The 144179-nt window shown below is 46.5% G+C and overlaps 1 protein-coding gene across 1 annotated transcript; it reads right to left on the bottom strand.

Annotated features, from left to right (window-relative positions):
• Positions 1 to 24855: 24855 nt before the first annotated feature.
• Sel1l3 (SEL1L family member 3) lies at positions 24856 to 132632 on the bottom strand. The gene is made up of 24 exons (XM_052199416.1): positions 132476 to 132632; positions 119031 to 119601; positions 107397 to 107523; positions 105149 to 105270; positions 103901 to 104016; positions 100942 to 101000; positions 93791 to 93923; positions 91629 to 91761; positions 89438 to 89578; positions 74778 to 74989; positions 73316 to 73495; positions 64169 to 64288; positions 62870 to 63010; positions 58624 to 58686; positions 55791 to 55967; positions 54096 to 54223; positions 49994 to 50077; positions 41343 to 41433; positions 41124 to 41208; positions 39090 to 39199; positions 34794 to 34921; positions 34058 to 34160; positions 33901 to 33973; positions 24856 to 25890 (listed from the first exon to the last, which is right to left on the bottom strand). The coding sequence occupies exons 1-24, from the start codon at positions 132551 to 132553 to the stop codon at positions 25751 to 25753; spliced, it is 3315 nt and encodes a 1104-aa protein (XP_052055376.1). The 5' UTR covers positions 132554 to 132632; the 3' UTR covers positions 24856 to 25750.
• Positions 132633 to 144179: the final 11547 nt, after the last annotated feature.

Raw genomic sequence — 144179 nt, 5'->3', positions numbered from 1 at the left:
TAAGAATCTGGGCAAAGGTCAAACTCTAGGACGACTCAGCCTCAGCCTGCCATACTGTCCCCTCCTCTTTCCTTCTCTTCCTATCTTTCTTAGGTTTTCTTTTCTCCTCTTCCCTCCCTCAATTTCCCTTCCTTTCATCCCTTTATGTCCCCTGCCCACTGCTTTTCCTCCACTATTTCTTTTTGCAATAATGACATAAAAATTTGTAGTCATCACAGGGTCGTGAAATTACAAGCCATTGTTTATTGTTCCATTTGTATTTTTCTTCTGCTATTTTCCACTTTTCTCTCATAATGAACTTATGTTATTTTTCATTAGTAAGAAAATATAATATGAGTTGGAAAGTCTCAAATAACAATTGGGAACCTGGGCTTTGCCCCAGAGTCGATTCTTGTTCAGGGACGACGCCTCATTTCCCTCCATAGATATGGTTTTTCATATAACTCAAAAGAAATATTTCATTGCCTTTCATTTTAATGTGTACATTGTATGTGTACATGTACATTGTATGTGTACATGTGCGTGTGCGTGTGCGTGTGCGTGTGTGTGTGTGTGTGTGTGTGTGTGTGTGTGCATATGTGCATGTGTGTGTTACCACAGCATAAATGAGACGGTCAGCAGACAACTTTCACATGGGCCCTGGGACTCTAACGAAGAGCATCAATCAGGTTCAGTGTCAAGTGTTTTTACCAACCATCTCAGTGGCCTCAAATGAAATGTTTGAAATGGTAGTGAATGCCACAGGCAGGAAGTTCTGGCTTTTGGCTGCTGAGGTAAGGATGCAGAAATGGGAATTGAGATCAAGGTTCAAGGCCATCTGCAGAGAAGACTACACCACCCCCAGCCCTTTCTTCTCTCCTCTCCTCTTGTCTCTTTCCACCCCCACTTTCCACGTCTCTCAGGGGATCTGTGCATCTCACAGAGGCTTCTCTTCTCTCTCAACCCGAAGACCAGAGAATTGAAGCAAAAGATAACAGTGGGGCTTTGTGAGGTGACAAAGACAAGCTCTCCTCCATCTCCCTACACTGGTGAGTGTCACCATCAGACACTGGTGAGTGTCACCAGCAGACGCTGGTGAGTGCTGTAGGCACACTGCTCCCACACAGCTGGGGGGGGGGGGCAGTTCTGCCTCCAAGGACCATCATCTGTCCTGTCCGGGAAAAGAGGTGGAGGGATAGAGGTGGAGAAATAGTACAGTGTGTCAACCCTTGCTGGAGATCTAGCCTCAACCTGAGGGCAAATGCAAATGTTCTCATCTTATAGTGCGAATGTGTATGAGGTGCCTTTGAGGGTTCATTATACTAAAGAAGTGGTCCCTAGCATGGCAAAATCAGAAGGTGCAATTATGATGGGTCCCAGTAACTCTGAAGTTTTTAAAAAAAATGTGTGTGTGTGTGTGTGTGTGTGTGTGTGTTTTGCCACAGTACACATATGGAGGTCAGGGAACAACTTCCACATGGGTCCTAGCATGCACAGGGTTCCAGGGTTCCAGGTTCAATCCCCAGTACCATAAAATTAAATAACTAAGCTGGGTGGTGATGATGCATGCCTTTGATCTTAGCACTCGGCAGAGGCAGAGGCAGAGGCAGAGGCAGAGGCAGAGGCAAGCAGATCTCTAAGTTCAAGGCCAGCATGGTTGACAGAACGAGTACCAGGACAGCCAAGACAGGGTGGGGTGGGGGGGTGGGGGGAGGGGGGTTGAGGGAGAGGGAGAGGAAGACCCTAAAAGAATAACAAATGAATTGTTAGCTCCATCTAACCTCTACATTAACATCACCCTGAGCAACAACAATATTTGTGAAGTCGAGGGATTGGTATGCACTCTTACTTTTCTAATAAATGGGAAAGTGAATTCCTAGTCAAATTACTATAACTTTTTTTGAGACAGGGTCTCTCTGTGTAGCCTTAGCTGACCTGACAATTGCTATGTAGATCAGGCTGGCCAGCCTCCTGAGTGCTAGGTGTGCGTGTGCCACTATGCATGGCAGATTACTAGAGTTTTAAAAGTTCAAGTGGATACTCCATATAACAGCTCATGCTCCCCCCACCCCCCACCCCGCGGCCATCAGTCCAGGCACAAATGGTGTATTGAAAGCACCCCCCACAGGCTGGGTGTCAGGAAGGCTGATAGCTGTGCTTCTGTTCTTTGCGAGAGGAAGTACAGGGGGTAGAGAGGAGGACCCCAGATGCAGGAGGAGGGACAGGGAAGGGAGGAGACAGTAGGAACAGCAGTGGGGCCTCAGTTGTCATGAGGCGAGTCGAAGGACACAAGGGTGGTGTTTTCGTAGAAGGTGGGGGCAAAGGTCGACAGGCAAAGGGAATACTAGAGCACTGTCTGATGGGCAGGCGGCACCAGGAGGGAAGCAAGGGAGAGAAGTCAGAGGAAGATAAAGAAAAGCATGCCTGCTCTTGTGGAAGAGTTTGAACTCTGTCCCGATGTCCATGTGGGGCGTGGAGGGTGGGGGCAGAAGCTTTAGACCTGAGAGTCATGGGACCCATTGTATAGCTGGGGAGGGTCTCAGGGGAGTGACTCTGGGAGGCTCCAGAGAAGTGGGACACTGGCTGTCTGTACCAAGGTCCACAGTCCTGTTTCCTCCTTCTGTGCTTCCGTTGGTTCTTAAACCCAACTTTCCAAGGGGACCGGGCCATTCATTTCTGTAGAAATGAGTACAATGTTCTGTTTGCAATGTCCCAAAGAAGCTGCACCTGCTTGGTGGAGCTGTTTGTGGTTCCTTCCCTAGGTTCATGCTCCACAGACAAGGCTGCGAGGCTTCTAGAACCCCGACCAGTGCTGAGCACACCTTGTCCCATCTTGGGACCATTTCCCCTCTTCTCTTGTCTCAGGGACTGTGTTGCAGTGATCTGCAGAGCACCCTCTCTCTGGGTGTGTGTGCATTCCCAGTGCCTACCGAACCCTCAGCAAGTGCCTTCATCTCACTGGGTCTCAGTTTGTCCACCTGTCAAGGAGGAATGGCCTATCGATAGATATACCCCATAGGCTGTTGTGGAGATGGCGTGAGGGTAAAGAGCTTACCTATGTGGCATATAGATATCTGATAAAGACCTGGTATGCGTCTTCCGACTCATCTTGTCTCAGAGATGTTATGACCAGAACCTGTTCTCCAGCAAGTCAGACTTTGCTCCTGGTCTTCAGTACATCAATGGAACAGATAAGTAATAGTAAAAAATGTAAAGAGGTTGATTCAGTGTGGCCACACTGAAGAGAGGAATAGAGGTTCAAGACCCCCAACATGCACTTTTGGGATCACAACTTGGGTTGAGGCTTAGATGAAGGGTCAGAAATACGCATTGCTCAGTAGTACTGGTCAAGGTGTGGTCTTACACCCCCCATCATCATCATTGGGTCCATTCCAGTTTCTAATGCAAGGTTGTCTGGCCCATTGTCAGAACTTGATGACCTCTTTTTCCAGGAGACAAGCTCCCCAACTGCCGATCACCAAGCACCTAACTTGCTTTTTCTCCCATCATGCAGTTCAATCCCAGTTTCTTGGGATGTTTGTCCTTTCCTCCCTCCGTCCCTCCCTCCTTATTTCCCTCTCTCCCTGTTTCCTTTCCTTCCTTCTTTCTTACCACCCCCGCCCCTCTGAGAGAGGCGGGGGTCTCCCTACATAGCCATAGCTGTCCTGGAACTCACAGAAAGCCACTTGCTACTGCCACCCAAGTGCTGGGATCAAAGGTGTGCACTACCACATCTGGCTAAATTTTAATCTGTACTTTTATTTTATGTGTATGGGTGTTTGTCCTGTTAGTACGTCTCTGCACCGTGTGTATACAGTGCCCGAGGAAGTCAGAAGAGGGTGTCAGACTCCTCTGGGACTGGAGTTACAGGCAGTTTTGAGTTGTCCTGTGGGTGCTAGGATCTGGAAGGGTAACCGACAGTCCTAACCACTGAACCATCTCTCCAGCACCATGGGGTCCTTGTCTTAATTATCTGATATTCAAAGGGAGGTCACAGTGGTATCTAGTAGTAGTATAGCTACTAGAACAGATACCTTATCTTCCAGAGTTCTGGGAGCGAGTTGTACTCAGCAAAATGGTGGCTTCACAAACCCTTGCAGCTGGATGGTGGCTGGGGCTAGAGTCCATTCAAGATCTTGTTTTGTCACGTGCCCTGCAGTTAACATGTGGCCTGGACGGATCCACCAGAAGGCACCTAGGGATCAACAGAAAATATTCCAAGAAACCCATGAGGTTGTGTCATCTTTTATTGACCTCACTTCAGAAACCATATTGTTAGCTGGGCCTGGTGACATGACACACATCTACATGTCACACACCTGGTAATCCCAGCACTCTGGATGTGCAGGTAGGAGAATAATGAATTCAAGGCTATCCTGCGCAACATAGGATCTCTCTCTCTCTCTCTCTCTCTCTCTCTCTCTCTCTCTCTCACACACACACACACTAATCTCAGCCTGGGACACTCATGAGGGGTTGCCTTGATAGAGTCATCTTTACTCGGAGACAGCATTGCTGTAGAGGGGAGGGTAGCTTTGAGTTAAGGTTAAGATCTACTCCAGTTGCCTCTAGGTGGAGAGGTCCTTTGAACAGAGAACCAGGCTCCTGGTGTGGCTGAAAAATCAGGTAAACGTTCTTGTCTCTTAGATGCCCCATTGTGGGTCTGCATTCACCCTACCACACGCTATGGCCTCTTAGGGAGGCAGAGCAGGGAGTTTGACTGCACTTACCTGCTACCCAGGTGGGAAAGCATAGTCTAAGATGCAGGGAAGCTGGAGCAGGTTTTGGGGGGTCTCCGAGCCTGCAGTGAGGCCAGGGCTGTGGGGTTCTCAGACTCTTGGGCATCCAGGCATGGCTGGGAGTCACAGAAGAGCAGAGAACTAAGTTGGGGTCCTAGGGCTGGGGACAGCATCTAGCCTGTGGGGTGAGTTCTGGAGAAGGAGTTGGGGGAGCCCTGGCTTGTCCCAGAGGTTACTGCCCTTAGCTTGGCAGAGGCAGGTTTGATGGTGGTTGTGGCTGGGAGCATAGAGAAGCCTTCCACGGGAGAGTTAAGCTGCAGTTGTGTAGCTGAATGCCCTCTCCATGGCTCCCCATGGTGGATCTTTGATGAAAGAGTCATCCATGGTTCTAAACAGTTTATTGGTTGTTCATGGTGGAAAATGGATGGATAATGTACCATACCCACTTCTCAGGATAGCTCTGAGATTAAATACCTTTCACAGAGAGCAATGTCTGGGAAGGGAAGCTTACTGGCTAAGCCCTCTGGGCCTCCAGGCACCTCATTAGCATGGAGAACTCTGTTTTGAGCCTATGTGACCATAGGACATTATTACCTTATATGTGAGAAGCATGGCACATGTTCTAAGCCAGGAGTCTGGCAGGGACCTGGAAGTCACCTAAGCCTCAGGTGTGTGCCCACCGAATCTCTGAGTCTCAACTTACTCTATCTTACCAAACTTCTTGGCATGGTTTTATGTCCTCCACCCCATGACTCCAAGGACAGGGCAAAGAGAGCCCTAGGGTGACAAAGGTTTTCATTTACTCAACAGAAGGATTAGTGTCAATAATAGTGTCTAAACTGTTCAGGGGTAGAATTCTACACCCAGTACCGACCACACCAAGCTGGCTAATAGGCATGTGTCCTCTAGTGTAAAAACAAACACACAACCCTAGACTTTTTCTCATCTCCGACTCAGCCTCTACTAATGGAGATGTTCCTCAGTTCAGCCATTGGTTAGCCCTGCCCAATAGTCACTATGAGGTGTGGAATTTGGTGGACGTCCTTTTATTTTTTTTCCATGGCTTGATCCAACCATGTGTTTCTGATGACATAGAGAACCCTAGACACCACTGGGTAGGATCTTAGAGTTCTGGGATGGAATGTGATGTCATTCACAGAGGTGGGACAGGTGCACAGCTCTGCTTGAACCATTCACATCCAGGGTGAGTGAAGTGACGGGTAGGTAAGGAGATCTAATTTGGAATGAGATGAGGGGGACATCGGCTGCACGTGCGAGCACATTTAATGCTATTGCATTTTCAGTGTGAGTTATGCAAAGGGCACAGGATGGGAGAGAGATGGAACTAGAGGGCAGGGAGAGGTCTCAGACTTGCCTCGCATCTGTCCTGGCCAATGTCTTGGAACTCCTTTCAAATCAGTGAGGTAATGTGGCGAGGCGAGACCGCATCAGATTGTTCCCAGTTTGCTACTTGGGATTAATGTATCGTGAAAGGAATAAAGGATGGGGATGAGGCCAATTATAAAGTCAGCAGTGTTAGGAACACCAGCCAGCAGGCTTTTCCACCCTGGGGACTTGCCATTGGTCCCGTGGCTTCTCCTTTCTTCCCTTCTCATCCCAACTCTACTGCAGCCAGCCTGCCCCAGGAAGAAAGCATCTCATGGAGTGGAGCCTCTGGATGAAGAAATGGATGTGGGTTCTGAATTGAATTCTGGACTGCCACTGACCATCAGAGAGAGTATGGGCAAGTTATTTTAGCCTCTTGAGTCTCAGTTTCCGCAGCTGTGAAATGGAGGCTGACCATCTATCAAGAAGATGGAAGGTTCAATGCGCTTCTACCTGAGATGTGTTTGGCAGGCAGTGCATTCACATTCCACTGACAACAGTCACTTCCGAGTTTACTTAGTGTGTCTGGATTTTGTTTTTCAAATGACGGCTGTTCATTTCTATAATCTTACAGGAATGGAGGAAGCGATTTTAGCACAAGTGTTTTGAGGAAGTTTTCCTTCCGCAAAACATAGTGATAATGATACTAGATCATTCCTATGTGTGGTGTCTTACACAGATCTAGAATTGCTCTGGTGTATCTGAGAGGGACTGTCTTGTTAGGTTAGTTGAGCTGGGAAGAACCACCTTAACTTCTAGTGGCAATGTTTTCTGGGCCAAGCATAAGAGGAAGCAGCTCTCCAGTCTCTCAGCGTCTGACTGCAGAGTCCTGTGACCTGCAATGACCTCCTGCTTCAGCTACCAACTCTTCCCTGCCCTGAAGGACTGTGTCCCCTTCAACTGTAAGCGGAACCAGACCCTTCCTTTCTAAGGTTGCTTTTGGTCAGGTATTTTGTCACAGCGGTGAGAAAAGTGGCCAGAGGAGAGGGCATTTCCTACATCACAGCCCCAATTTGATACTTTGAATACACAACACACTGTTCCTCACCAGCAGCATCCACTGTCATCTGATTTTACACAAGAGGAGAAACCCCAATAACACTACTCAGAGAGCAGGCTCAAGTATATCGGGAGGGGTGGCTCATTCAAGAACTTACTATGAGGAAAAGTGATCAAACCTCTCCTTCCTCAGACAGGACACCTACAGCTAACTGAGGTACTGTTGATCCACCAAAGCCCATCTTGGGGCACCTGTTAATTTACTGAGCTTATTTACAGAGCCCGTGTGACCCTCAACTCAGCAGCACCACTGAAAAGTGTCACCCCAGCGTGGATGAGAAGCTTCCCTAGGTGATGAAGCCCAGGCAGCTAGGGCACAAATGGGAGTCCAGAGGGAAGCAGCTGGAATCCTGGGTAATGGTCCGATGACCCTCTCCATGCTGTCCTTCTACAAGCAGAGGGGAGCTGGCGACAGGCCCAATCTGGAGAGTCATAGCTGCTCTCCTGAAGATGACGATTTTTAGGCTTATAGGATAGCACTTGGCAAGAGTGGTACATGACTCTCTAATCCAGCACTTGGGAAGTGGAGGTAAGATGCTCGTGAGTTCAAGGTCAACCTTGACTACTTAGCGAGTTTGAGGTAGTCTGGGCTCAAAAACAAACAAACAAACAAACAAACAAAAAAAACAATAAAACAAAACAAAAATAGAGAAGCAGGTTCAAACCTTGCTGGGATGTTTATCTGTTGGAGAACATCTTTTTCCCTCTCCTTATTGAAAAAAAAGTTATTTAGGTGAGTGTTTTACATTTCTTTTTAAAGGCTTATTATTTATCGTATGAGCAAGGGTGGGCACACATTGGATCCCTAAGAAATGGAGTCACAGGAAGCTGTGAGTTGCTGTGTGTGAGCTAGGAATCAAACCCAGGGTCCCCTGAAAGAGCAGTCAAGTGTTCTTAACTGATGTGCTACCACTCCAGGCCCCTGAGATGAAATCCTTATACAAGGAGCTATGAAGTGAAAATTCAACAGCATTTATTATATTCACAGTGTTGTACAGATACCAGCTTTGTCTGACTTACAAACATCTCCTTTACTCATTACGTACTGTCTTCCTATTATATTCCAATCTAGACACTGGGACCCTCAAATCTATATTCTGTCTCTAGACTGATCTATTTAGGACATTGCATATAATGGATTGTATATGTAATTACTTTACCTATTATAGTTTCTTCCTATTAAAATCCTCTCCGGACACTGGGACCTACAGATCCCAGTAGGGATCTGTCTCTAGATGGATCTGTTCAGGACATTGCATATAATGGAATCAATCATATATGTAATTTCTTTAAGAGACAGGATCTTACTCTGTAGCTAAGCCTGGCTTAGAACTCATTACACGGTCTGATATGGCCTCCGACTCATAGTAATCCTCCCATTTTAGCTTCCCGAATGCTAGGATTACAGGTGAGAGCCACCATGTGTTTATTTTGTGTTTGTTGCTCTTTTTCTTTCTTTCTTTCTTTCTTTCTTTCTTTCTTTCTTTCTTTCTTTCTTTCTTTCTTTCTTTCTCTCTCTCTCTCTCTCTCTCTCTGTCTGTCTTTCTTTCTTTCTTTCTCTCCTTCTTTCGTTAGCTTAGTGTAGTGTTTTTCAGGTTTCTCCACATCGTGGCATGCATTAGCATTTTCATGATGAAAGACATCCTTCATTGTGTATTCAAAGCACAGCCTGCTTATCCATTCATCAGTTGATGGACATTTGGGTCGTTTCCACTTCTTGTGTGTCACAGAGATGAGCATGCGTGCACATGCACCTGTTTTCATTTCTGCTCACAATTCTTTGTAGCTCACACCTAGGAAGAGGACTGTGGTGCTGTGCGTTGACTCTTCATCAAGCATTTTAGAGGAATTACTGAACTGTTTTTCTCAGAAGTTGAGTCACCTTACAGTTCCACCAGCAAAATTTCTCAACATGCTCAACAACATGTTTTATTATTTATTTTTGTGATGCAGGGGACTGGCCCCACAGCCTTGTGCTAGTTAAGCAAGTATCTAACCACCAAGCTCCATCCCGAGTCCCAATACTTGTCCTTTCTGCTTCTCCTTCTGTTGCTGCTTCTGCTTCTTCTGCTTCTGCTCCTCCTCCTCTTCTTCCGCCTCCTCCTTCTTTCCTCTCCCCCTCCTCCTCTTCCTTCTTTTTTCTTCTTCTTCATGATCCAAATGGGCTCAGAAAGTGGTATCTCGTTGTGCTTAACTAATGCTGACTTCTCCTGAATGTCCCTCTGTGTATTTTCTTTGGAGAAACATCTACTCAAGTAGACATTTTTTTTAATTGATTTGTGTCTCCATCAGTTTTGTTGCTACAGTAAAGCACAGACTGAGTAATTTATAAGCACATGGGGTTTGTTTCATTCATAGTTTTGGAAGCTAGGGAATCTAAAAGTGTAACCCCAGATCTTTGCTCTGCGCGAAGACATGGTGAGAGGTGACAAGGTGAGAAACCAACCACACAGGAGAGTCAGAGACAGGATGGAAATTACTAACCCACTCCATAACAGTGACACTAATTAATTTACAAGGAAATGACATTGACATAGTTACCTCTTAAGGGTGGCACCTCCTAATGTCTACAATGCAATCCAATTTCAACCTGAGTTTTGATTCTTGTTGAGTTGTGAGAGTCCTTTGGGCAAGATTCCTTTACTTAGAATAGGGCTGTATCCAGATAAAGCCATCATAAATTGAAAGTATCATAGATTAAAAATGTACTGAATACCCACAGTACTACCAGCATTATGAGGATATAGGATATTATATTAAGTGCTGCTTGCCCATGGAAAAAAAATGACAAATCAAAACTTATGCTGCAATTCTTTCCAACACAAGCCCCAGTTCACCAGGTTTTAAGATACTAAACTCTGAGCAGATAAACCATTACTTTCCTACTGCTGTAATAAAACACCATGACGAAGGTGACTTCCAGAAGAAAGTTTATTTGGGCCTTATGGTTTCAGTGGGATAATAGCCCATGGGAGTGGAGAAGCAATAGCAGGTAGTTGAGGTAGCAGCCTGAGAGGCCACATCTCTATCCACAAACGTGAGAGAAGCTAACTTAAAATGGTACGTCTTTTTAAACACCCCTTCCCTAAGTAATATACCTTCTCCAGCAAAGCTGCACCCCCCCCACTCCCCCACCAACAGCCACCAGGTGGGTTCCAAGAATTCAAAAGCTAGAGACTTTCTGGGGCACCACCGTTTGCAAACATTTGCCCCATATGTAGGTTGTCTTTTCACTTCATTAATAATGCCTTTTTAGTTTTGTTTCACTTTTATTTCAAAAGTCTTCTTAGAGAGGACTGGGATGGGGGGTGGGTAGGGGAGGACATCCTCTTGGAGATAGGGAAGGAGGAACGGGATGAAGGACTGTTGGAGAATGGACTGGGGGGGGGGGATAATGACTGGACTGTAAAAACTATTAAAGACAATTTTTGAAAAAGGAAAAAGTCTTGTTAGGTATCCCTACCTATTCTGGGGCTTTCCATGTTTCCTGAGCTGGCTTTGAACTCATGGTAATCCTTCTGCCTCAGTCTTTCAAGTTCTGGGCTTATAGGTGTACACCAACACATCTAGTTTGACTCATAGAAGTTTTCATATCTGATCAAGTCCAGTTTAACCAACCAATCTCTCTCTCTCTCTCTCTCTCTCTCTCTCTCTCTCTCTCTCTCTCTCTCCTGTACTTACTCTGATGTCACAGATCACAATCCAAAGTCATAGCATTTTATTCCTGGTTTCCATAAGATCATCATGGCCTTAGCTGTTGCATTCAGAATGTTGATACACTTTGAGATTTTTTTATTATACTTTTTTTTATACGGCAACACTCAGTTTCCCCAGCATCAACATTACAGAAATCCCCACCGAACGGTCTCCCCTTATGTTTTCCACCTCTCTGATGTAGGCACAAACAAGTGGGGAAAAACCTGGTGACCACCCTCTTGGTTTAGCCACAGGGGAGATGCTGAGATTGGCTCCTCTGCATTCCAGAGAACACTGGAGGGAGTTTCCAGAGCTGCAGGACTTACAGTAAGTGGGAAGTGTTTGGTTGATGCCTCTATCAAAGGTAACTTGAGTGGCACAGAATGATTTGAGTCATAAAATGCATGAGACTAATAATTCATGATGCAAACCATCATGATTGTATCTACATTCAATAGTTGGAGCTCATGCGTGTGACAGGGGAGGTGACATGATTTCCCATCACTTGAACAGTTTACTTCCTTTATTTGCTTTCCTGATACTTCTGAATGCGAAACACTATCCAGCTGGTCACTACGGCTGGCGTTTGACTGAATGTTCCTTTTTACTGTGACCTGTGAAGTATCCTTGTCTCTGCTTTACACAGGTGGAGACAGAGGCAAAAATAAGTTAATGTTCTAGCTTAAGACAGATTTCTTTTGTTAATCTATGTAAATGTATATGTTTTAGGAAGCTTCTATAGTAATATATCTCCATATTTGAGGCAGATTTCTAAGACGTAGAAGCTGAGAGAGATGTGCCATGCCTGTAATGAAGAACATGTAGATAATCAAGTGTGAAGATGGCCCAACGTTTGAGGACAGCCTGGGATACATAGTGAGTTCCAGGATAACCTGGGCTATAGAAGGAGATTCTGTTTGAAAAGCTAAAACCCCAAACCAACCAAACAAACAACCAAACAACCAACCAAACAAACAAACAAATATAAGAACTGGATCTGAGCTCTTGATTCCACTGCTCTATTCTAGAGAGTATCAGCAGTACCAAGCAATCTTAATTAAAATTCAAAAATATAAATATACACATTTTATACATATTAAAATATATTTATATTTTATACATATTATAAAATATATATTTTTGTATATAAAATACAAACAGACCCAACTAATTAAAGCTGGAGCCTTTCTTGCCTATATATATATATATATATATATATATATATATATATATATATCCAATTAAATAGTAATAGTGTATAGGCCTCCAGTCAATTAGATCAGAGCCAATATGGCTAAGTTCTTTAATTTATGTAGGTAAGACAGGCTTAGGGTACATGATATGTATTTTTTCATTTGCTATACTTATTTGCTTGTTTTGATTTTTTTAGACCAAATCTAAACATGTAATGTAGGCTGGCCTTCAATGCTTTATACAGGCTAGGCTGGTTTCAAACTTTGGATCCTGTGTTAGCCTCCCCTGTAGTAGGGCTATAAGCCTGAGCCATTGTACTGGCTGCATCTAATATATTTGATACTTAAGCACACATTGGAGTTATCACTATAAGTAAGCAAGTTAATGCAGCTCTAATTTTCTATAATTATTTTGTGTAAGGTGTATGTAAGGTGTGTGTGTGTGTGTGTGTGTGTGTGTGTGTGTGTGTGTGTGTGTGAAATGTACCTACAACCTGAACTCTTACCAGATTTTTAATGCACAATACCCCACGGATAATTCTTTGACTTCCTTATTTAAGTCAGACCTTTTCAGAGGGAGTTTTTTCCCCTCTTCTGACCCTGCCAAGTAGATGCTCCCAAGAGCTTTTCAAAATTGGTTTTAACATGAAGCTGTCAGTTCTAGAGTTCAGAAATCCAGGGCAAGACCTGACCCTTCCCTCGTGGCAGATTCAGTACAAGGGCATCGAACAGATGAGGAACTGTCTTCGGGGGATGCTCTAATCCCACTGGCCAACAGAGACAAGCCAGGTGTCCTGCGTAGCATACTGCTTCACTGTTGGAGCCTGGAGTGGCTGCCAATCCAATTAGGAATATAAACGTCTTAAGCCAGAGGCCGCACCAGGCCCAGCTCAGCCCGAGGCAGGAAACTGAGCCGGCCCTGGGCACTTCTGTTCGTCTGCCATCTCTAGTCCTGGAAGTTTATCCCACGGGAATTAATATGGAATATGCAAATATTTTCGTACAATGATTATTTCCCCTCATAATTGATTATATAATAATAACCAAGAACTGAAGTGACATGAAATTTTCATGTAAAGGATTAAATAAATCAAATAAAATACAATTTGAGCATTAAAAAAAATGAAGTCATGTTTTGAAATAGAAAGTTGTTCTAGGACTGGAGAGATGGCTCGGTGGTTAAGGACATAAGCTACTCTTAAAGAGAACCAGAGTTTATCCCCCCACCCCCGCCTTGGTTTGGCTGCTCACAACTACACATAACTCTGGCCCCAGGGGGTCTGACAATCTCTTCTGGATTCCCCAGGCACCTGCGCACACATCACACCACATATGCACAGATTTAAAAATAAAATAAATCTTAAAAAAGAAAGTTGTTATAAGTGAAAGAGAAGAGTTAAATGAACCGGTGTACAGGGCAGATTGCCTCCCCTTCCTCTTCTTTCTTCGTCCGTCACTGTGATGGCTAATGTTTGCTTTTAACTTAATGGGATATGGAACTACCTAGGAGACACACTTCTGAGTGTGTCTGTAGCCAGGGAGCTTTAACTATGGTAGAAACACCTCCCCGACATCGCCCCATGGGCAGCGGGCCCTGAGCGAGTCAAGGGAACGTGAGGCACCAGCGCCATCTCTCTCCTCCATCATTGGATGCAGTGCAACCAGCTGCCTTGTTTCCCATCACCACAGACTGCTGCCTCAACCTGTGAGTCAAAACAGACCCTTCCTCAGGCTGCTGCGCTGGGTGTTTACATCACAGCAACGATAAAGGGATAAAGGCAGCTGATGTGATCTCCAAAGCACGGGAGTATAAACTCTGTTAGCAATGACAGACCCGACTATGGAGGATCAAGATAATTTTTGTCGGGCTGGAAAGATGGCTAAGTGGTCAAGAGCACTGACTGTTCTTCAATTCCCAGCAACCCCATGGTGGCTCACAACCCTCTGTAATGGAATCCAATGTCCTCCTCTGGAATGTCCAAATAAATAAATAAACTTTTAAAAAAAGAAAATTTTGTGCTTTTCAGATCTTCAGGTTTTCCTATGCTTTACATGTTATTTTTATATGACAAATTGTAAATGTATAATTATATATATGCTTATTTATGGACAGATACAATATAAATATACATCTCTGTGCAGAAATAAGATAAAGCCAGAGTTTCTTAGCTATTTTCAGAAAAGAAAAGTAAATCTGAGATCTTCAGTCAAGTGTGGTTTCCTAAGAGGAAGCCTGTGGGACCGAGTGTCTCCCTGCCACTGGGGTGTGGGCACGGCCCCCAGGGAGCTGAACTGCAGGGAGCTAGACTGTGCTTCTCCCATGCTGCCACAGGTAGGTGCTGGGCTTCCGGGAAATGCCAAGGACTGCTCTGGGTGGGAAGACGTAGTCTAAGATGTGGGAAAGGCAAAGCTGGGTTTCTCTGACTCCTGGGTGTCACCACTGGAAAACCACACAGAGAATCTGGGAATGCCATGTGGGGGTCCACAGGCCTGCAGTGCGGCTGAGACAGGGGACTCCCAAACTCCTGGACATCCAGGTGCTTCTGAGTCTTTAGGAGTTGGGGGACAGAGTCAGGAGTTGGGGGAAATGGGAACTTCAGCTTAGTTCATTGGTGATTGTCCTTAGCCTAGCAACAGCTGTCCAGGGGCCCAGAGAGGCCTTCTAAGTGAGACTTATGTTGTGCTATGTAGGCAAAGGCCTTCTCCATGTTCTCAATGAAAGAAATAGTCCATGTTTGTCCATATTGTTTATTGACTGTTTATTGTGGAAAATGGATGCATACCACCCTGAGCATTCCTCAGGGTGGACCAGAGACTAAACACCTTTTGTACGAAGGAATGTCCCGGAAGGGATGCTTATTAGCTAAACCCTCAGAGCTTCTAGATGCCTCATTAGCATGGAGAACTCTGTTCTGGGCTACTTGACTGATATTAGGAGTGTGGTCACGTGTTCCAGGCTAGGAATCTAGTAGGGAGCAGGGGGGCATCTACCATCTCAGGCGGGTACCTGAGTGCCAGGGCCTTAGACCTGCTCAGCCTGTCCACTCTCCCTAACCCACCTGAAGAGCTGAGACAGACGGCATCCAGGCTCGGAAACCTCTCTCCTCACTTCTCACAATCATGATCTCTTACAGCACCAGGGACTTGTGAGTGACATGTCTCATGGCAGCTACAGAGCAGGCCCTCAGAACCCAGCATGCAGGGAAAGTGCCTTGCATATGACTCCACTGAGTGTGCAGGCTTTAGCTGACATGTGGTGGAGCTCCTGGACTTCCAGTTCCCGCCCGGATCCAGTATGGAGGTCTGTCTATAATCTCTGCACTCTTCGTTGACCTGTTCTGATAGGGAAAAAGTCTTGATAAGTGTGGGAGGGTCCTGCCCACTGTTGGCGACATCCCTGGGCAGGTGATCCTGGGTTATACAAAAAGTAAGTTGAGCAACCAAGTGGGCTCTTAGGTGGTTGGGCTTCAGTTGTGGCTTCCAAGTTATTGCCCTGATTTTCCTCAACGATGGATTGGCACTGGGACATTTAGGAAGTCATCTGAGGAGTATTTCCTCAGGGGAACACACAGAAGCTGTGCTCCAAAGGGGTCAGCACTGCATCTCAAGTTGGCAGCTCAAGTTGGCAATGTGCAAGAGGTTCCCACGTGGTACTAGGTTTAGCCCCAAGGAGGCTGCAGAAATGAAGGGATTGTGGAGGCTTGACACTGTGGGAGGCCAGGGGACGCCACTGGCGACGGTGCAGTTTCTGTGGCACTGGAGACTCCAAGCATGGTATTGGAGATGCCAGGCCTGCGGGACATCTGCCACTGACAGAGGCAGGTGTGGAGTGGAAACCGTCTGAGTCTGTGAGACTGCTGCCTGAGCTGTGGGTGCCAGAGCTGAAGAAGAACTCCCGGAAGTTCCTCAGAACCCGGAAGATCACGAGTGAGTCCCAGACACCTGACGCTGAAGGGTTTTGTTTGTTCGTTTTGTTTCTGCTTTTAGTTTTTCTTTTCACAGTTGGACCCTCGTTTTGCTTTGATCTAATTATGATTTTGGCCTGCTTCTTTCCTCTTGGAATTAGAATGTATGGAATTTACTTTGGATTTTACAGAAACCCATACTAAGTTATGAGACTATGAAATTTTATGAAAATAGTTTGAGATTATTTTCAAGACATTGACCTTTTAAAGTGTTTAAATTTAATTTTAAAAAAATCGATGTATATGCGTGGTTTTTCTGCAGGTACGCCTATGAACCACTTCTGTACCTAGTAGCTATGGAGACCAGAAGAGAACATCAAATCTCCTGGAGCTGGAGTTAGAGACAGTTGTGAGCTGCTGTGTGGGTGCTGGGAATCAAACTTGAGTTTCCTGGAAAAGCAACCAGTTCCCTTCTCTGATGAGCCACCATGTTTGAATTTTTTAAAGATTGTGAACTTTAAAAAGTTATACTAGGGGCTGGAGAGATGGCTCAGAGGTTAAGAGCACTGACTGTTCTTCTGAAGGTCCTGAGTTCAAATCCCAGCAACCACATGGTGGTTCACAGCCATCTGTAAAGATCTGACGCCCTCTTCTGGTGTGTTTGAAGACAGCTACAGTGTACTTACATATAATAATAAATAAATCTTTAAAAAAAAAGTTATACTAAAGAGTAGATTTTGCAGGTGTACTAGGGCCAGGTGGAGATGAGACCAGGAGGGATTAGACTGAGGAAGGAGGGATAAAGGGAGAGAGTACAGGAAAAATAACTGAAATTGTGGAAACCTAGTGCGTTGGAAACTTCCCGTAATCTATAAGGGAGACCCTAGGAGTACTCCTAGTAGTGGACAATACAAGCCTGAACTTACTGTCATACATAGCTAGGCTAGGCTTCCAGTGGTGGCACTAGGACACCAACCCAGCCACAAAGCCTTCAAGACCTGTCCTGCCTGCAAGATGTGCTGGGGTAATGGTGGCTCAGAGTTTATGGAAGTGACCAACTGATGACTGGTCTAACTCGGGGCCCAACGTAGCCTGGATGGCCAGGAACCAGAAGCTTGAGAGCCCAGAGACCTCGGGGAGAACCAAACAACTGGTTAAAAATAAGTAAGTAAGTAAGTAAATAAACAATAAAGTCAGTGAAATGATTGTGAATGATATCCTGCCATACTCATAAATCAGTGCCAAGCCCAATGGCCGTCAGAAAGGCTTACTTTGGCCGCTGATGGGAGCAGATGCGAAGACCCACAGCCAAACATTAGGCGGAGCCCAGAGAATCCCACAAACGAGGGGAGGAAGGATTGTAGGACTTAGAGGGGTGGAGGGCACCAGGAGACAAGGACCACAGAACCAGCTGAGTGGGGTTCAGAGGGGATCACAGCCCGAAGCAGAACCACAGAACCTGGACAGGTGTGCACTAGATCCTCTACTTGCATGTTCTCTTGTCTATCTTGGGGAGGGGGGGTTTACGGGACACCTGACAGTGGGAGTCGGGGTATGCTTGACTCTTTGGCCTCCTCGTGGAACCCTTCTCCTCCTACTGGTTTGCTTCGTCCAGCCTTGACACAGCGGTTTGCACCTAGTTGTATTGTACCTTGCCATGCCACATTCAGCTGCTATCCCTGGGAGGCCTGCTCTTTTCTGAAGGGAAATGGAGAAGCAGTGACTCTGAGGGAAAGGGGAAGGGAGGATGAGGAGAACTGGGAAGAGTGGAGGGAAGGGAGACTGTGGTCCGGATATATTGTATGAGAGAAGAATAAATAAAAAGAAAAACGTTATACTTTATTTTATCCCGTGATATTAATACAAGATAAGGGATAAACAAGAAGAGACCAGTTCTGGCTTAATAGAGCTGTATTTGAAGGTCGAAATGATGAGGCTGGCTAGTTATTTTTCAACTTGAGACAAAAGTAGGGACAACTGAAAAGGGGGAACATCAATGGACACAGTGCTTCCATCAGATGTACTAATAAGCAAGCCTCTGGGGACAGTTTCTTGATTGATGATTAGCATGGAAACCACCCTGTAGCAGGTGGTCCTGGGTTGTATTAAAAAAGTAAGCCTCAGCAAGTCTTGAAGGTCAAGCCAGTAAGCAGCCCTCCTCTGTGAGTCTGCTCTAGTTTCTGCCTTGAGCTCCTGGCCTGAATTTCCCTTCCACAGTGTAAGTAGGCAGCTGAGATATAATGTTAACTTTCCAAGTTGGGTTTTTTTCAGTGTTTTTTGTTTTGTTTTGCATCAATAGGAAGAAATCTAGAATGAAGAGTGATTTGAAAATTCCCTTGCCTTAATAACCCAGCAATTACATTCAGGAGACAAAACAGATATCAAAGAACATGGAGGTCTGACCAAAGACAAAAGTATGTTCCATTCTCTTCAATTATTCTGGGGAGGTTTGCTAATTAAAGTAACAAGAGAGTAACAGGTGAAAAGACACAGTTTTCCGTTCTGTTCTTTCTTTGTTTCTTTGTTTCTTTGTTTGTTTGTTTGTTTCTTTCTTTCTTTCTTTCTTTTGTTTTTGTTTGTTTGTTTTTTGGATTTGAGTTTTTCAAGACAGGGTTTCTCTGTATAGCCCTGGCTGTCCTGGAGCTCACTCTGTAGACCAGGCTGGCCTCGAACTCAGAAATCTGCCTGCCTCTGCCTCCCAGAGTGCTGGGATTACAGGTGTGCGCCACTACTGCCAGCAAGACACAGTTTTCATGACTATGTTACATGTATAGGAACTTACTAAGGAAGAAGGGAAACCTAAGTATCAGAGTCTTAAGTATTGTAATCAAGGAAAGGGAGTTTGTACCTCAATGAAAAATGAATCGGGGGAATCCATAGGAAACTTTGGGGTGTTAGTGAAGGATAAATGTTTTAGTCAGGGTTTCTATTCCTGCACAAGCATTGTGACCAAGAAGTGAATTGGGGAGGAAAGAGCTCATCACCAAAGGAGTTCAGGACTGGAACTCCAGCAGGTCAGAATACAGGAGCTGACGCAGAGGCCATGGAGGGATGTTCCTTACTGGCTTGCTTCCCCTGGCTTGCTCAGCCTGGTCTCTTATAGAACCCAAGACTACCAGCCCAGGGATGGCACCACGCACAATGGGCCCTCTCCCCTTGATGACTAATTGAGAGAATGCCCCACAGCTGGATCTCATGGAGGCATTTCCTCAGTTGAAGCTCTTTTCTCTGTGATAACTGCAGCCTATGTCAAGTTGACACACAAAACCAGCCAGTTCAATAAAGGCTTCAGAAAGTTTCTTTGTTTTGTTTTGGTTTTGCTGGGAATTAAACCCAAGGTCTGGCTCAAGCCTATGTGTAGGCCTCTGCCTCTGAACAATGTCTCCAGGCCTTAAATGTGTTAGGTTGGCTTACCCAGGCTCAACTATGATCTGATTCTTACTGCTCGCAAGACTCTCTCCTCTCCTGGTATGGGAGGGTACTCCGCAAGGAAAATATTTGCCTTGCTTTTAGGCAGAGACACGGATGGCAGAGATCTCTTCTGCATCTATTGATTCTTAAGAATTCTTAAGTAGTATTGTCATGTGGCATGTCTCGGTCTAGTTAAGGTAAATAAGCCCCAGCTGCCCACTCACCCCAGAAGGAGGAGAGTTGTATAGAGCGTGTGTCGATCCCCGCCCCTGCAGGCTGGAACCACATGTCCAGAGTCCAGCCTGCATCTGTTGAACCACATATGCCCCCCAGGTGCCTGGCTTCGAGCCTAGAGACTTTGTTGTCGTTTCTTCTTCAGAATTGCTGTAGCAATGGCTGATTCATCTGTGAGGTGCAGGAAGTGTGCATCTTGATTTGCAGCGGTATTGTGGGAACCAGAGACTTTTATCCAGAGTCTCAGATTTCGACACACTGACAATGCAATCACGGTCACCTTTTCACGGAAGGCTGATTTACCGTGGTTTCTCCACACCAGAGGAAAACACCGTCCCAGAAGAGGGTCCTAAGAAGTGCTGACTGAAACTCGGCCAGATGACCGTTCTGTGTTGGGTTCAGCTCACTTGAATGGACTCAGACTGGCCATGGTGAAAATTCAGTAGAGTAACCATGACTGACCACAAGAGGAGTTGGGTTTCATCATGTGGGACAGCACATCTGTCATGCACTAAGCCAGATGCAGTACTGTGGTGATGGCTTTGATAAAGGGGACAAGGACAAAAATGTTCTCTGTCTCCTTTGTGTTCAGGAGTGAACTACAAAGTCTGCTCAGGCCCCAGAGAGTCACAGTTTGGTGAAACAGCTCATTTGATTTTGAGAAGTTTCTAGGTCCTCTGAAAGCAACACCACTACATCACCCTGTCTCCTTCAGTCCTTAGGGCCTATGGCTGGGTCTGGGCCCCAGATCCCCAGTGCCCACCCTACCTCTACCATTGGAGGCTTGTGCTTAGGGTAGAAGAGCTAGACCAGGAAGTAGCCTGGCTGCTGGCCCCGGAACTCTAGTTATCAGCAAAGGTCAAGATATTTCCCACAGGACACTGTAGTCTCCATGTCGGTCCAAGTCTGTATGTTGTTGTGGGGTAAAACCAAGCCTCCTAATGCACTGGGTGTCACCAGGATCCCTGCTCACAGGTGTGACAAAGCAACTTGAGGGAAGATCGACTTATTTCATCTTACAGTACGAGAGGACACAGTTCACCAGGGAAGGGGAGAGAAGGGGAGGCTACAGGAGCTTGAGACCGCTGGACAGATGGCATCTGCAGTCAGGAAGCAGAGAGAGATGGGCCGCGCCGTCTTGACGTGTGTCAACCACACACAGCAATGTGGAAAGGGGCAACTCAGTGGGAGGGAACATCGAGGAAGACTGGCATCTCCACCTCCAGGAGGAGAGGAGGAAGCTGCCCATGGAGCATTTGGAATGGGTTTCGGAAGTGATATTAGTACTGCAGGCTTGAGGACAGCTTGGGGTTGGGGAGCTAGATAGAGGCCAAGTGCCCAGATGCTGCCCCTGGGTTGTGTGACAAGCAGGATGGGGTGCTGTGCTCTGCCCGATGGCTCAGCCCTCTTCTGGTGCTGACATTCTTATAAGGCTTTGCAGACTCTCTTTAGACATCCCCCCACTCCTACTCCGTCCACTTTTTCTTACAGCAGAGGCTCTTTGCGTTCATTTGCAAAGCCGCAGTCTCGAACCGTCACAGGCTGGGTGGCTTAAGGAACAGAAATGTCTGGTTCCATGGAGTGGATGCTCATCGAGGCGGGGCACACTCCTCCTCCTTCATCCGTTCCCTTGAGGGTGGGAGTCCTGCACCTCCCATTCTCCTGTGGAGCTACTCGGAGGGCAGCCTCGGGCACGGGGTCCATGTGCCCCCCTCACTTTAAAAGCACGCCGATTCATCACATGCAGAGAGTATCCTGTGTGTATCCTGTGGCAGGGGTGGAGAGCTGTGTGTGTGTGTTAGAGAAGAGAGAGGGAGAGGAGGGAGGGAGAGTCAGGGAAGGAGAGAGAGAGAGAGAGAGAGAGAGAGAGAGAGAGAGAGATTGCGTTTGATGCCAGAACGGGGCTGTTGAGCAGACCCTACTGGAGCCTTGAGAGGTGGCCACGCCCAGACCTCAGCCTGCACTGTTCTCATCTATGCGCTTTCCAGCAAGACGTTCTGCCTGGCTGAGTGGCTCAGCCACCAGAGGTGAGCCCAGTTCTGGAAAATCAATCCGATGCATCTTTGTGGAGTGAAGAGAAAGCATAAACTATGAGTGGTCTTGGCCGAGTCAGCAGGGCTCTGTATGCTGCTTCCCGGAGAGGAGCAATGTTTGGGGCCTCTCTGCCCCAGACCCGCTCCTGAAGCACAATCCCAGTTCCTCTCAGTGACTCTCAGAAGCTGTTTGCCACTCTGAGAGATGTCAGAAGGACCACTCAGCTTCCTGAGCTGTGAAGGGGACAGCTAACCTCGGGTAGCCACAAGTCCCTAGCTTCTCTCTGCAGTTTCCAGAAGGCGAGTCCGGGCCTGTGGAGAGCCTGTCTGCTCAGCTCATGCATGACTGAATTTCTGGGCCATTCTGACCAACTGGAATACTGTTGGCCTCCTAATCAATAGGAGCTATGTCCTCCCACCCCACCTCACTCTCACCTTCCATTCTTCCTGCAGTACTGTGCACAGTCCCACCTCTAGCCAGGTAATTCACCCCAGGGGACATCTCCTTCCACCTACCTTATCAAAGTCTTGCCCACCTGCCAAGGCTCAGCCCCGCCTCTGTAACAGTTTTGGATTTAATGGCCACACTCATTGCTGAATACCTTGAAACATCTGCTATGTTATCATGGTAGTGGAGTTGAAATTTATTTATATGACACTCAGATGTATATGGAAATATCTTTTCTCTACAATCAAGTCTTCCTTCTGAGTGTGTACTCCCTGGACGTCAATCATGGTGGGTGGTTGCAGAGGTTGGCAACACTATTTTGTCCAGGGTAATAAACTAATAGTTTCCTTTGGAAAAATCACTCTCAGAATGTGTCCCTATCCTTCCCATTCCTCTGGAAGCTGGTGTAATGCTGGAGCCTTGTGGGAATGTAACAAAGGGACACTGTCCAGCCACTACAACAGACCTGTCATGGCTGCACCCATGTCAGGCAATGTAATACTTTGCTCTGGACCGTCTCATCAGATTCCTCTCACTGATGGTCCTGCTTCCAGCTTCATCTGTGCTAACAGATTCCTATGGACACAGCTGCTGCTACAGTGTAGAAAGCCAACAACTGTATCCTGATGCGGCCCCCCCCCCCCATGCACATCTCTCTCCAGGGCACTTGCAGATGCCTGGATCCATTCAAACTGTGCAGAAGAACCGAGGACATCTCAGAGGAGACACGTATGGTAGTTTGAATGAAAACATGTTCTCCACAGGTTCATGTGTTTAAAGACTTGGTCCCCAGCTGGCGATGCTGTTTGGGATAGCTGTGGAACCTTTAGAAGGCGGTGGCTTACTGGAGGAAGTGTGTCACTCGGGGTGGGGTTCGAGAGTCAATAGCCTTGACCCACTTCTAGTTTGTTCTCTGTGCTTCCTGTGTGAGACCTCTCAGCTTCCTCCGGGTTCTATACCCATTCTGCGGTTGTGCATTCTTACTCTGGAACCCCATCCACTCCAAATAGCAATAGCCACAGTGTGGTTCACAGACTTCAGTGCTTGAATGCTCGGTCTCCAGGTGGTGACGCTGTTTGGTGATGTGGTATAGCACTGCTGAAGAAGGTTATGTCGCAGGGCTAGAGAGATGGCTCAACGGTTAAGAGCACTGACTGCTCTTCCAGAGGTCCTGAGTTCAATTCCCAGCAACCACATGGTGGCTCACAACCATCTGTAATGGGATCTGATGCCCTCTTCTGACGTGTCTGAAGACAGCTACTGTGTATTCATATACATAAAATAAATAAGTCTTTAAAACAACAACAAAAAAGAAGGTTATGTTGCTGGGGGTGAGCCTTGAGACTTCATAGCCTCATCTCTCTTCTGGCTCGTTCTCTCTGGTTCAAGTCTATATTGAAGATGTTCTCTTGCAGCCTCCATACCTATCGCTTAGTGTCTTAACTTTCTTCCATGACATGGATTCTTATCCTCTGGAACTGTAACCCAAACTGGATTATCTATCTATCTATCTATCTATCTATCTATCTATCTAATCTATCTATTTATTTAAGGTATGTGAGTACACTGTAGCTGTACTGATGGTTGTGAGCCATCATGTGGTTGCTGGGAATTTGAATTCAGGACCTTCACTTGCTCTGGTCGACCCTGCTTACTACAAGCCCTGCTTGCTTCAGCCTAAAGATTAATTATTATGCATTGTAGCTGTCTTCAGACACACCAGAAGAGGGCGTTAGATCTCTTTACAGATGGTTGTGAGCCACCATGTGGTTGCTGGAATTTGAACTCAGGACCTTTGGAAGAGCAGTCAGTGCTCTTAACCGCCAAGTCATCTCTCCAGTCCCCTAACTCTTTCTTACATAAGTTGTTCTTGGTCATAGTGTCTTGTCACAGAAACAGAAAAGTAGCTAATGAATACAAGACTGGCAAACTGCTCCTATGTCCATGAGCCATGGGACACAGGATATTCTTGCAAGGGTGTGACCCACTGAATACTGTCACTGTGAGCAGTCAGCAGGGTAAGGTGACATAGGGAATGGGTGTGTTTGCTCTCGACAGAGGTTCAAGGCAGAGCCCAGAGCCTTGTACGGCTCCTCATATACCTCATCCCAACAACACTATTGACCTGTGCTCACAGTACTTTCTGTGGGCCACACACACACACACACACACACACACACAATCTCACTTAAGCCTTGTGAGATGCCCAAAAACTAGTTGTTTTTTTTTTTTAATCCTCGTTTTATAGCACAAGAATATGAAGCCCAAGGACAGTTAATCCCAGCATTACTGAGTAAGTTGCAGGACCAGGATTATTAGAGCCCAAAGTCTGGCTCTTTTACAAATGGCTTAGATAATTTTTGCTTAAATGAGAACAATACACATGGGAGGGAGAGGGTAAACTGGAAGGCTAATCTAAAATTCCAGGAGATACTCATTTCAGCCCTGACAGAGTGTGAGCCTGGGCAAACATCACAGCCGCAGGCTTGGGATTCTTGGAAGGGAGCTTCCTGCTGCCTTCTCCTCCACAGTTGTCAATGGTTAGCAGGACAATCGATTTCCTGTAGGGTGTTGCTTTGTGTGTTGGGCGTGGGGAGGCTCCTAAGTTGCTTTGTGTGTTGGGCGTGGGGAGGCTCCTAAGGAGCACACTTGGACCTTAGCACTCTGAATAATGACCACAGTGACAAAAAGAAAAAAAAAAGAAGCCAGACTTCCTGGTAGTCAACTGTAGAAAAATAATTTTATTTACTACTGTAAATAAAGTAGTGCAAAGATAGTTTGAACCCACAGTATTGCATTACCGATTTATTTACTACTGTCGCAGCATACACTCTGTTCTTTTTTTTTGTCCTCTTATACACACACACACACACACACACACACCTATAAAGACAGAGGCAGGCATAAGGGGTGGTGATGAACCTATGAGCTAACAGCTTGTTTTTGTTTTGTTTTTTTTTTCTGCATTTTCCATTGCTGCCAGTCTATTCTAACGGCGATTCGTGGGGAAGAAGACTACACTTAAATTGTAAAGATTTCCTAGATGTTATTGCAGGTATTATGATGGAAACATAAACGACACCCAATAATGTCATCAAATGACTTGGAAGCACTATGACCTCTAGAAAAATCCACAGGGGGGAAAATGTAAACCAATGTACAAGGCTATTACCTTCCCTGTATATGGTGCTTTGTTTGTTTCAAGGTTCCTTCTGACTGCTGGGTTTGGGACTCCGAGAGCAATCTGACAGTTGGGCTTTTGCAGAGCAGGTTGTGGCAAACAGGTACTGAAGCATCATCAGCCTGGGCGAGAAGTTCCTGTTCTCTGGCAAAAGGGGATGAAGAAAGACTAAAACTTTTTTAAAATGCCCCTCTACGGACTGTGGTTCCCAGAACAGTCACCAGGAAGGAAGGTCTGATGCCTCAGTTCATGCCCCACCCCCACCCCACTGCTTTATTTTCAAGGCAATCCTTGAGTTTGTTTGATAACTACAGTCTGCTCTGGGTATGTTCTTGTTAAAACATAAACAAAGAGACACCAAGTGCAAAGCTGGCACACAGTTCACAAGACTTTTAAGGTGTTTGTCAGTATCACACCTGGCCCCAGCCTTCCCGAAGCAGCTGTTGAAAGAGGGTCTCTTGGCTGGAGCGACCAGGGATGCACAGTTCACCCACGAGGCTCAGGGCTGTTAGCCACCACGGGTGGGTCATGGTCAGAGGCATCTGCAGCTGGAGGCACAGCTGGACTTGGGGTGGATGACGGGGGGCCTGCCAAGACCCAGGCTGGTGCTGGAGAGGAGGCACTGGCTGTAGAGACAGAGACAAACAGCTGAGCATCTGAAAGAAACCCATGCCGAACACCAAGCCCTGCCCCACGCAGTAAGCAGGAGGGGGGATCCTTGGCTGGTGGCCCAAACTCTAGGTAAATAGACAACCTTGGGCCCATTTTCTAGGTTCTTTGAACTTTCGTGTCCCCTTCTATAAAATAACAGATTGGAAAAGCTGTGTAAAGATCTCTGGTGGTTCCCATGGCCCATGGTTCTAAGTCGCTGCGTGCCTGCAAGGATTTTTCGGCAAAAAGTTGCTGTGATCAGTTTTATGAGCTATGACCCTAGTGCCCCCCTCCAAGATGTCAATATAATACAACCATAAATAGTGTCAAGCAGTCAGAGGAGGGCTATTCACATTCTTGTCCCATTTGGATTGTGTGTCAAATTCAGCCCAAGTTATTTTATTTAAATAATTGCACAAAACTGAAAAGATACAATTGCTGTATTTCTACAAAAATTATTAGGTTTACGTGATTTTCAACATCTTTAAAAGAGAGGGCAATGACCCCAATTTTAGAGGAGCGTTGATCAAGTTTATGTCAGCAGCAATTTTCGTTGCCTTTTCACTTGTATTTTATATGTAGGAGTGCTTTGCAAGTGTGCATGCTTTTGTTTCATTTGAGTGCCTAGTGTCTACAGGGGCCAGAAGAGGGCACTGGATTCTCTGAAACTGTAGCTACAGATGGTTGTGAGCAGCCCTGGGGGCTGGGAGTGGTGGTGGAACTGAACCCAGCTCTTCTGCAAGGGCAGCCAGTGCTCTTAAAAATTAAGGCATCTTCCCACCCCCACCCCCTTCCCCCATGTCAGTAATTTTCAAAGGGGAGTGCCATTTCCTTCCCAAGGACAGAGCAGGAAGACATTTCCACTTGTCACACCTGCCCAGAAGTGGGGATAGGATGATGGCTTCTTCTGAGTGGAAACCAAGGATCGTGTTCAGCCTCCTGCAGGACTCGTGACAACCCTGCAGCAGTGAGTGACCGGCCCTGAGTGCCACCCATGCTAGAGGCGGCAGAGCCTGCTTAATGAATTCAAATCTAGCAGTGCCCCAGGTGACTGTGGGCTCTGACCTTTAACAGCTGTGTGACTTGGGTGAGTTAGCCACATGCTCCCCCCTCCGAGAGATGAAGAAGATGGGTGGCTCTGTGGCACTGGGTCAGTCCACGGCTTAAACGAGAAAACGCACTTAAGAGGCTTAGGACAGTGTTTGGCAGGTGTGGGTGTGTGGGGAGTGTCAACTGGGGAAATGTGTTAAGATTTGTTCATTTCAGGTACATGGCTTTGGAGATTGATAAAAAAAAGTTCAAACGTTTGTTTTCTGGATGCCTGCAGTCCTGTTTGAGGCTTCAGGATAAAAACAACATGAACTTCAAAGCCAGAAAAGACTGAGAGTTGAATAGTGCTGATATTTACCAGCTGGGTATGAGCCAGCTTTTAGCTATAAAATGGGGGTAGCAACATCCAGGGCTGGGTGATGAACGGTTAGCCCAGGGGCCAAAGTCTGCGCAGACACAGCTAGTTTACCTGTAAGTAGGGATCTTAATGAAACTCAGTAGTGTTCTAGTCCTACTAACTTTGAGAGAGTGTGTGTGGGAGGGTGATTTGTATCTTATGTATCATCTTTTGCCCTTATTTATTTATAATGCATACATGTAAGCATAAGCATGTGCCGGCACACACGTGGAGGTCAGAGGACAGGTCGCAGGAACCAGTGCTTGTCTTCCAGCACATGGCTTCAGGGATCGAGTGCAGGTTTTCAGGATTGGCAGCAAGCATCGTTAGCTGCAGAGCCGTCTTGATGGCTTGTTGGAGCCACTTTTAAAGGTTGATATGAGCTGTATGTACCATAGAAAGATGCCACCCTGTGATGACAGTCCAGTTCTTCAATGACTCTGTCTGCGTATGGCCTCCCCCAGGGACCACTGTGAGAAATTGGGGCACACGCTTTCTAGCAGGTTGGCTTTCCTGTGTATTGACAGGACTTCTTTTTAGGGCTCCTTTCAACATCCACAGGAGATGTGGAACCACAGAGTAGTGGAGAGGCCAGGTGTTGTGGGATGGTGGGACATTGCTAGAACTATTAAAGGCTCAGAGGCAGGTGACCAAGCAAGGAGGGTCAAAGACTGTGCCACAGTCAGGAGGCCCAGTCTGGGCTTGTCTTCTTTACCTGCTGTTATCTACCCCTGAGCTAGATACTGAGTTGTGGATATCCCCTTTCTACCGTGTTAGAATCCTGGTTCCTCTGTTTCCTCTCCAGGGAATAGAAGGCCTTGGAGCAGCTGGTGTCTGGACCCCCTTTTGCCATAAGATTTGCCTTTCTGGTGACCTCTGGGGAAGTTAATACAACACTAAGGCACGGACTTTCAAGCTTACGGAATGTCTAAGTCACCATGGTAACAAGATAAATCAGCAATTGGTTTTCCGATTAAAACAAAAAGTGCCAATGTGTAAATGTAAAAAGAATGCCTAATTAGCACTGCCACCACTTAATGCCCCTGGACAGGGACAACAGACACGCCGCTGTTCCCACAGCAAGTTTGTCATTGTCTTTGTGAGGGTTCCCTCCCTTCTGTGGGGGCCGCAATCACTGTGTGAGCCCCCCTACCGCATGTCCTAATTTTAAAAGTGGCTCCTTTGTCCCTGCTCACCTGGAATGCTTGCTAATTTTATTATTGGGCTAGAATCAAGGTAACCAGGGATATCATCGTGCTGCTTAAAAAATTACAGAGTAATGCCAGAGCCAGAGAGAAGTGATTTGTGGGTTACTTGCTGGCCGGGGGGTCATTTTCTGTACATTAGTGAGAATAATCAGGAGCTGGCACACACAGGACGCCCCTGTGGGGCCAATGGCAGCCACTGCCTGTTTTTGTATGGTTCACTTTTAAATGGGAGAACAAAAAAATCCAAACAAGAATAAGATTTTGTGATGTGTGAAAGCATTTGAAATTCAAATGTGTCCACAGCACAATTTTATTAGAAGCCCAGCTATGGTGGGTGCTTCAGATTTCCAGGGACAAAGTAGACAAGCCAAAGTAATTGTTATCTAATTCCTTAGAACAGTGTGCTGCCAGGGCGGGGCGTAGCTCGGACGGGTGGTAGAGCACTTGCCTAACAGGCATGAAGCCCTTATTCCATCTTTAGCGCTAAATTGGACTAGCAGTGTTGGCCTATCATCCCAGCATTTGGGAAGGAGGTGTAGGAAGATCAGAGGTCAGACTCGACTACAGGGCAAACTTGAGGCTAGCGGGGGGCTATACGAGGCTTTGCCGACCCCTCTTACATTTGGCTGCCAGCTGCCCAGTCGATCAGATGCAGCCTGTGACAAGAAACTATCAAGGCATATACTGAAATGGCAGGTCACTGGTAAGGATGAGGGGCACAGAGGTGGCCCCGGAGATCTCACACCATGTGTGAGTCAGTCCTCAGGCGCCTGCAGAGTCCAGGACAGGTACGAGATTCCTGTTACTAGACGGGTTTTAAGCAGGTATGGGAGTACATCAAAAGCTGGGGAACAGGAGAGGTGTGGAAGACTCCTTGTGTGAAATCTCTGACTTCAAGACTATCAGCTTTCTCTATGAGCACTCTGTGTGGCGTTTCACTGTGCTTTTAGCAGAAACCTCATTAGCTAGAAATGTAGGAGATAGGAGCAGAGCAAAGAAAGGTTTAATTAGTCTCACTTAGATCATTTTACATTCTGTTAAAAAAAAAAAAACAAAAAACAAGGCTAACCACAGCCTGAAGGATGAGTCAGCATGGGGCACACACAGGCAGTGTGAGGACAGACAGACTGGCCTGGGCTTACAGACAGACTGGCCCAGGCTCAGACTGCGTAGTCATCCGTGGGAGCTGGATGCTCTACAGACTGTGTTTTATGTGGTGTGTACTTTAGACAGCAAGTTTAGGGTCACGCTGCAGATGGAGATTTTTTTGTTTTTGTTTTTGTTTTTTGTTTTTGTCTGAAATGAATGAGACCAGACGGGATTCAGAGTTCAGATTTGGGGCTTAGGTTAGACAGTGCATAATGAAATACCTTGTGGCCTCAAATCAAAATGTGAAATTCATTGTTTCATACATACTCCTTGTGTGCATAGATTGAAAGGTAATTTCATGGGATACTTTTAGTGCCCCCCGCATTGTGTTCCGTGAAGTCGGGTGTGGAATCTTTGTCTTGTGGTTTTGTGCTGGCACTCGAGTTTCAGGGCTTAAGAACTCGGGATTCAGAGTCTTTCTGATTCTGTGTTTCCAAATTTTAATGTTTTGAAAAGAGGACTCTTTCTTTGAAATGGCACTTCTGTTTTCTCTTGCTACTGTTTTTTCTCCTCCCCCCTTCAGGCCGGCAGCCAGTCTCTAGGCTCCTTTGGTCTGAGGAATGTTTGTGGCAGACACAGCTCTGGACTTACTTGGGGATATTTGGGGTTTCAAAATGGCTGCTGCTCCATTTAGGTAAGTAGGTTCAGCATCGTCGGTGCGGAGGGGGAGGCGATGCTTTTGAAACACTCTGGAGCAGTAAAATAAAACTCTTTCTGGAGTCTGGGGGTTGGCGGTGGCAGGGGGGAACTGAACTGTGTGTGGACTGTTCTAGCAAAGTGCCCCCCTCCTTTCTCTAGGAACAACCTGAAACTGGGAGGCACCAAGGAAAACGCTAATGGTTCTGTGGACAGGTGAAGAAGCCCAGACAGGGTGACCCAGAAGCTGTGGAGGCCCGGAGCAATGGGATTTCTGCATTCAGACCTGTGGCAATCAAGGAACTCCATCCAGGGACATTCTTACCTTGAGAAGCACCAGTCTCCTAAAAGGTATAGTGGCCTTGAGGAAGTGCGTAACCACAAACGAGTTTCCTCGTTTGCAGTAACGAGTTCCTGTGTGCAGTAAGAGATGTGAAGTGCTTGGCCCCTACCTTATTACTTGTGATGGATTGGGAACACATTTGTTTAAATGCCTCTACAGTGAACGTCCAACAGCATTGCAAAAGCTTGCTAGGTTTTGGTTAACTAGCAGAGGCAAATCGGTCTCGTTAAATATGATCGCCTCCTTGTGGCAGAATTCTCTAATCGCAGGCAAAATGACCCACAGGGCAGGATGGACTCTGACAGCTACCAGCTTATTATAAACACCAAGTCATCTCATTTGGTTCTCTCAGCTGCAGAAAGAAGTAGGCAAACTATTCTTTCTTCCATTTCACAGAATAAACAGAGGCTCAAGCAAGCTTCTCCCTTGTTTGGTATTGTCCCACAAGTAGCAGCAGGGTCAGAATCTTAGCAGCTCCCTTCCCCGCTGCTGGTGGGGCTAACTCCTGTCCTGCACCGCTGAACATGAGACCATTGCATGTGGCAAAGGCTACATCAGAGAGCATCATACAAACTTGGGAGGAAAATGAGGCTCGCTAGAGCAGAACACACAACAGATAAGAACAACTTGCTGATAAACCATGAAAATGTATTGATTAAAACAAACAAACAAACAAACAAACAAACAAACAAACAAACTCCAAAATCCTGAAATGAATAAGATCCCCAATTTCTAGTGACATTCCTCACCCCATGCTGTTTGGGGGAGACTTCCAGCTTTCAAGCCCATGACTTCTTTACTGACTACTAACCAGCACCCAGAGTGAATTACTTTGGCCATTTCACTCCAGCATCTGCCACAAGTACCAGTCATCCACACCTCCAATTCCTGTGGTGCAAGGAAGGGACACTCAGGCTCCATCAGCTCCCCAAGGAAATGCCAGCGGCAGAAGCTTTGGTCTCTAAGAAGCTCACTCTTCTGTGCCCTGTCATCTGCCCATCACCTCTTCAGCCACCTGTTCTCCTGAGTGGACCAATCTTACTTCAAAATGGCTGGCATGTTTCTACTATGAACAAGGACTTTAGACATCAGTAAAAGGAATGAAGGAGATGCTTCAACTCTGCAAGAGTTCACACAGGCTGGTGGGGCTGCTGTGGGCAGGCACATTCTCAGAGCACGTGAGCCTCTCCTTTCTATTCTTGCCATTTCTGGTCCAAGCATGTTTTACAGAACGGTCGTATGGGCATGACCCAGAGGCTCACTCCATCAGAGTCCACCTGGGGTCTGATTCCTGCATGGTTCACATGCCCAGTAAAACTGAGACGCAGTAGGCTAGAACTTAGATATAGAAACATCATTTTGTAATAAGTTCTATTCTTTTAATTAGCCATTACAGTGCTTTTAAGGCAAATATGTGTGTGGGCAGGTTGATTATGAATTTTATTTCAAGATACTAAAACCAATTAGGAAAGATTCCTACTGTGAAAGGGGTAATTAGTTAGAGATAGTCTACAACATCTCAAAGTATTGAGGTTTTGAAAGCACGTTTTCCACTTACATCCTACATCTCTCTTGGCCTCACTTCCTTAGTCGAACAGGGTATTTCACCTCTCTGGCCTCAAGTTTCCTCTCCTGTAGCATGCTATGAGGAGAATTAAGTTCTTTTTAAAGATCTTATCCCAACTAAATCTTCTGTGGCTGTCGAGAAGAAAGGGGGGGGGCATACACTGGAAAAGGCAAATGAAAGAGTTTGAACAGTGAGGGAAAGCAAGCGACAGAGTGGCCCACTGAGATGGGATGGGGAAATATGTGTGACATATGAAGGGGCAGGAGGGACAGGGAGACGAGAATGCGGAGGGCTGACAACAAAGACGGGAAGAAGCCAGCATCTGAGAGAGGGGCTCCCACCCGCCCATGAATTTTCATGGCCACCAGCTGGTGTGCAACCATCAAGGCAATTTTCAGCAACCTTAACAGAACTGCATTCATAATAGTCACAACAGCTTTTCCACAGAGAAAAAAATGACAAAGATAATTTGAAATGGAAAACACTGACAAGATGCAAAATAAATGTGCTCTACCTGGCAGCAAATTCAGCCATGAGACAGAATGCGCCCTCGGGAGATTTATGCAGGCGCAGAGGACAAGGCCTCCAGCCTGGCGGGGCTGTGGAGGGCAGCCCGCACCTCCTCCGGTAAAAGAGAGGAAGACTGTTCGCCTGCAAGAGGCAACCCCACTCCTCTCACTTTTGATTATCTGTTACACAAGTAACAGCTATGCGGACACTCAGCTGCCCACCCACCCCTAATTAGCCATTTGTAAGTGTTTTTGTTGGTCTTCCTGCTCTATTTCCTATTCTTGTTGTCATTGGTAGAAATCTGTCACTTCCCACCAAGCCCCTGCTAAGTGTGAGATACTAATGTGAATGGTAGAATTTGGGCCATCCTTTAACCTAGAAGACAAATAAAATAGCTAACGTCCATTGAGAGGGTCTTATGTGCCACTTAAGTAAAACAGCTCTTCTTTAACAACAGTCACCATTAGGATGGGCATCTTAGATGTATTTTTAAACCATCCCCCTCATTTTACATCCTTTAGAAGTTATATTAGACTCTCTTTTGATTAGAAACTGGGAGATCAGAAAGGTTGAGTAACTTGTACTAAGTGGCACAGCTATTGAGTAGCTAAGTCTGGAGTCTAACTCATTCAGTTAACTACTTCCTTCTGATAGCTTGAAAAAGAACCATGTCTAGCAAGAACCAAACTGGACTCTCCAAGACTACCCGGCTGGCCAGGCGCGCTGACGCATTGTGAGTATTAGTTTAGTCTCTCATACTTTTGACTGCGTGACTGGAAAGACTGGGACTACTTCATACAGTAGCCAGGTTTAAAATGAGATTTTTCAAGCATATGTATGGAGAAAAAAAAAAAAAAACTTGGGCTTTTTTCTTTTTTTTAAGCTCAAAAGATAAACTTATAAAACTTTTTTTTTTTTTTTTTTACTTTGAGATTTGTGATAGTCTGAGGGTCCCTGACAGTTGGGGACTGTGAGACAATGCCAGGACTCCTTGGTACCACACACAGCCATGCTCAAGAAATGAAGCATGACCAAGATTATGAGGAGAGGGCGTGCCCCTTGACAGGAGAGAAAAAGAAGCCCATTTCTCCTTCCCTCCTGCTGTGGCTTTAAAGAAAGCTTTACCTGAGACACACTGGAGATAAAGCACCATCCAGGCGATCACCACGGACAGCAGGAAGGTTCCCAGGAAGTAGATCTGCAGACATTTGGAGCGTGCGTGCGTCAGATGACTGTGGGAGAGCAGAGCCTCGGGCAGGGCAGGGCAGGGGAGGGTACTCACCAGGGCAGAGTGTAAAATGGTACCCCAGAGAAGCCTCAGGTGAAGGTAGAACCAGGCCAGGGCGCAGGGGCTAAGGGACTCCTCGTTACTGAGACTCCAGCACCTGCAAACCAAGCCAAGGGTAGCTGTGGTATCACTGGCTTTGGTGGCACCAGCCGTGATGGTTCCCACATACCCACATGTATTTGCCTTTGCATACCCAAACTACCTCAAGATGGAGACAAGAGAATGAGGCTAATTAATTCTAAGCACTTTAGGCCTGGTGTTTGGAGATCCTAGCAGAAACTCCTGGAAAGGTCATGCCTAAGGAAGACCCTGAGCACAGGATTTACTGAAACCCTACTTCTGAGAGTCTATCTAAAGTCCAGGTGTAAGATGGCCTCCTTATCTCTTAGAAAAGCTAATTAGGTGAGTGTTTCCCCCCACTATTATGGAAAATCACCGTCAGCACTTGAACTTCAGATCTAGAACGTTCTATGACAAACATGAAGCTCAGTGGAAAGAAAGAGCACCTGGGCACTGCAGGCATTCTGACAGAAGCAGTTCTGGCAATATTTTCTACCTTTTGACATCACAAAATTGGTGTGAAATAAAAAAACAATTAAAAAAAAAAGAAAAGAAAAGGTCAACCAAATTAAAAAAAAATTGGGGTGATGCTAGCTTGAATTAAGGCCAAGCACCACTTACTTGGGTCCCCCTCCCCATTTGCATAGAATCAGAGTGTCTCAGGGCTCACCTTTCGTATAGCTCCCGGAGTATGGAGGTGTTACTGGGATAGAGCGATGGGTCGATTTCCAAGAATTCCAGAATGTGGTGTGGGATGACAGCGCCTTCCTCTATCAGTGTGGCGAGGTTGAAAAATCCCTAAAAAAATCGAGAAAAGCCAAGCTCAGTAAGTCCTGGAATGGAGCCCAGACACGTGCCCGTCCTCACAGTGTAAACGTCTACAACTCTACTTTTTGTCCACAGTCCCTAGAACCAGATGGTTTTGCCATGTTCATTGATGAGTTGTCCCCCTAAATATACTCATCTGAGAAATTATCTGCAGGAGAGTGGGGAGGTTTCCAAAGAGCCCTACGGCCCATCAACACCAGGAAAGCAGCCCCCTTTGCTTCTCCAGATCCCACCAGAAGTGAGTCCTCGCATTATCAATGAAGCTGTAATGCTGATTAAGCCCATTGCTTAAGGACCAAGCCTTTGATAACTATCAGCCTACTGGACTCCTGATAAGATAAACAGTATATGAGCACATATTTGAGATGTTCTAGGTAAGTATGAAAACCCTCCCATGATTCTCTTGGTACAGATCTCGGCTATGGGAAATTTTCCGAACTTCCTCTTTCTTCTCTATTTTGTTCCCAACTTCCAGAGCAGGACGTAGCCTGTGGACTATGGAGTTCTAAGAAAGAATGTCATTCAAGAGCCAGATGATAGGGATGTGTCTAAAACATGGGATCTATCAGAAAGAAATCACCCCTGCAACATGACTGTGGCCATTCTAGAATGCCCCCCCCAACCCCAAAGGTAAAATGACTCTTACTACTAGAGAGCCACATAGAAAATCTGGTGTCATCCTTCAAAGAATGCCTGGTCACATTTTAATGACCTCCCTTTGACACTGTATTTCATTGGCCACCGGTCATAGTTTATAGGCCATACACATGCACCATGCTGCACACACTGGTACACACCAGACCATGCAGTCACGGTCAATACAATGGCAGCTAACTTTTCAGTCCCTGCTGTGTGGGAGGCAGTGTTCTGCTTTATAAACATTCACTTAATCTCATGACGTGAATCAATATTGGTCCTCTCACAGGCCTTATTTTACAGAAACTGCGGCACAGAGAAGTTAAGGGATGTGCTTGAAGTCGCCCAGCTGGGAAATCCTAGCAAGTCTAGGATTCAAATGAGAGAGGTCCAGAGACCCCACTCAACCTTCAGGGCACTGCCAAGCAGCCTCTAGATTGAGTACAATGCGTCTTTAAGATTCACACACACATCCAGCAGAATACACACCATTCTCCTTGCTCTGAAAGGAACTCTTAAAACTTAAGTGTTAGAAGAAAGGAGAGAAAGTGGTTATAAAACTCTAAGGACTCTGATCAATGGGAAAATAAGATCAAAATAAGTGGCAAATAAGTAGGCGAGGCGGACGAGCGTTTGTGTGCAGCGCGGTGGCTTAAGGTTCATTATCAAGTAGGCAACTTTATAAAGAACTAATTAGGACTTGAGTTTTTAAATGTATCAAAGGACCAATAGATAAAGAACCAGACGGAGAACAAGAATAAAGAATAAAGGAGATACGAGGGGCGGCTCATCGTCAACAGGAGCGGATGAGACGGCCCTCCTTACCAGAAATTATATCAAAGGCAATTTGGCAAGAGTCAAGCATCAGCCTGTAGTTACTCAGTTATCGGAATTAAACGATCCACGTCAACAAGGTTTCCATCATATTCCTCTGCTTATCTACTGCTAAGATAATGACTAGAAAATATAAACCAGCAATATCCTACCATGTAGTCAGAAAACCATTGAGACTCCGTGACTCAGCTACAGGGTCTCTCACCATAGAACTGAAGTATTCAAATGAGGGGGAGAGGTGGAGACCCTAAAGCGCTCATTATACCAGAGGAGGCCCTCTGCCCACCCTCCCCCACCCCGACCTCTATCCTCACCACTGACCTCTGTCTATAACATAGCAGGACTGGAAATATACACATTGAAGCAAAAAAAATGAGTTGCCAAATGATCGGTTAAGCGTTCTTCAGTGAGTGCCAATGAAAGAGATAGTGTAACGAAATGTACACAGTCTATCAATGGAGCAATAAGATTGTTTTCCAGATAGCATGTTCCCTAGAGATGATGTAACAGACACATGGGATGAGCAGGAGCTGAAGGGGGGAGGGGGACGTGAAGACACTGTGAAGATCCCCAGGACCGACATGGGGCAAGAAGAGGACCATCTCCCTTAAAGCTGCCCCCTGCTATAACATGCTTGCCCAACTACATACATACATACATACATACATACATACATACATACATTCATGTTCAAAAATAAAAGGCCCTGCTATGGAACTGCAGATACATTTATTGTTTTCAGGGATTCCCTCTGTCTCTCTCTTTTTTGCCTTTTAAGATTACATTTTACTGGTCTTGAAACATAGTTTTTCAAGTTAGCAGGCCTAGTTTTAGATGATGGCTGACAACCAAGGGAGACTGTTTCTCTAGCAGCTCTGGTAGAGGTGATATTTGATAGATCATGTTCATTAAGCACACTTGGCGTGGGATCAGAGCTTTATAACAAACATCTCATTCAGTGCTCACTTCCCGTAGGGGAAGGGTTATAAGGACCGCAGTTGACAGATGCGAGTGGAGAGCTGAGGTCTAGTGACATGTCATGGGAAAGCAACTGAGTGGGAGAGAGGCGGGACTTTTAACCCGGGCCCCCAACTCTACTGATATAATGCCTTTATTAAATAACAGAAAGGCTGTGGCAGAAATACACTTCCAACTTTGCTGTTACCATGAACCAGCCACCCATACAAGCAGGCGGCAACCTTCCCATCCTCCATTGTAGAAAAGGACCTGAGATCCTCCCATAATTCCAATTAGGAAGCCAAAGGGGAGGAGAAAAAGAAGTAGCATTAAGACACAGCAAAAGAAGTAGCATTAAGACACAGTTAGCGATTGTGGAAGACAAGATCTCCTAAAATTCTTGGGCAAATTGAAGATAAGCGAGATGCATGAATAGTTTTCTGTTATCTCTCCAAGAAATTTATGAATTAGAAATACAGAAATAGTAACTTTACAGAAATTGCCTGTTGTGGATTCAGTGTGAAACGTCCCCCATAGGTCATGGGCTTGAACCTTTAGTCCCTAATGGGTAGAGCTGTTTGGAACAGTTGTAGAACCTTTAGGGGTTGGAGCCTCACTGGAGGACGTGGGCCAGGTGTACTGGTCTTCATACTCCATGGCCCAGTCTCCCTTCCTGATCACTCTGCCTTCAGAGTGTGACAAACCAGACTCCTATTTCCCCAACATGCCTTCCTTCCTCCTTGCCACATAGAACTGAAAGCCAAAAACCTTTCTCCCTTACACTGCTTTTGGCTACAGTATTTTATCAGACCAGATAGCTAAAATAAGCTTGCCACTGCTAAGGCATTCTGACCGCATGCATTCCTGATACGGCGCTTGTGGGTATACAACTTCTGCAGTACCTTCCACCAACAAGATCTTTCTGTGTAGCCTAAGCTGGTCTGAAACGCCCAATCCGCCTGCCTCTGCTGTTCTACAAATTATCTATTTAGGATTCTTCAGAGATTCAAGGTCATGGAGACCTTGAAGAATGAGGAATTGTCACAGTGTGGAGACTGGAAAGAGGGGTAACGTGTACATATCATGTAGGATACTGCTTGAGATCCTAGAACAGAAAGGCGAAGGAAGCCTGGAGTTAGGTAATGCCCTCTATGAACATCTTCATTCAACAGGGGCTGTGCCTGTAAGATATAAACAGTAGGGAAGCTGGATGCATGGGACTAGGAACACTCTGGGTTCTTTGTATAAGCTTTCTTTAAGCCCGAGATTACAAAAGATAGGGTTTTTAAAAGGCCCCAGGGAATCCAGTCCCAGCTCTTGAGTCTTGGCTCAGTGTCTAAACACGCCACTTCCTCCAGTGGTTACACTCTAGGGTCTTGAGCTTCTACCCCATGAGTTAGTGCTATGGAACACGGTAGAAAACCTGCAGGCTTCCAGCAGAAAGGGCCTTGGCTGTTTTGCTTATGATCAGTTATTTGGCCTTGAGAAATGTATTACTTTGACATATGTCTGAGTGAAATATAGTGTGAAAATTCCAGGCCGGCAGGATCGGTGTGAGACCAGCATGGGAGAACGCGGCCGATGCTCTGTCAAGATTCCCTCATAGAACTGTGGGAAGGGCGTGTGGTGAAGAGCATGGGTGACATCCAGCCATGCTTCTGAAGCCATAGAACAAGGTCCTGGGCCTTGAGAGACAGTTACTGCTGCTTACCTGGGAGTCTCCATCCAGGGCCGCTTGGGCATACATCTGCACAGACAGCTCCAGATCTTGGGACTGGTTTTGGTGACCATAGTAGTAAAGGTCTCCCATTTTCAAATATGCTGCAGAACACAACCAGGTATCTATTTGTCAGACAGTTTTATTTCCAGGGATGTCTAAGCTGTTTCTCATAGGCTGGGAGAGCATATATGCTTATTTGGGGTGACATTGTGATATGACATTATCATCTAAGCTTTCAGAATCTAGAACTGTGCAATCAAGTTACAAAAAAAATTGCAAAAAAAATCCATAATGATGAATTGGTGTGATGGTGCACAACTTTAATTCCAGTACTTGGGAGGCAGAATCAGGGATATCTCTTGTGAGTTTGAGGCCAGCCTGGTCTATGTAGTGAATTCCAAAATGGCCAAAATTATATAGTGAGACACTGTCTCAAACAAACAAGCAAACCGACTCAAAAAGGTCATATAATTTTTTTTTTAAGTTTTTCATTCTGATTTTGACTGTACTCTATACTCTTTGGCCACATATGAATACCCCTGTTTTACACCAACATGTTAAATCACTAATATTTCCTATTATAATATGTCTATACAGGCTTATGAAACACCATTCTAGTTTTAACTGTCAACCTCTAATTGTGAAATTGATACAACCTATAGTCATCTGAAAGGAAAATCTCAGCTGAGAAATTGTTTAGGCCAGATTGGCCTGTGAACATGTCTGTGAAGAACTGTCTGGCTCAATAGTTGGTTCCGGAGTGTCTAGTCCACTGTGGGCGACACCATCTATAGGCAGGTGGTTCTGGGCTATATAAGAAAATCCATACAGTAAACATGAACCTGCAGACGAGAACACCAGAGAACAAAACAGCAAGCAGCACTCGTTTCTGTCTCCAAGTTCCTGCCTTGAGCTTCCACATCCACTTACCTCATTGACTCAATGTGACCCGGGAGTATATGCCACATAATTACCTCCCTCCCTAAGTTGCTTTCAACCAGGTGTTTCTATCACAGCAACAAGGAAAGTAGAATGAACCTCTTTACATTTTCCTTGGTGGAAGTCTTAGGTCCAGAGTGCTCCCATCTATAGACATGTTGTATTTCCCTGTTGGCTCCCTGAACAGATCTGCTGGGAGAATCTCCATCAGCAGGCTCAGAACTCATCCACTGAGGTTGTCTCTGACTCTGTGTCACAGTTGCAGTGCTGTGCAGCCTGTAATTCATGTGTCCTGCAACTCTTACTTTCTCTCAGCTATGTATTTCATCTGCTTAGATGGATAGCTATAACTCAGTGTCTTAAGAGAAATGCATGATCCATCCCTGGAGGCTGCACAGGGGATGTTCACCATGTGGAAAGTTGTAGGGGCTGGTGTTGGAAGAGCGTAAGAGAGGATGGGAAATAGGAGATGATTCGGGGATCAGCATTTAGGAAGCAAATGCCATCCTCGGGGTATAAGAGGATGGTATCAGAAGATGGTTGTGATACTGTCAGGGCTTCACAGTCCTCTGTGAGCTGAGACCAAAGATGACAGGGCTGCATGGTGGAGGCTAGAACCCTGACAGGCTACTGCCAGAAGCTAAGGGCCCAGAGAAAGATGGAGGTCAACCTGGGCTTTTCCCCTCCTCCCACGATGCAATCTTCCAATAGTGCCTCCAGTTGGAAGATATTCACTCAAATGCCCTTGGCAATGGAGTCTTGGCACAGTAGTTCCTAGAAGCTGCCCCTCTATGCAGAGACCAGGAGTGGGGGGTCCAGGAGCCCCTCTGTGGGCACAAAGACAAAGGGCGAGCTCAGGGAAGCACATCTTAATGGCAGATGTCTTGGTTTGGAAGAAGTTGTTGGTTTTCAGGAAGTGCACAGCAGGAGGTTGACAGCAGTTTAGCCATGACCTTAATAGCAGACATTTTTCACTTTCTTCCCTAATTGTTTAGAAATATCACACTCCATATCAAACTGTTAGATGGTCCCTGTTAATAAAACCTCCCCAACCCTCCAGTTTAGCACCTGTTTTTCTATACATACCAAATGAAGGAGCATCGATTTGAAAAACAGAGAAATTATAGTATCTCCAAACACAATTAACGCCCAAGTATCTCCCAGCCAGGTCCTAGGAGGGAAAGGGGAGAGAAAGTTAATTCACTAATATTTCGGCCCAGTGACTAATTTCGCCTCTGTAAAACTCAATTCATTATCTTTAACCTCGTAGCTTCTGCTGAGAGGAGAAGAGAATACATTACTTACCGGCCGCTCCTCGCAGATGTGTGCTAAATTTGTCTGTGACACTTCAATTCCAGTTTCTGCTGCTAAAACATAATACAGCAAAGCTTCATGCCTAAAAATAGATGATTAATAATAAATTTCATATAGTGGCTCTTACTAATACTCAAAGAGCTTCATATTCAAACATAAGAGGGCACAAAATAAGCACTTTTTTAAAACCACAAAATCATGAGTTCTCCACCACCCCCCCTTTAAATAAATACTGTTGTTAAAAATACTGCCTGCTCTGATTTATTTTCTCTTAAAAGCTGAAGGGACAGATAAGGCCAGGAGCTGCTTGATACAACAGCTACCTCTACTGGTTGAAAGGCAAGCGGCCATGCCAGCTGGGGACTCTCTGCAGGTCCTAGGTCCTTGAAGCCTTCCTTCATCGTTTAGGATGAGTGGTATTAAGAAAAATCCCAGAGCTTCACAGCCCTCTATTTCACAAAAGGCTTTCTAGGGCTTAGGGTTCTGAACAAGCTTAATTAAGCTGGGCTTTTGTTGTGCATTAGAAGTTTGACAAAAGAAGGGTTGGTTTACAAGTGCTTGATCATAGTCAAAATACACAAGAAAATAAATGTTGAACACAGCGAATAACTCTCTAGGATTTCTGCACGGAGCTGTGACAAGGCCTAGGGCTGTAGATCCTACGTCCTACATCAGTGGTCCTACATCCAGTGAGAGAGGGAGGGCCATGAACCCAGTGTCTCTGGAGGATGAGGTAGTCATGCCAACCTAAAGAGCATCAGTAATATGTGCACTGTGTGGTCCTATACATCTCACCTGTGGGGTGTCCTCTAAAGGGGAAAAGCAGAGCTACGTACAAGAACCCCATAATCAAGGAGTTAGTGGGAGGGCTGCTCACATGAACCATAAGAAAGAAAACAGGAAACAAACATCTGGCAGCTATGAGTGGTACAGGTACTCCATGGTGTAGCTGCTTTCAGATGTGGCCATTCAGAATACTGTCACAAGATGGTGGCTGGAGCATGCCCATAATCCCAGCACTTGCAAGGCAGGGGTGTGTGTGGGGGGGATTCAGAGTTCAAGGTCATTCTGGCTACCTAGTATATTGAAGGCCAGTCTTATATATAAGACCTTGCCTTATAAAACAAACAGAAATGGGGTCTGGGCTTGAAGCTCTGTTGGTAGAGTGCTTGATTACCATACACAAAGGTCTGGGTTGCAAAAAACAAAAATAACAATAACAAATAAGCATGTGAATGCACACATGCACACATGCAAATGCACACATAGAAGACAAAACTCTTCTGCTCTATGCTAACTGATCTCTCTTATCTATCTCATTTGGTGAGAGTGCATGTCATTGTTATTTTTCTTTTTAATTACCTGCTTCCTTAATTATGTGTATGACCCAGTTTATGAGTAAAAAATGAATCATAAGTAGTTGTTTCCAAAGCTTATCTTCACTCGGAGCAGCTGGTATTGGTAAGGAGGCTTCCTTCATTTTAGCTCTACTGCAGAAGTGGTCAAGGGGAGGGGAGAGTAGGGGTGAGAGAAAGCCGGGTGAGCAGACTAAAGTCATCTCTGGGGCACGGCTATGAGAGCAGCTTTGGGTCATCCTGTCTTGAGACGAAGATGTGTTAGGAGGTCAAACTAGGCTGGTTAAAACTTCAATCAGACACATGTGGGCCATGGGCGTTAATTCTCAGCCTATGAGAGACCCAAAACAGTAGATCCATTAGCTACGACTTGTGACTTGTGCTAAGGAGAGATAAGGTCAGCTAAGCAGTGTCCCCTGCAAAGACAACTATCAAGCCCAGAACTGGAGTGTAAATACCACAAAGGCTGCAACCACTGCTTTTTGGCGTCAGATTCCTCAGAACAGAGCTGACCCCAGAAAGTATGTCAGTGGGACCCAGAAGAAAGCTATCTCCTTCAGCAACAAAGTTCTATTCTTACATACTGTCTATCTGTCTGTCTGTCTGTCTGTCTGTCTGTCCTCCTTTTAAGATAGGGTTTCATGTATCTGTACCCCAGGCTGGCCTGAACTTGTTCTGTAGCTGAGGGAGACTTTGTCTCCGTTTCTCACTTCTGAGTATTGAGATGACAGAAGTGTGCCACCACCACTGGGGCTGAAGCTCAAGCCAGGCTGTGTGCCAGGCAAGTACTCAACCAACGGAGTTCAGCCTTAGACCCAAGGTCTCAGCATCTCAAACTGTCTCAGAGACACTAGGGCTGTGCTCATGCCTTGGCTTCCGCACAAGAGCCTGTGAGGTACCACATGCTTTTAGTCCCAGCACTCAGGAGGAGGCAGAGGGATCTCTGTGAGTTTGGAGTCAGTCTGGTCTACATGGGGAGCTCCAGGACAGCTAGGACTGCAGAAGGAAGAGGAGGAAGAGGAAGAAGAAAAGGAGAAGGACGATGAGGAAGAGGAAAGAAGAAGAAGAGGAGGAGGAAGAGAAAGAGGAGGGAAAGGAGGAAGAGGAAGAGAAGGCAGTAGTGAATGAAGGTGGAAAAGGAGAAGAAGGTGGTGGTGGAGGAGGAGGAAGAGAAAAAGGAGAGGGAGAGGAAGAAGAAAGAAAGAAAGAAAGAAAGAAAGAAAGAAAGAAGGAAAGAAAGAAAGAAAGAAAGAAAGAAAGAAAGAAAGGAAGAAAGGAAGGAAGGAAGAAAGAAAGAATCAGCAGCACAAAGGAAGGACAGGATATTGATTTTTCAACACAAGCTCAAGATCTGGGCTGTGAAGAGATGGAATGTGCTCACATTAAAAAATAATGCTACGAGCGTCTCTTGTGCAAGAGAAACTTCCGCTGCCTGTGAGAACTGAGGAGTGAGAGGAGAGCATGAGACTGGCATTCTCCATAAGGACAGTCACTAGGAGAAAGCTATGACAGTGCTTCATCTCTCGGGTTCCCTTGGTGATAGGGGAGAAAGGAGACTTCTGTTGTCCAATTATTATGTAAACCAAGAAGAACGTTCACAGGGTTTTGAAGCATTTCCATCTAGGAAGAACTGAAGCCCATCAATATGAGATGTCTAAAAGCATCTGTGTCAACATCAGTGCTCGGCTTCCTTCTGACAGAACCCATCACCTGATGCCCGTGTGGCCGATGCCATCACATTTCCTGCTGAAAAGAGAACTCTTTAAGCGATGAGACACTCCAGGCTAACCTTCTCCACTTCTTAAACCATCTGAAGGAAGGAGGCAGCACAGTAAGCTGTGTGCGCATCCGGACCCGAGTTCAGATTCCCTGCACCTATATAAAAAGCCACGCATGACAGCATGTGTTGGTAACCCTAGAGCTGGTGAGGAAGGAGGCTGGGAGAGGGCAGATACAGGCGGATCTCAGGGGCTTGCTGGGCAGCCAGCCCTGTGGAAATGATGAGCCCAGGTGCAGCAGGACCCTGTTGAGAAATACAGTGGCGCCACAGAGGAAGCAACCTCACGTCCACTTCCGGTCTCCAGATCTCTCTCTCTCTCTCTCTCTCTCTCTCTCTCTCTCTCTCTCTCTCTCACACACACACACACACACACAAACACACACACCCCTGAGACACAGACCTTTCTACATGTAACCTCCTAGCACTCAGCTGACCACCTCAATCAAAATCAAGTATTATTTACAGATTTCTCTACTCTTGTACTCTGGGACAAACATTTGTTCAGCATTTCCTGAAACCAAAAGGCAGACTTCAAAGCTTTCCTGTTCCTCCACTGAAGTCCCTCAGGCGTGAGAAAGGCAGCTAGAATCCCCTTGCATGAAGCACGACTCTTCCAGGACAGCCACTGTGACATACAGAGAGCATGGGCACCAACAAGAAGGGATTCACAGACAGTGGACTGAGACACAGTTTCTATCTTCTCGGCTCAGACTGGCATAGACCGTTTTCGGTGTCTTTCCTGATGATGCATCTTCAGGACGGCTTATGTGGACACCTGCTGTGACTGGCGAGCTTGAGTGTCTCTGAGTGGCTTCTCAAACAATTATACTATTTCCTCTGTGCTCTTTTGTGCTAATGCCTGAAGCTGCTCAGACAAGATGAGGGGGAACAATAATAATAATCAAAAACAAAACAAAACCAGAAAACCAACACGGAAGTGTCTCCGTCTCTGGTGGAATTCATTGCTGCATTACAAACAGGTGAGTCTCTCTCCTCCTCAGCCCGGCTTGCTTCTTTGTCTAGCAACAAGGCCACTGTGTGCTGGCTAACCTCTAGGGCTAAGGTTTTGGGGGTATACTGAGGACAAGGGCAGTCAAACACATTCATAAAGCAGGCAGAAATGGAACATGACAGCTGGGCCATCCTTGCTAACTCCTTCCAGTGTCCGAGGACAGCCTCCGGCATGACAACGTTGTCTTCCGAGTTATGCGAATGCAGCAAAGCCCCTTTCTCCATCACTGTCTTCGCTTAGACAATCCCACATAAATCTTAGAACAACAGAAAAGCCACAAGCACATCAAACTGACACAGGCAATTTGGAAATAACGTCCAGAGGCTGGGGACATTGATGGATGCCTTAGTTCTATTACACCTCACAGTCCGGGAGTGAGGGTGGGGGTGGGGGAGAGAGGTGGGTGGTGGGGAGAGTGGGGAGGGAAGCACTGTCTATTTCCTGTTTACCCGGTGGGGAGGGTGGGAAGCTGGGGAGCAGGAAACCTTAGAAGCACTTTGCTCCAAATATATTTTGACAATCTTCCCCACTGTGATGGAGATAGATGATATTTTTTCCTGTCAGACTGAGGTCTCAAATCCAGACTGATTGCGTCAGCCGTACTTAGCATCAGTATTAAGACTGGCAAGGACGGGGAGGAGCAGAGACGTGTAGATGGCGGCAGGACAGCAAAGGGGAACCATTTTGGGAGACAGCTAGCATTGCTGTGTGAGGCTGAACAGAGACGCAGGGATCCTACTGCCAGGTTTAATTGTCAGCAGGTCCTCTGGCCTAGTCATCAAGCCACACGGGGCTTCAAGACAACAGAAAGGAAAGACAAACACGCATTAACACGAGAACCCTGGTGTGTGACAACTGTGGGTGTGCCACAGTGTTATCTAGAGGCAGGAATCGAACTGTAGAGACAGGCTAGCATGAAAACGCAGTTGAAGAATCTACAATGATCTTCATAATATAAAGGTTGGGAACAGGCCTAACTAAGCTCACTGCATGCAAACAACCACAGATAGAAGAATCTAAAAGCAAACAAGAGTTGGGTGCATGAGAGGAGCCAGCTGAGGAGGACTTTCGGGTCCTGGGGTGGGGTCGGGGTTGCTCAGTCTGGGAGGGACTTGCATCAGAGGGCCAGAGCAATGCTTGCTGCCTCTACCTCCTCATCTTTTCCTCCCTTCCTATCCTTTCTTCCTTCTTTCCCCATGCAATCCTGGCTCAGCTAGCCTGGCGCGCACAGAGATCTGCCTGCCTCTTCTCGCTGACTGCTGAGATTACTACCACACTCAGCCATCTCTCCCTCCCTCCCTCCTTCCTTTCTTTCCTTCCTTGATGAAAGGTTTCACTAGGACAGCCTAGGCTGTCCTTGAACCTGTGAACCTTCTGTCTCAGCCTCTTCAGTGCTGGGATCCAAAGCATGCCCCCTACCCTCATGCTCATTTTCTTAGATAGAGTAGACCGTGCCAATCCTGTCTGTTAGCTTCTGGACTCCGCCCAGGTAACACACTGGTTTGTCTGGGTTTCTATTAAGTAAACGAGGGAGAACCAGTCAATGGCTTCAAGCCACATAGTCAGTTCCAAAGCTTGGCTCCCTTAACTTGGACTCTGAACTAGCCCCCTTTCCATTCTTGTCATCAATTAAGCAAAAAGTAGATTCTTGGTCACTCCCAATCCCATCAAACAGAGGGTCTCTGGCTTTACTATATCTTAATCAAGAGCTGTGTTTTGTCGCAAATGGAACAGACTACATTTTCCAGCCTTGCTCCTCTTTTTGTTGTTGTTGTTGTTTTTCTTTACTTTTGCTTCTGCAACTTTCTTTATTAGACACTCTGCTCCATGCATGACTAAGAGGACTTCTATCCATCCTTCAAGGCTGCCTTCTCCCCAGTTCTGTTGCCAAGACTTCACCAAGCCTCCCAAGCCAGGTAGCATCTTTTCCTCATCCAAATTTCCAAAGACTTTGCTGCCGTCCTTCATTCTCTGTAGTTAACTCATTTAGCAGTTTCTGGAGGCGTCCCAGGTCCTCCCGTGTGTAGGGAGGACACTAGGACATGGGCTATGACAACTGGCACACTAGGAGCAGGCATGCCCCATGAACTAAAGCAGGGGGGGAGCTGGGCGGGATTCCTGGGTAGAAGAAATGGCAAGGGCAGAGGCCTGGACTCAGACCGAACATGGGTCATTCAAGAAAACAATGTGTGGAAGAGGAAGGGTGGTAAATGATCCCCAAGATGACGTTTGCCATCCTTGCGGCCAGTGGTGAGGTGACCTATATTTAGGTACTATGCTAACCCTTTTTTTTCCTTTAAATAATGATTTTTATTCTTTGAAGGTTTTTTTTCATACAGTTGGGTTTTCTTTAATTTTTAAATTTTTAATATTTTTAAGTGTGTGTGTGTGTGTGTGTGTGTGAATGTGCACATGAGCGCAGGTGCCTACAGAGGCCAGAGGTATGTATGATATTCTCCTGGAAGTGGTTGTGAGCTGCGTGATGTGGGTGCCGGGAGGCAAACTCAGGTCCCCTGGAAGAGTAGTGTGTGCTCTTAAGCGCTTAGCCAACTCTCCAGCCCACTTGTGAATCCCAACTCTCCAGCCCACTTGTGAATCTTAGCAGGATCAGACCGCACATAGGGCAGTAGTCCCCATCTCTTCCCTGGCCGGCCACAGCATGAATAGGGGGCCCAAGACTATGGCTAGGTAACAAAGCTGGGCGGTGGTGGCGCACGCCTGTAATCCCAGCACTTGGGAGGCAGAGGCAGGTGGATTTCTGAGTTCGAGGCCAGCCTGGTCTACAGAGTGAGTTCCAGGAAAGCCGGGGCTACACAGAGAAACCCTGCCTTCAAGAAACAAAACAAAACAAACAAAACAATAAAAGAAAGAAAACAAACCATGCGTGTCACTCTTCATCCAACCCTCCGTGGCAAGCTTTAAAATGTGTGAGCTGAAGTGTTTTGTGAAGTTTAATTCAAAAGCAGGCAAGGAAAAAAAAGCCATCAACAAACCCTCGGTATGGAAACTCAGGCCTCAGTCATCTGAGGGAGTGTCTGCAGGCCTGGATGTGTTTACAGACACCTCCCTCTTTGAGGAAAACACCACAAAGGAATACTTCGATAGGTGTTTAGTTCATCCTAAGATGCCCGTGAGAAGAAGAGCCAGGGAGGTTAGGAAAGAAGTTAAAGTTGGATTTGAGAGACCTTTTGTTTGTTTTGTAGCCATGGTTTTGCTTTGTAGCCTTGGCTAGCCTGGAACTCACTAAGTAGATCCAACCGACCTTGAACTTGCTGTGCTGTTCCAGCCTCCATTCTCCAGAGTGCTGGGACGAAAGGTCTGCGCCAGCACGCCCAGCCCCGGGGCTGAGATTCTTATGAGCTAAATTTCACTTGGGAAACAAGATATAATACCAAACGGACGTGGCAAGGCATGTTCTCAGTTAGGGACAGTCTTTTCATTTAAAGAAACTTCTTCCTGATCACGAGAGGGGACGCTAGAGATAATGAGCTGTTCCGGGATGGCAAAACAAACATTTGTATTGGGTGCTTTTTCCGAGAGCCTCACTTCCCAGCATGCTTTGATTTAAGATCCTTGTTCACTGATCTGTTGGTTCAGCTAGGGACCAAAAGGGAAAATGGCATCCTTTTGGGCCTGTGCTTTTATTTTTAATTAAGGTTCGTATCAGAGTGTGATCTATTCTAGGTCTGGTCTAATGTCTTTGAGGCAGTGGACCGAGGGGATTTCTGATGATTTGCATATCCATTTTTGTTATTATGGAAATACCCAGATCATTTAGGCAATAAGCCAGCCAAGAAAATGTGGCCCAAGGGAGCAAAGATGGAGTGCTAGACTCCACAGAAGAAAGCAAAATGGGGAAAGGAGGCAGGTGGTGCTTGGAAGCTGCCTGCCAATTTATAAGATCTCCAAACAGTCAGGGGTTTGCAAAAGTTTGTTGAGTTTCTCATCTCTTCAGGACAAGATGGGCTATCTACGCAAAGCTCAGAAGGGGGGCATCTGCTGGTGAGTGACATCCAGCAGTCCCGGGTTCCTAGGTACGGCCAACTATTCGAGAAGGAAAAGGCAGAGCCTTGACCTTACACACTGGTCTCTCGTCTTCCCTCCAAGCAAGTGGATATGCTACTAGGCTCTGAACCGCTTGGTAGGGGAAAGAGAGGTCTTCCCAGGGACTGCCTGTGTAGTTTCTAACTCTACAGCCGAGGAAAACAGGTTTGCAGGAAAGAGAAATTGGAGTATGTGCGTCTCTCAACTTGATGAATGTGGACACTCCCCTCTAGAGAACTAATTTTTGTGTATAATTAAACATGGAAATGCAATGTTTTCCAATCAACAGCCAATCAGTCTGTGTGACTCTGAATATCATTACTGGGAGGCTGTGATTTCCCTGTAAATTGCTTTTAGGTTTGCATTTTAAGGTTCTTTCTTCTAAGACTATGTTGACAGGTTGAACGTGAAGGGCCGAGGGAGTTCGCTCTGGTGTGGGTCCCCAGCTTACCACAGACCCTCCAGGTAGGCATTGAGGCCTTTGCGAATGACGTGTCCCAAATACCCGTTCTTCTCAGCCACGTGCTTTGCCCATCTGGAAAAGAAAAGAAAGTGAGAGGAAACCAGACAGGCTGCGGCAGATTAAATAATCACCTTTCCTCCTACGATCGTCATCAATCCCACTTGGGGAATATTTTCTTGTTTGAATTTTTATAAAGCAACAAAGCAGAACAGAATATTAAGAAGGTAAAGAGAATACATTTTGAGAGCTCTCGCCCAATGTCCTCATTTATAAATGCTGAAAAGCACCCTGCTATGGAAACAAAGCCATGTAACACACATAATTGTGTGTAACACACATTCTACTGATATAGAGAGACAGCTCCACAGAGGGTTCTATAACTGGTCCTATTGAAATAAGTTTACTGGACCTATCAGTACAGCCCAGAGGTACAACAGTGACTTAGTATGTGTCAGGCCTGAGGTTCAATCCCAGGTACCACAAAAATAAAAAATAAAAATAAATATATTTACTGATATTTGGTGCGGTGTTTAAGGTCTCTGTGTTTTTAATCTGTTCCCTAATGTATCCTAGAGGGGTTATTAGCAATTAATTACCACATTGTTATCTTTAGACTTAAACCACTGGAAAAAATTATAATGTTTTGCCAGGTGTGGTGGTATACATCTTCCATACCAAGCACTTGGGAGGCAGAAGCAGGAGAATTTTGTGACTTTGATGCCAGCTTGGTCTATATAGTGAGCTCCAGGACAGCCAGAGTTACACAGAGAAGCCCAGCTCTAGCCAAACCAAGTCAAACTAAAAGCATAAAATTGAACAGCTTTGAGTTGCTAGAAGGGGGAAATAGAATAAATTATAAAAAAATTAATTAATACAAAAGAGGGCTAAGAAAAGAGAAAACAAAAGATGGGAAATGAACTAGATAAAGTAAAACAGGAAATAATAAAATAGTATATTTTAAAGGTTTATTGTATTTGGTAGGTATGAGTATTTGCCTGCATATATATATATATATATATATATATATATATATATATATATATATATATCACATATATATATCACATGCATGCCTGGTACTCTCCAAAGGAGGTCAGGAACAGTCATTGGAGTCTCTAAAACTGGAGTTACAGCTGTCTGTGAGTCCCAGAAGTGTCCTCTGCAAGAGCAAAAATGCTCTTGACATAAGCCTTCTCTCTAGCCCTAAAGTAGTAGATTTTAAAGCCAAGTATATTAACATTTACATTAAATGTAAATGGGCTAAATATGCCAATTAAAAAGTAAAAAAAAATAAATAAAAAATTAATAACTCCCTAAAACTGTCAGATGGAATAATGTATATAAAACTCAACTATATGCTACCTATAAGAATTATACATTAAAAAAAAGATACATTAAAGGACAGAGAAAGAATTAAAGTCATTGGAGTCTAAGGACATGCCCACTAACAGATAAGAAGAATGTCGTAAAATTATACCAGAGTTTGGGCTGGAGAGACGGCTCAGCGGTTAAGAGCACTGACTGCTCTTCCAGAGGTCCTGAGTTCAATTCCCAGTACCCACATGGTGGCTCACAACCCTCTGTAATGGGATCTGATGCCCTCTTCTGGTGTGTATCTGGAGACAGCTACCGTGTACTCATGTACAGAAAATAATTCTAAAAAAAAAAAATTATACCAGAGTTCATTCAAAAAGCAGAATAAGTCTATGTGGTCCAATTACTTAAATTCAAGATATACAGTACAAAACTGTCATAACACAAGTTAAATCTACATACAGAGAAAGTTCTAACAATACATTTCTTTCAGCAAACGGCTTAACAAGCAGGACAGGAAAAGCCAGGAGGAACACAGAAGGTCCGAACAATGTAATCAACCAATTTGATGTATGCTGTATGCAGACTTTGAACTCAGAGTTTTAAAGACAGGAGAAAGCATCTAACAAAACTCTTCATATGCTCCTTGCCAAGCATGCTTCACAAGGATGGAGGTCACTAGACTACGCTCTCTGATCATCAAAGACAAAAGAGTACTAAGGAAATCTACACACAGTGAATGTTCGCCCCAAACACCTACATAACAATGTGAGAGGACTTCAAATTAGCCTAAGTTTTATCACCAAGGCAAGGTCAGGATGGATTTGATCCCAGATGTCTTTAGGAAAACATCCTTTTAGAGTGCCCGGCTACAGGTGAGATGTAGCCAAAGGCATGTTTCCTTTTACTATAAAGGGTGAAATATCTTAACTTTGTAGGTCATAAGCGGGCTTTCTTTGTTTGCTTTGTAACAAAGCACTTGTTATAAATGCAAAGAGTTTGCCAAGCCCTGCATATCCCAGAAGGCACCAGCCAGTATGTCACCCCTGAGCCACAGCGGGCCAGCCTTTGAAAAGCATTTTGGGTAAGTTAGAGTTTAAAAATGGTCCTCCTTGGTGGCTGGAGGGAGGGGTCAGTAGTTAGAGCACTTGCTGATTCTGCAAAGGACCCTGGGTCTGTGCCCACACAGGGCTCACAATTGTTTATAACTCAGTTCCAGGGGATCTGATGCCCTCTTCTGACCACTGTGGGCACTGCATTCACACAGTGCACAGAAATACACGCAGGCAAAGCACACATACACATAAAATATAAATTAGTGAATCCTTTTTGAAAATGTGCCTCCCAACCTATCATCAGGAGGTTATTGCAGCAAAAGTTCCAAGAAAACACTGGGAAGAAGAGGACTGACAAAGAGTGAGAGCCCAGGCTGGGGAGCCAAAGATGGAGCCAAACAGAGATGGAAGGGAGGGGACGCCCCAGAAGGCCACAAGTCAGTCACAGGGCAACGACACCATTGCCCAAAAAAGACCCCAGGAAGGATAATGCTGAGAGATTAATTGATAGAACTTGCAGAGTGTCTGGACACACTGAGAGGGGATTTAAGTGACACAAGGATTTGATCAAGACTATCAAATCTTTGATATTTGATGACACTGGAGAGATGGCTCAGCGGGGAAACCAGGGGACCTGGGTTTGACTCGCAGCCTCCATGTCTTGGCTTAACCCTTTCCGTGATCCAGTTCCGGGGTGATGCCCCCCTTTTGTGGCCCCCTTGGGATCTAGGCATACTGTGTGGTATACAGACATATGTGCAGGCAAAGTGCCCACACACGTAAAATAAAATAAGGTTAAAACTAAATAGTTATTTTTCTAAAATAAGATGGAAAATGATACACATATACATCTACAGAGACACTACAATAATACTTCCTCAGTAGATACTTAGACAAGAAAGAAAAAGCTAGCTAAGCATGGCTCGTGGCTTTGTAATATTAATTCAACCCTGATACTATGTTAACCAGGACCAAAAATCCCTGGGGAAGATGGCAGCAGACAGGAAGCCTTACTGGATCCTGGAAGGTAGCGGAGAAAGAAAACTGTCTCTGCATTCTCCCAGGAAGCATCCCTAGGCCAGGCCTGTGGTGAGGACACAGTGGTAAGGGCGTGCCGCCTCGAGGTGGGGGCCAGAAAGGAATAAGTAATAGTCAGACAGTGACTTATTCTATGGACCAGAAACTGGAGTGGGGTGAAAGGTGGAGGCGGGGGTTACTTGTTTTGCCTTGCTGGATTTTTATAATTAAAAATTTAAAATACTTTCCCTGTCAATTATTTGGTCTTCTTTTACATTCCAATTATATATTTTAGTTTTAGACCCACGTGTATGCCTTTGCAACACACACTTGTCTGGTAGCTAAGGATGTCAAAAGAGGGCCCATAGATGGTTATGAGCCACTATGCGGGTGATAGGAGTCGAACTCGGGTCCTCTGCAAGGGCAGCGAGTGTTGTAGTTGTTTTTGTTTCTTTTAAATCTACACAGAGGTATAACTGATAAGGGTAAAAACTGAATTTTAAAAGGTGCGGAGACAGAGAAATCAGCAGAAGGGAGGGTCGTGGGGAGAGGAATGAAATGGGGGGATGGAGGGCGGAAGGGAGGGAGAGAGAAGGAGAGAGAAGAAGAGAGGGGAAGAGAAAAAGAAAGAGATCCCTTTTATTCGGCAAGGTGAACACTGGACATGGCTTCTCGATGGAAGGCAACATCTGACAGGATCTTACACGACAGCTTTCTCTGGGTCCCGAGGGAAGGTCTCCAGGTTGCCGGTGATATAGTAGAGTGAGCACCACAACGTCCCTTCGATGTGTCCGCCTTGTGCAGCTTTATGGAAGTATTCACCAGCCAGAGTCTGTGAAGAGATAAACAGGAGTCCCTCTCACGCGTGCAGAGTCCTCCTGGCCACACCGGCTTCAGCAGACAAGGGCTGGAGGTACCTTAAGGCCAATGCTATCACAGGCTTATGTCTTCTGAGGCTCTAAGGCGAGCCAGGTCAAGAAATTGCTCCAAACGGACAGCACATCCCAGAGGCCCAGGAGATATGGCGTCTCTGATCGCCATTCTGTTGATAAGGTTTATGCAATATAGAAGACACCATGTAGCCAGGAGCACGCTACGGTCCTCACAAAAATGCTGTATGCTCAATGGAGGGGTGTGACAGGAGTCACACTGGGTGACAACTCAAGCGTTTGCTTTCGTAACCTTGCTTAATACCTTTCTTTATGCTCATGCACAAAACTGCGCTTCTAGGGGCAAAGTGAGAATTGGAACATGACAGGGAATAAATCCATGCTCACAGATGTGTAGGAGGTTACTAGATATTTACAATGCATAAAAATATCAGCTTTAGTGCAGTTGGGGAGAGGTGGAGGGAAGAAAGACAACAAACATTTGGGATGTGTGTGTGTGTGTGTGTGTGTGTGTGTGTATCTATGTGTGTATATGTGTGTAGTGTATATGTATATGTATGTGTGTATCTGTGTATATATATGTATATGTATGTGTGTATCTGTGTGTATATATGTATATGTTTGTGTGTATATGTGTGTATCTGTGTGTATATATGATATGTTTGTGTGTATATGTGTGTGTAAGTGTATGTGTGTGCATGTATGTGTGTATGTGTATGTGTCTGTGCATGTGTGTATTTATGTGTATGTGCATCTGTGTATGTATATGTGTGTGTGTGTGCACATGTGTGTGTGTGCATGTGTATGTTCATGGGTCTTTGTGTGAGTGTGTCTGTGTATGAGTGTGTCTGTGTGTGTCTGTGTGTGTGTATGTACTGATTCCCACTGATCACCATTATTTTTCAGAATGTGGTAAACTATTTTTTTTTTTAAGAAGCATGGGCTTTCCAGGCAGGAAGGGGCTGGGATCGAATCCCAGCACACTTTCTGACAATCTCTGTGGCCTTATTCTCTTAAAACCTCTTTTGTTGTTTATTTTCAACTGTAAAATGTGGCTTCTGAAGAGAAACATGGTGGTATATACTTGTAATCCTAGCCCTTGAGGGAAGAGGAAGGAGGATTAGGAAGTTCAATCAAATAAATTTGAAGTCAGCCTGGTATACCTGAGAACTCATTCCCCCCCCCCCCACCCCATAGTGGATCATTTCCCTTTCTGTCCTCCATGCAACCTTTCCTCCTCCACAAGTACTTTGTGGCTGCTCTGGGCTTCCATGGTTTTGCTCCCTGGAAGTACTTAGGCCACCTCCCTTCTGGGTAAACACATCTTTCCTCAAGGCCATCATGCCTTCTTCACTAGACCCCTGAGATCCTAGAGGGCAGGCTCACACCTCCTACATCTCCCCTCCCAACCCACGCCGTGCCCAGTCCAGGCTGGGCACTCAGCATAGCGGCCACAAGCATTCCTTACCAGCCACTGGCCGGATGTAGAGCTTTCTCAGGTTCACTCACCAGATTCCTTCCAGGAACTCCTGGGAAAATGCCATCCAAATACAGGACCCCAAGATTGTATGACGCATCTGGGTTCCCCATTTCTTCTGCCTTTAACCAGTACTTTGCTGCTTTGGCATAATTTTTTCTGAATTTGTGGTAGTACCACCCCAGGCCATTGACGGCCTGATGCAATCCCTAAATTTTAGAACAAGAGGAAAACTATTATTATTACTATTTATTTTTATTTTTATTTTTATTATATCTAAAGGCATCTGGAGGCATTGCATTCTTCCCAAGTCTTCCCCGTTCTCTTTTTCGAGGGGCAGATGGCACTAAAGAAAGCTAGCGGTTAGACAGCATGAGCCTGCCTAAGAGACTTCCCAGGTGGATTCTGCCCGGCTGCTGCTGGGGTTTCTGCCTTCCCGCTCCGTGGTGACACTGGTCCCCAAATCATCGCTCAGTGCCTATGGGCTCTTACGTAATACCCCTGCAGATGCCTCTCCTCACCCAGCAAGATCCAGCATGCCCTTCAGACTCATGAGAACTGGGTTGCAGCAGGATGTTTGAGCTTGACTCCTGAGCTGGCTTGGGGTGGTTTCTAGGTGACCCACCTGCCCATCTGTTGATTTTTCTGCCCTAAACACCAACGTCTCCGAAGGCAGCAGCTGTGACAATCTACTTGCATCTCAGAGCAGCTTTGGTGCTCAGATGAGTTGGCATCCCCAGCTCTGAGGGGACTCGGGGCCTGACAGGGGCTGGAGCAGCAGGGATGAGAGGATGGTTTCAAAGCTGAGTGGTAATGAGGGCTCTAAGGGAGGGGCTGCTTGTGTCCGTCTGTGTTCTAGCATCCTTGTTCTTACTGAGTGCGGTTAGATGTTAGATGCTTAGATTGTGAAAGCCTGGGTGTCTTACAGGGCAAGACTAATCCTGAGAGAACCTGCTGCTCTGCCAAACATATGCGAGTAGACACTGAGCTCTCATTTCTCACTTCTTGCCTGAACGAAAGAACGGGGAGTGGGAAGGTGAGACCACAGTGCCCTGTGTTTCTGCACTTGTAAGGACAGAGTTTCATTGTGGAAGCATATCAGTTTAGCCTCCCCTTTCATCAGAGAGGGACTGGCATCTCGGCTTTCATGCTCAGCACAGAGTTGACACTTCGGCAAGTGTCATGAATGGTATGAGCGGAATCTACACTCTGAATGCAGGAGCACAGCAAAATCCTACACCCTTAGGGTGGACGGTCATACCTGAAGGCCACCGAGATACCCAGAATAAGAGGACCACTTAGCATAGTCAGCACTGTGACATCCACAGGAGCATTCTCTTGAGTGTGTGACAGTGTAAACTCCCTGTAAGTACTGCAGACTCTGTCTAAAGAAGCAATAGACCAAGCCATGCTATAAAATGGCAATAAACATTTTTGGGGACCTGTGCACAGTAAGGAGGCATCTGAATGGCTTCCCATGGCTTACTTGGAGAGGGCACAGGCTGATTTAGATTACCTGCCACCTGCCAGAGAAGACCTGTGCAAAGCTATGTCTTCTCTGGGGATTGTACTGGGTTCTGGTTAGGAGCCTGCAAGAAATCCTGCCATATTGCTTAGTCCTCAACCCTTGTTCTGAACATCTCTGCAGCTGGATCAACAGATCTGCCCCTGTGTGCCTTCTAATTCCAAAGCTGAGCTGTAGGCAGCCTTCCCCTACCACCCCTGTGAAACGCTGGGCTCTTAGTGAGTCCTTGTGAATGGAAGAGCAAGAGTCACACAGCACTCAAGGACACAGAGACTCTGAACAACTGCTCTGAAATAAGGCAAGCTGAAGAGGAGTTCGCCACGGGGAGAGGGAGGGGCGTCTAGAGGTGCACATTTCACATCTGCTCCAACAAGCTTCACACAACCTCACCAGAGGATGCCCTGGACTGAGTAAATGCAGTGACCATCACCGAGCTGCTTATCTCCTCCTGGGCACCCCTTGGGTCAGGTCGGTAGCGGGTACCCGCATAGCAAGCCCTGCTGGCACCTAGATAGAAGAGCCTTCAGAATCTCTGACCCCCTGCTTCGACTTTTCCGTCTAAAGAGCAGGATGCTCTGAGCTCTCCCCAGGGGACAAAAGAAGTTGGGGTGATTTAGTATGGGGTGTTGCAGAAGCCTTGAGAATAAAGGACTAGTCAGGGACCAAAAAGAGCCAGAGAGTCCCCGGACAAGTGGAGAAGCAGAGTAGCTTCTGTGAATCTATTCTTTGCATATGTGTACACAGGTGCAAGTGTGCACACGTGTGGACTTGAAAAGGCTGTGCGCATGTGCGTGCGCGTGTGCACGCCTGTGTGTGTCTTTATTCAAGTGCTATTGTGGCCTCTGTTCTGCAGGGCTCTGTTGACACCAGTTGACTGAATATAAATAGTGACAAAGGCACAATAATTCATAAAGCTCTGACCTTGCTGGCCGGACCATCGAAGCACAAGAAGCAAATGGGAATTGGTCGGAAGTGGGTTAACTTTCCAGGAAATTAGGCTTTGGTTTTCCTAATTCAATGGCCTTTCTCCCCATTCAGGTCCAAGGAGCCCCTCTGTGTTATCAGGGCAGCTCCTGATTATAATTTTAGCCTTCAAACAAAATCAGCCCAGATTCTATTGGCGGTAAGGTACATTCAGCCTTATAACAGCGCTGTCCTCATTGTGACGAGATCATGTGTGTGTTCTAACTTGAAAATGGCTAGTCGCTGCACTGGGGGACCCCTCCCCACCTCGCTCCCGCCTCAGCTTTGTGGAAGAAAGCAGGCCATTTCCTCGCTCGGCTTTCTGAGAGTGTGGGCGTGTGAGGAGCTGTTTCCTCCTGACAATGCGCACGGGTTACCTTGGAAGCAGCTTTCTTCATGAGCTCTAAGGCGAGCCGTCTGTTCTTTTTAACTCCTTGACCCTAAACATTGATAAACAGCAGTGTTTATGAGAGAAATAAACCTCGAATCCTCACAAGCATCACACAGAGACTCCAGCATTCAATATAATATGCTTGCATATAAACCCCAAACCTTTAAAACAAACAAAGCAAAACCCCTACAATCTTAATCAGTTCTAGGCTCAGTAGTATTTCAAGACACCACTGTTATCATCATCATCATCATCATCATCATCATCATCATCATCTTGCTCATGTTTGTGGAACAGTAACAAGCCCCAACTCCCCACTTCATCAGCCATCAATCACCTCCATTGATTGTGGTGATAACTGTGTCCCTGTCACTTGTACATGCTGGAGAAGCTGTGAAGCAGGTTGGATGGATTTGGTCATCCCAGGTGCTTCCCTCTGGGGTTATCTAAATTGACACCCAGATAAAACGCGTTATCTGTGTTGAACAGCCAAGAGTTATTGGCACCGGTCCCTCAGGGATGACACTGTGGCATCTGACTCGGTTTGAGAGTACATTGAAAAGGAGCTAGGACCCTGGGAAATCAGTTGCCTGCATCTGAGGCAAGAGGCAGAAGCTAACAAGTTTCCTTCTAGGATATGTGAGATTTCTAGAAGAGGTGGCTTGTCCTCTATGTATAGAAATGGGCCTTGGAGTTCTTGTTGCAAAAAAGCACCTAGCTCGGGGGTCTAGAGGACTGTGTGAGGGAAATGGTGGGTCTGTGAGTGGAGAGGGAAAGGGTCCCTGAGGTCTTGACACAAGGTAGAAGGGGAGTCAAATGAAAATCTCTGTCACTCCAGATTTATCCATAATTGTGAGCCCCTTCCATTCTCCCAATGCCCCATTGGATCCTCCTCAGCTTAGATAAGACTAATGCAGTCACATGACGTGACCACGGAGAGGGCTTTGTATGAATAGGGCACCTGCTCTGTTTGGTTGGTGATCAACACACAGTGTGAGCATGGTACCCACATCACCACACCTAACCACTGCAGCAACTCAACAGGGGAGCCCCTGACACTCCCATCTCAGACTTCCCAGAATTGTATGGTATGTGAGAAGCAGAGGCAGAATTCGAACCCACACAGGCAGAGTGAGCCTCTGACCACCATGCTATACTTTCTACTGTATATTTTGCTTCTATTCTAAGAAAGTAAAATGACTCTGACTTCCTGCATGGTATGGGAAAGACACAATGTTTGCTTTGCTCTATCGTTTTCAGGATCCCCAATAAAAGTAGAAATCAAACTAAAGGTTGAATTCTATCCAAGCTTCTACTGGACTTTAACTTATTTATTTAATAAAACCAAAGCAAAAGGTAGGACAAAAATATTTTTCACAAATACGCCACCTGTGCTGAATAGTTTATATCACCTTGACACAAGCTAAAGTCATCCAAGAGGAGGGAAATCTCGACTAAGAACATGCCTCTGGCTGGGGGTGGTGGCACACACCTTTAATCCCAGCACGCTGGAGGCTGAGGCAGGTGGATCTCTATGAGTTTGAGGCTAGCCTGGTCTACAGAGCCAGTTCTGGGACAGTCAGGGCTACACAAGTAAACCCTGTCCCTACCCACTCCCCCCAAAACAAATAAACAAAAAAGAAAATGCGTCCATGAGATCCAGCTATGGGGGTATCTTCTTAATTAGTGATGAATAGGGAAGGGCTCAGCCCATTGTGGGTGGGGCCATCCCTGGGCTGGTGGTCCTTGGTTCTGTAAGAGAGTAGGATGAGCAAGCCATGAGGAACAAGCCAGTAAGCAGCACCCCTCCATAGCTTCTGCATCAGTTCCTGCCTACAGGTTCCTGCCCCGGTTGAGTTCCTGTTCTGACTTCCTCTGATGATGAACAGCAATGTGGAAGTGTAAGCCAAATAAACCCTTTCCCCCAACTTGCTTTTAGCTATGGTGTTTCATCACAGCAATAGAAACCTTAACTAAGACAATGCATTCCACCTTTTAATTAGTGGGGAAAAGGAAGGAGAATGCAGAAGGACTCTTAGAAGAATTAGATCGGGAACACGATAACTTTGGACCCCAAGAAGAATCAGAAACTGTTGAATAATGGAGCCTAGGTTCATCTTTCTCAGCTCCTAGAATTTGAAGGAATTAACCAGGCCCAGAGTAGATGTTTTATACAAAGGTTCCTGGACCCAAAGCTCACCCCTGAACCCAGATATTCTTGTTTCCAGAGTAGAAATGTTTCCAGTATCCTTGCTAGCTCATCTAGTGTTCTTGTCAGCTTAATCACACACCTTCTTGCACGAAGACTGCACCGTATGCTAATCTGAGTGGTACTGAAAGTTCTTAATGAGACCAATGCCACACACTGTAGAGCACGTGCTTGGTGATCAGCCTTCTAAGTACAGCAACAGAGGACAAACCACGTCAAAGTCAAGGCTCCCCCATCAGGAAATGCCAGACGAGGTGCGAGTGGCCTCCTTGGAGCCACACCCTCACTCTGGCACCGTCTTTGCGTGTGGCACGCTGGGTTGGGTGCCCTGCCCAGCCAATGCACATCGTTACCTTTTCACCCAGAATGCCCAGTTCCATGGGAGGCCCTTCTATGTGCACTATATTTAAAATGAGCTCCTCGTCAGAGCACAACACTCTTCCCTGAGATTGTGGTAAAGGCTTCCCACATACTACCCAGAGATAGCCTAGCTAGAATTCAACAACACAATCTGGGAAACAAAAATGGCTCTCCGCTCTGGGAAACGAGGCCGGGTAAGCACGGCATCCACAGTCACAGATGCACATGCACACAGTGTGTCCCATGCTGCACTGCCAGGCCCTGGGTCCGGAGGGGCAGAAACAATGCCTGGCTCACGCCTCCTCCTCAGCGCATGGTGTCCAGCCCTGTCTGGTGGACAGGTGTCTCTCTCCTCCCCCATTTGTGCCCCCTGTCTTCTCCTCCAGCGCACGAGCCCTCTGAGGCCAGGAATGTGACTCATGCCTCCATATGTCCCTCCCCTGAGCACCGGGCACACAGGCTGGCGTGTGGCCAGCACGGAATGGCTATGTATTAGATAAACACACTGGCATATGGAGAAGATTCAAATAATTTCTGTTGATTTGGTGCCTGGAAAGAGAAGGTCTAGGCCTCAATTTGGAAACCATACCAACCGCCAATAGGCTTTCAGGCTCCAATTAGGGTGTGGAGGATAGAGCTGTATCGACATCGCGGTTGTGAGTGAGTGACCACAGCTGTGGATCTGGAGACAGGGCTGGCCAGGCGCACAGGTGACATGTGGTTATTTGATGACATCCGTTTAGGATCATGGGCATAAAGAAGAATGTCCTTACCAAAGCCAAAGCACCTTCCTTTTCCAAGCTTAGCTCTGCGCTATACCACCCTGAGTGCACCTGTTCTAGTCTGATCTCAGAAGCTAAGAAGGGTCAGATCTGCTTCATAGTTGGGTGGGAGACTTTTCTGAGATTAGCGATTTTATGCATCTGCATTTGGACATGCAGACCCTACAGAGTTTAAAGCCAACCCGCCTGGATCCCTATTCCAGGTTTGATATGCACCGGCTGGGTGCTTCTGTTGCTTTATATGCATATAAGACACCGATATGACATACAACATCTCCAGGCCATGAGAACTCAGTGTGGTAGTTTATGTTACACAGGATCCATTCATCAGTGGGGACAATGGTTTGCTTGTGAAAGGCAAACTCATGTTACAGTTCTTAAAGCCTGCTGGCCATATTGTTTCGTTCATGAGCATCGCCCCCGAATATATAAGGCTCTTCAGAGGTATCCATCTGGGTGCAGTGGTCCTGTGTCTCCTACACTCTTCCCTGACCTTCCTCCTAAGCTTGCAACTGGGTTCATTTATGCGCCATCTTTGAAACTGTTGAGATCTGGCCCAAACACCCTCTGTTGAACCAGTGACAAACGTGCAGCACCGTGGGGGAGGGGGGGTTGGTGGCCATGTACCAAACCATGAGATATGGGTGTCACCTTCAGAATGTCACAGAAGCAGAGAGAAGCCAGGTGTCAACTGTAAGATTATCATTAAAAATGCGCCCAGGGAAGCACTCCTGACTATTCCGTTTCAGCGGGTCCCTTTCCATCACAGGTGACAGCCGCTTGTTCTAAGACTCTCTGTTTGCCTGCACGCCCACAGAAAATGTCTCAGGATGTCTATTATGAGAATCGAACAATTTTAGTTCAAATTAAGTGATTCTTACCTTGAATAGCACGATGGCGTAGTCATAGATCAGCGCCGGATCCTCAGTCTCCAGGGCCCCCTTAGCGTACCACTCGATGGCAGCCTCGGGGTTCTTGGCTACCCCTTGCTGTCCCCAGAAGAGCATCTGAGCCAATCGTTGCTTAAAGACAACAGAAACTTAGAACAGTGAGTCTCCTGGGTAATGTTTCGCATGACACTTGAGCAGACGGGGGAAGAAGGCCAGTGTAAACTGTTCTAGGGTGAATGACCAGCCACAAATGGGACATCTGTATCAAGCCCCAAAGGCTCGGGGGATTTCTTGGAAGTGGAGAGCAGAAAGGACACAAGGGGGAAGGGAATCAGTGGGGAGAGGTGTGGAATGCTGGCTTGCAGGTTTGGCATGGCTGTTACACTTTGTGTGTGTGTGTGTGTGTGTGTGTGTATGTGCATGTGTGAGTTCCAGATTCAGATAAGCTAGGCATCAAGTTTGGTGGCAAGTAACCTAACCCAACTAAGCCATATCACCAGGCCCCTGAACACTTTTAAAGGGGGTTTATTTACCATTTTTATGGTATGTGTGTATACCCAAAAACGTTTGGGTGCCCCACATGCATGTAGGAGCCCCTGGTGACCAGAAGAGGGCACCAGGTCCTCGAGAGATGGAGTTACAGGAAGTTGTGAGCCTCCAGGTGGGCTCTGGGAACTGAGCCTGGGCTCTCTGCAAGAGCAGTACTTGCTCTGATGCTCTGACTCTGATGGGCTGAGCTGTTGCTCCAGGCCTCTGACTACATCTGTCACCCTCGAATCCACAGCAGGTGTGACTACCTGCACGTGACATCTATTAAGAGAGCTACCATGGGGGAGGGAGGGGTCCAGCCGATGAGGGCTAGGGAGACACTGCCTCCAGTGGTGCGCATGCGCCTGTGAACCACCCTCACAGAACTCAGTGGGTTTGCCGCTCCCCCCCCCCCCCCCCGTTCCTTTCTCCCTCCCTCTCCTCTCCCTCTCTCACGGAAGTAGACGGGAACTAGTTGGGAAGAGAAGAGGGAATAGTGCGAGGAGTAAATCCATATCACAGAACAATTAATATATGCTAATAATAACATTTAACCTGGCTTAGGTTGAGAATAAAGAATTAGAATACGTGGAGAAGCCTCAGCCACCAGGCTCTAAGGAGGCAAGAGTTCCAGGGGACTCGATCGCATGCAGAAGATACAGCAGCATCACTTTAAGCCGCTGGGGATGGGGAGGCTTTGTTACCGAAGCAAAACCTCCTCGGAAATGACTGACAGATGCTCTAAGACCAGCTTGCGCGCACCTGTGCTGCCGCGTTGCCACGGGTGGCTTCGTGCTTCAGCCACATAAAGACGTCGCCGTCTTCTTTGGTTTGGACTTTGAGTATTTCATCATCCTTGAGCCTAATGGTTTCAACATATGCCTAAGAGGAAAGAGAAGAAAAAGGGGAGGAGGGAAAAGAGAGGACGTAAGCACCGGAATGCCGGGAGCGTCCACGGACACAACATCTTCAAGCCAGCGAGTGTTCAAGTGAAACCCATGTGAATGACTTAAATCGGGGCCGTGACTGCACTGTCGCGGGAATGAATTATTTTTAAACGGATGGACTGCGTCCTGCGTGTCTGCATCAAATGTTTGCTCCTATCAAAGTATTTGTTTGGGGGAAGTCGAGATTTTTTTCCCCCACTTCCACTTCATTATTCAAGCTTGTTCAAAAGTCTGCCTGGTATCTTGATTCTCAGAACCGGCTCTCATCCCCCACAGCACCAAAAAAGGGTAAATTGATATTTCCTGTGACCTTAATCTTTACTGAAGCATCGTTATCTGACATAAATAAACACATTTATTTCACAGGCTCGGCCTCAGGTCTGTTCTAGGCCCCAGTTTAGAAATGTACCTTGAAAAAAAAAACCAAGCATGCTAAATTCTTAGGAATTTGAGATGGGCATGTTCCGTGCGCTCTAAATGATGAACCCAGAGGGAGAGTTCTCAGGGGAATTGGGATTTGCACACAGCCCGTCGGAAGAAAATAAGATCCATCTCGGTGTATACGGTTTTGACTGTGTGTCAGAAACCGGCTCCTATTGTTTTGTGGACTGCTCTTGCACAGGCCACCAGGGGACCCTGGAGCAAGCCGCCCAAGCTCTGCCACGCCACAGGCAGGTGTGAGATACCGGGAGAGAAGCCGTACGAAGAGAATGAGGAGCCTGATTTCCCTTCGGACTGCCTTTGTTCATTGAGATTATTCAATCGCAGACTCTGGTCCGGTCTGTAGCTCTGTGCCTTTCTCAGCTGCCTCCCGTGCTGGGACTCATGTGTGGGGCTCAGGGTCCCTGTCAGGATCCTTAAAGGACTGGGGCTGAGGAGCCCTGCAGGGCTCAGCACCCAGCACAATGTATCCCTCCCTCCAAGTTCAACACAGAAGCAATAATGAGGGCCTCTTCCCTTTGCTGAAATCAGCTACGGCAGCAGGGTGTTTAACATGTCTTCACATAATCCCCGCCCCCAGCCCCCAAAAGCCAGGCTGGCTAGGACTCCACGGAGACCCTCAGTGTCACCTGGCAGACAGTGAGTCTGACCAAGTAAGAGTCTCCATCGGCTATGGCAGGGTAGGTGAGACAGCTGGTACTCCAAGAGCGCTTTTGTTTTCTGTGAGGAGCCTGGGTTGGGCAGAAGCTTGGCCTGCCTTGGTAAAGAATTCTCCAGCTTCTGGCTTTTATAAATAAGGCTGCTATGAACATAGTGAAGCATGTGTCTTGGGAAAGAGAGGGCCCTGGTTCTGAGAAGATTTGATCCAGCATTGTAGGGGAGTACCAGGACAGGGAAATGGGAGGGGGGTGATTGGGAAATGGGCGGAGGGAAGAGGACTTAAGAGACTGATGGGGAGGGGGGAACGGGGAAAGGGGAAAGCATTCGGAATGCAAACAAGGAATATAGGAAAAAAAAAAGAATTCTCTGGTTTATTGTCACCAGGAGAATTCCAGTGTTTTGATTTTTGTTTGTTTGTTCGTTTGTTTTTTATTTCCTTCCTAGCCCGAGACTTGAAAGAGTAGACACGTAGAGGCAGTTTTCCCTGGGGAGCTTCGTGTTCTTGGGTCTCTGTGGCTTTGGTACTGATGACCTGCCAGTGACCCCCATGAGTGATATGCCAGGCACTACCCTCTCCTTACCCCAGGGGACACCCATGCCGGGTCATCTGATGAGACCACCATGATCCAAGCTCTCTTCCTTTGCACACACACACACACACACACACACACAAACATGCAGATGACGAAGCCCGCAGACGTTAACTAAACCGCCCAGATCACAGCTTTAAGCTTAGCAGTAAAGTCCAGGTTGGCTCACACACAAGCTTGGCCTTAGTCTCCCTTGAGAAGCAGTGCCCCTGAAAAGAAGTGTAGGGCGGACTGTTTCAGTATCTCTGCCCTCCCGTACACAGCGCACTCTCTGTGGGCACTGCCAGCTAGGACTCAGCTAAGTCCATATTTCTGGGGAGGCACCTGAGCAACCTTGCATAGCTGTAAGAAAAGAATAAGTTGGCTTCTGGCTCCGTGACCCTTACACCTCTGGGTGCGCTGCGACTGAGTTTCGAAGCAAGAGAAAGCTATCAGGACCGTGTCCTTTCCTGTTTGACACGGGGGACTTCGGTTCTGATTCACCACTAACTAATTGTGAGCTTTGGGCCACTTACTTTATTGAGATGCTTTTCTGCAACCAGAAAAAGAGGCTCAGCATAAGACCTCCCACCTCCAACACACTCAAGATGTGACCCATTATTTTGTACCGTACATAGAGGAAGAGCCAGGCTGAAATCTACACTCTGCTGCTACTCTTGTGCTGGATGGGTAACATTAGGTGACTAGTTCCTCTGGGCTACCTCTTCAATAACACGAAAATAACATCCTGACCCGACAGGTTTACAGACCTATATGTAATCTATGCACATCTATAATCTATATACAGTTTATGCATATCTATAATCCCCTGCACTGCTGAGATAGGGGTGGGAGGATGAGAAGTTCAAAGTCATCCTACACAGTGATCATGACGTTCATCCTTCATAGCCTGGACTATATGAAAAAAAAGAGAGAAGGAATACAATTTAGAGAGGATGTGTAAAGGCCAGAGAGGTTTTTGAGAGCTCATGTCCTGTGCTGAGCTCCGTTCAGCACATGGATGGACCGGCGTGGGCTATAACAACGGCGTGAGAAGCAGACAGTCGCCATGCCTAGGTAGGAGAGAGAGAAATGGAGGCGAGATCTGCCCAAGGCATCACCCTCACTGTGAACAAACCAGGAGTGAGCCAGTCAAATCTGACCAACCTCAGATTGTGCGCTGCACCCAGGCAGGGAAGGGGAGCTTCTCCGGATTTCGGGGCCCCTAAAGTGGCAGCTAGGAGTGGCACGTGCCACTCAACTGCTCACCCAGCACGTGAGTAACAGAGTCTAGACTTCAGCCCAGATCTTCTTTCTTTGTACGGCACAAAATAATGGGTCACATCTTGAGTGTTTTGGAAGTGGGAGGTACTATACTAAGCCACTTTTTCTGGTTGCAGAAAAGCAGTATCAATAGGTGCCTGTGCCTTCTGTGAAAGGAGACGGCCTGCAAAAACACCAGAATGACCTGAAGAGGAGACGGCTCAGTGTTGATCATCTATTCAGAGTGTGCTGAGGCCAGGGGAGGGGTGGGGGAGAAAGAGAGAAGTAGACACGGTGGGGGTGAGGCAGGTATGCAGAGCCAGCGAGGCCATGCAGGACCGTTCTGAGAAATGCCAAGGTTTCTGGAACACCCCATAGCTGCTTTTTTTCATAAATCAGTGTCAGCAGGATGAGAAGCCCTAAAGTTCATGTCTTATATCACAGGGTTGAAGCCTGGTGCCAAGTCCCAGGAGGACCAGTGTCTGGAAACCGGCAGCCTCAGATCCCTGGACCAAGCACCAGAGAAAGGCGCCGCATTGTCCAGGAGAAGCTTCGACTCCTTCCCTCTGCCCAGCCTGCAGGCTGCCAAGTTGCTGTTCCTGTTAAAAGGCTGTTGTCACGGGTTTCAGGAAAGGCCAGAGAGGGGAGGGCCAAGAAGAGGGGAGAGAGAGAGAGAGAGAGAGAGAGAGAGAGAGAGAGAGAGAGAGAGAGAGAGAGAGAGGCAGAATGAGGAGGAGGGCGAGGAGAAAATGAAGCAGGAATAGAGAGAGTAGAAAAGATGGAAGGAAAAGGAAAGGAAGGTGGTGATGGGGAGTGGGGAAGGGAGAGGAAGAGAAAACAGAACCAGAAAGGGAACAGGACAGACAGAGGGAAAGACAGACAGACCTCAGGATGGAACAGCTGGCTGAGCGACACCCTCAGCAGCTCCACAGTCTCTGGAAATGCAGCCTTCTGAGGACTTATGGCTGCCGCTGCCCAGACAGCCCCATGGAGCCAAGGAGAAGCTGGCAAGAGGCAGGCCCAGAGTCCTAGCCAGCGCGTACACCTGCTAACCATGGCCAGCTCGAGCCAGTGCTCCCGCTGGCTCCCCGTGTGAGGTGGGGTGGTCCCTAGGGGAAATTTAACATTTTCTTTTTGTTTTAAAGTGAGGGTGAGAAGTGAGGTATTGACTCCACTGGTAGAGAGAAGGGAAGCAAGAGTCCATAGATGCTCGTGTCCTCGCCCTGGAAGCTGTGTGTTGCAGGACTCTAAACCCTAACTACACACTGTAAGAGGAGCTTCTAATACGCATGTGCTCTGCAGGCATGGCTGAGCCGAGACAGAGATGTGACTGGGTGCTGTGTGGGAGCTCCAGCAAGGCCAATGAGGATGCTGTGGCGGGGCATATGGTACCGTAGGAAGGTGCCAAAGGAAATTGTAGGGGAGGAGAGAGAAAGCCAGGCCAGGAGACTGGCCAAGGCCAGGGCTGCGAGCAGTGTGCTCTGGCCAAGGCTGGGTAGCCAAGAGTTAGGATGGGTAGAGGGAGAGGGTGTCAGTAAGAAATGACTTCCGTGCTTGTCGCATTTATTCCATCCTGATCACACTTCCCCTCCCCCACCCCTCCCCCCACATCTTCTCCCCTCCTTTTAGAAGAGAGTAGGGTTCCCGGGGACATCAACCAAACATGACATAACAAACACAACAATAAGTCCAGGCCCCTCCCATCAGGTCAAGGCTGAATGAGGAAAAAGGTCCCACAAACAGGTCAAAGAGTCAGAAACAGCCCTCACTCCCAATATTAAGTTGCCATTGAAGGAATGAGGACTGTCATCCAGTAGGGGAACCATGGCTGCCAGTGTGGAAAAAGAAATAGTAGAGAGGATTTTAAACAATGTCAGTGCACAGCAATGATAGGTCTTTGACGATGCTATGCCAATTTCCCCGCTGTCACCATTACATTGTATGTGTTGAAATATTGCACCATGCCCAATAAATACATCCAATTATGTGTCTACCTAAATAAAGAACTGACTCACCAAAAAAGAAAAAAAATGCCTTATGTGCTCTGTGGTAGATTGGGTACTTTGGGGTCAGCTCTTAACCCTAACTACACATTATAAGCATAAGAGGAGTTTCTAATTATAGATGCATGCACACACACACATCTCACATTCACATATATGCATGCATATACATGTGTGTACATGCACACTCATACATTCATACATATATAAATGCACACATACATGTGCATTGTTCACTAATGAGCATACACTTGCATATACAAATAAACACACATACACACACACATACACACACAACTCAGTATCCCACAGGGATTAGTTCCAGCACCCGTACAAGCAATGAATCCTTGATTCTTGTTTCTTAGCTAATGTGATATGGCAATTGTAAACCCACAGCCTCAAGCTTGCCTTAAATGTACTTGACCACTGTCCCAGAGCCCCACCCCCTCCTCCATGTTCTAAATCACTGCTAGATTAATTACAATACTGAATATACTGCAAATAACATATAGATGGCTATTATGCTGTGTTTCTTAGGGAGTAGTGAAAAGAGAAGAAATCAATACCTACTGAGGGCAGACACCTTGTCCTGTGGGAATGTTTTCAATCTCTGCTTGGTTGCAGCTGAGAGTGTGGCCTCTCAGGAAGAAAACAAACAGCCCTATACACACATATATCACCTTCTGTTTATGTGCAATCACATTCAGGGATACTGGGGGGGGAGGGCGGGACATCAACATTTGACTTAGGAGGAACACAATCCTGCCCCTAAGATGTGTCACAGAGGCTCAGGGGATAGATGCTGAGGGTCATGAGGCAGCAGTGGAGATGGGGAAGAGAGAAACTGGGGTGGCTATGAGATGGGCTGAGGGGTCAAAGTCACCCCTGTTTCTTAGTGCAACCATTGGTGTCCTCTGGGGTGGCGCTAGCAGTAGAGGAGGGGAGATGACAAGCCTTCTTTAAATGAAGAGGAAGAATTCTCGTTAGGTGGAGATAAAGATGGAGTACTGTCAGTATGCAGGGACAGCTGTGGCCAGGGGCATGACTGAGGCACTCCCATGTCCCAGAAAGGGGGTAGGGGAGAGGAAGGGGGAGAAAGAATGGGAAGGGGAGAGAGGGAAGGAGGGAGGGAGAGAGAGGGAGAAGGAGGGAGGGAGAGAGAGGGAGAAGGAGGGAGAGGGAAGGAGGAAGGGAAGAGAGGATCTAAAATATGAGTGGAAGGAGAAGGACTCATTTGGAATTTAAGCCACAGGATAAAGGAGCCCTTCCAGTTTTACCTGAAGGAAAGTCTGGATCAGTCACAAGTAGGGAGCAGAGTGAGAATTCTGATAAAGATGAACTGATGTGAAGCCAAGACGCCTGAAGAAAGGTGTTATTGACAGAGCCTTCGTTTGTTAATGAGAGGTCTGGTTTTCCAGAGCAAGTTCCTCATTTGCTGCATTATGCTGGTGAATTAATAGATACCTCAACAAAAGGACATTTAAACGTGCGCATGACACCTGCTTCAATCTTCAAGAAGCCATTAATTATGAATTCTTAAGAAAATGAGCGAAGACACAACCCTAAGTGTATAATTCCTACCCACAGCGCCTCATCACACGGCCTTTCAGCTGCGAGACACATCTTTTCTGTTCATCTCCTCCAGTTCTGACCAATTAAACATTTTCGTTCATAATCATAACATTTCACATGCCAAATCTTCAAAAGAAAAGGAGCTTGTCAGCAGCGCACTGCTTCCTGCTGCTAATTGGTGCCGAATTCGAGTTCTTAAACGTGTGATCTTATACATGCAGGATGTGACGAGCACGTTTAGGCTTTGTGCAAAGGAAAAGGCAGCCTTTACCTTACAACCTGATTTTGTAAAAATGTTTTTTGAGGGCAATATTTTTTGACAAAAAGGTATTAATTAATTGCTGTGAGCCTGAGGTCAAAGTTTGCAAATCACTTATATACACAGAGGGAACAGTCAGCTTAAGTGTGTGTAAGCTTATTTGAAAAAAAAACAAAACAAAACTGATATCATCTAAAGGAGCTAGAATATCTCTATAGAGACAGACATATTTTTATGTCTTTGTCCTTTTTCCTCCTCCCTCTCCTCTTCTTCCTCCTCCTCCCCCTCTTCCTTCCCCTCCCCTTCCTCCTCCCTTTCCTCCTTCCCCTCCCCTTCCTCCTCCCTTTCCTCCTTCCCCTCCCCTTCCTCCTCCCTCTTCATCCCCCTCCTCCTCCTCTTCCCTTCCTCCTTCCCCCTCCTCCTCTCCACTTTTTTATCTCCTCCTCTCCTCCCCTCTTCCTCCTCCCCCTTCTTTCCCCCTCCCCTTCCTCTCCCTCCTCCTCTTCCCCTTCCTCCTTCCCCCTCTCCTCTCCACTTCTTTATCTCCTCTTCCTCCCCCTCCTCCCCCTCCTCCTCTTCCCCCTCCTCCTTTACATTTCTTTATCTCCTCCCTCCCTTCTCCTTCTTGAGACAGGGTCTCACAAATCCCAAGCTGGTATTGAATTTGCTACGTATCCAAGAATGACCTTGAGTTCCTGATGCCCCTGTCTCCTCCTCTGGGGTGCTGATTACACCTGGCTTCATGCGGCGCTGTGGATTGAACTGTGTCCATACTGGAAAAGCGACCTGCCAGCTGACCTTGCATCCTTGGGCCCACTGTCCCACTCTGTCACGTTTAACCCTCACCAACAGGCTCATCTCTCTGAGTGGTTTAGTTCACAACACTAGAACGGGCACTATAGATGGGTGGGGTTTTTGTCTTTCATTTTTCTCTTTTTCAGAAACCATCTATTTCCTAGGATCAAACAGCATTTTTCTGCACCACGGGTTTCTGACTCAATCCCAGGGCGGTTTGGTTCCCAGTTAGCCTCTAAGCTTGAGATTCAACAATCCTGACCTAGCCACCTCTGTCCCTCAGGCAGGCCTGCCTGGCAGGCAGGGAAAAGCGGAGTGCATGGCATAGATCACAGACAAATGCTGCCACGGGATCTCACACTCTCTGTGGCCACACAGACCCAGACGCCCCGTTTTTTCCACATTTTCCTGGCAGAGATCAACAGGTGAAAAAAAAAAAAAACCCTCACCATACAGTCAAAGCTTGAAATACTCACCAGTTGGCCCTTTATGGAGAGCGAGGGGAGGCCCTCTCAACCCTCACAGCAATTAGTCATATTATCAACGTGAACCATCTCTCACACCTCTGTGTCCCTGAAGCTAACCAGCCCAGGGTCCCCTCTCCGGGCCCTAGGTCTGTGCCCTCAAGGATGCTCTCCTGTTATTCCCACGGAGGCAGGCACCTTCTCTGGAAGCCTTTTACTCTCAGCTCAGAAACAAGCCATCAGGGAGTCTAATCTAACACATTATGCTTTTTTGACAGATGTGAGCCACTGATGGTTTGGTCCAGTGAGTCGGCAAGACTGGGAAGCCTGTAAGAAGGGGGGCTGCTGCTAGCCCCCCTCTTCTATACTCCTAGTGTGCCATGGTGATGTCTTTAAGCGTCAGCCCCCTGGGAGCCGGGAGTAGCGGGGTCCATATGAAGTAGCCTTTCCCAGACATCCAGCGCTGGGAACAGGGGTGGACATAAGGCTGGCTTCTCTGTGTGGTTAGACCACACTTGCTCATCATGTACAGAGAGGTGCTGGGAGGTTAATGCCTCCTCTCAATTTGATTCGTTCCCCTTCCCCTGACATCTCCAGACCTCAGCATCCCATACAGACAAAATGCTTATGTTTCTGGTATGTTTTCTTTTCTCAAAATCAAAATCTGCCTCAGGATCCCACCTCCCTTTCACATATCAGTTTGCCCACTCACGGACAGCTCACAGATGTAGGCGCATGGCTACAGTCAGCTTGCAAACCTGCACAGAGGCAGGAAATGGTTAATGGAAGACAAGGCACTAAAGTTTTCTCTCCATCAGACAGTGTACATCCTCAGAGAGGCAGCACATAAACCAGATGCAGGTGCAGACACTATCACACGGCTCAGAAGGCCATGATAACCAGGCTGTAAGCAACCCCCCAACATCTCCTTTGTACCTGGTCTCCCTGCAGTGTGTGCTGGTCAAGGGGTGTCTTTGTAGCGATGTTGCTGTAGTAGGCATAGGACAGTTCCCAGTCCAGTGGGTAGCTGTCAACACCCTGGTAGTGTTTGTACCCAAGATTCATGGATGACAGTCTCTCACTGCCCTGGCCTCCAACCAGACTGTATAGCATGCCCTGGAAGGAAGAAGTTGATAAGGTGATCAAAGACTATAGATAAGGTTATAATGTCCCCTAAAGCCAAAAGGTCATTTGCCCTCTATAATCCTAGCCACCCTGGGTGAGTTATAAGGTTAATAGACCTTCAAAACAAAACAAAACAAAACAAAACAAAACAAAACAAAAACAAAAACACAAAATACCAACACACACACACACACACACACACACAGAGAGAGAGAGAGAGAGAGAGAGAGAGAGAGACAAAGACAAGCAATCATATGCAGAGATCAGAAATTAAAAGTGATCAGAGAACATAGTGTTTTCTTATGATAGTGTTATCTGCCAGCATGACTACACTGGCAGGGGCCCAGCGTCGCTTCTCAGGGAGTCTGGTAGGCTTGGAAATGGGCGTCTGAGTAAAGCAGATGGTCCTCCCCAGGCTGGGGAAGCAGCTCCCCACTGAGAGCCTGAAGAACCAAAGGCAGAGGGAGAAGGGACTCATCCCTTTTGGCTCCCTGCCTGCCGGCCTGCCCCGCCCGCCTGCCCCGCCCGCCTGTGCTGGGACTCTGATCTTTTCCTGTCTAAGAGGTAGAATTTCCACTACCAGCTGCCCTGGTCAGGGGCCCTTCTGGCTCTGACTAGAAACCCACCACCAGCAGTGGCTCTCTTGGCCTCCCACTTGCAGATGGCAGAGCAGAGAACTTCTCAGACTCCATAATTGCATGAGCTGATTCCTCAGAATAAATCTCTTCCTATATATATAAAATCCCATTGGTTCTGTTTTTCTGGAGAACCCTGACTAATACACTTGGGAGAATGTGACTCTAAATGGTAGGCACGTTGCATAATCAATTTGGATTCAAGGCCCAAAGTAAAACTGTCTACTGTGGCATTTATTTTGATGGTAGAAGGATAGATGCGGTGACAGGAGATTCAAAGACTTTTATTAGCTTAAAAGTAAACTGGGGTGAGGGCCTCGACCCGGGGTCCATTGCATTCATCAATATTATCCTGATTTTGAAGGACAGGATTCGAGCCGGCTCTGCTCAAGCTGTCCCTTGAGTGGTTGACCAAAACATGAAAGCCATGTGCAGAAATGGAGAAGTGTTTTTTTTTTTCCCCTCCTCCCTAAAACAGGTTACTGTGTAGTTCCACAGCCCAAGGACATTTTTTTTCCCTGGGTGTAGAGATTTTTAGGGGACTCCAAGGAACTGCAACACATCCGGTGCTAGCAGGGGCCTCTCACAGCACACATAACCCAGGTGACAGGTGCTCCCGGACTCATGAAATACTCCACCTGCAGCTGATCCCGAGGTCCATTTAATCCAGTTTCATAGAAGACGGTGAGGTAGTAGGATGCTTTATGGTATCCACAGCAGCTGGAATCCATCAGAAAGGGGATGGCGGAGCTAATTTGGTGAAGGCCATCAACACCGGAGAGTCTCTTTACAGCCTTCTCAAAGATCCTCGCACCGATTTCTAATAAGGAGTCATTTTGGGTCCATGGCACTGTAAATAACACAATTCGCAGCACACAGAATTAATTACCATGGGGCTGATGTGGTTGGAGAAGGAGGGATAGCCAATTAAATACCTTTGTTATTGACAAGGTGGGTCCTGCAGTCCCTTGAAATACACCACCCTCTGGGGAAGTAAATTAAATCCTTTGAGGAAAGCTATGGTGTCGCTCTATAAAAAGCTTTTCCTCTGGCACTAAATGACAGCCTAGTATCCCGGGGAAAAGGATGTGCCTCACATAGCTGAGAAGATGCCTCAAGAGAGTAATTCAGTCAGTGTAATTCACGGCCCAATCAGGGCTGCTGAAACTTCCAGAGAGACTCTTCTTCTCAGACTCGGAAGAAGAGTGTGTTTTATCCCAGAAATAGTTACTTGGTACCACTCCCAAAATTTGAGCAGGAGCGTTTTATTTTGAGATGCTTCCTCATCATCTTTTGATTCCAGTTTTGCTTGTGGGTCTCTCGATATAATGAAAAGAATGAGTCAACTCCTGCGGAAGGCTTCCAAGCTGCCAAACACGGGGTCAGGCATCCTACGTAAATGAGGCCATTGGATCTGCACAAGCGTGGATGGTTAATACTATTCTTAGCCTCCTCCTTCACCACAGGGGATTAAGGCCTGAAGAAGCAAAATAACTTGTCTACAGTTACAAAGGCTGGCAAAAGGCCGGGCCAACCTTTGAACCCTGCTAGGCAGAGTTCACACCCAGCCCCTTGGGGACAGGGAAGCAGCTTTATTCATCAGGCCCTCCCAGCATGGATGGGTCTTGTCCGGCCTGCCTTAATATGCTTGGTGCCTTCCTTTACAAAACCTATATGCTGATCATATATCTATATGTTGATCAATGTCCAAGCCAATAGACCAAGTGTGACATCACCATGATGTGACTGTTAGAATCTTCTAAAATGTGCCTTTGCTGCCCATCTCTTTTATTCATTAACACAGCCAAGAAATGCTTCTAGGACAGGCAAGGCACTATCATAGGGACCATGCTACAAAAGACCATACAGGATGGAAAGATGTTATTTACAGGAAGCATAGGACTAAAGTTACCTGTAAACAGCTCCAGCTTGAATGTTAAGCTAAATGTCAACTTGGGCTAAAGTTTTAACTGCCTAGAAACTGGTATTTCCAACATTTTTATTTCTTCATCCCTTTTAAACACATTTTTTTTTAAAAAAATGTTATTGGGGCCAATGGATAAATCATGTTTCTTAGCACACCAGCAAGAGTGAGCTGAGAATTGTTTTGTGGAGAATGAGAGGTTTGGATTAAGCTTACTTTAGAGTAATTCCCTTGCAGTGATTCAGTTTAAAACAGGTCAAAAGGGCTGGGGAGATGTCTTAGTTGGTAAAGTACTTGCCCAGAAAGGTACGAATGCCTGAGTTTGATCCCTGGCAATCACATAAAAAGCCAGGAACAGAGAGGCATTTGCTTGTAACTCCAGGACTGGATAGGCAGAGATAAGAAATGCCCAGGGCGTGCTGGCCAGGCAGCCATGGAATTGGTGACCCTCAGGCCAATGAGAGCCTGTCTCTACAAACAGGGGCACGATGTGTGAGCAGCATTAGAGGTGCCCGCTGGTCTCCACACGCAGGCATACACATGACACATGTAAACAGAGGTGCTTGAGTGAGTACACACACACACACACACACAGTCACACACACACACACACCAGAAAGATCCAGGGCTGTAATAATGAACAGATACATTCGTTTACAAGTTACTTCTGGGCCCTGTGAGCTTCCGTAAGGCAGGTATGATCTGGACCCGAAGATCCCTGAAAGGTAGACAGATTCCCAGCTCCCGCGGCATCTACTCAGGTTCTACAGAGAGATCCCAAATCCCAGAGCCACAGAAGCTGAAAAAGCGTCTCATTGCCTGAGCAGTAGTGCGTCTTTTCTCTCTGTTTGCATATTTGCTTGCTTGCCTTGCTCTCAAAAGACATAACTATTTGTTATGTAAGAAACATAACTATTTGTTTTTGTAAGACAAATCAAACAATGCAAACGGTATTAAATAAAACAGAAGTCTCTGCTCCCCCACTCTGTCTTTAGTGAAGATAAAAGCTAGTTAAAAAAAAAAAAAGCTTGGTGCCTACGTTTGGAGGCTTTTCCTTCACATGCACAATAATTCACGTATGCATTTATTTACGTATGTATATTTTTCTTTCCCCCAGTGGCATATGATGCCACTGTAGATTCTGAATTCATTTTTATGTTTTAAGTTGTTATTAAAAGCGACTTCTGTATTCGCGTACTTATGTATACATGGAAGTGCATGTGTGTAACATGCGGGTGTCAGTCAGAGAACAACTTGCAGGAGTCAGTTTGTTCCTTCCCCATCTGGATCCCAGGATCGAACTCAGGTCTCCAGGTTCTGTGATAAGCCTCATTACCCACCAGGCCATCTCACCGGCCCAACTTTTAAATTAATTATGTATTATTAACATCTCTCTATGGCTGTCACAGGTCCGTTCTGTTGTATGTTCTAGTGATGCTGAGGAAATGTAGGGGGATAGCTCAGTTGGTAATGTGCTCTGTGCAAGCATGAGGGCCTGAATTCAGATCCCCAAAACACACAAAAAGAACTACACATTGTGATCTATGCCTGTAGCCAAGCCTTAGGGCGAGTGAGACAGATCGATTCCTGAAATTCACTGGCCGGCTAGCAAAAGCTAATTCAGAAGTTTTGGGTTCAATGACAGACCTGTCTAAAAAAACAAAACAAAACAAAAAAAGGTGCGACATGATTGAGGAAAGATACCAATGACAAGCTCAGACCATCACACACACTTGCATGCACATGTACACACCCTCCCAATATGAACAAATGAATGAATGAATGAATGAATGAATGGTAGTAATTGAGTCATCACTTCCAGGATTCCCTCCAGTTCCCTACATTCTCAGTCATCCACGTGGCATGTAAAACATGACAGAGTATGTTCCAATGTACATCTTCCTGTGCATACTCTATCATACATCCTCCTGCATACTCTATCAGGTGTGTCCCACCTGCAGCTTGTGGCCACATGTGGCCAAGAGCAGTGTGAGCTCAGCCTAACACAACATCTAAACTTACTTGAAATTTTATGAAATATTTGTTTGTGATTATCATTATCATTTTTCAACTCAATTGTGTGGTTCTAGAGCATGAATGTTGTGGATGACAATGTCCTGTGACATTGTTAATCAGCTGGCCACGCCCTTGAGCCTACATCATCTCTAGATTGGAAATGCCAAGGCAGTGGGTACTACCCTGAATTGTAATGATTAATAACAAGAAAAAATGTTTCTGTAATATGTTCGTTGTACTGATTATTGTAGAGTATTTTTTTCAGTACTGGGTATTGACCTGAGGACCTTCACACACACCAAGCATTGTAGACCACAACTCTGTCCCCAGCCTGTTACTCTAAATACCCTTGATCCATGGTGCATAGTGCACTGACACAGAGTCCACAGGAAAGGAGGGCCAACAACACCGCATTTAAGGCTGAACCAAGTTCTGTATTTTTAAACTCTTGGGATGCTTCTGTGATTTTGCTACAGCCAACCATGTAGCGATGGGCAGCCCTGGACACTTCTCTCTGATTTCCTGATGGGCTATGCCTGCATAATAACACCCTGTTCCACCAGGGCTCTGGAACTCTTATTTTGTTGGGTTTTCCCTGTGCACTCCACTCTATGGACCACTCCCCCCTGATAAGAACGTTCTCCATGGATTCAGTGAGCAGGACAGTAGAAAGATCCTACTGCTATGTATTTATGTATGTAGTTTTGAACTTGGCTCCTTTTGGATGCCGCTGCGTGCACATTCCTAGCAAAGTGGCATCGGAATCATCGTTAACAGTTCATCTTGGCCTCACTTCCCTGCCAAATTCCCAGCTAAGATGATGGGTTTTGTCTGAACCACAGGGATGCCAGCTTTGTAGGCTCAGAGGAGGGGAGGGTTCCAAAAGAAATGAAACTCTAAATGAAACACCTGCCCCTCTGACCCCTGGCACAGAACTCCAGAAATCATTATCAGGAGCACCCAGGTAGCTGAGACTGCTGAAAACGTTGGAACAAACCCGGAATCCTCCAGTCTCAATTCTGGGCTCAAAAAGCTCTGCAGACTGAAAGGGTGTGCTCACTCGTTTCTTTCTTATATTAAAATTCTTAACTCCCTCCCAGAAAAATATCACCAATTGGTATTTTCTCTGCCCAAGATTCTAAACAATTTTCTGCACTGGTGAATTTAATAAAAAATAATAATGCTAAGGTAAAATTACTCATTCCACACAATTGTTAAAGTTTGGATCATAACTATTGTCTAAAATCAAAGCCATGGTGTCTTTAGTGATATTAAAGCCAGCTTAATGAAACTGTTAATTTCATCCATCTGGTTTAGCATATGCATTTTTTTCTAGGCGATCTGTAACTAAAAACATGTCTTGTTTGAGGAGATTAATGGTATAATGAGGAAACAAACTAGCAGAATGGGAGAGCCCCGCTCCTCCATTTCCCTTTTCTTTTTGTGCCAGATGCTAAGGAGTAAAAGCCACAGCCGCTATTGTTTGACAGTGGCGTGGCTTATTTTACTCTTCCTTCCTATCAGACGGTGCATGCTGATTGTTAGAAGAGGCAAGGAAGCCTCTGAGAAGATAACTACCCACTTAAGGCCCACAAGCCGGAGCTGGTTTCTGATTGAGAATTCAGAAGGAAAGAGGCAGCCTTGTTCCTTGTGAGAGGGACGGAGACATCAAAAGTCATTGTGAGCGTCGGGCTTCTGAGAGGCAGCGCATACCCAGAGTAGAAGTTTGAAAGAAGAGAGCAGAAGAAAGAGGACCTATCATGATGCCCCTGTCACGAGGAGCCCTCTTCATCAACTTTACTGACTTAAAACACACTCAGCGAGTTTCTCATTTGCATTCTGATCTGAGGTCCTGATGGGCTCCAAGAAGCTTCAAGAGCCGGCTGATGGAGTGCCCAAGGACAGCACTGTGCCTGTCAGCACCGGGAGCACCAGTTCTACCCATGCTGCACCTCTTTCTTCTTCCTTCTAATACAATGGAAATGCTCTGGAAATAGGTGTTACTTTGTGTTGCTTAGGAGCAAAGAACAAGAAAAAAAATGTCTGAATATGTTCACAGCAGATGTGATTTCTTCCTTTGTCATTTTGATTTTTGGGTAGTGCTGAAGACTGGTCCAAGGGCCTCACATCTACCCAGAGCTCCAGACATCCTCATTTTCTAAATATTTACTGATGATTCAAAAACTCAGACCTTCCTCCCTCCCTCCCTCCCTCCCCTTCCCTCCCTTCTTTCCTCCCACCCTCCCTTCTTTCCTTCTTCCCTCCCTCCCCTCCTTCCTCCCTCCCTCCCTCTCCCCGTCCTCCCTCCGTCCCCTTCCCTCCCTCCCTCCTTCTGTCTCTCCCTCCCTTCCTCTGTTCCTTCCGTCCTTCCTTCTCCTCCTTCTCTTCCTCTCTTCCCCCATTTTCCTCTCCTCCATATCTCCTTTCAGGATTATTATTTTTTGAGGGGGTGGAAAAACTGTAGCCCATTTCCTTGTTTTCTTCTTCATAACCTCTGCATAAATATATTTTAAAACCCAACAATACCCCCCTTTCAATTCCCAATAATAAAGGCGATGTCTCTCCCACAGCCAAGCCTAGCTCCTGAGAGAAGGGATGTCCTGCCATTACTGGGTCACATAACTGAGTTCCCATCATGGCCATCCTCTGTATTTTAGGGCCTTCAAGCAAACAGTGGAATGGTTGGCAAAATCTAAATCAAAGCAGCATTCTGGTGCAGCCGCCTCCCCCTCGGCAGATTGTATGGAGACACTTCTCTAAAGCCTGGGGCAAGAGGCCCTGTAGAAACCAGGCAGATGGTGTCAGCCCTGGGAGAGAAGCCAGGCTTGGACCAGGCCTCATCCCAGAGCACCGTTTATTGGCAGCTTCTAGACTTGCTCTAGGCGCTGGCACCAGCACTATGAGCTTAATGGTACCCTGCAGAATGGAGGGAGAGGAGACTATCAGTGGTTCTGGTCTGGGGTAGATAGCCCCAGGGGTGCACAGCCATCACCCCAGCCTCACTCAGACATCCTTCCTGACTTTATGACCCCTGGTCCTAAGCATGGAGCCCTGCCTAACTGGATGTGAGCCTTTGAGGTCTTCTTCACTGTTCCCAACCTCAAGCCTGTAGTCCAGCCCCCAGGGCCATGCCACCTGGCACTTCACTCACTGGTCTCGGTACCAAAGCACTTTTCAAAAGAGCTTTTGATTTCAAATTACTCCATTTTGACAAGGATGGTAGGATAGGAGAATACAAGAATGAAATGGTCAGAATGACTCCTAAATAATGAAAACCACGTACGCTAAATTCTACTGTTGCAGCATCAGAAAAACAAAAGCCCACATGTTAACAGGGCTATCTCCATGCTCCGGTAACTGCCATCTTCCTAGAGAATTCAATGCTTGGGAGACAGCGTTAAGGCTGACCTATCCGAACGCCCTGCTGAAATCTCAATCAGAGGATCTTGCATTGGACTCAGCACCCTGCACAGTAGAAACTTAGGGACAGAGCAGGGAGAGATTTCCCAGATCAAGCGAGGCAATCAAGATGCAGAGCTCATCTCTGGAATGATAAGGGAGGGGGAATCTTGAGAGCATCTATATGCACCGCAGCTGGGTACCCCAGGAGTGCTGCCATCTTTAATTCAAAGGCTTGCAGACTCTGTGAGGTGAAGAACAAGTCCTGTTATACATTGAGACTGAAGACACCATTGGGACCAGCTGAGTTTTACAGCATGTTAGCACATCAGCTGTCAACGTTTAGCAAGCCTCCCCCACAGCACCCCCTGGGCACTTGGCCTAGAGCTGTGTGTGGGCTCGTCCCACTCTCGGTGTGGTTGCCCCAGGGCCTAGCACAGTGCCAGGAGGAACTCAGTCTATGGGTCCCAAACTGGCTGTGTGTTGTACCTCAAGGACTATTTTTACATCCGGGCACCTGTACACCTCATCACCAGATGATAGCCAAAAAGTCCTTTGGAGAGTGCTTTGGTACCAGGACCAGGATGAGAGACACATTTCCAAAATTCTTTGGTATGCATAGAACTGAAAAAGATTCCAATCTACTTTCACAGCTCTAGAGAGGGTCCACAGCTCCAGGGACCTGAGCGGAGATTTACAATGGCAAGATGGTAGCGCCCAAGAGGGACTAGGATTATGATGAATGAGAAAGGAGAGGAATACAGAAGGTCGAAGAGGGAACCCAGTGGACTCTGTCAGGCTGAACTGGAACCGTAGCTTTGCCAAAGCAGACCTTGATGTCGGATCTCCTAGGAGTCACATTCATCAATCCTTCACTGATGCAAAGTCTCCGCCAAAGGCTCGAGGGCCGTCAGAGCACCAATTCCTGGGCACTGGGAGGCTCGAGGATTCTCAAGACTTTTGGAGATGAGGATCTTCAGGACAGGAGGGAAAGATGCTTGTGGTACTGGACACCTGGTAGTCCCAGCACTCGGAAAGCCGAAACAGGAAGCTTTCTATGAGTTTAGGGATAACCTGGACTACTAAGCCCTGTTTCAAAACCAAACAGCAACTGGGAAGATAGCTTAGTTGGTAAAGTGCTTTTTGCACAACCGAGAGGACCTGCATTCAATTTCCAGAACCCATATTTAAAAACTAGGCGTGGTGGTATATGCTTCTAATGCCAGTGCGGGGGGGTTCCTAATCCTTGGGACTCGCTGCCCCGTCAAACAAGCCTACCAGCTGAGCCTCCAGGGTAGAGGGAAGGGGACTCATAAGACAAGCTGGATGGTGACTGAGAGTGACCTCTGGCCTCATACACGTGCGTGCACATGTGCACGCATACCCCACACATACATGTGCACAAACTTTCCATGAGCAAGCATAACCACAAACTCACACAAATAAAGGAAGCCGAGGGACTGCCCCCCCCCCATGTTTGAGCAGTCTAAACCAGTGGCTCTCAACCTTGCCGATGCTGCAACCTTTTAATACAGTCCCTCATGTTGCGGTGACCCCCCAACCATACAATCATTTCCATTGCCATCCTAACTGTAATTTTGATACTGTTATGAATCATGCTATAAACATCTGATGTGCAAACCACCTGATATGTGACCCCTGCGAAAGGGTTAGTCACATGACCCACAGGTTGAGAGCTGCTGCTCTAAGTTCTGGAAGAAGCCCAGCGAGCTCACCAGTGTGATACAGGAAGGCAGCAGCTGGGCAGTTGTATGGGGGGAGGGGCATGGGGAGGGGGAGGGGCATGGGGGAGGGGCTGCGGACCTACAGAGATGGACGACAGGCACGAGGAGATGGACTGAGTTGAGACCTGAAGGAAGGAGAAAAATGAGCTGTGTTCGTTGAATAGGATGGGCAGGATCATGTGGAGGAAGAATTTGTCACTGAGCAGTTAGCATGTTCCCAGAAGCTTTGCTGGCACTGTGAAGAACCCAAAACACAAACGGAGCAGTTAGATGTTCTGTGCTCCCCCGCACAAGCCATCCCCCGAGGAGAGCATAGGGCATTCAGAAGATCCAACCGTCCTAAGTCAAAGCAGTCCATCCACACAGGCCTGTCCCTCACACCCACACGACCGTTTTCTGCCCATGAAGTTCTTTCCTAGACAAGCATCACATTCCGGATTCTGATAAAACCAGACTCTCCACAGTATGTAAAATGCTGCATAAAACTTATCACCCCATATAGTTGTAATGGTGGCTAGCATCAAAATAAGGAGGAAATAAGTGTTGGTTATATTAGGAGTGGAGAAATTGAATTCCTTGTGTGCACTGTTAGTGGGGACAGAAAATGGTACAGCCATTGTGAAAACTCAGGTTCCTCAAAAGACTAACCATAACTTCCACATGATCCAGTAATCCTACTGCTTGCTGGATATACACCTCAAGACATTGTGAGCAAACATGGCTGAGGAGAGGCATTTATATTCCCACATTCAAATAAGCTTTCCTCAGAATAGACAAGGAGTAGGAGGGCCTGCTCTGTCCATCACTGCATGAATGGTAAGTCACACATGGCCAGCACACACAATGCAAGTCTGTTTTCTTTAAGAAGGGAAGGGGATTTTCATGCATGCTATGTCATGGGTGAGGATATCAGGTTAAGTGCAATAAACCAACAACCAAAAGCGAGATGGTTCTACATCTAGGGACCATTTGAAATAGTGACGCTCACAGGAACAGAGAGCAGTAGAATGGTGGTTTTCAGGGGCTGGGGCAGACAGATGGGAACTTTTTAAAACAAGTGTATAATTTCAGTTTTTCAAGATACAAAGAGTGTTGGTGTGTCGGAAGACAGCTACAGTGTACTTACATATAACAATAAATAAATAAATCTTAAAAAACAAAAAAGAAAGAAAATGGATGACAAAAGAAAGAAAGAAAGAAAGAAAGAAAGAAAGAAAGAAAGAAAGAAAGAAAGAAAGAAAGAAAGAAAGAAAGAAAGAAAGAGGCAAAATGTGTATGTGCATAGGCCTGGACGCAGAATGTTGGCCATATACATGAGGAGATGTTTCCAAGGAAAAAGGATTCCTCATAAGAAATCAGAAGTGCCACCATCTTGTCTCATCTTCTCTGTTTAAAAAAGAAAATAGACATCTTGAGAGGTGGCTCAGTGGTTAGGAGCACTGAGTGCTTTTCCAGAGGACCTGAGTTTGATTCCTAGCACCCACATGGTGGCTCACAGATATCCATAACTTCAGCTCCAGGGGATCCAATGCCCTCTTCTGACCTCTTTGGGTACCAGGTATACATGAGATATACATATATATAGGCAACACACCACACACACACAAAATAGTAAAATAAAAACAGGAATACGAATTCCACAAACTAATTTCCTCTGAGGAACCTGTTGTTTCTTTTCTTTTGGCCAGACTAACTCACGTTATAGCATGGCCTTGCTGGGGACACGACTCAGTGGTGATGTGTTTGCTTAACACACACAGGATCTGGGACCAATTGCTAATGTGAGAAAATAAAAACATCTTGTCTAATCAACACTTGGGCAGGCAAGACAGCTCAGGGGTAAGGTGATCAGAGTTGACTGCCTAGAGCCCATGGAAAGATGGAGAGAGAAACAAATGAACAGTCTTTCCTTATTGTTTGCTCTGTTCTGGCTCCTGGAGGGCACTCAGCCCATACCTGTTTTGTGAATAAAGGGATGAATGATTAGAAATGAGTTAAGAATACACACAGTAAAAGCCATATCTTTTGTGCCTCTTCCAGTCCTACAGCGAGGGATCCGAGCGCGGAGCCCCTGCCACTCGAGCCCGTTTTCATAGCTTAACTCAGATGTGGGCAATGCCACAATATGCACGCATTCGTGTGCTTTGTATTACTGTACGTGAAGTCCTTGGGGTGTGGTACTTTTTCTTTTTTGAGAAGAGCTTTGGTTCAAGGCACAGATCTGGAAGTACAAAGCTTGGTCCTGGGGATTGTCCCACAGTGCCAGTTTGTGCAAGCGAGAGATTCCACGTGGCCAAAAGGAGTCTAGGGAGACTGGCTGGCCTTATCCTTATGATAACTCGACCTCTTTAAAGGTCAGAGGTCCCATGAGAACCGCCATGATCCCTTCGGTGAGAGTCGTGCCTGCAGCGTCTGAGAGACGCTCCGACTTGTGCCTACTTTTCGAGTGTGTGTTGCACACATATGTATGCACATGTGTGGAAACCAAAGGTTCTTCGATCCCTCTCTGCTTTAAATCTGAGACTGTGGCATTTACCAAGCCTGGACCTCACCATTTCAGCCAGCCGGCCTCCTGGATCCTCCTGTCTGCCTCTCCGGCACCCAGATAACAGCCATTGCAGCACCTCATGTGGTGCCAGCAATTCAAACTCAGCCGCTTCTCCAGACCCTGCCTTCCACCTCTTGAACTTTTCCTTTCCTCCCACGATGCCACACTAGCAACCAAGCCCCTCTAACACATGAACTCTTGGGGGACAGCAGCATCCAAACCATAGTGGAGGGAGATCTAATCTAATCCACTGATCAATGCAGCAAGACATGCCAGGACAACAGTACAGAGAAACTGCAGACGCACGTTCTGCAATTGAGTTGTGAGGAGCATGCTGGGGCTAGCCAGACCCTAGCAGAAGGATGACCTTGTCAGAAGTGGTATTCCGGAAACCAGGTACACGGGCACAGCAGCCTTACTGTTGTTCTTTGAATAAGGGACCATAGGAAAGGCCCATTAGATATGTAAACTGATTTTCTACCTTCAATTTTCAAAATCAAGTTTTCTGCATTTTTCTCAACCTTGTTAGGAATCTGGGTATGAAATATGACACCAGTTTCTCTCTCTTGGGCTACCCAGATGACACTATTACAGACCCAAGCAAGAGCACCATACCATCAGGGAAGAATTTGGTGTTATGTGTATCCTGCCTCTGTAGGAGGCTTCTGGGCTCTTCCAACACGACCTAGAAAGGCAGATGCCTCTGGCAGGATAGGGCACCAGCTCCAGTAATGCACCTTCCTTTCAGCTCCTGGGTCCTCCTGCTCTGAGAGACAGGGGGGACAAGCAGTGACTGTCTGCCCCGAGGAGGCCAAGGCCATGGTTAGGGAGAGGCACAGAGCTTGGGGGGGGGCATTACTTCCTGGTGATCTCATTTAGCCTGAAATCTGCATCTCTCTGGCAAGTCTGGCAGCACAGTAAGTGCTAATGTGGAACATCTGGATTTGGGGGTGGTGAGACTCAGTCCTAGGTTCCACCAGTCCCACAGCCCGGCCTTGGCCTGTGGGACTTGCTAGATCTAGCTTGTCCTGCAAGCTCGTGAGTTTGAGTTTTTCATTTGATTCTATTTCAAGGCCTCCGTGGAGAATAAAATAGTCCTAGATTCAAACAAACAAAACCGTGAGCTGTAAAAATAACATGAAAACATTTGTATTGAGAGTATTTTCTTTAAAAAGAACGTATTGTGAAAATGACTGGATCCTCCTCCCCGACAGCGAGAGAGACTATATTTAACTATGATCAGAAATCACAGACACGAGTTTTGGTAGGTGTGGTGGGAAGTTCAGTTTAAACTCCTCAACGTTCTGCCTGCACCCCCTCTTCTTAGGTCTTTTTAGGTGACCTCAGGGGGGCTCAGGGAAAACCTGGACTATCTCTTCTCAGCCATCAGAGCAGTTGGGGGTGACTGGGTTTCTTGGGAACACAGGGACTGGTCAATGGCTAGTGGCCTCTTGGAGGAGAAGAGTGGGCAGGCTTCGTATTAATGAGGGTAGAGGAGCATCAGCAGATGTTCATTCACAGGAGGACCCTGAAACAAAGATCCTTCCAGCCCAAATGAGTACAACACTGGAGCAAGGTTTCTCCAAAGGGCTGAGTCCTGAATGATTTTTTTTTTCAGCGCTCAGATCAATGGTCTGCACACTCTAGGCAAGTGCTCCACCACTTAGCTAGTGCTCCACCCCACTTAGCAAGTGCTCCACCCCACTCCCGCCCAGTGTTTCGTATACATGTCAGCTCACTGAACCAGGAGGGAAGGATTGCCACGGGAGTCTCCCAACTACTTCCTCCTCCTCCTCTTCCTCCTCTACCACCCTCTCCCTCACTATCTCCACTATCACCATCACTACCACCACCAACAACAACAAACACCCCTAACACTATCATCACCTCCATCATCAACACCATTACCACCATCACCACCACCACCACTACCACTACCACCACAACCATTTCCACCACTACCACTATCACCATCACCACCATCACTACCACCCCACTCCATTGTGTAGACAAGGAAACCAGGGCTCAGCAAAAACAAGCGCTTGCTTAAGATCACACAGTGACTGAGTGTTAAATGACATGGAAACAGGTCACCCGGCTCTAGAGACCACAGTGTCATAGGGCATACTCTTCAGATCACCCAGCAGTCATGGGTGCTACAATGCCACCTTTGTCATATCCCTTGGCTCTGTCTCCATCACTCTGTCCTACTTAGGACTTTGTTCCAGGACTTTGCAATCCCCTCCCTGCTCCACAATCTTCTAGCTCACCTCCCTGTCCCCAACTGCTGTCAGCGGAACATCAGAAACTCCTCTGGCTACACTCTGCCTACAGCCTGAAACCCTCCCACTAGTTGCAGGCACCTAAAAGGGAAAGCCACACAGATTACAGCTGGCAGCTAAGCTTTGGCTGAGCCTCTTGGTCATTTCTGGCTCCCCATCCCTTAGCACACTGTGTTACCCCTCCTCCCTGCCTCTGTCCTGTCTCCAGCACCCACTCCCACCTCTCTTGTCTGGCAAATACCTCAAGAAGCAGTCTCCTCCTCCCGGAAGCCCTTCTAGCACATCTGAGACCAGAAACAGCCACTTCTCTCTTTGTGCCCTCGCTTTCATGGCTTTTATTACAACGACTTACAATTTATCTTTGTTTTTAAGCTCATCACTCAAGAGTAGGGAACCTCGTGCCATCTCACTCAGCCAAGTGACTGAGAATTCCCTTAGTCAATATTAAAGAACAGAAGATCAAATATCCTGTTCAGCTTGAAGTCTTCCAGGATGGGCAGGGTCGGCGTATAAAGAAAGCCCATGCCTTGGGACAGTGCCATTTGCAAGAGGTCATTCTCCCATTGCCTCTGCTCAAAGGGTTCGTTCCCGAGCCGGGAGCACAATGAGTCTTTTTATCATTTGACACATGTACCTGCTCGGTGTGCTTCCTCTTGTGACCAGCTCCTCTTTCTGACAGGCATGGCTTCAAGAGCTCCTGGGGCCCTCCAGTGTGTACTTAACTAAGTAAATACAAATTGCATAGGGCCTAAGAGGAAACCATTAGCATCCAGGAAGGATCTTCAAATCTGAGATGACACCGAAATGTACTTCAAATCAGCAGACTCAAGTTCAAATGCCTAAGGGTTAGATAACATCTAACCGTCTATGACAGTGCATAGTAGGAAGCGAAAACTCAGAGAAGAGGGACCTTGGGCAGACAGAAAACGCCCGGCCCCAGGCCTTCCCTCCAGAATGGCTGACTGTAGGAACAGAGGTCCTGGGCAGCTGTGTCTTTGAATTTGTTTTTTCCAAGTAAAGCTAGAAATTTGCATTTTTCTGAAAGTTTTTAGATACCAATAATGAAATTCTTTTCAAATACTCAGAAAGGTATTTTGCAAACTAACTCTATTTGGAGGCCAATTCTGGCGGCGGCCTGTCCGTTACGCAGCCCTGGCTTTAGATAAAGCATCGCTTGAGTGATCCCTAAATTTAAGCTTTTGGAAATGTGCACAGATATATTCAGCACTGTGGACACACAAGGGCAGAATTTAAATCTGAAATTAAACTAGAACACTAGGGTTAAAAATAACATTAAGGCATAAACCACCGAGAGAGAGTAAGTAGACAGGAAAGCAGGGCGCCTTTCTAGCTTGCACCAAACCCCATGCAGAGGCTCAGTTACCGGTCAGCAGGTCCATCTGCAGCAGGATCTGGAACAAGCTGGGGTGCTTGTGCCTCAGCTCCTTCTCCCAGGGCAAGGCTCTGCACACCTCTGGTCTCCCATACTTGCGCTTGAGGTCCAGGTAGGAGTTATGGGAGTCACCTAAATAGAAGCAGAAGACATCACCCCCTCAGGAGCGGCAATGACCTTATCCCTCTAAAAGCTGTCCTTCCTAAGGGGAGCTTGAGATGGAAGGACAGGCTTAATATTCCTGGATATTTTGGCTTGGGTCTTTCGGGGATTTGAAACTGGCCATGACACCTCTGCCTTGGGGGTCAGCATTTGGAAGCGAGTCCAAGAGAAACATGCCAAAGATGCTGATGGCTGCTGACTAATTCTACAGAACGAGCAGCTGGCCTCTGACTTGCCCCCAGGAGGCCATTTTTTTTTCTAGCGTGTGTGTTGATGAACGAGGCCCCAGAGTCCCCAGGGAGGTGAGGCAGTTGAAGACTTTAGGAGCACCTCCCGGATACCACCAAACAGGTCAGCACATAGGGCTGGCTTTTTGATTCAAGGTCTCATTCCTGGCGCTGTGTAAATGATCCAAATGAGTTTCCTCTTTGGGACATGACTATTCCTGTGTGCCTGTCCCCTCCCTGCCAGCATCTTTGTTTCTGTGTGATTCAGCCAGCAGTAAGCGCAGCAGCTGGGAATGAGGACTGTATTTTTAACAATTTTTTATACCTGCATGTATACGGCGAGGGGGCACGTGTGTGTGTATGCATGAACACGTGTACATGCACATAGAGACCAGGGGACAACCTTTGGTGTGTGTCATTCCCAGAAACACCATTTACCCTTTGAGATGTGGTTCCTCATTGTCCCAGAGCTAGCTGGCTAGCTGTTGGTGAGGCCAGCCTGATTGGCCAGCAAGCTCCCGTCTCCATCTCCCCAGCATTGCGATTCCAGGCAAGTGACATCGTATCCAGTCTTTTTTATATGGGCTCTTGGCATGGAACTCAGATCTTCACGCTTTCAAATACTTTACTAACTGAGCCACCTCCTTAGCCCAAGATCATCTCTTTTTAAATTGGACTTTTGTTTAGGATGGGGGATCCTGTGTGTGCCACATGGCTTGAGTGGAGATCAAAGGGCAACTCTGAGAAGTCAGTTCCCCTTTTCCATCCTGTGGATCCCAGGGACTGACTTTAGGTTTGGTAGCAGGTGCCTGTCCCTACCTAACCACTTCTAAAGCCTGATAATCTGCTTTTGAATAGCATCGCGGGGTGTCGACCACCTGCCACCCCGTCTGAGCACTATGAGACCCTATCAGACTGGTGCATGGCTTAGGTGCATCTATGCACCCCTCCTTCCCTAGCCTGGAACTGGAAGGTCCACTCGAGGAGGGGGGGGGCGTGAGATACGCACGGTAAGATTGAGATACTGAACTAGCTCTTGCTGATGACAAACACCCGATAGGAATTTATCTTCCAGAAGGAGCATATGTGACTAACTGTAGTGTCACCACATCAAACGTGGAGATCTAAAGCACAGAAAAATTTACAGGTGCTAAATCTGTGCTGGGACCCTAGGAGACAAGACAGGACGAAGCTCTGTCCACACCCTGGGTGAGAAAGGAGATCCTGGGCCCCATGAGTCCTGCGAAAGCAGTCTGTTTGAGATTCATTCCTTCTGCCGAATTTACTGGCGCCCCCCCCCCCCCACAAGCTGATCTGAGGATTTAAGAATAAAACAGGGCCCCAGACAGCAAAGTCACTGTTCAGATATTAATGGTCCAAGACAAAAGTACGCTGATGTGTACAATAATTTCTAGTGATTAATTTATATTTTCCAATGTGTTTTCTTTTCTTTTCTTCTAGACATGCCTTCTAGGTAGAAAGAACACCAGGCAAGGTTCATTTGTATTCTTAAACAAGATCGATCAGGTATGGTGGGAGCGTCCACCAGTTTTCGTTCATGGCGGTTGCTGGTGCTTTGGGGGGTTGGGTGGGGGTAAGAATCGAGGCAGAGTGCACACTCTGGTTCCCATCTGTCTTTGGAAGCCTGGAGGTACACCTGATCCTGCTGGTATCTGGGCTGAGTGGGACGTGGGATATGTTTCTATTTTAGTCATCCCCCTTGCCCCAGAGCAAAGCTAAACATGCCAATGCAAATCCAGAGCTTGAAATGCCCTCCAGAGCTCCATACTTACAGGTCTCTCGCCTCTTATCCTCAACCTGGACGGTTGCAGCGTACGAGGATATTATGTCTTGGACCTCAGCACACCGCTCATAATATGATTGGATTCGTTCAGCCAGTTCCTTCTCAAGGAAGGGATTAAGAACCTGCAGGAGGGCAAGAAATTGCATGAACTACAACCACCATCAAACATCCTCTGGCTAGTGTTGAGCTGTCTGAGGTCCCTTGGTGACATCACCGGCTACCATCCCACCTGGATTTGCAAACCAGTGCTCCCAGGATCAATTCGAGGCTCGCTGGTCCAGCTTCTTGTGTGCTACCTTCTCATCTGCAAAGCTTCTTCCACATCAGTAGAGACCTGTCCCCCTCCAAGTGTAGTTCCTAGAAACTTGCATTGTCTCCATTCCCCAATGCTAATCCTACCCAAGCTGGGCCTGCCACCCGAGGCCCTCCTGTTTCCTTCTGCTTTGCAGTAGCCTCAGTCTACAAGCGCCAGTGGCTCCAAACTACGATTCCCTACAGCCTTAACTTGTGGCCAGATGTGCTGGGCACCTCAGTGAGCCCAAGCTCATGGGAATTAACTCATGTCATGTGATCTATTAAGTGCACGGGGCCAAAGCCCCAAAGAGCAAGCCCCTAGGGACCAAAGTACTTAATCTTAACTCTGTGTTTTCAAATTTGTGTCTGGACCCAAAAGAGCCTCATGCAATGGGCTCACTGGATTACAACCAGCAGTGGCTTCTTTTGATTTTTATACAGAAGGATCCAAAACTTTAGAGCACATTAGAGAAGGAGGAAGAGGAATTCTTAGTAAAATTATTTTTAGTTTCATATACGAATACGTATATGTATGTATATGCATGCTGTTCATTCTATTAATTAGAGTATCTTCAAAACATTGCTTAAAGCTGGGTCTGTTGACATCCATCTGTAATCACATCTAGTCAGTGGCCTAAGGCAAGAAGATCAGAAGTTCAAAGACTGCCTGAACTCCAGAATGAGTTCAAGGCTAGCCTGGACAACTTAGTGAAAACCTGTCTCAAAAAAAAAAAAAGTTTTAAACAATGTTTTTAGGAAAGGAAAAAGTCTAAAGCTGAAAGAGTGGTCAGTGGTATTCTAGCCCCAGAATTAAAAAATATTTTTTGTTGTTGTTTTATTTTTGTGAGACAGGGTCTCCTGTGGACACCTTGGTCTTGAGCGCTCGATCTTTTTGCTGACCACTGGCACTACCAATGTGCACCACCATTACACGGCAGAGCAGAGGAATGTTTGAAGCTCAGCCCAACCCATCTTTCTTGCTTCTCCTCTCTGCCCGGGTCTGGCATGCAGTAGGTACTCTGAAGCATTTACTGCACAAGTGAATCCGTGATTTTTCTTTTCTTAGCTATCTCAAAAGGGAGGAAGGGAGTCGGCTCCCTATTTGTGCTCGTGTCTTTGCCTGGACTCCACGGGGTCAAGGGAATGAGAGGACAATTCCCTCTCAGGCATCTGGTGGGGTCCTCAATCTCCTTAGCGGGGTTGAGAAGACACTGTTCTGAGGCTGCGTGGTGGGAGGCTGTGAGTCCTCTACTAGAATGGCGACGACGGATGATGGGCAGTCCTCCGTGGGCATGTTAGGATGTGTGTCCTGGGTGCAGCAAATTACCTCGGGGTCCAAAGCCCTCTTGAACCTGGCTCTCTGAGGTTCAGCCAACCCAGCATGAGCTGGGGCAGGGCTTCTGTGAGGATGAGTGAAAGATTGGCCGGCACAGGGCTTTAATTTGCCAGAGTACGGCTTCTTCTGATACTTTAAATAATAGCGTAGAAAGGGAGCTTTACCAAATAACTAAGATTCTCTCCTTTCATTAGCTCAATCACTGGATAGGCAACGGCCTGATAAAAATCTACTCTATAATTAAGCTAGTAGTTATTAAAACAGAGGAAGTAAACGGTTCCCATTTTATGAGTACTAAATGAACCGCACGGTAACAGAAATCTATTATCGGGGTGGCTCAGGGGAAGCCTCAATATTAATTATGTTTGGTGGCTGAGCCCACGCATGGCTCAGTCCGCTTGGGTAAATCTTTTGTTTACACTGTGTTTCCTGTTCCCAGTGGCACACAGTCACACACACACACACACACACACACACACACACACACACTCCTGGCAAACTTCTTGATCCCCGAGGCTCACCTGTGAGGGGTGTAGGCTGCGAAGGCGATAGTATTTCACCGGTCCGAAAAACCCTTCGATGCCAGCCACATACCTGCTCCCTCCAATGATGAAGTAGCCAGCTGTGTCGTTATAATAGAAATCTTCGTGAAAGCTAAGAGAAGAGCACAGAAGATTGAGGCAGCCCTGGGGACTGGGACCTGGTCATCTTAAGAGAGACTCGTTCTCCAAGCCCCTTGACCTGACTCAAGTCGCCACAGGACTCTCCGTCTGGTTTGCAGGAGATGAGACCACTGCAGCAGGGTCAGGTGGCCCTGGGCTAGATCCTGGCTCTGCTAGACAGCAGCTGTGTGAACTTGTCCCAACCATCTAAGCCCTAAAGACTATTGTCCTTTGCAAAATGATAGTTCCCCATTCAGTGAACTGTTAGGATTTGATGTACTGCAGTCCCAGGTAAATACCTCGTATCTATTACTGTTTGTGATATTGTTTAGAATTGGGAGAAATATTGGGAATTATTTACTTTAATATTTTGTCCTAAAAGGAAAAATTTTTGAGTAAACAGAAAGCAGACTAAGGAGAAACTTAACATTTAGACTGTTTGATAAGGATGAGAAGTTAAATTCATTGAGGAGGAGGCATCCGCAGCAAGGCCAAAGGTCATGGCCAGATAAGGACGGAGATGGAGGAAACAGGTGGTGGGCGGTGTATATAAGGGCACCAAGGCACTTCTTGCAGTGTTCTTTATATTTAAGATCGAAACGGCCCAGGATCTACCCAGGAGGGATGGCTAGCCATGAGTCTTGGGCACAAGTTTATTTACTATGTAAATTGAAAAGCGGGCAAACCTGGAGAGAAAAAAATGTGCAGCTAAGTTTTCAAATGAAGATGTGGGGCTAGGGAGATCACTCAGTTGGTTTATACACAACCCTGGGTTTGCACCCCAACACCACATAAACTAGGTCTAATCTATAAAGCTAGCACTCAAGAGGAAGAGGAAGAAGGATGAGAAACCCAGAGTCACCCTCAGCTACTGTGAGTTCAAGGCCAGTGTAAGCCACATGAGAGTGAGTGTATGTGTGTGTGTGTGAGAGAGAGAGGGGGGGGGGGACAGGAGAGGGAGAGAGGGAAGGGGAGGGAGGGGAGAGGGAGAGAGAGAATAGAGAGAGAATAGTTTCTATCTGTGTAGAGACAGTAAGCAGATGTTTTCGTATTTGCACAAACTCTGAAATATATTCAATAAGCTAATGAAACTATTTCCCCATAGGGCAGGAGGTAGAGGCTGGAGTAAATCTGGAGAGCTGGAGGCAAGGCTCGACTATCTTTGTTTTTACCCTTTTCTCTTCCTTAGTGTTGTCTTGATGAACCACGTGTACTCATTACCTATTTAGAAACCAAACTAGGACTAGGTGACCATGTGACCAGAGCATATGTGAACCGCGGGGTAGGTAAGACAAGTCAGTCAGGTGAGAAGCCAGGCAAAGAGGAGAGAGCCACGGGCAGAGAGGGCAGATGGAAAGCCAAGAAGAGAGAACAACATGACAGGCAGGCTGCCAGAGGCCGGGGAGCGAAGGAAGCCAGAAGCCAGGGGACAGCAAGCTCCTGACAGGTGGCTCAGAGGAGCCAGGCAGCCCAGGGTGATTCCAGGACAGAGAAGAACGGAGCGCCTCTGAGCAAGACCCTGTTCCCTAGCAGGTCTACCCACCTGGTCAGGGAGGAGGCTGGAGAGGGTGGGAATTGGGCTCGTGTGTGTGTGTGTGTGTGTGTGTGTGTGTGTGTGTGTACACCACTGTCACAAGAAATGAATTCACTTAGGCACATGCAACGCCAATGGAAGAGAATACTCTGTGTATTTATCTTTTCAGAGTCTCAGCCTCAATGGACTAGGGTAGATGAAGCTCTCTCTCTCTCTCTCTCTCTCTCTCTCTCTCTCCTCTCTGTCCCTCTGTCTCATTTTCCCTCATTCCCCCTCCCTCTCTCCTTCCTTTTTTATCAAGAGAGACCATAAAGTCTTTCTTGACAAACTCTATAATAACTCTGCTTGCAGAATGGACCCTGTTTTTCAGGACCTTGGAAAGACTGGAGCATTCTGACTCTCATGAGCATGCTTGGTGCTGAGTGGCTGTGAAGCTTCATTCTGGATCAGTCTGCTTGAGGTCCCCAGCTCTCTGCAACTCTATCGGTGCTCACAATAGGCTGGGGGTGCTCCCTAATAGAGGCTCTCTGGAGCCCTCCCCTCCCCCCTTTTAAACTTAAAAATAACACTGTCTATTTGTAGTGTTGTGAAGGTTGACTGGACTACAGGTTGAATGACCAAAAAGCCTCAAAATGTTGCAGATTTCAGAGGGCTTGGGATAATCCAGTGTGTGCACAGACACCACTGGTTGAACATCCAGAATCAGGAAACTTAGAGCTCCCTAATTCTCTGAAATCAGAAATGTCTTGAACATCTAAAATGCTCTAAAATCTCATGTGGCAATCAGACATTGCCAGACTTTGGGCATTTAGGTTTAAGATTTGTGGATTCTCAACAGTTAATACAAAAAGTACTTAGGACAGTGTCGGGCACATGGTAGGTGCCATGGCTGTTGGCCACAGGTGTGAATCTCATCTCATTGCTGGACTTCAGCTCCCACCATCTGAGGCACACGCTTACTAAGATGTGTTCATTTCTCACATGAAACACTGCCAACTCTATGTTCATTGTAATCCTGGCGTGGACCTCAATATGAAATCTATTAAAATAGAACTGGGGGTGGGGGAAGACAGTTCCTTCCATTATAGAGCAAGTTCTGCTGGGTCTGTAAGTCCCGCTGCTCAGGAAGATGAGTCAGAAGGACCGAAAGTTCAAGGCTGTCCTAGACAACATCACAACATCATGAGACTCTGCCTCAAAATAAGACAACAAAGGCTCAGTAGTAGAGTATGGCATGGCATGCAAGACCTATATATCTCTAGTAACACACACACACACACACACAAACCCACACTCGTATGCAAATTCATTACTAGTTTGAATAGATTCAATAAAAGAAAGTTATTTTAGTGGTGGAATTACAGTAAATAATTATGAAAGACCGAAGAAGTCTAGAAGAGCTTGGGGGCTCAAACCGTTTTACAAGCGTCTTCTTTCTTTCCTTCTGTTTGGGAAGGGTGAAAACAAATTGTGTGCGTTTTCTGCAAAATAGACGATAGCAAACTCCAATTTTCAGAGCAAAGTGGAAGACCCTGTCTTGAAAGCCTGATGCAAACATTGCTGTAGCCCCTGATCACAGTCCTTAATCATTCAGGGGGCGCAGCCCCAAGCCTTCTGTGGATGACTACAACCTTGTATTGCTCCAAACTCTACCTCTCCCGGCTTCCTGCCCCTGTATCTCCACACCTATGATAACCTTTAATTAATAAACTCCACACCGTAAGGGACAAAGAAGAGCAATTTGGTCCTCATACTATGATGAGTGTATGCAAATGTGGTCTTCCCTCCGAGTATCTTTCAGTGCTGTGCTCATCCTCTCTGTGAGTGAGATGATACTTTGGAGAAGCATCTAACAGCTCCTCCGGGAGTCTCAATTTCCAGCACTGCTACTCTTGTGCTTTGGGAAATGTTTAAGTGGAGAGAGGCTAATATGAATGCTGGTGTCTCGACAGGATAACTGAAAACCCAGCTACGTAACGGGCAGGTAACACCCACTGCATGGATGCACAACAAAGGACAATGCACAGTACAAAAGACTTCATCCTGCTACTAAGAACGGCATGCACTTTAAGATGTATACCATGTTTACTTCTGCAATTTTCCATTTAATAGTTTTGGGCCTCTGCTGACTGTGCATAAGAAAAACCATGGAAAGTGAACTCCTGGATAATGGGGAACTACTATATATATATTTTTTTAGTTAGCATACGATGCTTAAGGAAAGGGTCCTTGTTTCTCCTGGTTCTTTTTCTTTCCCCACCTAATAACAAATTACTTGGTCTCTATGTCGCTGCCCAGTAACTTTTGACCTGTTTTCATTATCACCCCTCATAGATACATCTATCTCAGTCTCCACCTGCATCTCTACAGTATGTTTCCACATTTTTCTTTGCTGAAATTCTCAGCATTTGTACAGCATTGTAAGGGAAGCCTTGTGCTGTGCCCGGTCTGATGGTCATCAATTTCTCTGACGAGGAAGCTGAGCTAGACTCTTCCAGAGTTCAGACGAGTCTCTTTGGAAAACCTCAGACACTCTGGCAAACTGTCTTTCCTCTTATCGGAACATAAAGGCTCATGCTTTATTACCAAGAGCACTGGAGCCCGGAAGATTGACCGACGTCGTTAGATAGGCCTGCTCAGAATTAGGAGATAGTCAGACTTGCAGGATTTTTTCTAGAAGAAACTTGAGGACCCTTCACCTCTGGTCATTGTTTTTGCCTGGGGTCAATTCCTCAGGACCTAATCTAAGATCTGAGTCTCTCAAGCCACTTTATCCATTTCTTTCCAGCATTTCTGATAGCCTGTAACTTAAAATTTATTTGTGAATTTGTTCTTCTGAACAGCTCTCCTTTATCGTATTTTTTTCCTGTTTCCTGGAAGTAGAGATTGCATTCCCTCTTTTTAATCTTCTTACACCCCTAGAATCAAACCCTGTGTCGGGAATGTGAAATATGCTCAACAAATATGAGATGGACAGACAGATTGATGCACAGACGGATGGATGTAGCCTGAAGGTATTCCTGTCACTAAAAGTCACTCAGAGGCACTTAACTTTGCCTGCACAAGTTATTGAACACTGTTCCTAAGACACTGCCCCACCTTCATAGGATAAAACCAATACTACATTTACATTTCAAGAGCAGACAAGAGAGCTAGCAGGGTGTCCTCACAATATTCACAACCCAACCAGGAAGATTGCAATGCAATGCTGTTCACTTCCCTGGCTAGCATCACTGTAAAAGTAGGGCTCTGGTTTAGATTCCAGATTGGCAATGAAGACTATTCAGGCTGGGGCCAGTATGACTAGATATGACTTGTTGGATCATCTCCCTGAAATACAAACTGGTACAAACCTTGCAATCAGTCCTGGTCCATGCTCATCTCGGTCCTGTCTTTATAGAAGCCTGAGATCTTGTTCATAAATTTTATTTTAGCATTCAGATATTTAAAATATTGAATCAAAATGTCTTTTTCTTAGCACTCTTGAGTTGTCTCCCTCCCCAGTGATAACCATCACCAGTAAGAGCTCCCAATACATAGGACTAGCTTTATCCAAGACACATTGCATAGAGGCAGCCACACGGGGACATCACACCAGGACCTAGAGGAATGTCCTGGCCTCCCCTCAAAGCACCTGGAGAGTGGCCTTGCTAATGCCACAGGCGCTGGAGAATGGAGAAAATGAAGTTCTATTGCCACCACCCTTCTTGTTTTTGGTACTGGGCTCTGGCCACGCCAGCATTGAGCTGCTGTCACTCCTGTGATGTCAGGGTCTTGGAATACCACCCCTCAATCCCTCACACCTATGAGCTGTCTACATTCATTTGTGTTAGCCTCTGAAATTTGGGGTTTTGTAGAAAGGAAGCCATCAAGTGAGAAATGAAAAGGCACCTTTGTAATCCATACACTTGTTAAAAATAGCCTGGGGGTGGAGTGGGTGGGGCTGGAGAGGAGGGGAGTATTACTTTTAACTTACATCTTGAGATGACCCTTACTATCTAGGGCTTACTGCATAGAGCAGATTTCCAAAGGAGCCTCAGATCCTGTCGGGCCTCTCTGTCCCTTGATTTAGTCACAGTAGCAACTTCCATAAAGTAAACCTGCCTGTGTTGGATGCTTCTGATTTTGGCACACTTTAAGACTTCTGCTTCACCCCTAGCCTCTTTCTCTCCACTTCCATAAAGCTATAGACTCACTCTTGACCTTGTGGCAGCTAAGCAAAGATACACCATTAGCCTTTCTAGAAAACCCTAATCCTTTAACACACACATACACACACACACACACACACACACACACACACACCAAAAACAAAAGCAAAAACAAAAACAATCAAAAAACAAGAATTGCTCTAATTCTTGAACAAGAATTAGAGCCTACTAGAAATCTGTGAGATTTACATCCAGCAGAATGGTTGAAGAAGCATGTGGCTTCTTTTCCCACTGTGCTCTCTCTCTGTTTTGGTTCCCTCAGCAGCCAGTTTATGAGGGAATCTGGGTATCCAGCTCTGATCAGGTTTCCCAAATACTTAATGAAGACTGTGTGTTTGACGATATAAGCCCCATTATTATGTGTGGATCTAGGAGCAAGTTAGAAATCAACAAGGATCTAGGAGCAAGTTAGAAATCAACAAGGATCTAGGAGCAAGTTAGAAATCAACAAGGATCTAGGAGCAAGTTAGAAATCAACAAGGATCTAGGAGCAAGTTAGAAATCAACAAAGCACAAGGCAAGGGTCCCAGTTCTCAGCTTCTGCAAATGCCATGGAGACCGCTACCGAGGGATGAAAAGCTGTGCCAGTATCAATAGCTGCACACATTTCAAGTCTAGATTATGAACATAAATATGAAGACTGTCTCCTTTTATGCTCTGCACGACACCAAAGTTTCCAGCAGTTCTCAATGAGCAACATTAATACTTAGATTTATTTTCTTTAGAATCCTTCGTAGAAGATAATTCTCAAAGAAAATAAATTATGAAGTGCCACAAAGGAAGAATTTATGGTGAGATTCAGAAAAAGGATTGACTACTTTCCCTTGCTTAGTACTATATACATATATATTCGCAGGAAGAATGGGTGCCTGTTAAAAGATAAACATTCAAAGCCTAGCTTAGACCCAGGGATTCTTCTGTGGGTTCCGGCACTGGCCACCAAACCTCACAATTAGACTTTGATCCCTAGAACCTATATGGTGGAAGGGGAGAACCAACTCCTGAAAGTTGACCTCTGACCTCCACGTGTATATCGTGGCTGACCTCTACATATACACCATAGAATCTGTACACATGCATGTGTGGTGCTCACACACATGAGGGGGTAGGTGGGAAATATGTAAAACCAAGAACAAAATAACAACAACAAAGTCTGGTTTGGAAAAGCTGAATGAGGTATACAGAATAATCTTAGGGTTGAAAGCTACAGCATGAGGACTCCTTAGCCCTACAACAGACTACTTGTAGATGAAAATAACACTTACCTAATGGTCTGATTATGGTAGCTTTTCAAGTCCCATCCAGTGCTGGCAGTGACCACTATCTACATTGGGAGAGAAATATATGGGTCAGGTAAGGCTGCACACCCCACGCTATAAATATATACGACCCTTGGTATAATTACTCATGAAATGCACTTGTCCTTCTCCTGATTAATTTCCACAAAAATAAAATTAAGAGTTTACTAGCCCTGTGTATATTTTAGGACTTAATAAATTTAGCTCTCCCTAGATGACTGGATGCTGCGTCTAAAAATATCTACAATGCAATTTCTGCTAGTGGGTTTTATGCTTCCAGACTTCAAGGCAGAGGTTGACTGGATGTATCTGTCTGTGCTTCCAAACTTCTTGTGAAGAAGACAAGGAAGTACACCTGACAGGACAAGAAGGCTTTAGAAGTTTCACTGATTATACCAGAGCCATGGTGGGGTGGGGGCAGGGTGTGGAGAGGAGAGAAGACCGATGCTCTACATTCTTCGATGCTGGTTGATCCCGGCCCCCTTCCCGTAAGCCATCCCCCTCATTTCTGTGAGGACATTGTTTGTTCATAATGTTATGTGTTCTCTCAAGTAGGTTCTTCTTAGATCTAAGACTGCTGTGTGGGTCCCTGGGACTAATGGAGACACTTTTTCTCAGGCACTTCCACAGGACGTGTTTAGCAAACATGTCCTGACCTTTCTAGAGTCTCAAAGACTTAGAGATCACCCTATGCCTACTGAAGGCAAACAAAACCAACCCCACCAGTCACAGGGTGTGTAAGGAAAGAAAAGAACCCAACCAGTTGTCTCTCTTAGCAACCACTTTAAGTAACTGATCCACTTGATCAGAGCAGTGAGTGTGGTAATGCCACCAGAGGTTTAAACCTATGTACATGAAGGAGTCTGGAAGTATCTGAAACCTACTGGCAAAAGAGCACACACACACACACACACACACACACACACAGCCTTGGTTTTTCCCACCTTGTTGCCCTTCTTCTCTGTGGCTTCATCGCACCACACATTACACCACACAGTGCTCCTCTCTTCCGAAGGGGCTGTGTCCTTTGGTTGTTCAACACTATTCTTCTCTACTGCCTTACAAGCTAAACTCCAAATTGAAGTTTCTGCACATTCTAGCCCCAAAGTACTCTTTTTCTATTTGTTTTCTATGCTCCTCAAGTTCATATAATATCAATTTAATTCCTAAATGTGTATGTTTATGGAATGTGGAGGTGAAAACTCAGGAATTCATATTATATGAAGCCATGAAGATGGCTCTCTTTGATGGGATTAGCAGCTACCTAAGAAAAGAAGACCCAAAAGATGACCTAACAGGTAAAGGTAGATCCACGGAGACTGAAGACTGAGTCTCATTCCACGTGGTGGAAGGAAAGACTTTGACTCCCATAAGTTGTCTTCTGACCTCCATATAATTACTGTGGCATGAGAATTCCTGCACTTACATATAGGTATCATATATACATGCTAAACTAAGTATATGTGTATAGATACAATAAAAATTAAGAAGAGAAAGAGATCTCATCCAGAATATTCTCTCTGTCTATCATCTAGTGATGCCTATACCATGCTGTTATGCAGCAAGCAGGTTCCCACTAGATGCCAGCAAGAGCTTTCAAAACTGTGAGGAATTAACTTTTTGTCTCTGGATAGTCTATAGCAACCGACCGACACCAGTCAACTTGGCTTATCTGTGAACTTCCCAATCATCGCAGAAACCCCTGATCCTTTCTTCTCCATTTAAATTCTGCCCAAACATAAAAGCCTTGTACATGAATGCCTCCCTGAATGCAGCATCCCAGCACGGAACGCTGTCTTCCTTCTAGAAATCAATATGAATCATTTGGCAATTAAGCTTGCCTTATGACTTCTCTTCACGTGCTTAATGTTACTTCCATAAATAGTCTATAAGTAACTGGAGCCTGGTGCCTTACAGACAGCAGGTGCAGAATCAGATCTATGACTCTGCTCTGAGGACTTGATGCCTGTCTTGGTGACACAGCATGTGCCTCACATACATGGGCATGGTTGCCATGGACCTCAGCTATGAAGATTTTCTGAGGAAAAAGTAACATACAAAAATTCCCAGCTAGCAACTTACACAAGGTGGTGGAGAGCTGACCTGCTTAATTTTTTGTTGTTGTTGTTCTCTTCAGAACACAGAATGGTGGGAACATTAAGCACAAGGGAGGACCGTGCGTTATCTAATGCATGAGACAAACAAGACGCCTCCTCCAGTTTTGTTCCAGGAAAATCACAAATCAATAAGAAAAGCTGATGAGAAAGTAAAGTAACCAGAAAAAGCTAGCATGCTGGCACCGCATCGATGGAGAAATGGAATCGTCTTCAATTACAACAACAGATTTCCCACAATCCATAAAACCCTCTGTTATGGGGGGTTTGAGAGAGTTATGAGCAATGTTTTATGTACAGAATAGATAAAGACCCTCCCTCCCAACACAATCATCACTTACATGCGTTGGTTATTACGGGTGTGTTTAGTGCCAAGAATAAGCAATTGTTTCCACTGCCAAAAGCAGTCAAATCATTTCTAAGCTGAACTAGCCAATAAATTCCCTTTAAGAAAAAGTTGCAGATCTAATAAAGGCCATGTGAACATGGCCGATGTGATTTTGACCATTAAGTGCACGAAGCCCATCTCCCTAGGGGGAAGGACTGAGTAATTCAGACAACTGTGGCCACAGAGCTGGCTATATTGTTTACTCATTCACCACAGTGTGGAAAGAAGCACTTTAAAAGTTAATTAAATGGGATGAGAGTCTTATGATTTAAACTTCCATCTATAAAGTTCGATTTAGCAAGTGTGTAATTGTAAAGGGTGCATCGGTTGCCAAATTCCCTCCCAGGTTTTGTTGCCTTCGCAACAATGTTTTTTAGCTCAAAAGAGATGTCCCCAGGACTCCAGGCAAAGTTAATGCAGATACCTGGCCTCCTTTGAAAGAGATATCCAGTCTGCACCACTCCTTCAAAGGGAGGGTGAATTTTGTTTTGACAGCCAGGTCTTCTCCTTTGACGAGATGCATTTGAATATGCAAACTACCTGCAATGGAAAAAGAGAGGTTCATGGAATCTGGAGTATACTTTCTCAATAACCCTCCTAAGAAGTTAGGAGACTAACCGCATCCCCCTTTTCCTTTAAACAGAAGCCAAGACAAGCCAGGTGCGGTGTGGCGAACACTTGTAATCCCAGCAACAGAGGCTGAGGCAGGAGGATAGAGAGTTCCAGTTCAGGGCCAGTCTGCCTTACACAGTGAGTTCTCCTCTTCCTATGCAGACTTTGAAAGAGAAGGAGGGGGAGGAGAGGGAGGGAGAGAAAGAAAGAAAGAAAGAAAGAAAGAAAGAAAGAAAGAAAGAAAGAAAGAAAGAAAGAAAGAAAGAAAGAAAGAAAGAAAGAAGGAAGGAAAGAAAACAGGGAAAAGCAAAACAAAGCAAAATGAGCAACACTCAAAAATGCATTTGTACATACATTTCTTTGTAAATATGGTATTTATTCTGAGCCCTTGAGGGGAGAAAAAAAAAGACTTAATTTGAAGCTCACGGTTGATTCCCTATGGTCTTGACTGCATAAACAACACCCAGTTTCTAGCTTCAATTTCTATTTCCAAATGAAAAGAAAACAAAGACACCTTTGTCTAGCAACCTGAAACCAAAATTCATCTGTATCTCTCCAATTTATTTTTTCCAACTTTGTACAGTTGTCATAATTCCAGAAACATTTTTAATAAGATTACTTGACTGAGTCTACCCAAAATAATCCACTTGTGTGTATGTGTATGAATGTATGAGTGTGTGTATGTGAGTGTGTATATGTGTATGAGTGTATGTGAGTGTGTATGAGTATGTGTTTGAGTGTGTGTGAGTGCGTGCATAAGTGTGTGTGAATATGTGTGTATGACTGTATGTATGTGTGAGTGTGTGCATGAGTGTGTGTATGTGTGTGTGTTAATGGAAGGAACAAGCTTCTCTTTCCCCACTCCTGTTTTATTGGTTTACTCATCTAAGTGGCATAATTACAATACCCATACAATCCCCACTGCCACTTGTGAAATAAAACACATTTTAGCCTCCCAGAGCCATGTCGCTGACAATGTCTTCCTTATCCCGCACAGATGCTTCTTCCAGGAGAGTGTACAGAAACTACAAGATGATTCCCAGGCTCTGTTTATACTCACCGTCCTCCGTAAGAAACACAGAAGGCGTGCCGTACATCTCATTAGAATCAACAAAGTACAGAATTCCACAGAGACTGGTCTCGCAATAATGGAGTAAATAAAGCCACAGAGAAATGGTGACCCTGAAGGAGGGAGGCAGAAGAAAATTCTGCAGATTGATATCATCCAAGAACAGGTAATTACCGTTAACAATGACCAAGTAAATTGCTTTCCTTCTAACGAAGGGGTGGATTTGCCTTAGTGTTCATCATGGGAGATCAGCTTGCAAAGCCTGAGATTTTGAGACAAAAGAGGTAGTTATAGAAACTGCGAAGATAGGAGTTAAGCTCCTTTGTATAAAACTCGCTGACATTCTACCTTGCACGGAAATGTTGGGGGGGGGGACTCTCTGAGATGTTCACGTGCCAGCAATCTGAATTCCTGATTGAGGCTGATAAAGTGAGACAGTGAATAAAAATATGGATTTTAATAAGAGGTGATGTGATAAGGAGCTATTCTAATATCTGTGATTAGAAGAGGGGGAAAAACATAATTAGGGCTTTTTGAGCAATTTTGTTTCTTTCAAGGATAAAAGCCCCAACTGTAATGCTCTGCAAATGATGCATGGACACAAATGTGCCATCCTATCTCTCATGTTTGGGTGCTTCAGTAGCCCAATTCTAGCCAACCTATGTGACACCGTTCATTTAATTATTCCATTCCTGCATGGAGCTATTTCAGTTGGGGGAAGGAAAGAAGAAGAAGACGCTATGGCAGAGCAGATGATGGCTCAGTGGGTAGAGCGCTCGCCTTATAAACATGAAGACCTCATAACCCAGCAACTCAAGAGTAATGGTACTTGCTTATAATCCCAGCTCTTGGAAGGCAGTGACAGGAGAACCCTGGCTGGGGGCGGGGTGGGAGGCACTCACTGGCCAGCCTAGCCTAGTTGGCAAGTTCCAGGTAAGTGAGAAACCTTGCCTCAAAACCAAGTTGGACAACTCAACATGGACAGCCGAAGGTTGACCTCTGGCCTCCAAATGCGTGCACCCATGTATCTATTTGCACACAAACAAAATGCACACACACGCACATCCAAAAGGGAAAAACTGTACATCTGTGACTTAGATAATGAGGATAAAATAGCCAACTCAGCTAGGACAGTTTTAACCAAGATACAAGATACATCAGTCACTCAGGAAACACTTGAACACTAGTAGGCTGCAGGCTGAGCTAGAGACCAATAGTTCAGAGACAAGGAGCAGGGAATCAGAGCGTTTGGTGTATGACACATGACTCGATGTTAAACAAACACATCCTGCTTTTTCCATTTACCCCAGTAGCTAATTTGAAGCCTGGGCTAAGGTGGCAGTGGCCCTCGATTCTTTGGAGGATACAGCCAAAGAACTCTTTCAGAATATTCTGGGCTTTGTAAGCTGGCCTTGAAGTCAGTGTCACATTATGCAAACAGATGGTGTCACAGACTTCCCTCCTGACCCACCCAGCTGAGCAAGCTCATGAAGATAAGTTATTACAAGGAAGCTTAGCGAGAACATACGCTCGGCGAGTGACTCAAGATCTTTCTACCGCCAGCAGCACAGGAAGAATTAAATCACTCAGCTAAATCCATCTGATCTGAGGTGAGCTAGGAACCATTTCCAGCAACTTCAGCTCAGCAGAAGGAGAAATAGATGTGGATTCTGCTGAAATCAATGGAGGAGATCAGAGGCCCAGTGTCTTCTAGCAGCTCATCCAATCTTCCAGGACCGAACAGGCAAGGCCATGACTACAATCTATGCTGGCTGTGGATGGCTGCACCTGAAGCGTCAGCTGAACTAAGCTTCAATACCTTGCTGCCTGCTCTCTGGGACCAGCCCACAAAGATGAAAGAAAGTAGAAAGACTTCCATGTGCAGAAATAATTTCCACCGAATGTTAACGTTTCCTAGTTCTCAGATTCTCTCTTTTTTTGTCTTTATTATTTATTTATTATATATAAGTACATTGTAGCTGTCTTCTGACACCCCAGAAGAGGGCATCAGATTTCATTACAGATGGTTGTGAGCCACCATGTGGTTGCTGGAATTTGAACTCAGTACCTTCGGAAGAGTAGTCAGTGCTCTTAACCACTCACTGAGCTATGTCTCCAGCCCTCAGATTCCCTTTAAGCATTTGTGCAAAGAACCCTGGAAGGGATTCCTCCACTAGCCTGCCAGATGGTCAGACACGCACAGGTCCATCCTACCAGCCCCCGACCTGCCCACCCTTACATGGGATAGTCCACGCGCTGGCTTCGGGTGGCCTCTAGTTCTCGGTTCTGGAACTTTGGTAGCTTCTTCACGATGCCTGTGTTTTCTCCACTGGAAGCGTAGGGGAAGCTGAGGAGGGCAACTGCATCTGCAAACATCACAGAAGTCACCTTCAGTCCTCTCCAGAGGGGCACCTTTCCCAACTCACACCCTTCTCAGCACCCTCAGTTCCCGCCAAATGGTTAAAGCAACAGCCTAACATTATGAGCGAGCATCCGCAGAACACAGAATCTGAGCCAGGAACCACCACACGAGGCACATCAGCAAGACTGTCCTCATTTGTTCGCATTGCAATCTTAGGAAAAAAAAAGGTTTTGCTTTCAGTCCCAGTCTGTGGAGGGGAAGTCCAAGGTTACATTTACAAAGTTCAGAAGCGATAAGATTTTTAGGTTTAAATTCTGGAATCCACCCATCCATCCATCCATCCATCCACACATCTACCCATCCACCCATCCACCCATCCATTTTCAAGATGGGCCCAGGTCCTTGCACAAGGTAGGCAAGTACACTCTGCCATTAGTTAACGTCTCCAGCTGGTATGTTCTTAACCACATTGCACCCAGCCCTTAATGCTAGGGAAAACATTTTCAATTTGTGTTACAAGGATGTTATCACATTGACACAACTCCTGATAGCACAGCCACTATTATAAATATCGCACATGTATTACTTTGGTGAATCCTCGCTATTATGGCCAATGTACAGACTAGGAAACAGAGGCAGGGTTTGCCAACGTGGTAACTAACATTTGGTGTATGTCAGACAATGTGATAAGCATATTTCAAAGGTCAAAACAGTAATCTTTATGACAAATGATCAAGTGGGGCATCAGCACTTTCATTTCCACATTTTTTTCATAAACATGGGACTCTAGAGCATCGGCATGTCCTTGACAGATCGTACAGGGAAAATCAGTCTCTCCAGTTCTTCATCTAACCACTGCTGCTTTAATGAAAGCTAAGTATACATTTCTATTCTCCATATTCACTTGGCCTAGGAATAGCCATGCCTTTCTCTTTCCTAAAATTCTTCTGGATTTAAACATCCATAATTCAATGATAGAAACAGCCTACTCTTCCTGGGTCTGTTGGAGAGAAGAGTTGGTTTCTGTAAGAGTCATCAAACACAGAGGATGTGTTCTCAGCCTGGGACACTAATCAGCTCAGCTCATTTCCCAAAGAGAAACAAGAAACTGTCGGAAGCATAGAAGTACCTTGAGTTTAATATGATCTGAAAATCTCAAAAGCAGATTTTAGAATCTCCAGCCCTTGTATATATATTTAATAGGATTAAGCAAGCCAGTTGCTTCAAAGCATCTAAATCATGAAATGCATTTCAGCTCCGTTTGGGAACAGAGGACTTGCTGGTCTGTTATCATTGTGGAGGTGAAAGTTGTCAATGGAAAAACTGAAAAGTGGTTCTTAGAATCTGGATAGTTGATCAAAAATGATTGATTTGAGCTCAACCTTGGCTTGGTTTCTATGTGTTGAGAGATGCAGAAAAGGCCAGACAGTCACATTAGTGCCAGAAAGCCTGAAGCATCTAAGAAGCAAAACAAAGCTTTGAGAAAGAGGTTTGCTCACCCTAGGATCAAAGTGCCCCACAGCCAAGGACTATGGAGATAGAACTCGCAACCAAAATGTCTAAAATAACTTTGCAAATGTACATGGTTTTGATGCCCAACAAAACCAAAGGCACGGATGTGTTCTTATCAACTCTAGCTTTATTAGTTCTGTTGTGTTTTGCCCTCTCTATCATCTTGTGCATCCTTTACAATTAAAACTAATTAGCAGGAATGACAGCTTAGGATCCATCTAAGACAGGAGAGCACATCGGCTAGTCCATTAGCTGACAGTGGCTGTTGAGAATATCAGACAAATGTTCCTTGACACACATCCTTGTGTGATGGGATTATATCTTAAACAATTTCAATGACAAAAATTAAATTAAAAAAAGGAACTTAATACCCTAATCTACCCATCATTATTGCTTAGCCTAGTTACCTTAAATGTGCTTAAATGTGCACATTAGCCTAAAGTTGAACAAAATAATCTTACACAAAACTTATTTTACAATGAAGTGTTGGCTCATATGATTTGCTAATACTGTGCTAAAGGTGGGAAACACAATGGTTGTGTAGGTATGATTTTGCAATGCCAAAGTTTAAAAAATCCCAAAGTTGGAAGGGGGGATTCAGTGGTTAAGAATCCGTGCTAGTCCACCAGCAGAACCTGGAGTCACATTGAGGTAACCATGTAACAAGCCAGTCATGGACTTGTGCATGCCTATAAATTCCAGCATTGATTATCATTGGAGCTTTTGGCTACTAGCTAAACCCCAAAATTCAAACTCTGGGTTCACGGAGAGACCCAATCTCAAAGGAATAGTGCAGAAAGCAGAAGTCAATAAATGAGGATACCCTGTGCCCTTCTTTAGCCTCCCTGTACACACACATGTGACTACACTTGCACACACATGTATACATACACCATACATGCACACACAGAGAAGGTGAAAATCCTAAATCAATCCATCATAAGTCAAGGATTGTTTGTCATTGATGAGTGATGTCTATCACAAGACTAGACTAGAAAGTGACAGTATCATCTATCCTCAAAACATTTACAGGTCAGTTAAATCCCAAGTATCTAACTGTCTCTTCATGGACCATGAAAATAGGGACCTTCCTTCCTTCCTTCCTTCCTTCCTTCCTTCCTTCCTTCCTTCCTTTCTTCCTTCCTTCCTTTCCATTCACAGAGCCTGGCACAGGGCCCACTGCTTGATAGGAGTTCCATATATATTTGTGAATAAATGAACACATATAACTATATCCAAGTTAGAATTCAAGCCCGTCTCTCTTTTTTCCCCAAAACTGTTTTATAATTCTAGAATGTGCACCATGCTACCTAAGGCAAATAATGCTTTCAAATCCTTCCTTAAATTTTATTTCTTGGATTCTTCTTGTATGAGATGACGTTGAAGAATGAGGAAGCAACATTTACAAACACACACACATGCATGCACAGGCACATGACACACACACACACACATACACACACACTGATATAATGGCAATGCATGTTTAAAATTCTTCTGAATCATTTTTGTTTTGTTTCTTCAAATTTTAGAGTAGCAAGAGGCCCTGGCTCTTCAATGGTGCAAACCCCTTCATTTGGAGAGAAAGAAAAAAGCCAGCGTCCTGATGAAAACTGTGTTTCTAATGAGAGGCCCAGCTCTGACTCAAACGGGAGCTCCCCACAACACACCAGAGGGGTCTTTATTAACCAAACTACATCTCATAAGCACTCTGAGAGAACAGTGGCTGGCGTACAGCCGCCATGCCTTCTGCCTGCTGAAACACTAAACCATTTTGATAAACCAAACCATTTGTTTATCTCATTAATGCTGCCCAGAGTTCCCAAGGCCCTACCACCTTCTCTGCCACACTCTCAATTTAGAGCCTGGCTCAGCATAGCTGGGATGAGCAGGGGGGGTCATCTAGCACCACCCTGCTTCAGCACAAAGGACAGCATCCCACCTTGAGGTAGACCAGTAGACTGGGACACATGCCTTTTCCTGGTTCTTATATTTGTGTGTGTGTGTGTGTGTGTGTGTGTGTGTGTGTGAATATCAGCAGTCTTCCTTCACGCCTCTTTATCTTTTTGTTTTGTAGACAAGGTTTCTCTGTGTAACCCTAATGTCCTGGAACTCACTCTGTAGATCAGGCTAGCCTCTGCCTAGAATTAAAGGTGTGCACCACCATGCCTGGCTCTACCCCTCCTCCCTCTCTCCCTTTCCCTCTTCCCCTTCCTCTTTCTTCCCTCTCTCTCTCTCTCTCTCTCTCTCTCTCTCTCTCTCTCTCTCTCTCTCTCTTATCCTTCCTTTCTTTTGAGACAGCATCTCTCACTGGACCTGGAGCTCACCAACTAGACTGACTAGCCAGTAAGATCAAGGGTCCTACACACACACACACACACACATACACACACACACATACATTTCCCTGGTGCTATGTTACAGGCGTGGTGCCACACTACTCAGCATTTTACATGGGTTCTGGGGATTAAGCCTGGGTCATCGTGCCTTATTGACATCCTTCCCAGTCCCTAGCATATTTTAGTCTTATCGTTGGGTGGGTTGGGGCTAGAGAAATCTTGTAGTCCATTGCCAAGTTCAGCCAAAGGACTGAGATCCTAACCCTGGAAAAGGTCCTGTCTTCATGCAGCAAGATCCTTCTCAGGCTGAGCTTCAGACACATCAGAAAGACACCACTAAGAAAGAGCCCCAGCATGCACATGGAGAAGGAATCTGTGGCTAGCAGAACCTGGGGGAAAGAAAGTACAATTTTTCAATACTGAGAAGAAATGCTTTCCAATCAGAGGTCCCTAAAAGGCAGTGGATATTGGGTGCACTGTTGGCTTTAAAGCCAAGCCTGAAAATAAAATCAGTATGTTCTAACAGGGATGATTTAAGTCATAAATACCTTCAAAGAGTATCTGGGTGATGAAGTGGGTTCCTTTGGAAGTCTGTGGAATGAATATCCATTCTCAGGAGTCTGAGAGTATAGGCTCTGGTCCTTGGAACTCATCCTTCCAAACATACTCACACATACACAAAGATTCCCTCAAGGATGTTCAGAAAAGAAATATTGTTAGAAGCAAAAGAAAGAAAAGCCCTTCCTTCATAGAGGCTAGGGATGCTCGGTGTGTAAGCTGCTCCCTATATAAGCACGAGTTCAGATCCCCAGTACTTATGCAACAAAAGGTAGACCTAGCATCGTTTACCATAATCCCTGTGCTGGCAGATGAAGACGGAAGGAAGCCAGGAGATTGCTAGGCCAGCGTATCTAGTCAAACCGACAAGCTCCTGAGAGTAATGGAAACTTACCTCTAACCTCTGGCCTCCACATGTGCACACGCTGGTATGTACACCCCCACATGCATGAGCACAAACATACATAAAATCCTACACACACACACACACACACACACACACACACACACTTGACCTGCCTCCCATCCAAGAAGACAGGTTAAATAAGTGATGGACCGTCAGGCAATGGACTGCTAAAGATCTGTCAAAAAGAATGAGGCAAGCTTCATGGCCTGATGGAGAAATCTCTCGCTGTATTTCTAATTAGTGTGAGGCAGAGTCGCTCCTAGGCGATCATTTGCTTGTGGAGACAAGGAGCTAAACTTAAGGCTTCTATGTGCAGAGGATTTTTCTGGAAGGAGAAACAAGAAATGCTTGTACCAAGTTTGCTTCTGGGAAAAGGACCAGAAGACTGGGGTGGGCGGAACGTCTCCTTCCCACTAAACCTTTTTACACGGTTTGAATTTTTTACCAGGTACATGTATTACCTTTGCAGCTAAGGAAGACAAGAACAAAGGCTCTGAATATTTCTGTGCAGACAGAGAGAAGAAGCCGGCTGCATCCCACTGGCCTCTCCATCTCGGGCCTCTGAGGCGGTTCAGCTCAGCCCAATCGCTTCAAAGAGACAAAGTCCGGTGGGTGAAGGAAACATGATTCACATCGATAAAAATTCAACTTTAAAAAAAAAGTCTTCCTTCTAATTTAGAACCTGGGTTAGGGCTGTATTAGCATATCTCCGAGAGGCGGCATAGCGAAGACGAAAGAACGGAGGGTTGGACTCCAGTTAAATAATCTCCCTGAGCCTCCGTTTTCCCCTTCATTAAGAAGAGGATGAGAATAATACTGTCTTTCCCTTGAGATTGTTACAAGGATTAAATGAGACAATGTGCCTGGAAAAAGTGTTTTGTTCATTGTAAAGGGCAGTGCAGATGCAAGCCACTAATTAGTGTTATTACTGGAAGCCTCAGACTACTGTGATTAACTGGGGATAGGGGGACTGAGTCTGTGGGGTTTTTTTAAGTCCAAATATATAGCTTATAATTAGAAATGGATCATCTCGTCATTGGCCTGAATAATCTTGATGCACAGACAGTTTGTTTGGGAGTCGGTTTTTTTTTTTCCACAAAGACAAGTCAAGCCTAGATCCAAGTTCTGACTTAAAATTTCAGTTATTTTACTGTAATAGAATGTTGTTATGAGAAACTATAGTCTCAGGTTGCAAGACGGCTCAGGAGGCAAAGGTTCTTACAGCTATGAGTTTGAACCCTGGAACCTCCACGGTGAAGGAGGGATTCGATCTCCCTTCAGGTTTTTCTCTGACCTCCATACTCATGCAGCTTGGTCTGTGCACGCCCCCCACACACACACCAAATAAATACATAACTGTAACTTTAAATATCACCCATAATTCCCCAAGAGTTTCTTATCAGACACCTGTCATGAAGAAAGGCACGAGGGCAGACGGTCAGTACTGTTAGTGTGGTATTTGAAAATCTTCACAGTGTGGTCCTGAATAACTTCGCTCACACCTGACGTTCTGCCTTCAAGTGCAAGCAAGTACTTCAGACACATATCAAGCACGCCGCTGGACTGCATCTTCATCCCAGGGTGGGTGCCAGCGGTCAGTTGGCATGACCCTTCTCATCAGTGCAGACTGGGCCTTAGGACCCTAACTTCCTGCTGCAGGAAGGCAGCACACGGCCTGTCTGCCACCCTGCACGTGGAGAGATGTGGCCGTGTCAAGCAACCCCTCCCCCATCTAGTGCTATAGCTCCCTCTGGCCTTTCTGCCTTTCTGCTGTCTTGATCTCCATTCTTCTGACTGTGAAAGCTTTGCTTAGCCATCAGGTCTCTGTCCAAATGTCACCTCCTCTGTAACAAACCCCAGTGAGGCACCTGATAAACGCATAGTAGCTCAGTCTAAGGTGAATGGCACAGAATAAATAAATAATAAATAGCTAGCTTTATAACCCTAGGCACCTGTCTAACCCAATGGTTAAATATGATGTTTGGGAGGCAAATGACCCAGCCTTAAACACCAGCCCTGTAGTTAGTAGTTGTGTGATCTGAGACAGATCACCGTACTTCCTCAAGTCTACTTCCCCATCAGCAAGTTTGGAAGGCAGAGTGCTGGGTAGAGCAACTAGGCTCTTCCCACGGTGTCTGGCACATGACAAGGACTTGGAAATAGAGAGTGGCTGTGACTGTACCATAGCTGTGTTTGTCTCCCACACAACCACCTTAAAGAGAGGGACTAGGTCTCCACCCATGAGTTCCCAGATTTGGGGAAGAAACTGTTCGGTAGAGGCTCAGTCCATCTCTGCTTCATTTAGCTGAACACAATACACATCTTAGGAGAGGTACACACAGAGGACCTGGGAAACCAGAGGCCAGGAGGCAACTTCTCCATGCTCAGGGACACACATATATGTGTGGGTGGGACAAGGGGCGGTGGCAATTTGGACTGACAGTCAAAGTTTAGGGAGGATTTCAGTAGGGATGCATGGAGGGTGGTGGGAGGTAAGGCTACACGCTCATGGAGCTGGTGGCACTGGTTGGGACAGTGTAGGACAATAAGCATTCTAGGTCAAAGGAACTAAATTAGGAAGACCTGAAAGTGGAAATGTCAGACTCAACCTGCTAAGGCGGAGCTGAGCCATGTGTGTTTGCGAGAGAAGTGACTGGGACTCTGCTGCCTCAGCCAGTGCGACAGGCCATCTGGAAGCTATGGCCAGTGGGTCTGTATGCAGAGGGCCAAGGGAAGAGTTAGGGCCAGCTCCACACCTCCCTGACTTCCACCCCATGGGACAACAGGGGTTAGGGCACCAGTGTGTCATTATAGTCCACTCCTCCCTGGAATGCAGCTCAAGGAACTTGCATTTATAATGGTCTAAAGGAAACCAGAGAACATAGCTATTTAATCAGTGTCCAGTGGTCGTAGCCTACGGAGGAGACCCAAAAGATAACACCAGGCAAGGTCACTCTCTTAGTCACAGAAGCGGGCATTTGAGTGCAGGGATGAAGGAGGTAAAGATGTAAACTGAACAGAGATCAGGAGATGAGCATTTTAGGTGGCAGCAGTCACTCAAATGTCCCAAAGTGGGACCTAATGTGTCTGTTTAGTTTGAACAAGCAGACTCATGTGACTAGGAGATGGAGGCAGCAAGATCTGCATCACAGCATGGCTTGATCCCAAGCAGTAGCAGGAGGAACGTCAAAGGGAATGGGGAGACCAGCCTGGACTGCACAGACTTCCAGGAGAGAGAGGAAGGGGGCCCTACGAGGAGGCTGTGGTCAAAGTCCAGGAGGGTGGTGACTTAGACAAGGATGCCAGAAGTCCACGTGGCAAAGACACACTGAACACATGGCGTATACAGCTTCAGCTGTAGCCAACAGAACTGGCAGACTCTCTCCTGAGCATGTGACAAAGGAGAGGTTCTGAGGGTGGCCCAGGTTGAATGTTAACTCCAGCCCCACCCCACCCCACCCCGTGTTTTCAGTGAGTTCAGGAATGAGTCAGACACACACTGGACTAAAGGGATAAGGCCCCACCCCTCCCCCAAGAAAACAGACAACAATCAGTAGAGCCACAGACGTTGCTTGCCCAACCACCTAAGGCTCCAAGGCCGGAGCACAACAGGGACAGGTATGCAGAAGCGCATGTGTCAGAGTCTTGGTTCAGTGTATCTGAAAGCTGTTGGCTTGGGATCTGGGTTGGCTTGCTCAGCAGGGATGGATGCAAACGTGCCAGTTAACCTCCAAAAGTCAGATGAGTGGTCCAGCCTGGGCCTTTCTTGAGGTACTCAGTCGTACCCTGGAACATAAGCTATGGTGGCAGAGAGGACTTCAATCATTCTCTTGGAAAATCCGGGCACAGGGAGAGTTTGAGCCTTTTCATAAACAACAAAAAAGATGAAGCCAGATTGGGGTCCAGAGTCAGGACCATATAGGATGTGAGATGCTTGACTCAGAGAAAGCAGTTCCCAAGCCCTGTCTCAATGGGGCAGCATTTTACAGAGGGGCCCAGACAAGCTCAGCTGGGGTCTCCGGATTCTCTCACCTGGCTGTCGCCAAGGAAGTAAAAGGGCTCTGGTAAGAACCAGGCCTCCGTCAGCCCCGCCAACCCACGGCCCCAGCCAGAACAAAAGTCACAGCACGTCCCACAGCCTGCTACTCTTGCTTGCTCGCTCGGGTGACTTCTCTTTTAAAGAGAGAGGGAAAATGGTCTCATTTTGATAAACAAATCATAGTTGCAGGTGCAGGGCTGGTTTGAGAGTGTCAAAAGCTCCCGCCTCCGTTTTTCGGTGATTTTGAACTCCTAAGAAAGGTTTTCCTGTGTGCAATGATTTGATTAGATCGGTTCTCACGCCAAAAGTAATGTTCTCAAGAAGGCAGGTAGAAGACTCCCACTGTGTCATTCCTGGGTCTTGCACTCAGGGCAGGGAACAGCAGAAGGAGGAGAAGGCGGCTCCCGTTTTCAGGACACCCTGAGAATGAGCCAGTTTATACATGATTTTATTTCAAGGCATCCTGCTTGCAATTTGGTCATTTTTCAATGAGAAAGACGTACATTCTCGGAACATGAAATGAAATTAGGAAGCCTGATGAAGTCAGAGGCAAAGCAAAACTGTGGCTGCGCACGTGCCCGGCGCTGCTCTCCTCTGCTCGACAGATCAGGGATCCCTGTGGAAGGTGCTCAGATAGGGGCTACCATGGCGGCTCTGCCCAGAGGAGGGTGGCTCACCTATGCATGCATAGTTCCCATGTTCCAGACATCTAATTATCCAGTTCTTCCCACAATTCATGAGTGTGTGTGTGTGTGTGTATGTGTGTGTGTGCATATGCTCTCCTGAGCATGTGACAAGGGAGAGGTTCTGAGGGTGATACACACACACACACACACACCACAAGCAAATTCAAATATTATGAAACCTGAATCTATATATAATATATTATATAATATATATAATATATAATAGATATAATCTGAATATATATAATATAATATAATATAATATAATATAATAGTATTTCAGTGGTGTTGGTTCCCTAGTTTTAATACTGTGCTGTGATTGCAGAATTCAGTACCAATGGGAAAAGCCAGACCATGGCACAAAGGACATTTCTCTACCATTTTTATCATTTCTAGTGGCTCTGCAATTAGAGTCAAATAAAGAGCTTTTAAGATGCCAACTGTTTAATGTATGCAGCAAGGACCTATATGCCCCCCACACACACATACACACACACACACACACACACACACACACACATACACACACACTCGAAGCCACTTTGGGACTTACTAAGAAACTACCACACCCACGGTTTCCCCAGAACTCATATCCCAAAGGTGAGAAAAAGCGTGCCACTAGAGACAGGGCTCGGGACCAGGTCCTTAAGTCACCTCCCACACCTGATCTGAAAAGACTACGTCTGAGGAACTGACTGTGGGAAGGTCCTTTGTCACGGGCTGTGGCATTCCTGCACTTGTCAAGCCAGTCTGGGAGTTGGATCATAGTCAAAACAAGATCAAAGTCCTATCCACAGTCCCACCCCCTAGCCCAGAGATTAAAATTTTTGGGCACATCAGAATCCATGTCAAATGCTGAGTCCATTCCAACCCCAGTCCTAGGTAGATGAGGAACATTGTGTTTACAGCAAAAACACTAGATAATTCTGTTGCAAGTGCTTAGGAGTGGAAATAGTACTAGTGACGGGTGGGGGTCTGGGAGCAGACCATGCTGACCCCCCCCAAGCCAGGAGAAAAGAACTGGTAGGTGCTCAGTACCCCCAGAGCCAGCGCCTCTCCTCCCATGGGGAAACTTTGGACCCACTTCAGAGGTCTGCAGCTCTGATGTGTAGGGAGGCTGTGGCATGTCCCAGGAGCCTCTGTGTGGATCCTGGGTAGGCTATTACCACACAGCATTTAGGATAAAATGCAGAATTTAGCTTCACCCATCAGTGGGGCAGCTTGGTGCTAAGGGCTGGTGGCGGGAGAAACAACTGTAGCTCGTGCGGTACCCATCACTGAGAGAAGGATCCGTTAGCCTATTTTACAGATTAAGGAAACAGAGGCTAGATAAGTTCTGGCTACACGCTCAGAAGTAACTGAGGTACAACCTCCCTTTCTGGCACAAAGATGGCTCTGGGGCCTCTCTCATCTCCTCCAGGATAAAGTGTCCTTCTTCTAAATAGCAGAAGCCGTGGGCCTTGCTGGGAGCCAATCCCCCTTTCAGTCGCTTTATTGTTTCTGAGCAGCCGCGGAGCTCTCGAAGGTTCCCTCCACGGCTCCTTGATTCCTTTCTGTCTTTCATCTTTCTCGCTATTCTCCCTTAATCTTCCTCTTTTCTTTCTTTTTTTTTTATTTCCCTCCTTTTTGTTTCCAAGTCTAAAATGACAGACACAATAGACCTCTCCATTTCCCTTGTCTTACTGATGCTAACTTAAGAATTAGCTCCTGGGCCCAGCATGATAGCTCGGCGGGTAAAGGTGCTTGCTGCGAAGCCTAATGACCTGAGTTCTATCCCTTAGAACTGACAGGGAAGAAAGAGAGAAACGACTCGTGCAAATTGTGCTCTAATGTCAATGGAACACACACACACACACACACACACACACACGCACGCACAATTTATAGAAGGAATTTGCCCCTACTGTCATGCGATGACACCGGCAATCTCAAAACACAAGAATGTGCCCCACCACGAGGCAAGTGACCTACCACTCTCCAGAGGACACTGTGGGATCCTATTGGCCCAGAGGCTCCAGAGATAGCCCATGTTCCACTCCAGGCACACCTGATGATCCTTGAAAGGCCGTTCAAAAGGCGGGACCGTCTGCAGCAGGGTGTAATTCTTTGCTACTGCGTGCAGTAGAGTCTCCTCCCCTCGGACGTTCAAGCCCCCGCCACTGTGCCGGTGAGTAATCCAGGCTCGGAGAATCACCGTGGACACCGAGATTGGGTGTCTGATCAGGTAGTCATCCCTGTACACCATGATGCTTGGAAACTTCACGTGCACTATCTGCGTCCTGCTGGTGTGAAGGTGCCTCTCGTTCCTCCATCTCTTCTTGTACACGGGAATGCTACTTCGGAACTCGGAAGAGACCACCGCCTCCAAATTGACAACACAGGGCTGAGAGCATAAATACTCCACGGAGACTTCAGAGACATTGCGCACGCTCCCTTCAAAGGCAGTAAAATAAATAAAGTCTGTGTACGTTGTGCTCTGTTCTGTCCTGGGCAGCACAGATGTTGTCAGGGAAGTCTGTCTGCACAACGATGGCACGAAATTCTGAAAAGGAGTGAAAGGGTAATATAGAATGTTTAAAAAACATCATCCTATTAGCACATGCACAGATTGCTATTTTCTTGGCATTTAAAACTACAAATCTATGCAAAAGCAATGAATGCAGGCAGTAAGAGATGTCAAAAGCAAGACCATTAGACTGGAGAAAAACCAACACACACACACACACACACACACACACACACACACATGAAGGCTGTGCCAGGCTGAACTCTTTCTCTAGGCTCAGGAACATCTGCTGATCAAAATGTGGCTTTCAAAGCTATGTGCCAACCATTCCCGAGCCAGCTTCCAAAGGATGAGGCTGGGCCCTGGCAAAAGTAATAGGGAACGGAACCTGTCTTAAAATGAAAGAGGCAAGCCAGCTTCAGACAGGTACAAACTACTTCAAATGGTGGCCAGACGCTGCCAATCAAAGGGCTGGAGGGGAGTTGAAAGGGCATCACCAGGGAACATAAAAGGAAGGCCAGCCTGGCATATTTATCCTGTAAGTGTGGAGCCAGGCAAGCCTGCAAGACTGCAAGCTGGACGGCCCAGCAGGAGGTCTCTGCTGCTCCACACAGGAGGGCTTGGACCACAGCTGCCGGGTCCTGTTCTTTCACCGTGTGTGACGTGACCCGTGCCGAGGAAGATGCTAGCAGTGTGTCCAGTCGGTTGTTTCTTAAGTCCTCGCACTGTGTGCATTTCATCCAGACATCCGAGGAGCTTGGTTACAAAATCTCGGCAATGGTGTGTGCCCGAGGTAGTGAACTATGACTAGCTGAGCCCTTCTTGACATGACTTTGTGATTCAAGTGTCCACAGCAAACAAGGTCGCTGTGACTACTTCACACCCATTTTGATGGCTATGGTTGAAAGAAAAGAAATGGAAAGAGAAAACAAAACAAAATAAAACCTAGAAGGCAAAGGCAAGCATGGCTAGCATGCAGAGAGATTGGAATCCCTGTGCACTGAAGGCAGCAGGGTAAAATGATACAGCCTGTATGGGAAAGATGAAAGCTACTTCTGTTTTTATAAATTAAAAAGGTAAGAACCATGTGGTCTGATCCGATGATTCCTCTTCCAAACATACCCCAAAAGGTTGAAAGCAAGAACTTGAGGAACTAGTTACATGCTGATATTCATAGCCACTCTATCTGAGATGGCTAAAAGCAGCTCTCTTGTTCATCAGCAAGGAGAACAGTGTTCTCCGCACATTACCATGGCATGGGGTTCTGACAGCCTATAAAGTGGACAGACCTTAAAGATATGCTAAATGGCATAAGCCAGGCACAAAACCGGAAGTCCTGCCTGAGGTACTTACAGGAGAAGGTAGAGGAGTCAGGGTGGTGGAGACAAAATAGAGGTGGGATTGCCAAGGGTGTGTGTGTGTGTGTGTGTGTGTGTGTGTGTGTGTGTGTGTGTGTGTGTGAGGGGGTGCAGGATGAGTGGCCGATGTTAGAGTTTCACCAGTGCTGAACACAGTAGCAGCTGTGCACAATGTCAGCTTACATAGCACTACTGAACCCCACCCTTCAAAACAGTCAGCTTTGTAAGTGAATACTCTATCACTGTCTTAAAGGGAGAGGTTGCTTTATCGGCCAGTTTCGATTATGAATGTCTCTAATCCCAGGAGGCAGAAGCAGGAAGATCCTGCCAAGATCAAGACCCACTTGTTCTACATAATGAGCTCCAAACCAGACAGGGGTACAGAGTGAGACCTTGTCTTCACAGCGGGGAAGAGGAGCGGCAAGATTGCTCACTGGGTAGAGGCACTTCCTCCTAAGCCTGATGACCATGACCGGAGTTCAGTCCCAGAACCCACATGCACACACACACACACACACACATACACACACACACACACACAAGCAAAACAAATAAACACTTTTCTTCAAAATTTAAAGCTACTCTGGTCTTACAAAGAAAGAGAAGGGAGCTCCTTTTTTTTTTTCCATTGTAGTTTAGAACCATGGAGGAACAAAGATAGATGAAAATTGAAGTCTTGTATCAGGGACACAAACCTGTCAATTAATTAATTAATTAATTAATTAATTAATTAATTAATTAATTTTTTATAGCAAAGTGAAGCTGCCCAGTGCAGCGTGCCAATCAGACAGTAATCAAGCCCACTCCAGATCAGCAACAGAAGCACAATGGAGTGGGGGTCTAGATCAGGCTCAGGGGAGAAATGGGGCTTGGTTTGGGCTTCGTAGGGGGAAAAGTTCTCCAGGAGACAATGCAAGGGAGAGGCTGAAAGTAGCAGAAACAGCAAAATCAGGGCAAGCCGCAAAGAACCGGAATGTTTAGGAGACAGCAGTGTGGCTTGGCCAGAGACCAGGACAATGGCAGAGATACAAGCAGGCGTGAGAACCTGAGCCGATGGTAAAGAAAGAGAACATCCGGCTCTGGGTAACAGCGGGTGCCAGTCTAGAGAGAAAGCACTCCCCTCTGCACCCTGGTTCCCATGTTTCCATGAAAGGGACGCCGCGTCCCTCTGGACTCAGTGCACAAGGGTGAGGGTGACCGTCCAGCAGAAATATGAGCTACTCATAACTCAGGGATGAAGATGGCCCCACTCACGGGAACAGAAAAGCAAACTGAAGCCACACAGAGATGGCATTTTTAACCTGCTAGACTCTCAAGATCAAGGTTAGACTTCCCGTTCTGCTGGCTGCCATGTAGGGAGGCACTGTGCTCTTGTGCGGCTGCTGGTGGTTGCTTCTGCAACGCAGTCAGGCAACACCTACCCAAAGAGTAACTGTAGCCACCCTCTGGCCCAACAATCCCCCTTGTAGGATCTTATCCTACAAATATATAAAATCTGTGGGAAAGAGTCTAAGTACAGGCTTTTCATGTCAGCACTGTCTGTCACACTGGAGGATAAAATGTGTACATGTCCACAGCTTAAATAAATGAAGTACTTCCAGTCCCAGAGTACTCTAGAGTCACCAAAAAGACTGGAGATCTTTATATACAGATGATAGGACCATCTCCGAAGGCTGTTTTAGAGTTGTAACTTTTGTTACTCTTGCCATTTTTAAGAGGGTTCATAAATACTGTACTGGGTTGCAAAGCACACACACACATACACACACACACACACACATGCACACACATGCACACACGCATGCACACACAGTTTAAAAACAAAATCACTTGAATACACATAGGATCAACTGTCACCATGGAACATGGAAGGATGAAGTGGCTAAAAGAGTAGGGGGCAGATATGTGTGGCTATATCGCTATATTTTGCATTGTAGACCACATGAGTACTCATAGTGGAGAGCAACCATCTTAAGAGAGGAAAGCGTCAGTTTCCACAAACGGCAGAAAGGGAATGGAAGGTCTGGCTGTTCCTTCACAAGCATCATGGGCAACCTGGGGGCTGGACTCTGCAAGGAGTGAGAACAGCTCCAACTGTCCACACCTCTGGAAGAGGCTTATTTGTTTTCTGCTCTCATTCATGCCACTAAACACGCATTAAAAATAACCTTATAGTTGGAAGTGGATCAGGAGCCATCGGTGATAGCTGCCCCTCTTCTTCACTTTGCAGATGAGGAAACAGCAGGCAAATGTCTGCATCTGTCACATCTCCCCACTGGTGGGCTAGCACAGCTGAGCCAGGAGCCAGACTCTTTCCCTTACCTTCACATGCCCACCACCAACACAATGCCCACCCCAAAGCACATCATGGCAAGACAGACTCATGGCCGCGTGGTAACATCCATGATGCATGGGTGCTCTGGGATGCATCTGGGATGCATGGGTGCGTAGGATGCTCTGGGATGCATCCTACGTTTGCCCAAATAGATGAGCCCAGTGTTGGTCCACAGGAAGAATGAATTCATTCACCACTCAAACAGAGTTTTTCCAAAGCTAGCAGGCTCTGGTGCCTTCAGACATGAACCAGAACAGCATACAGTTGGCCAGAAAATCTTATGCTTGGTTGATGTTTTCCTGTAGAAATCCATGCAAGGAACCTTTTGCTTCTTGAGGCCAGACAAAGCCCAGAGTCCAAAACCTCCCTTAGGACAGTGCACACTACAACCTGTTCTCTTCTAGAGAATGACTCTGGATCACATTCCTTCCATACCTTCTGAAAAGCTCACCCAGGCCCAGTTTTCTTGCTTTTATTTTTTTTTTTCCTAGCACATTTTCAATGCTAAAATGAGAGAGCTCTCTTTCGAACAGAAATGCAGGGGGAAAGCCATTTGATTCCCCTGCGAAGTGTGGTTCCTAATAAGCCTGTTCATTATTTTACATCTGATTGCTTGAAAATGCACCCGTCACACTTTTCTGCATTAATAAGGGCAGCGTGCCACAGTTTGCCGGTGTGTTACACTCGTCACATTGTGGCTGACGGAGGTGGAGTCACACCTCACCCTGCACCTCTCCAGGGCCTCCCTTCCAAGTTCTGTTTCAAAGAAAATGTCTGGATACTCGAATGAAGATTATTGCATTTTCATCTGGTTCCAAGCCCTGAGAGTCAGCAAAAGCAAATGGAAAGAATGCAAATTCAACACGTGTGTTCTCCTGTGTGATAATCAGGAGGCAGAGCAGACACTTGTGACATGCTGGAAGTATAAAATATACCCTGAATTTCAAAGCCTCGCTCTTTAACAAAAGGTTACAAAATGTCTTATTAATGGTTTTTACATCGATTGCATGTCAAAATGATAATATTTGGATACATCAAATTAAATAAAATGTATAAAAGTGAATCATACCTGTTCTTGTTTACTTTTTCAATGTGGCGACTACTGAATACAAAATCGCAGATGTGGCTTGAATTGTCTACTGATTGTTTGAGGTCATTGAACTGTTGGTTTTTTTGTTTTGTTTTGTTTTGTTTTTGTTTTTTAAGGCTAACTGGTAAAACCACAGTCATCCCTCCGTCTCTGAAAGACATTGGTTTCCAGACCCCCTACAATACCAACATCTCCGATGCTCAGATGCTTTTTACAGTACAGGGTAGCTGTGTAGAACAGGTCCTCCTATGTGTGTAATGGGAGCACATGTGTGTGCATGCATGCAGGTATGAAGGCTAGAAGACATAAACTGTTGTTTCACAAGTACCATCCACATTAATTTCCTTTGTTTGTTTATGTCTTTTGTTTAGGGGGTGTTGTTGTGTTGTTATTTTGAGACAGAGTCTTTCGCTGGTTTGAAACTTGTCAGATAAGCCCAGCTACCTGGCCAGCCAGTCCCAGGGATGCCCCTGCCTCTACTTGCTTGGGACTGGAGATAAAAATAAACACCATCACATTCATCTGGTTTTATTTGGTCATTTTGGGTTTTGAAATAAGGTCTAACTAGGTCACTCTGGCTAGTTTCAAGAGCCTAATGTAGACCAGGCTGGTCTTTAACTCACAGAGATCTGCCTACCTCTGCCTCATAAATGATGCTGGGATTAAAAGTGTGTGCTATTGTGCTGATCAATGCTCAACTTTTTGTTTTTAACATGTATTCTGGGAGTTGAACTTGGGTACTCGTGCTTATAAGGCAAACCTTTTACTGGCCAAGTCATCTTCCCTACCCTCTCCCTGTATATTGGAAATGATCTCTTGGTGACTTAGGCCACGTAAATGCTTTTTGTATAGTTGTCATATTATGCTGTTTTGGAGAAAAATAATGAGGAAGCACCTATACATGTCTAGTACAGATACAATCATTTGTTCAATATTTTTGATCCTTGATTGGTTGAACTTCAGGGATCTGGAAGCTATGGAATATGAAGACTGACTCATTTTGGCACTCATTCTGGCCACTCGTACTCCACTGTGGTGGGAAAACAGTCACCAGGATTACATATGACTGAAGGAGGTTGTTGTCCCACACAACTTCTGCTACAAATGAGCACACTGGCTGGACTGTCCTGTAGTTTGACAACCACTGTTCAACAACATCCAGCTTTTTTTCTAGGTGGAGTTCTGAGACACACAGTGATAGAAGCTAAGCCCTGTTTGGAGTTGCAGTGGGAGAGATGGGATGAAAGACTCGGTTAGGAACAACTGCCTGATGAGGCCTGGCTGTGTATTTCTCTAAGGCTGCTGAGCGGTAGGTGTTGATATCCTGCTATTGCTTCTTTAGGTAAAGATTCAAATCGGATGAGAACCTGATGCTAGGCTGGGCACTGAGGTAGCTCATTTGAGAAGTGGGAGAAATACTGTGGTAGTTGGAGTGTAAACGGGACTTCAGGAAGAGGGCAGCATTTCTGTAATATGAAACCACCCCATGTGTCTTGTGCAGAGCATTGGCTAAGGCCTTTGAGAAGCCCTTAGGGTCTCTAGTCTTTGGGACACCTACGCAAGGAAGCACGCTGGCTTCTCCCAGGCTGGAGAAGGCTGAGAGGGCAGCTGCTGCACCACAAGCTGTGGCTACCTCTGCTATGCACAAAACCAACACCGATTAGTAACACATCGCACTCTAAATATTGATTAAGCCAAAGCTGATTTCGTGGCTTGAGCCATGTGTGTGGTTGTCAGCTGTTTCCTGCCAGGAAAATAAGGCAATTAACTTGAAGAGTTCCAGCTTCAGGCGTGACACGTGTCCCAGCTTCATAGGTACTTTGTGGTGCCAGGTTGCATTAACATAGACTAAAAGACCGGCCCACACTTTCCTAGGTCTAGAAACTCCAAGGCCACATCTTCAGATTCTGAAAGTCCTTAGCGTACCATGGGAATTAGTATGTTCCTTGAAAAACAAAATGAAGCAGTAGATAAGAGGACCTGCTAGGTGTTTGGGTGGTCAGTCTCCTGCCTCCCAGCAGGTTCCTAGAAACCGAAATGGCTGATCCAAACTTGAGAGTACACTGTCCTTCCTCACTGTCCCAGCTGCTCCCATAAAGGATGGCCGCCAGCCTACTCCCCACTCAGCCTCCCTGGCTCCCTCTTACCATCAACATTGCCAGGCCCGGGGAGCAAACCTTGAGCTAAGACCTGAGAGGGTCCAGAAGGTGGCACCGATTCGATCAGTTGGGGTACTTCTCCAGCTCTTTCCCTGCTCCCCATCTTTCAGACAACCAGTCTACGTTCTGGAATTTATCCATGCATGCAGAGAAATTTTAAACCTTTTTTTTTTTATTAAAAGAAGTTCCCATTCACAACCCCCACCCCGACACCGCTGGATTCTGGTTCACCTGACAAGTTCATTCTTGTTACCATGATAATGGTAGTGCCAGATCTCTGAACTTGTATTCTAGGCTTGTGAGATAATGCAGGGGGAGAAAAACCTCTACCACCAACAAACACAAACCTCAAATGCAGCACAGCTCTAAGATAGGTATTCAGGATGAGAAGGGGACTTGTGGTCCCTTCATATCATGCTGTTTAAGCGACCATATCCATGTTCCACTCCATAAACTAAAGAATCGCCCTGTTCACTCGGGGTCAGGAAGAGACTCTAGAGCCCTCAGATAACTGGTTCTGGCAGAAGGGAGCTCCAATCAAAGTCAAATTTAAGACTGTCATGCATAGTCACAGAACATGAGCTGTTTTGCCTTTGTAATTGTATACTGTAATATTTTTAGAAAATGGAATAGATCAGTTAATGTGTGTTCATAATAGAAGAACCAAAGTTAGAAACCTTAACTCATTGATTCAGCCAGAGCATCAAGGACAGAGGAGCCCATTTATCTTCCGGATTAAAAAAAAAAAACCCACAAAACTATCCACATGGCCTAAACTTCTTCTAGGATGAGTGCATTTGATTCCTTTAAACAAATCAATAAGGAGTGACTTTGTTTGAATAGCCCTGTTCCACAGAGCTGGGAAACCGGCTTTCTTCTCTACATGGTCCACTAGGTATTGAAGGAATGAACAGGGATTGGAAAATCTAAAATCATTCACTCTCACCACAGGAAGTTCATTTACACTTACTAGTGTGTGGGAGCGGGTCAGATACGCAAACAATAACCGTGTCTGTTTTTCTTGTTCCTGCCAGCCACTCCATCCATCACCTAAGAAGACTTTGGCTCCAGAACACTCTCTCTCCAAACTAACTGGATCAAACTTTCCATGGTCAAAAAAGCAACTGTATTGGCTTAAAAGTTCTATTTTGTCCAGTTTCTGCTGAGTAAATAAGTAGAACTTCCCCTGGTGTCCACAAAGCACGCAACTATGCAGACCAGGCGATGACGTCAACGTGGCCTTCACCATAAAGATGTGTCTGGGGAGCCATTTCCCAACAAGCACTGCCCGCCCCTTCCCAGACAGAGCAGACCAGAGATGCACCACCCCAACAATGATCAATATTTCCACTTGTGTCAGAGACCCTCAATACTAGTTAGCAGGCACGTCCATTCTAACTCAGACCCTACAAGGATGAATAAGGTTGGTTTGGTTTTATTTCATTGGGGGTCAGTTATGTGCTGGGCCCTGTGGCAGGTGCAGTCAACCTACACACACACACACACACACACATGCACACAAACACACACACACACTTTTTCCTGTCTCTCTTGTCTTCCATACTCTCAGCTCACTTTCCTATCTTCACCCTTTGTCTTAAGGTAAGGAGATCTGGAGACTTCGGCATCCCATCTTATAGTGGGAAGGACCAAGACGCCCTCTGGTCAATCTGTCCCACATTTTGCGGGGAAGAGACAGTATGTCACGCAGAGACACATGGCCCGGGTGTACACTCCAGCATGAGTAAGCCATTCTCTAGGTAAAGACAGAAAGCAGGAGCTGCCAAGGCACAACCCTGTCAGCAGTTCCTCAGCCTCTTTCCTCAGATCCTCCCTCTGAGGGACAGGACAAGCCAATAGAAAGAGTAACTAAATTCACCTTGGACTATTTATGGTTTGCTCCAGCCTATCCATCATCTTGGAGAATTGCTTGGCCCCTTATTTCTTCTCTAGGAGCACATTTCCTAGTGCCCCTGCAGGCTGCGAAAGCAGGAGGCGAAAGGCAGGAGCCACAGCGTGGGGGAGTCCAGCGCCCAGGTCAGGACGAACAGGGATGCCAAATAGGACATTTGGAGATTACCTCTGAATTCCAAATATCCACAATCACAGTTCCTCAAGAAGAGTAACTGGGGGTCCTTAACATGTTTTTAAACTTTTTACACCATGCACTGTGTGTTGTGAAAGGATAATGGATAATCCTAGGAGGTAATGGATGGGATGTCGGCACGTACAGGGCTTCCGGTACAAGACTAGCACAAGCCGCTGTCTGCCAACGACCGCTCTCTATATCTAAGTTGCTAATGTCCTCTTATTTCTTTGTCCCTAGTTGTCTGACAAGCTCAAATGTCCACTCTGAATATTTCAGCTATACAGCCACCATCCATATTGCCTACGGTGAGATTTATTTTCTCACTTAAGGAAAAAAAAAATTACTCATTGGAGACTACAGTTCAGTTGGCAGAATCGCCTTCTAGAAGCTCCGGTGTCAAGGGCAGGACTAGGGGCTGCTCTAGCCAGGCAAGGAGAGGAAGGGAAGCTCAGTGGTGTCAGAACACAGCAGGAGGACCTATGGGGCAGGGTGAGTCCTGTGTGAGGAGACTTCTCAGCAGCAGTGACTTCCGGGGAAGCAATTCAACCTTTGCTTCGGAGGCCCTCTGTCTCTCCGGAGGCGCTCTTCATCTTGACCTTTGGTGACCTCAGGGTTTTCTGGCACTCACTGGAACCAGGAATCATCTTTTCAGCAATCTGCCTGGCCTGGCTTCTCAGCCTGCCTCTCAGGTCTCCTCACAATTATTTGTGCTCTGGCAAAATCCTAGCTACAGGATCAGGGCTTCTGCGGGCTGACTCTGAAGGTTACCTTACCCCAGCCAATGAAGAAGGGAGGTGCCCTTCCTCGGAACCCTGACTCCAGGTGACAGACTCCCCAAGAAGGGCGTGCCCAGAAAGCTACTTGCATCCAAGTCTTAGTGAGCACGCCGCCGACATAAAATAGGAATGAACCACCAAGTCGTGAGGGAATTGACATTGCAGCACCCACTGTGCAGTCACCGTTGGCTTGGGACCCAACGAAGCTCAAATGCTGCAGCTGAGTTTTTAACCTCGCCCTTACCAATGGTAAATAGTGTCTGGGTTTACTTTTCTCTCCCTTCTTTCTTCCTCTCGAACATCCTGCTTCTATTCCATGGCCCGTCCTTCCTGCTCTGTGCATCTTAGGTTACTTTAGACATGACCTCACATCCTGGACAGTTGCACAGCAGCTGGTAATTGCTGGGGCTCTGCTAATGCACCATATACATTTATGCAAGAGGGGAATGGTCTATCAGAAGCAAACTCCAGAACACAATTGAGCTGGCGTGGGTCTCTGGGAAGAAGGCTGAGGTGGGCTTCATCTCCGGCTGTCAGCAGCTTGTCTCCCCTCCCTGAGACTACGCTCTCATCTGAGTGGAGATCGCAACAGCTGCTCTCTCACATAGGGTATTACTAAGATTAATACTGGGCAGTGGCCACACGTGACTTAGCACAGTGGAAGCTGTTCTGATGGCTTTCAAGTTCTGAAATGACTTTCTCCATGAGCTCCTGTCTAGACATTCTGCTCCACCTGCTTCCTCTATTTCCCTCCCAACCAGTCAGTTCTGCCAAGAGGCACTCCTTGATCAAGACGAACCCACACAGGAACACATCACATCTTCATTGTTTCCTGGTCTCTCTCTCTCTCTCTCTCTCTCTCTCTCTCTCTCTCTCTCTCTCTCTCACACACACACACACACACACACACACATATTCTCTCTCTCTCTCTGTGTGTGTGTGTGTGTGTGTGTGTGTGACAGACTCTTACATCTTCCCCAGTTCACACCCTCAAGCGTCTCTAAGATCTGGAAGCCCCACCTTCCACAAGTACCTCAGGTATAGTGTACCAGAGGAGCACGGTCACCAGCATATGGCTGGCCACTCAGAACGAACTATGGAGACCGCCTCTGGCATCCAGCTTTAGCTTAGGTGGGCAAACCTCTCTCAGTCAGTGATGCACGGCTTTCTTGCTCATTCAAGTGGCTGATATCCTGCTATCTCCCCTCAGCCCAGAAGGAAGCGCTCAAGCTGGGACCCTAACAGGTGCCCCCTCCATCTTCTCATATCCACACCTCACCCAGCTACCAAGACGGCTGTCCATGCTGTGCTCTCTCCACATTACAGGTCCACCTCTTCACTTTCCTTGGTCGCTCCTGTTGTCTCTTGGATCATTTCCCCTCTTGGATCTGTCCCTACAAATCTCCCCCCACACACACACACACACATTGGTGAGCATGGATCTTCTGTCTCTGCCACATTAGCCTTTAGGTTTTTATACTTGTTACTCTGATTTTGTCAGCTGTCAAGAAGTACCCCTCCCCCAACCGGGCCTTGAGCGTCTCGAGTGGAACTTTCCAAATCATCTGAATGGAACCACTCCATGGACTGCTCAACTGCATAAATCTGGCTGTGCACTCACCAGCGGTGCCCTGTATGCAGGATCATCTGTTTAAACAAAAACCCCTGTCACCTGACATGGCAGCTTTATTTATGAGTCTGTGTACTGTAGCCCCGTGGCATAAATATTAAATAATAACATCCCTTGGGCCAAAAAAGAAAAATCATTCCCATTACTTGACATCTTCTTATGAAAATATAAAGTAAACCTCACCACAGAAAAAATGGTATTGGTTAATTCTAAAATACAAGTATATAAGCAGGGATTGCTCAACAGGTAGAGAGAGGGGCACAGTTAATATTTGCATTTTTGCACTGTCGCCTTACTTCAAGAAATGAAATCACCACGAAGTAAAGAGTGTTGACAACAACAGCAAACTTGCATAGGTGACAAATTTCTTCAAACCAAAATTCCAAGTCCTGTCAACATCTCCTTAGCAATGAGCTCTGAAGAAGCCTAGAATCCAGGTACTGGCAGCGTCTTGCAAGTGGGGTTCTGGACAATGACACTGCTCGTTTTTTAAGCATTCTGTGAATTTCCTATTACATCAGTTTCATGATTCAGCATTTTCCTTTTCATTTATTTACAGTAATATACGGCGAGATAACCTAAGCTTTCTTCAGGATCCTGGAACATAAGGTAGGCTGGGCAGCAAGGGTGTAGCCTTCTGTAAATTTACTGTTGCTCAGAACTCAGGAACAAATGGTAGAAAGCAAGTCGTCCAAAGCCCTGGAAAATAGCTCCTCACCTTACTCTGAGGATCTCGGTTTCTCCGGTATTTAAAATAGGTTCCTGCCATCTAGTTCGTAAGTCTAAGAGAAGGCAAAAAGTCTGAAAATTGCAAACTGACGTGCCTAAGCCAAACGCAGCTCTGAAATGACAATGTTCGAGATGCAACTAAAGTCACCACTCTGGCGGTAAGCGTGGTACAAAGAAGTAGATTTCCTTCTGGCACCTGCAACTTGGCTGGAGGGACTAAGGAGTTGAAGAGCCTCTGGAAATGCGAGGTGCTGTGGCACAGAACCGTCTGGGGCCGGAAGGACCCCGATACAAACTCAAAGGAGGCTCGAGGTGGGGGACGGGGGGGGGGGGGGAGGAGAAGTTGGGCACAAGGAGGAAAGGAGCTTCCAGGGGGTGAATGAAAAGCCCAGGACAGGTGGGGACAGAGTTGGGGAGCCAAGGTCCAGGAGGCAGGAAGCGAATGCGGGGTAGGGAGGGTCCAGGGTCGCTGGGGACAAGAAGGATACTCTAAGGGAACCTAGCCCTGGTCTCCAGCGAGGCGGCCAGGAAGAGGAATGGACTCTAGCGAGAGTAGCGGGCAAGTCCGGTTCACGCACCCGGGTACTCATCCCAAGGGCTGGGAGCGCCCGGGGCACACTGGCAAGGAAAAGAGACAAACTCCCGGCGACGTCCCCACCTCCTGCGGTTGGGGTCCCAGGCCACCCCCACACCGTCCCCAGGGCCCGCGCAGAAGGAAGGACCCTAATAGGGTCCGGCGCTCACCAGGTAGCAGAGAAAGAGCAGCGCGCTGGCAGGGCGGCCGCCGAGGCCCGGGGGGACACCGCCGCTTGGGGGGACCATGGCTGCGGCCCGGGGACCGAAAGCGGGCGGCGGGGGCTGCTGCTGCTGCTGCTGCTGCTGTCGCCGCCGTAGCCACCAAAGCCCCGTGCCGCGCCACTGCGTGGCGAGGCCGCCCGGATCCCGGCCGGAACAGGTCACCTGGTGCAGGGACCGGCCCCCGCCCGAGGCGCCACCTTCCCTCCCGCCCCCGGCCGGCGGCCCGCCGCGCGCGGGGCCACCTGCCGCTGCCACCGGACCCGCCGCCGCCGCCACCGCCGCTCCCGCCGCCGCCCCCGCAGCCCCAACAGAGCGCCGGCTCCTCCCCGCTCGCAGTCCCGTCCCCTCCCTCCCTCGGCCTCCCTGCCCAGCCCGCCTCCCTGGTCGCTCCCTCCGAACCCACGGCTTCCACCCCTCCGGGCCGTGAGCGCCCACACAGGTGGGGACCTCGTGGTCCCGCCCCCCCTCCCCGGCCGCCGTTCGCCCCTGGTCCGCGGGGCTCTCGGTCGCCCCCATCCCTTTCTCTTGCTTCCTCCTCCGCCCCTTCCGCGCCCTTGCAGTCCACGATCCCCCCCCCCCCAACCCCTTCTACTACCCACTTTCTCCGTTTCCTCCACGTCCTTTCTCCCTAACTCCCTCCCTTCTCCATCTCTCCCTCCTGCATCTCTAGCCGGTGCCCACCCTGCTGCTTGCCACTCATTCCCACTTCGCGCCCGAGCACTAGGCAGTGGGGTTTGTTTGGTGGCTTGGGGGCGGAGGGGTAGTGGTGGCCCGGGCGCCATTCCGGCAGGGCGGGGGCCGAGGGTGCTTTCTTGGAGTTGAGCCACATGGCCTCTTGGCTTCTAATCCTTAGGGATGGATTTTGACCCCTGCCAACCTCCACCTGTCCACCTGCAGGGCTTGGGGCCGCTTTCCTGCTGGCACGTTTCTTAGAGCCCAGGCTATGCCCCACCCTGCCGCCTGATTGGCGACGCGTTTTGGATGTTTCCCCAGGGTTTTGTGCGGTGTGGCCGCTGCTGCCTCCGCGCTCTTTGTTTTAATTGTCCGGAGTATTGGCGCCCAGAGCGGGTTTGTATTTGATTTGCATCCCTGAGCTCTGGCTTTCACTTGGACGAGGAGAAAACGAATTAATTAGGCCAGTACAATCGTACCCAAACCCGAAATGAAAGGAGGTGAGGCCCTTGAAGTATGCAAACAGCTTTTTTGAAAATCAGGACACATCCTAGGCTTTGAGGAGGCAGGGTGGGACTGGATGCTGGTAGACCTGGGTTCTGTAGCCAGTCGCAGGTGAGACGAGTTTCATGGACAGGGTAAGCAACTCTGGGCTTGCCCTGTAGTTCCAGGAAGTGCTCAGCTGTCTTGGGGCTGAGAAAACTGCTTGGAGGCCAAGGGTTAATGCTGGGAGATAGTTAACCCATCTTGAAAAGTTTGTCCCTTTGGCACTGGTGTGGATTTGTGTGGATGCGAACTATTAATAGATTGAAGTCACGTAACACAATCCTTTCCCTGAGGTGTTGTCACTACTGTGGTCCAAATAATTCCAGTCGCGGGCAGGGGGGTGGGGGGTGGGGCCATTGAGGGTGCAGGAGTGAGAATGAGCCCAGACTCGGTTTCTGGACCTGGCTACAGTGGGGATATCAGCAGAGAGCTCCTTTTTGATTTCTTGGGTTTGCCTATGAGTTCTGGGACAATCACAGCTAGAAGGCTCTCATAGCAAAGCACATAGAAGGCAGAGTGCCCCTGAGTTCTGTCCCGGATGGTCCTGGATGGTGTCCTGCAGACACCTGGCAAGTGAGTTTCCAGGGTGACAGTACAGAATCAGGGAGGTCTCACTTTCCAAGCCAGGAGCACACAGGAAGGATGCTGCCCGCCTCGCCAGCTGCAAGCACAACAAAGCACTTGGGAAGTTTGACAGATGTTGCCAGGATGCCTGTCCCACTTCCACAGAGACAAAGCACTTAAAATTCTCCTCTGTGATGCAGGGAACTATTTATTCCATTTAGTGTCCAAGGGAACAAAAGATGGGGTGGCTTTGTCCCAGATCCCATCTGTATTTTTTCCATCAAAAGAAAAATTACTCACAGATTTTCCCCCCTGATTTTCTTTTTCTTTTCTTTTTTTTCTTCCTTTTTTGAGACAGGGTCATGATTCTATGTACCCAAAATGGTCTGAAGCATGAGATCGCCCAGTGTCAGTCTCCTGAATGCTGGGATTGCAGGCGAGGACCACCACATTAGGTTGTTAATATGTGTGCTGGAAAACGTTGGCTTGTTTAAGAGAATAGAGTATCAGAGGCAAGACAGAATTTATGGGTGTCCACCTGCTTCTCTGGGCCTTTATCCAGAGTCTCTGTCCTTCCTTGTGGGCCCAGATTACTTCTATCCTCAGAGAATTGTCTCCCTGTGGCTTGCAGTCGAAGACACAGTTTTCAAAGCTTTGTTGGCTTTAAGCAGCTGCATTTTCCCAAGTGTAGTCCACGCAGAAGTGTCCCACTGGACCTGGGCCATACCTGATGTAGCGTTCTGTATCCAGATGTGTGTTTGTTTGTTTTCTGTAGCACTGGGTACTATTCTACTCTTTAGGAATTCAGAAGTGGGCAGGAACATCCATTTTCATTTGAAGCAATGGGCACACTTCAGAAAATGGACCTAAAGACAGTCTGGTCCTCTAAAATGACCACTGAATAACTTTGTTACCTAGGGAATGAGATTGGGCCTGCCTGGTGACTCCTATATTGGAAGGAGGCAGAGAAAAGTCAGGAATTCTTTACACCGAGATCTTTGAGTCTAGAAGACACTTATTGCCCAAGCTTCTGCTCTAGTAGATTGCTTGAAGGGTGTGGCTTTATTTCAGAAGAAAGCCCCTTATTTGGAAACAAATGTGTTTTCCCCGCTGCCTTGTAGAAGGTCTTGAAACTCCATCACCACAATTCATTGGTTTGAATTAAGCTTTTATACTCCACTAAAATCCAAAGGCCCCCAGGAGGAGGCTGTTTGAATCTGGCCTCCCTTGTGCCTACCTTAGTGTAAGATAGTTTATCATCTCCCCATTAAGGAGACAGGAAGTGAAGAGCAAACCCATACCCAACCCTGACCAAAACCAAGGCTTCAAGGGAGCGCAGATGATCCAGTCGGAGAAGAAACCAAGGATCTGGAGCCAGGGGAGAATGGGGAGATACCCTCTGCTTAAATAACCCTGCTCATCTCCACAAGAACCATCCCTCAGCCAGTCATTCTCAAAGCCTGGGGTGGTTTAAGATCAGCAAAATCATAGCAAATGGAATAACTGGCCAGCAAGAAACTTGATGAGCAAAAACATTTAGAAAAAAGAATCTAAAATGTATTCTGTCAATATCACTTAGCCAAAAGGACAAGGATTTCTTTCTTTCTTTCTTTCTGTTTTAATTAATTAGAGAGGTAGAGAGGAAAGGCAGTACACTTGGGAAACTGAGGCAAGAGGAGCAAGAACACAAGGCCAGTCTAGAAAATGTACAGGATATTGGCTCAGCAGCTTAGCAGGTTAAGGTCCATGCCACCAAGCCCGATGGCCTGGGTAGGATCCCAAGTACCTACATGGCAGAAGAAGAGAACCAACTCTCAGAGTGGGGAGCTGGCTCGGGGCTGAACACGTGCTGTGCAAGTATGAGGTCTGGAACCCCAGCACTCACAGGAAAACCAGACATGCTGCCTCCTGTCTGAGGTCACACCACTGGGGAACGGAGACAGGGGCATCCTTGGAATTTGCTGGCCTTCCAGTCTAGTCAAAACAGGGAGCTCTGGGTTCACTGATACACTGACCATGTCTCAAAAGAAGTCAGATGTGCAAGTGTGCTCACCCATCTGTGCAGATGTGGAGGGCAGAGATCAACACAGGGTGACAGAAGATGCCCTGTATTGATCTCTACTCTCCACATCTGCACACATGAGTGAGCACACTTGTACATCATACACACACACATACACACACACACACACACAAGTTGATGGTGATAGATGATGATAGATGACATATAATCATTTAGATATAATGTAATTTGCTTGTCTCACAACTTGTCTTTGTCTCCTTCTGCTAAGGGTCAGTAGGAACTCACCTCTGACTTAGTATGCTTCATAAGGACACTTAGAAACAATGCCCCGGGCAGAGAGCACACTCAGCGTAAAGAGATCTAGTCCCACAGAGAAGGATGACCCCTGAGCATTAAGAGGTGGAAAGGCACTCTGGACTGTGGCATGTCCCTCTCGATTCCCTCCTATATAAATATCCAGGAAAGAGGAACACTCCTCCACTGCTGGTGGGGCTGTAAGATGGTACAACCACTTTGGAAATCAGTCTGGAGGTTCCTCAGAAAACTGGATATGAGACTTCCGGAAGACCCTGCTATACCTCTCCTGGGCATATACCCAAAGGATTCCCCGGCATGCAATAAAGACACATGCTCCATTATGTTCATAGCAGCCTTATTTATAATAGCCAGAAGCTGAAAAGAACCCAGATGCCCCTCAAAGGAGGAATGGATACAGAAAATGTGGTATATTTACACAATGGAATACTACTCAGCAATTAGAAACAATGAATTCACAAAATTTTTAGGCAAATGGTTTGATCTGGAAAATATCATCCTAAGTGAGGTAACCCAATCACAAAAGAATACACATGGAATGCAATCTCTGATAAGTGGATATTAATTAGCCCAGAAACTCTGAATACCCAAGGCACAAATCGCATAACAAATGACTCCCATGAAGAAGTATGGAGAGGGTCCTGATCCTGGAAAGGATTGATCTAGCATTGGAGGGGAATATAAGGACAGAGAAAAAGGAGGGAGGTGATTGGAGAATGGGTGGAGAGAAGAAGGTTTATGGGACATATTGGGGGGGGGGGAATCATTTGGAATGTAAACAAAGAATATAGAAAATAAAAATATTAAAAAAAAAACATCTCCAGGGCCCAGGGAAAAGCCACTGGCTCTGGGAAGACTTCTGTTCTAGAGTTACTGTGTAATGAAACACCATGACCAAAGTAACTTGGGGAGGAAAGGGTTCATTTGACTTGTCCTTCCACAGCACTGTTCATCATCACAGCAATCATCACAGCAAGTCAGGACAGGAACTCAACTAGGCAGAAACCTGGAGGCAGGAGCTGATGCAGTAGTACCACCACGGAGGAGTACTGCCTACTAGCTTGCTCCTCATAGCTTGCTCAGCCTGATTTCTTATAGACCCAGGCCTCACCCCAGATAAGCTGTGCCCTCCCACATCAATCGTTAAGAAAATGCCCCTGACCTACCTATAGCTGGACCTTATGGAGGTGTTTTTCTCAGTTGAGGCTGCCTCCTCTCCAATGACTCTAGTTTGTGTCAAGTTGACACACAGCTAAGCCAGCACATCTTCTCTCACCCTCTGCATAGAGTCAGTTCTCTAGTAGCCACCGTCACTTCTGTCTCAGATTCCGCTTGGTTGGCAGCTCATTCCCCTCAAATAAAATAGACCGGCTTGGAAAGCAGGGCATGATGCCTGTGTGCTGCTGTGGGCTGCCACAGGCCTCCTGAGCAGCCCACCCACTGACTCCTTCTCACGTTCGCTTGCCCTACCTCAGTACTCCTTCCCTCCAGGCCTCGTCTCCTCTCCCACCCATGTCATCTCCCGACCTGTGTCCACACTCAGGCTCCCTTCTCTTTTCTGCAATTTCGGGTATTCAAAGGGTAGAGGATGAACTGCAACGTTTGCCTTTTCCACCCAAACCGAAGACAAGAAAGCAAAAAACAGAAGGAAAGTTTGCCCAAAAAGGTCAGTCAGGCTGCCTTCCCAGGAGGGAAACCATGGCTTTTCCTCTCTGGATGACCTCTGGGGCCCAGCTGTATCTACCCCGAAGGCATCTTTTCATGTTTGGTATTTCTATTCTCTGGCTATCCTTAGATCATCTCACCCGAATTCTTTGTTTCAGATCCTCCCACTTCTTACAACTCCCCCCTCATTCCTTCCTTAGACCACCCCACCAGATTCCATCCTCGGTGCCTCATGAACCCTGTGCCATGACCAGCAGTGCATCCGGAGAGCACAGAGCCTGACTCTGAGAAGCGCAGAGAGGCAGGACCGGAGTGCTGGGATCTTGGTGTTTGGGGGAGAGGGGGAGGCGGATGTTGAAGGTCTCAGAATCACGCTGGCTGGAGCCCTGGTATGCTCCGAATGAGCTCTATTTCTGGGCCTGTCAAATGAAATGTCGGTGCTCCTAGTTATTTTTGGCTCTTTGCCCTTCTGCATAGGTGCGTGTTCAGCTCAATTCTTCCCTCACCCTGGGCTGGGGAAGCAGGCAGCTTCCCTTTGCCGAGCCTTTCCTGGGTCAGGAGCACCTACACTGCCAACGGCAGCTCACAAGGGCCGTTTTCTGCCCTGCATATGGGTCGTTTGGGCAGCGTACCAGTGGGCTAAAAGGAGAAACTTTCTCTGGCCTTCTAGGACCATTGAAGAGTTTTGTGGGCTGACCATCCGGGTCAGGTAGATACAGGTGTCCAGAGCCTCATCGTGCTTCCTGTCCTGACAAGTGTGCTTTCAGATTCTTCAGCTATCCTCATGGGGACTTAGGATAAGCTGGAGGACCCCTGCAGGCTCCCAGGATACAGAAACAGCAGAGCATCTGGGCAAGGTACCCAGGATGCAGAAAGTCAAGGGCTGGGGTCTTTAAGTGTAAGGGTATCTTCATGTGTGTTGAAAGCACTCGTGTGGAAAAAGAGTGCAGTGGAGAGAAGTTGGGGGTGAACACGTAGATGTTTGGAGGGATAGAGTAGAAGGGGAAACTGAGAGCCAGGAGAGAAAGTATCGGACAAATCAACAAAAAGAGATGGACCATGTGCGAGAGCTCCTGGGAAAAGATGTGCCCACACGTCACACGACTCTGTTTTGTAACTGACCCTGCAGTCTGCCAGCAGCTATTAGCATGGATTTGGGGCTTCTGGTTTATTAGGAATGTAGTCTATCAAGCCAAAGAAAACAGCAGCAGCAAGGCAGATGCTGGTTAACCAGCTCCACGCCAGACCTGGGAAAGCAGAGAAGGTTTGAGGAGACCTGGGTCCCCACGGCAGCAGTTCTCTCTATGTCTCCCCACTGAGGCAAGGCTCCCTCGCTTTTACCAAACATCCCTTTGATAGACCTATTCAGTGAGTCCATAGGACAAGCCTCTGAAGCAGGCGCCACCACCATCATCAATCTTATTTTACAGATGAGGAAATTAAGGTGCTTGAAAGTCCAGGGCCCCTGGCTGAAAGATGGCATAGCTAGTTTGAATTCAGGCACTGAATTTAAATTCAGGCACTGAATCTATTTATTAGTTATTAGCATCATGGCGGGCCTGGGGGTTGAGCTAAGGGTGCTATGTGTTCTCAGCAAGCAGACCACCACCAAGATGTTCCACGGTTTCACTTAAAGTAGTTTTACCCCTAGTCTCCGCCCCCCCCCCCCCAGTACATCAGACTCATGCTATAAGGGAATAACGAGGTAGCTGGGCTCTGCTCAGAATGTGAGGTCCCACATGGATTTCAGACTTGGATATCTGCCACTCCTTCACTAGTTACAGGGGAAACATAGGTTGCCATGGCAGAACACCTTTCCAGGGCCCAGCTGTCCACTGCTTGGTTGAGTTGCCAACCAAGCCAAGAGCCACAGCCCCATTATAGTGCTGTGGGAAGTCTGTCCTCTTGGAGATGCTAGTATGGTGTGAAGGATGCTGTGATTACCCTCACTTGATGAGAAAGCCCAAGCTAGTCACATAGAGGGAGAGAGTGATGATCAGCCGGTCTCCGGTCAGCCTAGCTATGCCAGCCCAGATGCTGGTGGATGAATAGGCTGATCACCTCCAATAAGTCCTCAGGCAAATGACTTAATGAAGTCTTGTCAATCTGCTGACCCATGAAAGGTAAAAATAAATTGTCTTTGGAACCACTCATCTCGTGGGCAGCTAGTTCATCGCAGCAGGTAACCAAAACAGAACCCTGGGCAACTTGGTAATTGTTTTATAATCTATTTTTATTTTATAGGCATTGGTGTTTTGCCTGGATGCATGAGGGTGTCAGATTTTGGAGTTACAGACAGTTATGAGCCACATCGGTGCTGGGAATTGAACCCAGGTCTCTGAAAAAGCAGTCAGTGCTCAACCACTTGACTCTAGCCCCCGACAACTTGCTAGTTTTAACTGAAATGTATTGTTAGCGCAGAGTGTCTTAGCATACAAAGCAAAAATGGGAGCAGAATGGATTAGCTTTATCTGTTGTCTTGTAGTACTATGACCGACATGGATATAGAGTTAACCCATTTCAATGTGGACAAATCAAATTGAAAAGTAAAACCACGCCGGGCAGTGGTGGTGCACTCCTTTAATCCCAGCACTTGGGAGGCAGAGGCAGGCAGATTTCTGAGTTCGAGGCCAGCCTGGTCTACAAAGTGAGTTCCAGGACAGCCAGGGCTACACAGAGAAACCCTGTCTAGAAAAAAACAAAAAACAAAACAAAACAAAAAAAGTAAAACCACTCAGGAGTCTCTATTCTGTTTACCAGAGTTATAGACAGCCCAGTCCTGCAGATTCTGTAACCTGCTCTGCTGGGGCAAACCAAAAGAATCACAGTTATCACAAAGAAGGAAGTGCCCTGACGGGTGACTCTATCAGATCAGCTCAAGCCTCCCCCCACCTTGTTTGGTTTTCATCATTTCTTGTGCCTACTGCTTCAGACTCATCCCAAATTAAGTCACAAACAGGCTCAGTGACTTCAGGGTCCTAAGCAGGCAGAATTAATGACGAAAATAGAAATGCTGAAAATAGTGGAAACCAAAGCAGATTGGATGATTTATTCAAACCTTGAGGAGAAACGACTGTTCAGCCCAGAATTGAAATTTAGACCTGAGCTTTGTAATCAACTAGGATGCACCTCTTTCTGGAATTAACCCTAAAAAGCAGAAGGGAAAGAAACAGAAACCCCGTGTGGTGTCCTTGGGTCTGTACCGTCGATCCTTCGAGAAGTTCCTGGCACTTCTGAAAGCTGTTCTTTATGAAGTGACCTCTGATCTGAGGTCAGAGAGCTGAGCAGCATTGGGTTTTAAGAGAACAGAGAAGGTATGGTCTGTGTTCTCCCCACCGTGCCTCTGGGGATGAGGGCACCTTGCCCACGGGTCTCATTCTTAGATGCCCAGATGGTCACTCCTTTACCTTGGTACCCTGACTGGACCCAGGTGATGCTTTGAAGGTAACAGGGTTGTCTTTTGTGCCTCAGCCTCAGTTCCTTGACCACTCACCTCCTCGGTTTCTCTCCCCTACAGTGGACATTAGGGTCTTCCGACTGCTGATGCTTTCTTGGAGAAAGCACGAGGCTCAAGCCCCAGCTGAGCTCCTGGCTCTGACTTTGTTTCAATACTTTCTCATCTCAGGGCAGTTCCATCTGTGTCTTGTTTCGTTCTGCAGCGAGTATATGATGTAGGTTGCTGTGGTCGAATCATGGTGCTTAAAAAGACACCTGAGAGTCCTGCTCCCCATCACACCTATGACTGTGACTGGGTTTGGAAATAGGGCATGGATGGAGTCGTGATAAAATGTCACAGATGGACCACAATTCTATGACCAGTGTGGCCTGGTAAGAGTAAGTGTGCACAGAGGAGTGACCATAAGAGATGGGGAGGAGCCATGGAAGGCTGGGAAGGACGTTAGAGCTGGACGGCCATAAGGCAAAGAATGCCTGCGACCAGATCCTGCAGAGGTAAGGAAGGGTCCCCTCTGGAAACCTGGAGAGAGCAGAGCTGTGCACAGCTTTACTAGGGCCTTGGGTTTGGATTTCCATCTTCCGGAACCACAAGATTATACTTTCCTGTGGTTTTAGTTTTGAGGCTGGGCCCCCTGTCCTCCAGGTTTGCTTTCAAACTTACATGTAGCTGAGGATGACCTTGAACTCTTGACCTTTCTGCTTTCAAGTCTCATGTGTTGAGATTATGCATACTCCACCATACCTAATTTATGCCATGCGGGGACTGAACCCCAAACTCAAGATGCTAAACAAGTGAGCCACATCCCAGTCTCAACTTCCTATTATTCCAGCATATGGTATTTTACTTCAGAGAATCTAGAAAAAAAAAAGTATACAACTAAGTTAGATGTGAATGTCCCAGTTTTTAATCCCGCGTTATTGGGTACTTACTATGCCCCAGGGTCAGTGCTAAACTCTGGAACCCAAAGCCAAGGCAAGAAAGTACTACATAGCAAGCAAAATTGCCTGAGCAGGCTTGTGACTTTCTAAACTTATTCCATCATATGCCCTGAGCTTCCCGGTGCCCAGTGTCCTCATACCCACGCACCCCACATCCTTATACCCGTCACCAGTGTCTGATTTGTGTCAGTGCCTGCTTGCGTTGGATTTGAAGTGACCGTAGAGGACTAAAGCCAGCTCTTGGTTTTTTCAGGCCTGTGACTTGAGGTTGGAGGGGTCCTGATCCCAGTAGAAAGGCGGCAGTGGGCTTCTCTTCCTGCTTATTCATGACGTACGTAAACCTAACACAAATAGGCACTAGGTTCTGTGTGACTGGTAAAAGAAGCATCGTCCCCAGCCTGGGGTCTTAGAGCGGAGAACAAAGCCTTTGTGGAAAGATGTGACTTCCTGAGGACAGCACTGGAGGGGACATACAGGGTTGCAGCTTTCACTCTTCCTTTCTCTCAGAGCCCTTAAGAAGTTTCCACGTAGGACTGGCTCCTTAGAGATTTCTGGAAGCGGGCCAAGGAAGATCACGCTCTCCTGTGTGCTTTGAGAGGCCACAGAAGCTGCGACCGATGCCCTCCTGGATGCAGAAGGAGTCACTGGCCTCATTATATGCATGGACCACTACTGCTGTTTGAAACTCCAATACTGCTGAACAGTTCAGAAATAGATCCATTATGGGTCTGCTTTCGCCCCAGGGCTTTAACATAGGTCACCAGAAAATCCAAGATTTCACAGTCAGTCCAACTCTTAAGACAGAAAAAAAAAAACATAATCACACAAAAAAATAAATAATAAAACCTACATTCTGGGCAACGCTTCCGGCCCCTACCCTCACCCCAGCCTACCACGAGCCCTTCTTTGCTTCTCTGGTGCTTTAGAATAAATAGCTCTTTAGTTGAACTTGAAATCTAAATTCTCTTCAGCTATTAATTGATAAGAACATCTCCTCTTACCTCTCATGCTCTGAAGTAAGATTAGAGTGTAAATAAACTGGGTCAGGTTTAGCGAGACGGAGGGTGAGAATTGTTCTCCACATCCCTCTCAATCTTAAAGGGATAATGAGCGTCTGTGCATCGCCATCCGATGAGCAGTTAACGTCTCTGCTCCTTCAGCCTTCAGCCAAGTCAGTGCAGGGACCTCCAGGAGCCTTCACCAGACCTCCACAGCTCACCGAGGTCGCAAACCCCTGATGAGAAACGGTTGAGGTTATGAAAAGACTTGGCTGGGTTGGTATTCATTTTTAGGTGAGATGGGATCTCCTGTGTGGCAGAGAGATGGGGTGAGAGATAAGAGTTTCCTGAGCATAACCACAATGTGTTCAGAATTTCCTGGGCATTTGCACAGCACATTAGAATCGCTACCTAATTATTAATCTCACTCTAGAGCTCTTCTGAACTTATGATGCCCACAGACATTAATGAA

The sequence above is a fragment of the Apodemus sylvaticus genome, chromosome 11 (genome assembly GCF_947179515.1).
Source record: "Apodemus sylvaticus chromosome 11, mApoSyl1.1, whole genome shotgun sequence".
NCBI lineage: Eukaryota > Metazoa > Chordata > Mammalia > Rodentia > Muridae > Apodemus > Apodemus sylvaticus.
Note: the sequence above shows the minus strand (reverse complement) of the source record. Positions and strands in the feature narration are given on the sequence as shown.

Excerpts from the sequence above, each read along its gene's own strand:
- Sel1l3 (XM_052199416.1), bottom strand. The coding sequence starts at position 132,553 with ATGGTCCCCCCAAGCGGCGGTGTCCCCCCGGGCCTCGGCGGCCGCCCT. Across the intron at positions 73,496-74,777 it reads GACCTCGGGATCAGCTGCAG|GGCATGCTATACAGTCTGGT; the intron begins GTGGAGTATTTC and ends TCTTCCTTCCAG. Across the intron at positions 55,968-58,623 it reads TGAAGAAAGCTGCTTCCAAG|GGATTGCATCAGGCCGTCAA; the intron begins GTAACCCGTGCG and ends TCTAAAATTTAG.